Source organism: Lissotriton vulgaris, unplaced genomic scaffold (genome assembly GCF_964263255.1).
Source record: "Lissotriton vulgaris unplaced genomic scaffold, aLisVul1.2 SCAFFOLD_5927, whole genome shotgun sequence".
Lineage (NCBI taxonomy): Eukaryota > Metazoa > Chordata > Amphibia > Caudata > Salamandridae > Lissotriton > Lissotriton vulgaris.
The window spans coordinates 1-112,653 of record NW_028253250.1 but is presented as its reverse complement, the minus strand read 5'-3'; the positions used below and the strand labels follow the sequence as shown (position 1 = coordinate 112,653).

The following is a 112,653-nucleotide window of genomic DNA, read 5'->3' as shown; positions in this document are numbered from 1 at the left end:
TGGTGTGGGATTTTTCACGTTATTACTGTTTGTGTGCTGCATAAATACTTTACACATTGCCTCCAAGGTAAGCCTGGCTGCTTTTTGTGCCAGACCACCCAGGGTTAAGCACAGGTTAATTTTGTGAGTTTTTGTGAATCACCCTGCAAGGACTGTGGCTGTTGCTTGATCAGGGCACACAGCCCAGTCAATCAACAACCCATTTCTGACACATAGGAATCTACAAATGTAGAATCTCTTCATCAGATAGATAGTTGATCTTCGGCACAAGATTTCCCTCTTATATGATTGGCAGCAAGGTATCAATGAAATACGTTTGCTGTGAGAAATTGGGTTATTGGTAGAGGGAGGTGATACCCTTCTCAAGCAACAACCATGATCCTCATCAGGGTGAACCACAAATAGTCACTAAATTAACCTTTGCTTAACCATCTGGTAGCTTGTCACAAAAGGTTTAACTGAGAGGCAATGTGTAAAGTATTTGTGCAGCACTCAAACAGTAATACAATGAAAACACATCACAAGTAAGATCCCACATTAATCTAGAAATATAGAGTTCATTTTAATAAATAAAATATCAGAATGACAAATATCCCATGAGTAGAACTGGAGATAAGCAATTTCAAAACCTGAAGAGAAAATAGCACCAAATGGGGTTATCTAGAACATGGGCCGGGTACAGGACAGAGTTCAGCTAACTAAACTGCTTACCTACATATGTACTTGGACTGAGACGTAAGGTCCTGTGATGTGCTACATCGAGATGCATCGGTTCTGATGGGGCTGACAGTCAGGAGCTGTGAGGTGCTGCTTTGAGTTGTGATTCGCAGCGTTGGTTCTGATGACGTTGCTGATCAGAAGCTGCAGGGTAATGCGATGCAAGGTCCTGCACCAAGATGGGTTGCGCTGAGTCTGTTGCAATTAAGCTGCTGATTTGGAGTTGCAAGGTACTGAGATGCGAGGTCCTGCATCTACAACCCACAGTTGAGCCAGGAATGCACTCTAATGCCAGCCAAGGGTCCAGGACCTGGGGACACCTTTTGGGGATCAGGGCTCACTTCAGCAAAAACCAGTAGCAGGGCACAGGCAGGGCCAGTTGAGTCCGGGCATCTGGGCAGATGCAGGACAGGTTTGTTCTGTCTCTGTATCTCAGAACAGGGGGGCCAGTCAGATAGCCCTTCGTGTCACTCTGGTAGGTTTGGGGTCAATGAACAGGAGGGTAGCAGAGCAGTCCTTTACAGGTCCACAATTGATCTGATGATTGGTTCAAGATACTCAAGATATCCAATATTTATAACTAATGCTAGCTTTTGAAGTGGGAAAACACCCAAACTACTCCCACATCTAGTTCTGAAAACTTTTTCCCATCCCCTTTGCAGGCTCTGAGTTGTCTCGGGTCACAATAAGCTGGTGAGTGTGTGCAGGGGCAGGCCTTTGAAATGTAATAGAGGCAGGGAACAGCTCCACCCTCAACCATCTTGGCAGGATGGCCCATCCTGCTGTGTAACTATCCGGGAGGAATACAGAAAGGTAATTTACCAAGTAGACCTAGTCATGTGATCCAAGGCCTAGGCAGCAGGCACCAAATACTTAGGACAAGAAAAGGTCAACTTTCTAACAGTGGCATTTTCAAAATTGTGACTTAAAATCTGACTTTACCAGTAAACAAAGTTTAAAATTTCAATTCATTTGAGTGTAAACATCATTTTCATATGTGCTCTCAAATGTACGTTATCACTTATTAAGTGTAATAAGGTGACCCAATGTTTTTCTTTGGTAGACCTAGGCCTTATACCAGTGAAAAACGACTGTAAGTGTTTTTCTCTAACATTACATGCAACCTTAAATATGTATACCTACTTTTTCAATACAATGCACCCTGCCCCGGGAGCCTTTAGGGTCTACTTTAGGGTGGTTTATATGTATTAAAAAAGAATATTTAGGTCTGACAAAACATTTTACCTGCTCGAAATGGCGGTTTACAACTGGGCACACATGTTGCCATGGCAGGCCTGAGATATGTTTAAAGGGCTACTTAAGTGGGTGGCACTATTATTTCTGCAGGCCCACTTGTAACATTTCATTTACAAGCCCTGGGTACATGCACTACCACTTTACTAGTGACGTACTAGTAAATTAAATGTGCCAATCAGCTGTAAACCAATTGTACCATGTTTTAGGGATAGAACACAAGCACTTTAGCACAGGCTAGCAGTGATAAAGTGCACAGAGTCTTACAGCCCACTAAAACCAATTCAGCAAAATAGGAGAGGTGAAGGCGAAAGGTTTGGGGGTCTGCCATCCAAGGGTGGCAGGTCTAACAAGCTGCTTTGAGCACCTTCACGTGAATTACATTTTCCATTCATAAACGCACTAGTTTTCTCTTCAGTAAAAGGTTTTAGGTTTGTCTTAAGATCAAGTGGCTCAAAGAAGTTCTTCCAAAGTACACCTGTTTGTGCAAATCTTAGCATTAACAAAGCAGGTCGGAAAACATTTACCTTAATAAATGCAGCAGGATTCTTAGAACTATGCTGGACAGAATTTTACGTATGTAAAATGTGGCGAGAGTGGGAAATTTGCAACAGATTTTCTGCTGTTCAGCGCTTAGGTTCAGCGGTGTGTTTTGACAATGGCGCTGGAACTAGGTGGGATACAGCACACCAGGTGGGATACAGCACACTAGGTGGGATACAGCACTCAATAAAACCTGGAAGCCTTAGTCAGCCGGAAAATGGACAGAAGGGTGAATTTTGTTCTTCCGGCAGCATACTGTGTCCAAACTATCATATATGTGGGGGTGCTGGATGCAACACGCGGCTTGTGTCGCTTATCTGCGCTTGCCTTCTCTGAGCGCGGGCCTACAGCCTGACATAAGTGATGGACACGGAGACATTCGCTGCTGGTGTGGACAGGAAGTCACGTGCGACTTCTGTCCCTTTATTCATAGCTTTCTGGCCACGCCGGCCAGAAGGTGATACATAGTGTGGTAGTGCTTCCGGGGCTTTAGGGAGACCCTCAGAGCACTAGAGCGCTACATCCCTTCCCAACTTGGAAATTTGAAAAGTTCTAAGTAAACAGTTCAGCATGCAAAGTCTGCAAGTCTCTGACTTGGCTTGGGGTTGGGCCTGAGGTTGTAACGCCACCTGTCTCTTGCAGGTGTCGACTCCTGAGGATACAGCGGTAACAGCGGAATTGCTGTGTCTGTTGCAGCTAAGGGCGAAGGTGTGACTGCTTCTTCAGTTCCTCCTCCTTCTTCCCTGGCTGCAGATTCTTCAGGTATGGTTGTTTGGTCTTGAGCTGGTGGGATGTGTTTAAACCATGATATGTTTCGGGTTACCTCTTCTCCATTCCGGCTGGCTGTTATCCCGGTGCCTTTTGTTTCTTTGATTATCCAGGGTTCTGGTTCGAACGGTGTTCGGAATTTTCCTCCTGGTCTTCGAGTCCGGATTATTACTGTTTCTTCTGGATTTAAGGTTCTCGTTTGAGCTCGTCGTTTGTGACTCGCCTTCTCATTTGTTCTCCTTCTCCGCTCCTGGGTGTTTGCTGGCGAGTATGGAGCTGGAGTCCAGTTGTCTGCCATAGGGAGTAGATCTCTTCTCGGCCCGGCTAACATCAGCGCCCATGGCGAGCGTTGCGTAGTGCTGTGCGGGGTACTCCTGTACTCTCTTAAAAACAGCTGGAGCGCTTCTTCCGGGTCACTCCCTTCAGAGGTGGCTATTCGCAAAACTTTGTTTCTTGTCCTCATAAATCTTTCCACCTCTCCATTGGCTTGGGGCCATTGAGGCGTGATCCTATGGTGTTTTATGCCCAGATTTTGTAGACATTCTTTGAAATCGCTTCCCTGGAACGGGGGCCCATTATCTGTCTTGATGTCGAGCGGGACTCCAAACATGGGGAAGGACTTAGTGAGGATAGGGCGGATGTTTGCAAAGCTGGTGGATGCTGCCCGGTCCACGATGGGGTATTTGGTGTAGCTGTCGGCTAGAACTACTACGGCTCTCCCATCTGGGAAGCTGCCAAAGTCTAGACTGAGCCACGACCGTGGGGACGGAGCAGGGTCTTCCGTGATTACTGGAGCTGGGACATTGTAGTACATTGTAGTACTACAGCATCGACGCTCTCTTCTAGGTTGGGGAACCATACTTTCTCGCGCATCCTGGCCTTCATTCTTCGGGTGCCCTGGTGTCCCTCGTGTACTAAGACTGTCGCTCTTTCTTGCAATGTCTTTGGGATTACTACTCGGGAACCCCTAAGTATGAGCCCATTGTCTGCGCTGCTCAGGTCGTTGTGGACTCACCAGAATTGGGTCAGGCGCGTGCGGTCTGTCTTGTTCCAGCCACTGACATTTTTCAGGAAGTTTTCCCACGATCCTGTCTGTATAGCTTCCTTCATGCATTGAATGACCGCATCATTGGCATACTGAGAGATGATGGCATCAGCTGTGAGGGCTCGGGGGCATGATCCGGTAGACAACATGTTTACAAATGCTTCAGTCTGACGCTCTTGTTCAGTGACATGATTGTCCTCCTGAGAGGGGTGACGTGAGAGGAAATCCGCTGGGTTCCTTGCTCCTGGGCGATATACTAGGTCCATTTGGTATTGTGGACTTGGATTGCCCATCGTTCTATCCTCGGCGGGGAGTGAGGAGCGGTGCCTCGAAACAAAGGTATCAAGGGCTGGTGGTCCGTCACCATTCTGAACGGGTGTCCGGATATGTAAAGGTGAAAATGATTGCAAGCCCATTTTACTGCTAGGACTTCTCTTTCGATTTGTGAGTATCTTGATTCTGTCGCTTGCGAATGACAGAGGGGCCCATACTCCCTGTAGCGTTTCTTGTGAGAGTAAAGCTCCTAGGCCAACTGGGCTTGCATCTGCTAGTATTTCCGTGGGTTTGGTAGTGTTGAAGTACGCCATGGTGGTTCCATCCAGTAGGGCTGTCTTGATTTGGTGGAATGCTTTGTCTTCGGTGTCCGTCCACTTCCATGGGTTTTCCTTCTTCGTTAGGGTCCTCAAGGGCTCCGCAATCATGGCCAGATTGGGAATGAACCTCGCACAGTATTGTGCCATGCCCAGGAAGCTCCTCACTTCTGACGCGGTGGCAGGTGCAGGGGCGTTTTTGATGGCGTGTGATTTGCGTGGGTCTATCTTGACTCCTTCAGAATCAAATACGTAGCCAAAGAATTCAATCGCTTTCCTTAAGAATTGGCATTTATCCTTGTGTAATGTTACCCCATACTGTGCTAGTCTCTGCAGTGTGGCTTTCAGTCTGTGATGGTGCTCTTCACTCGTCTTGGCATGAATCAGAATGTCGTCGCTGACATTTAGCACCCCTTGTAGTCTAGATAGTATCTCCTTGATGGTGTTCTGAAAGATTTCGGCAGCGGACGAGATTCCGAAGTTTAGTCTTTTGTATCTTCTCAATCCCAGGTGTGTCGAAAAAGTAGTTATGTAGCGGCTTTCCTCCGCTAGCCTTAGTTGGTGATATCCTGCGTTAAGGTCTAGCTTGGAGAACCACTGGGCTCCATTCAAATCTGTCAGGATATCGTCTACAGTGGGCGTGAGATGCCGCTCTCGTCGTATGGCTTTGTTGGGGATCCTCATATCTATGCAGATCCTGATTTTTCCGGGTTGGCACGGTTTCTCTGCTATCACCATGGGAGACACCCATGGCGTCGGCCAAGACACCTTTTCAATCACACCTTGTGTCTCTAACTGGGTTAGTTCTTGCTCTACAGCGGCACGGAGGTGAAAAGGGATCCTCCGGTGTCTCAACGCGACTTGTTGTATCGCTGGGTCTATGTGTAGCTTGATTGATGGTCGTTTGATGGTTCCAAGACCTTTAAATAGCGAGGGAAACATTTGAAAGATGTCTTCTGTTTGGAGCGCTTTCACTGCGTTCGCAAAGCGAAGAGTCGGAGGTCTTCTGCGGTGTTACTTCCAACTAGCAGGTCCGCTTCTTTGTCTATCACATGGAATGTCGTCATCACCTCGTGGTCTTCAGCTTTGACATGCACTAACATCTTCCCTCGCAACAGAAGTGGCTCTTGGCTGCCATAGGTGAGGATTCGGGCCCTGGAGGGGATCAATTTTGGCCTTGGCTTCAGGGACTTGTAGTGTTGGATGGCCATTACATTTACCGTGGCACCTGTGTCGATGACCCCGTTCACTGGTGACCCGTCGATTTGTATCTGGGATTTTGGCTGGGGTCTTCGTCTTTTCTTCAGCTCACTGACAAACGACACGTAATAACATTCGTCATCCTCTTTGGTGGATGAATCATCGAAACGTGCTCCGCGAGCAGCAGGATTTTGGTGTTCTGTGGTCCGCCCTGCCATTCGTTGGCCTCTTTGCTGCTTTCCTTCGTTGTGGCTGTGTTTGAGGGGATTGACTGTGGAAGAGCCTGATTGTGAGGACACACACTGCGGGAGCCCGGGACTGCGAGGACCAGCATTCCTTTGATTGCCTACAGCTGGTGCCTCTTCCCGGGCGTGCCCCGCCTCCTCTCATCGCCTCATAACTGTTCGCGGCCCCCGCTCCGCGGGAGCCGCTCGCAGCAGGATTTTGGTGTTCTGTGGTCCGCCCTGCCATTCGTTGGCCTCTTTGCTGCTTTCCTTCGTTGTGGCTCTGTTTGAGGGGATTGACTGTGGAAGAGCCTGATTGCGAGGACACACACTGTGGGAGCCCGGGACTGCGAGGACCAGCATTCCTCTGATTGCCTACAGCTGGTGCCTCTTCCCGGGCGTGCCCCGCCTCCTCTCATCGCCTCATAACTGCTCGCGGCCCACGCTCCGCGGGGGCCGCTCGCAGCAGGATTTTGGTGTTCTGTGGTCCGCCCTGCCATTCGTTGGCCTCTTTGCTGCTTTCCTTCGTTGTGGCTCTGTTTGAGGGGATTGACTGTGGAAGAGCCTGATTGCGAGGACACACACTGCGGGAGCCCGGGACTGCGAGGACCAGCATTCCTCTGATTGCCTACAGCTGGTGCCTCTTCCCGGGCGTGCCCCGCCTCCTCTCATTGCCTCATAACTGACGCTTTCAACGCGCATCGCGGGACGCGCGCGGGACTTAGCACGGGGCTAAGCCCGGCAAAGGGCGGGCCGTTGTGTGGCCGTTAGGTGGCTGAGGGAGGCTGGGCTGGGCCCTGTCTCTTTCTCCCCCTTTTTGCTTCCCCATAGATCTGAGTTCATTATACATAGAGCTGTGCTGACAGTTTCCCTGTGTGTAGCATTCCGTTTGGTGACTTCACCTATTCTGGGCTAGTTTTTGTCTCAGTACCACTGTTTGGATAGGTTGTTTCTCTCCTTTGTCTTCTACCCTTCCATGGGCCAAAGTTTTCCAGTATCTTGTGTTTCCGATTTGATATTCCTGCCCAGCCTCCAGCATTTCCATAGTTCTGTAATCCCCCGCCAATATGGACACTGCTTCACCTAGTACTCCGGGGGGGAAACCTTAATAAGGGCACCTTAGATAACTACTTTAAGAAATCGACTTCTGAAATTGACAGGGAAGAAGCCTTAGCTGAGAGAAGGGTGGAGCGCCGCCGTTCCATCGAAGGTTATAAAGCTAGACTCTCTCTGACATCAACCCGCTTACTTTAACATCTAGTTCAGGGGTGGCCCCTAACACTGAGGATTCTTTTGCAACCCAGGGAATTCCTGAACTCTTAAGGGACACTTCTCCTTTACCATCTTTACCTAGGGCCCTAAATAGCTCCCCTACTACCGTTCCCTCTCCATCCTGTAATTCTGGCGTAGGCCAGGTAGTTACATCAGCTGCCCTTCACACTGCTAAAAACATCGCTAAAAATCAACCAAGGAAGATAGAGGTCCCGAAAGTCCATGGTCCACCTCCTAATAAGAGAAGGAGGAAGGGGGGTTCTCTTCAAAAGGGCAGAATTAGCCACTCTGAATTCGGTAAGGGGAAAGGGGGGAGATTAGTTCCTGCCCCTAAACCAATAGTGGACACAAGACCCGAAATTACTTTAGTGACTCCACAAGAAACTTCACCTACAATCGCCATTGCCTCTATAAGTGCTAACATCACGGACACTCAGCCGACTGCCCCCACCCTGGAGCTTCTTGAGCAAATGCTCAGGACGTTCACTTCTCCTATCTTAGACAGATTACTGGCTATCGAACACCGGTTGGGGAATTTGGAACTGGCTATTCTTAACAAACCGGACAAACAGAAGGCCCCTCCCATTCCTACTCCAGCATTGGCTGCGGTTGGTTTACCCAATACCCTAAAACCTACTTCAGCCAAGGCGGCTCACACTGTATCCACTACCACCACAACGGTCTTATTCCCAAAGCCTAATGCTCCTACCAAAACAGTGACCCATAATCCTCAAGGGATTACAACCTCTATTATTCCATCCCGACCAGCCACGCAAGCGGATGGTGCCATCCCGAAGGGTGGAAACAGTTCGGCTGCAAGACCATTGCGGCTGGCTGGAGAGAGGGAATCCCTAAGTAGAGTGGCAAAACGTATGACTCCTCAGGTTGAACTTCCTCCTGAAGCACTACCCTATGTGGTGGTGCTCACGGGTGTTCCCACACTTGACCCAGACAAGCGAGAAGGTCCTCAACAGCTTAAAAATAAAACTATGTATTGGTTGTCCAAGATTAGACCACTCCCGGGCAATATTAACGGGGACATTGTGCGCGTGCGCCGACTCCCCTGGTTGGGGGTCGGGAGAAAGACATTGAGGGCGATTTGATTGTGGTTAACTTTAGGGATCCTGAAGCTGTTAGGCATATTTTGAGCTGGATGCCTGGGAACCTAGGCAAATCAATTATGCCCTGTGACCTCACTTATTTTTATCCAAGAGCCTTAGTAGCTCCCATGTCATGCCCCTGGCCACCTATGGCCCAGCCAGGCACCCTAGGCCATAAACATAACAATTATTATTTCCCCCCCATTGCCTGGCCCCATGGCCCCAAAGAATGTATCTGGGTGGGAAACCATTCCGCAAAGGGGCTATGGAATCAACTTTAGGAGGTCGGACTATGCTCTTGAAACAGGGGGGATGGATCACCTGCTCCCTTTCACTCCCTTGGAAGTTAGCAATAGATTCGAAGCTTTTTCTGGTTTGGACTCCTGCGATTGACGCCTGGGCACCTCCCCTAGTCTTCCTGCTCCAGAGAGGGGGATATGTGTACAAGATGATAAATCTTATCTCTCTGGTGCACACTCCCCTCCACAGACTTCGTGTGATTCCCCTGGCCCGACTTCAACTCCTCCAGCTCCATCTAACCAGAATCCATCTCCTCTTCCTGGGATCTCTATCTTGCATGCAAACAACAATAGTGGCATTACGGGGACGCAGGGACCTAAACCTAATACTCCTTCTAAAGCCCTGAAGGTATTGTCATGGAATGTTGCAGGCATCGCCAATAAAATACACACTGAAGATTGGGATTCCCTAGTAATAAATAGTGACATTTGTCTCTTTCAAGAGACATGGGCGAGGGAACCCATGTCTAAAATTGGTTACGCAATTTTTGAAATTAAGGCTACCTGGAATGGTAAAGGGAGGCCCTCGGGTGGTCTGGCGGTGTGGATAGCGTGTCACATTGGTTGCACAGCGGAGACCATAGCCACGTCCTCGCAAGACATTCAGTGTGTTGTACTGAACTGACCAGGTGCCCCCAAATTGGCAATTATAAATGTCTACTCCCGCCCTGTTGGCCCTACGGTGGAGTCCACCACACTAGAAGATCTTTCGTCCTTTCTGGGTCAGTTGCCGACTGATTATAAGGTGGTAATGGGTGGAGATTTTAACTGCCACTTCGAGCCCTTAGAGGGCTTGAGGGAAGGGGCTCTTACGGCAGAAGACGATCTCTGGGGTATTCCAGTGTGTCAATCGCCCCACCCCAGATCCTGGTCACCACTTGCGGTCCAAATTACGTCCCTGACCCTCAATTTTGCGCTAAGAGCCTGCAATGGACGAACAGCCTCAGACACTTCCTCAAAATGCACATTCAATAGGAAAAATCACGAGTCACGACTAGACTACATTTTCGTGGATATTAGTCTCTGGCCAAAGGTAGAGGATTTTAAAATAATCCCCCGTACAGATAGTGACCACAATGCTCTCCTACTTTCCTTCGTTCATCCCCCAGCAAATCCCGGACCTCTACCCCTCGGGGATAGAGATGATCTGGGTAATCTGGTATTAACCTCCAATAGGCGTAGGATGAGATGGGAGAAATTTTCAAATTCCGAAGAAAATATTAGGAAAATCTACGAGCTTGTGCTGCCAAAATTTGAGGCTCTGGGTGAGCTAGTTAGCCAATCTAGTTCTCAGGATTTTGACAAAACTTTAGCTCTTATTCATGAAGACCTAGTGGGAGCTCTAGGTGAGGTTCTCTACCCTGAGGTGGCGAAGCCTAAGCAAAAGACCCGAACCTTCTCCTGGTATAACTCTGAATGTAGAAAGGCTATATCTGACCTAATCACCGCAGTTAAAGAAGGTGTTGCTCGGACCAGGGTGGCCGATCTGAGGCGCCAGTATAAGGCCACAATGGCCCGTGCGAGGTCAGATTGGGACTGGTATTGATGGCAAGACCTTTCAACAGCCCTAAGAACCAAGGACTCTAGAAGATTCTGGTTACTAGTTAATACTGGCTCAGGAGAACCCAAAGCTGCAGTTGAGCCCAATATTGCAGCATCCATATGGGAAGAGCACTTTAGTAAACTTTACGTAGATAGCTCAGAGAATACCAATGATGTTGTCGCAGCACTCCTATCCCTCTCTGGAGACATCTTGGAGTTCAGTCTGGGGGAAGTGGCCAGTGCAATAGACGGCCGAGCGCTGGGAAAGGCCCCGGGCCTTGATAAATTACCAGGTGACCTTTTTAGGTCCCAACCTGAGATCTGGGCGCCATACTTTCACATCCTTTACAATTCAATTGCACGTGGAATGGCGATCCCCTGTACTTGGTTGGGGGCAGAGATAGTCCCTATCTTCAAGAAGGGCTGTCCTCTGCTCCCATCCAACTACAGGCCGATCAGCCTCATAGATGTCCCCCAAAAGCTTTATTCTCGACTTCTATTGGACCAACTCCTGGACTGGATGGAGGAAAATGAAATCCTAAGCCCCCTCCAGGCTGGCTTCAGGAAGAACACGTCCACCATGGACCAAATCTTCCGCCTCGTCCTCCTTTTTTGGAAATCGGTGAGGATTGAGGGAGGGAGATTGTACATGGTGTTCGTAGACCTGAAGTCAGCATTTGACTTGGTACCACGGAAAAAACTCTGGGTGGTCCTTAAGGAGATGGGAGTTCCCACCCACCTACTGCAGGCCATAATAAGACTCCATGAGGGTAATTTTGCCCAGGTACGATGTGGGAGGGGTGGAGTTCTGTCAAAAAGGTTTTCCGTTTCCAGGGGGGTTAGGCAGGGATGCGTCCTGGCGCCCACACTCTTTTGTCTTTACGTTAATAGTGTCATTACACATTTAGTTGACGTTAGGGACAACAACGCCCCGGTTTTGTCGGGCAGGAGGGTCCCGGCAATCATGTTTGCTGACGACACCCTCCTGCTCTCCAAATCCCCTATGGGAATTCAGCGAATCCTAGATGGATTTGGTCTTTTCTGTAGGCAGTATGGTCTTGAGATCAACACAGGGAAGACCAAATTCATGATTTTCAACCCCTCCCCCACAACTAGACCCAACCCATCCCTGAATTTCACAGTACTGGAGAGGGTAAAAACATTCCAGTACCTGGGCGTAACCCTGCATGAGTACCTATCCTGGGGACCACAGATCTCAAGTTCACGAATAAGGCTTTCTCAACTGTCCGGGGCTATTTTAAGGGTTACGAACACCTCAACTTATAAACCCATAGCTCCTGCAGTTGAAATGTATAAAACACAAGCGAAGTCAGCTGCACTATACGGCAGCGAACTATGGGGACATCAAGCTGCAAATGAGTTGATGTGTGTGGAAAATAACTTTTTGAGGCGTCTTCTGGCCCTCCCAACTGCAACTCCTCTGTTTCCCTTACGCCTAGATTTGGGTCTACCGTCTATTAGGGAGGACCTTGAATCTAAACCATCAAGATTCTGGCACAGACTGGTCAACAAATGAGCTTAGACACTACAGGCAAGATCTTGTGCATGTCATGAATTTAAATCATAGTGACAAGATCCCTTGGCTATCCTTTGTCAAGCAAGAACTGTTCCGGCTGGGCTTCAACGAGTTGTGGGTGGCCCCGGAATTAGGCTGTAATAGGGTCCCCCGGAAAAGACTCGTGGAAGCTTACAAGGAGCAAAGTCTTGCCTCCCATGTGCTTGCACCCCGCACTGGTATTTTAACCCAACGTTTTATTGAATCCAAAAATTCTTATAAGTTTGAAACCTTTATGGACTTCATTTACCCGACTTTGGCAAGGAAGCTATTTATACAGTGGCGGTTTGGCACCCTACCTATTAAATCCTTTACTAGCAAATGGACCAGTGGAGGGGACAAAATATGCCCTCGCTGTAATTCCTGCGATGAGGAGGAAATCCATGTTCTGTTTTTCTGCCCTTCCTACAAGTCACCTAGGAAACATTGGCTTGTGCCCCTATGTAGGAACATGGGTATAAGGAACTGTGTAACATCGTTCAGAATACTGAAAACTGATTCCTCCCCTCACATTGTATTCGCAGTTGCAAAATATCTTCTGGCCATGTGGCGCATTAGGTCCAAGTTGCTCAAAGCAAGACCACCATAGGACTGTATGCCTACCCCCCTGTGCCATTGTAACCTTTAGCTTTCGCGGTCATTGTCTCCCAATACACTATGTCTTACCCTCACACCCAATGTTATGAAATGTTGTTGCTTGTATGTTTTTATGCATTTCATATGCCCAAATTTTAAATGTCATCAAATGATTGTATGTTTGTATGTTTTTATGCATCTTTTATGGCCTAAATGGCCAAAATAAAGAATTTTTGGATTGGATTGGCTTGTTTATTCGGCCGTGTCATCCTGAGCGCCTGATATGGGGCCCCTCTCGAGCTGTCTATGAGTCTTTTAGCTTTCGTTATTGATGTTGCACTTGCCTGTGCTTGTTTGCCGGATGCGTCTTGCTCGCCCGGCTGTTCCCTCTTCAGCGCAATGCCTCTCTGATTTGTCTGGTGCCTCGCGCTCTGGTCTGCGCGTGTTTCCTCCCTTCGTGTGGTCCTAATTGGAGCTCGTTCCTCCGGGCGTCGACCTGAATTCGTCTGCGCATGCGTGCACTGCTTGGCCTGCCAGTGGAGCTCTCCGGCTCGGCGTCCCGGTCTTCTGCTGTTCGTGCTGCCTTGGGGTCCTTGTCGCCGGTGCGCCACGCAGCATCTTGCATATGCTGCTTACCGGTAGGTGCGTTCTTCACTTGCTTCGCTGGCCAGTCCCGATCTTCTTTGTTCTCCGGCCTTGGCGCTGGTACCAGTACACTGGAGTGATGGCGGTCAGGATAAGCGGCGTTCGCAGGTCGGGTGGATGATGTGATCCCACCTTCGTCGCCAGTGTGGGGGTGCTGGATGCAACACCCAGCTTGTGTCGCTTATCTGCGCTTGCCTTCTCTGAGCGCGGGCCTACAGCCTGACATAAGTGATGGACACAGAGACATTCGCTGCTGGTGTGGACAGGAAGTCACGTGCGACTTCTGTCCCTTTATTTATAGCCTTCTGGCCACGCCTGGCCAGAAGGTGATACATAGTGTGGTAGTGCTTCCGGGGCTCTAGGGAGATCCTCACAGCACTAGAGCGCTACAATATACTCGCTGAGTCTTTAGTGGGGTGACGCCGACTGACTCCGAGAATTGTTCCAGCACCACTGTGGTGAACATTGAGGTCACTTGGGGAGAGGCAGGAATGGATCGCTCTAAAAGCAGTAAGCAGTGAGCACACACAAAAAAAAATAACTGGGTGATTCTTTACTAACATTCCCCTTAATTTATGCATCAAAAACATTCCCATGTATGCGGGGAAGGGTTTTTTTCTCCACTGGGAAGATCATTTCTTGTGGAGATTTCTTTGCGGCAGAAAACCATACATTAAATGCACATACACATGTAATTATCATAGACGTAATCGTGTATGTTTTGAGGTGTTTATGAAGCAGAAACAGACAAGGACTCGTGCATTTAAAACATTTAAAAATACCTTTTCGAACGGGTCTGTTGAGCTTATCAAGGAAGGGCCTGCAGCACAATGAACACGCCTTCACTTCGCTCAAAAATCATAAATAGATAAGCATGAAACATAAATAATGAATGGTGTAGCATAAAAGACAGCAAATATGTTTCTGCTGCTGTATTCATCTTCCAGCCTGGAGCCTGATTTGGGTGACGTAGGCGGCGGTCATTCATTGCTCGCTCCCCTGAAAAGATATCCTTGGGCATGTGGAACAAGGACGAGGAGGGATTCACCGAGGATCAAGCGCCCCCTTGTGGTTATTACTAAAGATATGTTTAAAGGTCCAGAAATTTGAAAGCAACCTGTAATGTTTTTAAACTGTATTTTGAAGGCACGATAAACACATGAATAGAATGTCATGAGTTGAGTACTGCATCCAGGGCCGGTGTTCTAACTAGCTGATCTTCCCCATCGGTTTGATCTTCCCCTACGTCAGAGGGGAGATCAAACATACAGCACGAGGCTAACTAGCTGAGCTTCCCCGTCGGTTTGATCTTCCCTTTCTTTAACGTGCTTTGCTGTATTTTCTCTTGTCGGTTTGATCTTCCCTTTCATTAACGTGCTTTGCTGTATTTGCGCTCCCCCTACGGCGCTTATAAATTCAGCTGAAACCTATTTTTTTTTTGCCAGGCTTTTGTCTATGCCTTACGTAAAGCGCTGTTGCTATTTGTACGTGTATTTGAGCATACAATTCTTATCACCTGTAAAATTTGCAAATATTTACAGTTTTCATAATTAATTGTTAATCTATTTTCGTATGTAGCATATGGATACAGTAAAGTGAAAAAAATGTCACCAAGTTTTTTGTTCCTAAATCATTTTTAGATTTTTACAAAAGAGGTATTTTTTGTTTTAATAATGCCACAATGTTTTATATAAACAATTAATATATTTATACCTACAAAGATATCTCTAAGTATTGATCCATATTACAATACTTATAACAATGAGAAAGATGAATCCAGCAAATTACAATCAATATGGTTTTTGTTCTTTAATCGAGTACTTCTAGGTTTGTGCTGACTGCCTTAAACCTATGCGCTCCAACAACTAAGGAGGCGCTTTCAAAATGTGCAATTGGATTTATTAATTATGGTAGCATCTTCTGTTTTTTTTTACTTTAAAGCTCCCTTACATTTTCGCCAGAAGCCATTATATTTAAAAAGGTGCTTCAGTCCATCTTGTGAGGTATATGGTCTCTGTTTTAATTTTTTACTTTTTTACTTCCCCATGTAGTCAAGTGCTTGCTTGTTCTGTTAAATATGTGAGATTCCTTGACAGTCTGCTTTTAACCTCTCTTGTCCGCACCCTATCAGCCCACCACCCGAATGAACTCATCACCGACTTTATTTGCACTTTTTAATAGTGTCTCTGTACTAAATTATTTTATTTTGGGTTTATTTACCAGTCACAAGATTAGAAAAGTAACTACAATACTGCCTTGTTACTCATATGTTTATGAATTAAAATATATATTTTTTTCTCTGTATATGCTTTTCAACAGTGTAACGGTGATATGATTGCATGTTATTGCATTAGTTTGAATTAACTGTGCTAATGTAATAAACTAGAGTGCCATTTATTTGATTAATTAATTTTTTTAAAAGCACTGTATAAGTCTATTGGGAAGCACTATGTAAATATTGTAGCAGTTGTATTTTAACCCCTTTTTCTGCTAGGGCTATCCCCCCACTATTTCTACCCCCTTTTCTCATCCTTATTTTGTTTATTTGTGGTAGTTTGTATTTAGGTCCATTGTAAGTTTTTGTCCACCTATATATATTTTTTTTAATCAAATTTATTTTTATTTTCATTTAGAGAAAACATTGCAACAATTTGACAATCACAGTACAAAATGCTTTTATAGCCCCTTGTCCCTGTTCTAGTATCAGGAGGTTGATCCCTGGGGCGAGATGCCATGAGTTCTTGCATGGTGGTGTGGGTCCTGCCCCGCAAAAAACTGTATCTAATAGCTCTCGTGTCAAACCCCCTTCCTAAACCCTCCCTAACTCCAACTGTCTTCTCCCTTGAACTGTCCCCCTCCCCATTCCCCCCCCCTTCCGGAGTGTTTCGTTGTGCAATTGTAGGGCTTTTGAATGACCCTTTTCATACCTTTCGCTTCTCGTCTCTTGGTGGTTTGTGGAACTCATCTACCAGTCTGAGGACTCTGAGATATTTTGGGCACGTAAGCGCATGGAATTTGTGGGACAGCAGGGAGACCAGAGTTGACCATGTTTCTTTAAAGGTGTCTGAACTTTGTGTAAGACAGGCTTGTATTTGCTCCATCCGCATTATGTACCATAGTGTGTGGGTTTCCTTTACATGCCCCAGAGTGCAATCATATGTTGTTTCGCTGCCCCTATCGCAAGCCCCATATGCCTCCCCCGAATGGACTTAAGTGGGAAACTAAGTTTGTTGGGCAGGCCCAAGATCGCGTACGTTGGGAAGTGGGGAATCTCTGTCTCAAAATACTCATCTACGTCCCTTGAGGACCTCCTCCCAGTATTCCTGCACTTCCGGGCATCCCCACAACAGGTGGAGCATGGTCCCTATGTGTCCACATCCCCTCCAGCACATGGGATCCCGACTTGGATTGCTCTGGTGCAGTCTCTCCGGGGTCAAGTGCCTATAGTATGCCACCTTGACCGCAGATTTCCAACTGGCCATGTTGCGAGCTGTGTGATGCGCCCGTAGAACATGTCCTGCCATTCCTTGTCCGAGAGTGCGCGTCCTAGCTCCCGTTCCCACCGTGTCTTTCCTGCAGATTTAGCCACTGGTGGGGGGGGGGGGTCAACAACTTATACAGTTCTGTGATCGCCCGTTTATCCGTGGATTTGGCCAGGAGCCACTTCTCATTTGGCTTGAGATGGCAGCCTACATGTGGGATGGTATCTTTAGGGGTAAGCCAGTTTCGTAGCTGAAAAAAATGGAAATTTTGCGGCTTGTCAATGGAGTACCCATCAGTTATAGCTTTCTGTGTTAAGAAGCCCTGCTTATCAAACAAATGTCCGGCCCAGTTGCACTCTGCCTGTCTCCACTGCGGGAAGGAACCAGAGACCATTCCCGGCGGAAACGCCGGGTTGTCGTACAGAGGCGTTATTGGCAAGGGAAAGGACGTGAGGTCTCTGGCTACCGCCACTGCATCCCAGACCTGGAGGAGTGTCCTGTTGATGGGCGATTTTTAAATGTAAGCTGGCCTATCTGGACGCACCAGAAATGGGATTCGCCAGAGTGGCATCCCTGTCATGGCTCTGTTCTGAAACAGCCTGCGCTTCTCTGAGGTCGGCCTGGACCACTCCAGGAGGTATTGCATTTGTGTTGCCTGGAAGTACCGCTGTAAGTCATGTACACCCAACCCTCCCTCTGCGGGGACCCGTGTGATCAGGTTGCGCCTAAACTTAGGACGTTTACCGGCCCAGATGTATTACTGTATTGAGTCCTGCAGTTTTTTAATCATGGCTATAGTAGGGGTAACCGTGATGGTTTGGAATAGGTAAAGCACTTTTGGCAGCAGGGACATTTTGATAGCGGCCACCCGGCCAAACCACGAAAGTGGCTGTTGTCGCCATCTCCGAATATCCCCTTGGATGCGTGTGAGAAGCTTGGTGTAGTTCAATTCAACTATCTGGGCTGTTGTGTGCGTCAGTTCGATCCCCAAATAAGGGATCACCGTTTGTGTGGACAATCCTCCCAGTTGCAGTGAGCCTCTATTGGCTTGACGGGCGTTACACCCCAAGGGGAGAATTATCGATTTTCCGACATTCATTTTTAAGCCTGACACCCTCCCGAATCGCTCCATTTCCTCTAAAAATGCTGGTATTGAGACTCTAGGGTTGTCCACGGTGACCAGGATGTCGTCTGCATATAGGCTTATAGTGTGTTCTTTACCCCCAAATGTAATGCCAGTGATGGCCTTGTTGTCCCGTACTCGCTGGGTGAAGGGCTCTAAATATAGGGCGAACAGCAGTGGCGAAAGTGGGCAGCCCTGCCTCGTGCCTCGTTGGATGGCAAACGGCTTGCAGCTCGTCCCGTTCACCTTGACTGTCGCTTGGGGAGACGTATAGCAGCCTGACACCCAGGCCCTGAACCTGTCACCCACTCCAAATCTCTCCAGCGTCTTGTCTAGATGGATCCAGTCCACCCGGTCGAACGCTTTTTCGGCGTCGACCAATAGAAGGGTCGCGTCCGTTGCGTTATTGTGTGCTTTATCAATCACGTGCATCAGGCGCTTGGTGTTATCTGTGCTTTGACTGGAGGGTATAAAACCTGCCTGATCTGGCTCTAGTATACCGAGGAGACACGGGCCCAACCTTGCGGCTAGAATCCTGGTGAAGATCTTTAAGTTGAGATTGAGGAGAGAAATCAGCCGGTATGCCGCGCATTGCGTCGCGTCTTTGCTTGGTTTCGGCAGGACAATAACGTCAGCCTCCAGCATCTCTGGTGGGATCGATCCTGGCCCTTCAAAGTAGTTCAACAGTTTCGTGAATACTGGGTTTAGGAGTGGGCAGAAGGATTTATAAAAGCCTGTGGAAAATCCGTCTGGGCCTGGCGCTTTAAGTGGTTTGAGGCGTGCAATAGAGGAGATCACTTCCACCAGCTGTATGGGGGCGTTGAGAGCAAGGGCGTTCACCTTATTAAGGTCCGTTACCCTAGCTTCGTCCAGGTATGCTGTTCCCGACTCAGCGTCGGTAGCCGGATCAGCCTTGTAGAGTTTAGCATAGAACGTCTTGAATGCCTCCGTAATTTGGCCGTCTTACCGGAGCTCCCCAGCACCCTCCTCGTGGATGATCTGGATTTTAGATCGGACTGTTTTTGCTTTAAGTTTATTGGCAAGCAAGTGGCCCGTCTTATTCCCCCCCCACGTAGTACGTGTGCTTGAGGCGCAATGCAGCATATTCCGCCCGATCCAAGTCGATGCTCGCAAGCTGTGCCCTGTCTGCTTTCAACTTGAGCCAGATCCTAGGGGCCCCTGTCTGGCTGTGCACCCGCTCCAACTCTAGCACCTGTGCCGTCAACTCCTGACGACGTTCCTTCCGTTCCCTATTGTCCGCAGCCGAGATCGCTATCAGCTCCCCTCTCTGACGACTGCCTTGAGTGCCCCCCAGACTGTTGTCATAGCCACCTTCCCGTGTCGTTCTGGCCCAAATAGTCCGTGATGCTTTGTGCGAGCTGCTGAATGACCCCTTTGCGGGAAAGCAGACTCTCTCGGAGGCGCCAGTTATCCTTACGTGGTTGCATTCGCGGGATCTGTAAGCGCAATACTACTTCCTTGTGTTCTGACGGAGCTTCCGGGGCAACCTCCAAATCTTGTACCATGGGGGCCAGTTCCGCTGAGCTAAGAAAGTGATCAATTCTGGCATATGTACGGTGCACATGTGAATAAAAGGTGTACCCCGGGGCTGTGTGGTGGACCTCCCTCCACGTGTCCAAGAACCCCCTATTGGCGAGCCAGAGCTCTCCCTCAGTAGAGAGAGCTCCGGAGTCGCCGAACCTCCAACCCGACCTGTCCCTCTCATTTTCCATAACTAGGTTTATGTCCCTGCCTATCAATGGTTACCTCAAGCTTGTACTCATGACCTCCGAAAGTGCCCCTGTAAGAAACGCCTCCTGTTCGGTGTTTGGAGCATATATGGATCCTACCGTGATCGATAGGTTCCCTATAAGAACAGTGTTGGCTAATAGCTTGCCTTTGATTTCTGCTACTTTGTCCCCCACCCGACCTTTGAAGTGTTTAGCAAAGAGCAAGGCCAATCCTGCTTTCTTGACTTCATGCGATGCCAGTCTGTTGCCAGCAAGTGCGTTTCCTGGAGAAGGCATACTGCTGCCCCAGATTTCTCCAGATAGGAGAGTACTGCCCGTCTTTTGATTGGGTTATTGAGCCCTTTAACATTAATAGTACGAACCTGAATAGACTCGTCAGCCATGAGGAGGTATGTACCTTATCTCTCTCTTTCACTGTCCTGTGTCGAAGCCGCCCCACCCTCCTGTACCCGTTGCCTGAGTGGAAGGAACACACCGCCACCTACTCCGGATCCCCCCCATCCAACTCCTTTCCCCCCTCTCCCCCCACCCCAACTTTAAACGTGAAACCCCAACTTGTGAACATTGTCCCAGGCCTATGTAACGTCAGTCCAGGCCTGTGGTAGAGTGTCAAGTATGTGGGATGCGTGGCAGTGGCGGCCTGAGGACCCCCGTCCCGTCCCCCAACCATGGCGTTGTAACTTAGCTGGATAACAACATCATTTAAATCCATCTATGAGTTGGCATTAGTGTCTTTGGATACCTCTTGGATCGCGGCGGCCTTTTCTTGTGCCATTGTCTCCTGATTCGATTTGAGGCCCTTCCTGGAGGAGCGTCCACGTCGTACCTTCTGCCAGCCGTCCCCGGTCGTTCGCGGGGATCCGGACGGGACCCGAGAAGACCGCCTCTCGTTGTCGTCATCCTGCTGGTCCCCCTCCTGTCGAATGCCCAGCAGGGCGCAAGTGTCTCGCAGGGACCTTAGCTGGTGCAGGTCCCCATTCCATTTGAAGATTAGCCGAAAGGGGTGCCCCCATGATTACGGGACCCCTTTATCGCGTAAGAAGGTGGTGGCCACTTTGAGCGCTCTTCGCTTCTGCAAGGTGATTGCTGACAAGTTTTGGAATAGTTCCACTGTGTGACCCTGAAATCGAAGAGGTTGCTTTAGGCGTGCCGCTTTCAGCATGCGTTCCTTGAGGGGGTAGTCTGGCAGAAAGGCCAGGATGTCTGCAGGGGGAGCCAGATTTTGGCGAGCCAGGGCCACCCGGTGGGCTCTGTCAATACTAATCTCACAGTCCTCGCCTTTCTCTAGCACCGCTCGGAATAAGCTCTGCAGGTACCCCGCCACGTCGTCTTCCTCCGCTTTAGATGGCACATTGCGGACCCGAATGTTGTTGTGCCTTGAGCAGTTTTCAAGGTCTTCCGTGTGTGTTTGGAGGTCCATTTGTTGCTCATTAAGTCTAATGATTTCCTGCTGCAAAATTTCTACCTCTTCGCTCCTAGCCTTCCCAGCGAGATCGGTCGCGGCCACCCGTTCACTGAGGTCGACGACGCCGTGGCGTAATTTTTTGTAGTCCCCTGCAATTTCTTGTCTGAGGGTTTGAAAGTCGTCCTAGAGAGAGGTGAAGAGGGCCTCCATGAATTCCTTAGTTGCTGGTGCTTCCCCTTCATCTCAGTATTTTCCCTTGGGAGGAATCGGCTGTGCCGGTTTATCATGGCTTTTGTCGGTCTTGGAAGTCCCTTTGGCCAGCATTTCAGGAATGGTGCGGCCTCCCTTGCGGCTGGTGGCAGACATAGTCTATTCCATTATGGGTCTGGCCGTCTTCCCAGGCGTCCCGCCTTCCCCAGCGAGACCACAATCAATGGCGGGCCCGTGTGAGGGGGATGAGGAGTTTTGCGATTGAGTGGGGCTGCGTTGCGGATATTGCCTTGTCCCCACCGGCCCCGGCTCCCGGACAGTGCTATTCTGTGGTTTCACGGGCCAAGCTTCTTCCCTCGTACCTCAGTGATCTCGTCTAGACCGCAGGGTGGTCACCTCTCCTCACCCCCTGCCGCCGCCGATCCCCGTGGACCCGTGCAATGCCCCCCGAGCTTTTGCCCCGGGCATCAGGGTCTGTCGTCCGTTGCTCTGTGGGCCCTCACTCCAATGCCCCGTTATTGGGTCTCCAGGGCCTTCTTTTCTGCCTGCCCCTAGGGCGAAATCTCGTGGCGCTGGTGCCTTCGCTGGGCCAGGGTTTGAGACGTGGGGCCGCCTGCGGCGGCACGGTCTTGTGCAGCAGGGGTTGCAGTGCTCCGGCTTCAGGTACCTGTTCACCCGGGGTCCCTCTCCGGGGGATCGTGTGGTGCCCCCCGATCTCTCTCCCTTGGACCCGGAGCCCTCCTCCGATGCACACCTTCCCAGGCGAGGACTCTTCACTCCGAACTAGGCCCCATCTGTGTTAAGCCTCTTGGAGCTGCCCCCAGGGGTGCGGCCGCGTGTCCCAGGGCCGCCGCCGATCCCCGTGGACCCGTGCAATGCCCCCCGAGCTTTTGCCCCGGGCGTCAGGGTCTGTCGTCCGTTGCTCTGTTGGGCCTCACTTCAATGCCCCGTTATTGGGTCTCCAGGGCCTTCTTTTCTGCCTGTCCCTAGGACAAAATCTCGTGGCGCTGGTGCTGTCGCTGGGCCAGGGTTTGCGACGTGGGGCCGCCTGCGGTGGCATGGTCTTGTGCAGCAGGGGTTGCAGTGCTCCGGCTTCAGGTACCGGTTCACCTGGGGTCCCTCTCCGGGGGCTCGTGTGGTGCCCCCGGATCTCTCTCCCTTGGACCCGGAGCCCACCTCCGATGCGCACCTTCCCAGGCGAGGACTCTTCACTCCGAACTAGACCACATCTGTGCTAAGCCTCTTGGAGCTGCCCCCAGGGGTGCGGCCGCGCGTCCCAGGGCCCCAGCGGCACCGGCGCCAACCGCGGTCTGTTTTAGCGCCGGGGGCTCGAGTATTTGCCCCCCGAGTTTCTGCCCTCAGGTCCGCCCTGCCTCCCTCCTCACCTCCGTGTGTGGCAGCTTCCGCGTCCGTCTGATCCCGCTGCCGCCACTTCACCGCTGAGTAGGCCCAAGCCTGAGCCTATAGTAGCTCCCCCAGCCGCCCGGTCCAGGGCCTCTCTCCGTGGGTCGTACCCCAGTGGCCCGCGGCCGGATCTTCACCCTGCATCACATGTCCTCCTCCTCTGCGCCGTGCCAGTACGTCCTCTCAGCTGCCACCAGGGGCCCTTCCGCTACTGCCACTTCGTTAGCCATGCCGCTGCAGTCACGTCCCCGGCCGGCAACAGCCGCCTCTGCCGCTTCCTGGGTTTCGTCTCCGTCCCGACCCCCACCGCAGCCGCTTAGTTCTTTGTCAGTATCTTGCCTACCGCTTGTGGTTGGTATGGGGCTTGGAAGGCGAGATGGTGTGCTTTTAGGACCGATTAGGGGATTTGGCACGAGGAGCCTCTGTGAAACACGTCCTCCTAAGCCGCCATCTTGGCCATGCCCCCTCCACCTAAGTTTTAATCAAAACTTTCTGCCCTTATTCCCAACACACGGATGATTTTAAAGGTACCCAGTGGTATTGTTTTCCCCTTCAAAATACCCATAAATGTTTAAAAATACTTTTATAAAAATTCCTTTTTCTAAAAATATTTGTTTTACATTGCTTCATTGAAGTCTTGTTTTTTTCTTGGAAACTGCATCAGTATTGGTGTTGATTAAATTACCATCATCTTACAGTTTCTTTGAGACCCAGTCGGCGCCGAACGACATGGCCGCTCTGCCGTGAAGCTCCTCCATGCGGGCTCCCAGCGGCAGCGAGCGGGATGCGATCCGCTACACCTGCCTCCCCCAAACACACGGAGCCGACTGCTGATGTCCTCTAGAGCAGCCGGGCGAATTTTCCACATCACGGGAGCAACCTAGGGCTGCGTATACGGCGGAGGGGATTCGAGGCCTCCGGACCGCGGCTCCATCTTCCCTTCTGCGCTGGTGCGATGGGTGAGTGCTGCCTGGCCCTCGGCCGCCGTCACTCCTTTCCCCTCTGCTTCCCCCGCTGGGCTCACACGGGCATCTCCCTTCCTTCGCGGCTCCTGTTTTTTCAGGGCGTTTGGCTCCCGGCGCGTGACAGCGGCCTTTGGCCCAAGGGAGCGCCGGGGCCGGGGCCTCCATTTCGGGCCCGTGCGGGCGTACGGGTGGTGGCTGTGGGGCTTGGCCAGGGGCGGTGGGTGTTGGGCGTGGGACGGCTAGGGATCCCGAGGCCCCGCCATACGGTAGCCTGCTTGGAGACCGTGTCTCTCCACTTTCCTCCGGCGTGGTCGCCGTGAGAGGGTGGCTCCCTGCCTAACGACACTGAGTGTGGCGCTTAGCCCGTGAAACAAAGGGACCCACATTAAGGTGGCTGTGCTGGCTGTTCCCGACCGCTGTTTTCAGTAATTCGCTCACGCGGACTGGGTCCTGCTTTCATTACCCTGTCAACGCCGGGCCTGCCCACACCCTGGTGGTGCCGGTTGTAAAGCTGCCATCTGATTCTTTGGTTCCTGCCCTCTGACTTGCTGCCCGGCACTTTCGCCATTGTTACTGCGGCTGCGGCTTCTCCACGCGGCCTTGGGGATAGCAAATAGGGACCCTGCCCAAAGGAAGCTTAGCTTCGACAAAACACCCCTCCTCACCGCTGACCCCCCGCCTGGCGCGGCATCTGGTGCTCACGGCCTACCGGACGGTGGCGACGCAGCGTTCATGATGGCCGCCATGATGGGGGAAATGCGCGCTGGCTTCAAGGCCCTGGATACTCGCTTTGACAGCCTGGAGAAAAAACTGTCGAACATTGGTTCCACGGTGCAAGCCCATGACCGCCGCCTCGACTTGGCGGAGTCCAGAATATCGGATGTTGAGGATGGGTCCGCTAAAACACTGAAACGGCTGAAACGTGTCGAGAAAATTCTTAAAGATGTGGCCATTAAGAATGAGGACTTGGAAGCGCGTAGCCGGAGAAATAATATTCGTATCCTTGGTGTGGCGGAGACAACTGCCACGGGCCGGTTTGATACCTTTGTAGAACGTAGGTATGGGCGGAAAATCCGTTTCGCTCGCGGATTTTGCGGATTTTCGGGAAATTCGCAATCCGCGAGATTCGCGAATCTCCCGCAAAATCCGCAAATCCGCGAGCAGCGGATTTTGCTCGCACTGCTCGCACTGTTCGCGTGAGTTCGCGGCTTCCCAGTACAACTTCGCGCCCCGCGAATAAGTGCTAAATTGCAGAAATACGATCTTAGCAAAACTGAAACTACTTGCCAGGTTCAAAAGTTCAGGCTCATCATTAGTAGCCATTTCCTGTAGTGCTTCCTGAGGGGCCCCTCCAGAGTTCAGTTGCCAGTTGCAACTATTATGTGACCCTGCTCTGAACCTCAGAATAGTTACACATATGCCACAAAGGTCCTGAATTACAGCTAAGGGAGACAAGCAGGACCCAGGCTGGAAGTTAAAATCCATTAAGCAGCCCCTAATTCATTATTGTCAGTTGGGGCAGGGCAGGTGTTGTAACTAATTTTGCAACAATGAAAGCACTTAGCAAGTGCAAAAGATCACTAATCAGGGCGCACTAAGGAAGCAGGTGCCAGCTAAAAAAATATTCTGTGACACATTAATCAGCCCCAAATTAATTCAGGTCACTTGAGGCAGGGAAGGTGTGCTTTGCTTTGCCGAAAATAATGTACACTGGACAACCAGAGGGTGTGGTGATGAAACAGAGGGTGGCATTGGTGGGCCAGAGGGTGGCATGAGTAGTCAGAGAGTGGCAGTGGTGATAGAGAGTGGCAGTGATGAAGAAGAGTGTCCCAAACAGGCTGGACACGTAGAAACAACAAGTTCGCAAAACTTGCGACCCGACAGGTAAGTTCGCAAATTGCGAAATTGTAAAAACCCTCGCGAACTGGCAGAAACACGGGCGAACACAAAAAAAAAAATCCGCAAATTCGCGGGAATTCGCGGATTTTGCGGATTGCGAGTTCGCAAATCCGCAAAATTCGCGAACGCGAGATCCGCAAAATTCGCCCATGCTTAGTAGAACGCCTCCTCATTGAACTGTTCGGAAAAGACACCTTCGCCGCTGGCTTTGTAGTAGAACGGGCGCATAGGTCACTGGGGCCTAGGCCGCGCACGGCGCAAGCGCCCCGTCCCATCATTGCCGGGATTATGAACTTTCGAGACCGCGATGCTGCGCTCCGAGCTGCACGTGAGATGGGAGAAGTGCAGTGGCAGGGTAGCAGGCTGTCTTTCTTTCTGGACTACACGCTCATGGTACAAGAGGCACGAAGGAAATACACTAGCGTCAAAGCCGCACTCCGCAATCTTGGCTTGAAATACAGCATGCTCTATCCAGCACGACTGAAAGTGGAGGTGAACGGCCGATTCCGCATCTTTGACTCTCCGGCAGAGGCCCAAGATTTCTGTTATGGCTACAAAAAACAACCGGGCTCGGCTCCCGGCTCTAGGCCTCACTCTCCACCTCAATCTGACACGCAGGCCAGTGCTGACTTGTTCGCTGAGACTGGCCCAGGCTGATCATCCACTGCTACTGTATGCGGGTATCCTTCTATATGGTAGTTGACAGTTCGGCTCTGTTCGGTTCAAATACATGCCAATATCTCATTTGACGCTCTGCTGGGTCGCCCGCATGGGGTGGCTTTGCTTCCCCCTATGGCGAATGCCAGTTTGTTTCGATTTTATTGGGGTTTGTTAACTTTCAGTTTGCAGATACGTTCGAATACCATGCTCACTTTGCTATTTGTGTTATGCACAGCTGTTCAGAGCTTGTTTGAGTTCTGCCTCTCCAGGGGTGTTGGGAGGCTGGGTGGTGGGTGGGGGACGGGGTGTGTGTTTTTTTTGTGTCCAATTTTATTTCTGTTAGATTGCGAAGCTTATGGGATCGGCTTGTTTGATGACCGCTCATCGATTGCTGTCATGGATTTCACAATATGGCCGGGTTAGGTCTGCAGTCTGGTCCTTCCAGGCTAAAGTTGATGTCATGGAATGTTCGTGGCTTGAACACCACTCGTAAACGTAAACAGGTTATGCAATATGCTGACCGCCATAAGGTGGATATCCTCTTCCTGCAGGAGACCCACCTGGTAGGGGCGCACACCGCTTCATTGGCTAGGTGTTTGGTGTACCTATAGAGTGTTTTCGACTTACAGTAGGTATGCACGGGGGGTTTCAATTCTTGTCCGCAAACGAATACCCTTTGTGTTTACAGACAGTAAGGTGGATGGAGAAGGCAGATATGCGGTACTTTCTGGTGTGTTGTATGGATACAAGATTGCCTTGGTGGGGGTCTATGGCCCTAATACTGACTCCCTGGCCTGTTTCCACGACCTGCACCTAACACTGCTCCACTCAAACATATAGCTGCTGGCGTTGGGGGGCGACTTCAACCTATTGATGGACCCTGGCAGGGACAGCACGTCTTCCTCCCCAGATTGTAAACCACTTGCCCGCGCGGCGATAGCAGCTATTTGCTCACACTTCTCGCTGCTATATATAGGGGCCAGACTACACGCTCATGCCCCAGATTTTACTCACCACTCCAGCTTCCACAACACCAGCTCCAGACTTGACTATTGACTACTCTCTCCGGGCTTGGCGGGATGGGTGGTTGATCTTTGCACACTTCCGCGCACTCTTTCTGACCACTCACCTGTGGTGTTGACTCTGGCGGTTCCGAGGATGGGCGGGTATGAGCGGCAGTGGCGTTTCCCGGGAAGAGCCCTTGCGGACCCGGTCTTTACTGAGGAAATCCGTACTGCCATTGAGGACTATTTTGACATCAACACTGGCTCTGTGACCACTTGGGCCACTTTGTGGGAGGGGTTCAAGGCCACCCTTAGGGGAGTCTGTATCACCAAGCATGTGGGGGCATTACGTGAGATTCGCGCTACTCTTGGGCGAGTGGAGGCGGAGCTATTGACGGTGGAAAGCGAGATTCGCGCTGACTCCTCACCGAGACGTGAAGCTAAGCGTCTCGAGCTGCTTTTTGAGTTCAGGGAAACCGCGGACACAGAGTTGCGGTTTCTGAGCAAGTACCACACGGCACGCCGATACGGTGAGGGGGATCGGCCGGGCAGATTATTGGCTCAGCTGCTTTGCCCACCGCGACAAGCTGCATATATCACTGACATAATTGACGCACAAGGCACGCACCATTTTTCCACCCCCGATATTTGTGATATTTTTTGGGATTACTACCGGCACCTCTACACATCTGCATTACTGGGGGTCGTATATTAATGAAATTGCCATGGTATACTTGGATAAGTACATGCAGGACTTTCTGGCCCATCCCATCACACCGTACTCTATAATTGAAGCTATTGACTTCTTGAGGTGTTCTTCGGCGCCTGGTCCTCCTGGCTTCACGGCCGACTTTTATAACACCATTGATGCTAATGGTTTTCTCCTCCTGTGCTGATTGATTGGTAAATCCCGTTGTTCATGACGAGCTCAGCTCGTCATCAGCACAGCTCAACCGTGCCTCATGACGAGCTGAGCTCGTCATGAGCATCGAAGGGGTTAAAGAATACAAGGAGGAATTGGTACCCAGGCTTGTCGAGGTGTATGCGGAAGCTCTGGAGTCAGGTGTTCTCCCCCCCACGCTCAGAGAGGCGGTCATTGTTTTGCTGCCCAAACCGGGTCGCGACCCCTCGGTGTGTATCTCCTATCGTCCGCTGTCGCTGCTTAATCTCGACAATAAGATTTTGGCCAAAGTCCTGGCAATGCGGCTAGCGCTGCTGGTGGATACTACTGTTTCACCGGCCCAGTCCGGCTTTGTCCCTCACAGGTCTACCTCCCTGAATCTCCGTACACTTTTCTCGGTCCTACACAGGATCGATCCCTCCACTCCGGCAGCCGCTGTGTTTTTAGACGCCGAAAAGGCATTCGACACTCTGGAGTGGCCTATTTTTCTACAAGTGATGCGGAGGATGGGCATGCCCGCAATGTTTGTAGCCATGGTGGAGCTGCTGTATACGGCACCCATTGCTCGCATTCGCTTAAATGGTACCATTACTGAGAAGTTCACACTCTCCAGAGGCACCTGGCAGGGGTGCCCCCTATCCCCACTCCTTTTCATCCTTGCTATGGACCCCCTAGTGCGACACTTTCAGGAGAAACATCTCCATAGGGGGCTCCAATTCCGCACCGGCCCTCTCTTAGTCTCGCTTTATGCGGACTATATGGTCCTGTATGTCCGTACCTCGGAGGCCAACCTGCAACCCTTGTTGTCGGAGATCGCTCGATTTGGCGACTACTCGGGCCTCAAAGTCAACTGGCACAAATCGCAACTGTTTCCGCTCACCCCCGCCACCACACGGTCAGTCAATCAATCAAGGCATTTATATAGCGCACTACTCACCCGGAGGGTCTCAAGGCGCTAGGGGAGGGGGGGTCCGCTTCTGCTCGAACAGCCAGGTCTTGAACTGTTTCCTGAAGGCAAGGTGGTCCTGGGTCAGGCGGAGGTGGGTCGGGAGGGAGTTCCAAGTCTTGGCGGCCAGGTAGGAGAAGGACCTTCCTCCTGTGGTGGCTCTTCGGATCCCGGGGACGGCAGCAAGGGCGTGGCTGGTCGATCGAAGCTGGCGTGTGGGAGCGTAGAAGTGGAGGCGGCTTTTGAGGTATGCTGGTCCTTGGTTGTGCAGGGCTTTGTGTGCGTGGGTGAGGGGACGGAAGGTGATTCTCTTGTTGACCGGGAGCCAGTGCAGATCTCTCAGGTGTCCGGAGATGTGGCTGCGACGGGGATGTCCAGGATGAGTCGTGCTGAGGCGTTCTGGATCCGCTGGAGTCTCTTCTGGAGTTTGGTGGTGGTTCCGGCGTAGAGGGAGTTGCCGTAGTCCAGTCGGCTGGTGATGAGGGCCTGGGTGACCGTCTTCCTTGTCTCGGTGGGGATCCACCGGAAGATCTTACGTAGCATGCGCAGGATGTTGAAGCACGATGAGGAGACGGCGTTGACTTGTCTGGTCATGGAGAGGGAGGAGTCCAGGATGAAGCCCAGGTTGTGTGTGTGGTCTGTTGGTTTGGGTGTGCTGCCCAGGGCGGGGGGCCACCAGGAGTCGTCCCAGGCGGAGGGTGAGGATCCAAGGATGAGGACTTCCGTCTTGTCCGAGTTCAGTTTCAGGCGGCTGTTCATCATCCACTTGGCTACTTCTGTCATCCCTTCGTGTAGGTTGGCTCTGGCGGTTGCGGGGTCGTTGGTGAGGGAGAGGATCAGCTGGGTGTCGTCGGCATAGGAGATGATGTTGAGGTTGTGTTGGCGAGCGATGGCTGCGAGGGGGCTCATGTAGACGTTGAAGAGGGTTGGGCTGAGCGAGGAGCCTTGAGGAACGCCGCAGATGACTTCGGTGGCTTATGATCTGAACGGTCGGAGGCGGACTCTCTGTGTCCTTCCGGCGAGGAACGAGATGATGCATTCCAGTGTCTTCTCCTGGATTCCAACGTTGCTGAGGCGCTGCACTAGGGTGCGATGGCAGACAGTGTCGAAGGCCACGGAGAGGTCTAGGAGGATGAGGGCCGCTGTTTCTCCGTTGTCGAGCAGGGCTCGGATGTCATCGGTGGCTGCGATCAGGACGGTCTCGGTGCTGTGGCTGGCCCGGAAACCAGACTGAGAGAGGTCGAGGGATCCGTTCGTCTCAAGGAAGGCGGCCAGTTGGCCTTGCTCCCTCCCACTGGAATGGTGCGAGAACTCTGTTAAATACCTAGGGATCCACATACACCCTGACATAGTGTCCATTATTCGTCTGAATTACGGACAAGCCCTGTATTTTTTTGAGGATAATACGGACCGGTGGCTCCGTCTCCCTCTGTCTATGGCGGCCGGATCGCCATTGTCAAGATGGTAGTCCTCCCCCGGTTTTTGTACCTTTTCAATAATATCCCGATCCCTCTCAACAAGTTTTTTTTCACACAACTACGCACTGCCCTGTTACGGCAGGTGTGGGGCGGTAAAACCCCCCGCGTAGCCTGGCGCACACTTACGCTGCCGTATGAGAGAGGTGGATTTGGGGTTCCGTATTTTTATCTCTACTACTTGGTTGCACAGTGTTCGTATGCTCATTCTTGGTTCCATCCGGATGCCAGAATCCCACATTTGAGACCGGAGGCTGATGCGGCGCTCCCAGTCTCACTTAACGCAGTCCTCCCCAAGGGTCTCCCACGGGACCCAAATGACATACACCCGCTGTCCACAACGGCCTGGGCTTGGGGCAAGATTAGAACCTTACTACACATAGACAAACTGTACTCCTGTGCTCTTCCTTTACCCAACCCGCACTGTTTCCCCATCACTGGCGACTCGTTCGTCCGTCGTTCGCTGTCTAAATTCCAGGTATTCACGATAGGAGACTTGTTCCCAGATGGTCATGATTTCTCTCTGACAGAAGACCCCTGCTTCACCGACCGAACATTCATGGATGCCTTCAATCTCACGAGACTGCGCTCGATGTTACGGGCTGAATTTCCCACATTCCCCCTTCCACCTGAAGACAATCCAGCACTTACATTCATTATACAAAACAAATCTGGGGCGCATGTGGTGTCCAAACTCTATGAATTGTGCTTGTCCTCTCTTCCAACGTCAGACGAGGTGGTGCGCGCTGCATGGGAGCGTGATCTGGGTACACAGATTTCTGATGACCAATGGGAGGCATGTTGTGCTATGACCAGGGATGTTTCCATGATTAGTAGACACAAGCTCATACACTTTAAATTCCGGCAAAGGATGTATCACACACCGGCGCTTGCTCATAGAATCGATGCCAATAGGCCCCACGTCTGCCCCAAATGTAACACCCCGCAGGCGGACTTCGCACATCTGTCATGGACTTGCCCGAGGTTACACACTTACTGGATAGAGGTCCACCGGGTTTTGGGGGACATGTTGGGACTGTCGTTAACTGTCACACCTGAAATTGCGCTGCTGGGCTATGTTGCAAACCTTCCCCGCCAGCTTCGTAAACTGGCATCCATTTGCTTCCTCTTGGCCAAAAGGAAGGTGGCACTGCTCTGGTGCGCGCGACGCGCCCCGACGATCACTTCATGGCTGGGGAGTGTGGCATACTGCAATGTGAATAGTGTGGAAGATTCGGAACAACTTCCAACCTCTTCCCGCCCAACTGACATTTGGGGTCCATATCGGCAATACATCGCGAAGCTAGCTCAGGACACGCCATCCCAGTCACTTCATCCTATCACTCCTACAGGGGTGGGCTAGAGCAAGAGCGGCTCGTACGCCGCGCTCGACTACGTAAGGCTGCTCGTGCGGCTTGCATTTGCCCCTCGCTTCACGGAGCTGGGTGCATGTCGTCTGGTGGTACTTTGCCCTTCGTAACAACTACTGTGTCTTGACTGATATTCATGGGGGTTTTTTTCTTGCTTGTTCAGTCCACTGCCCTCTTTTGTTAATGCATATCTGTGCTGGTTATATATGACCGCCCATTCGGGGACTGTGGGGTGCTTGGTGGCGTTTGCTGGGTCTGAGCTGATGAGGTTGCTTATGGTGGTAGTTGACACATCGCGAGCCGGCTGGCTGTATTGGTTTTGCAATCTCATGGATATGATTTTATTTTTTTTCACTTTGCTTTCAACTTCTGTGATGTAAATTTTTTTTTGTGGTTTTCTGTTACTTTATTAAAAAATATGTATCTTGTATCATTCTCAATGCCATAAATACGCAATACTACTGTGTACTGGTGGAGAAGTGTGGCTCACGGTGTAGAGCAGGCAGACCCGGAAGCTGAGGTCAGACCCGGGACCAGGGTTCAATTCCCGACGCGGCAGGGTCTTGATAATTCTCGCTTCGGTGCCTGCTCTAATCATGGGTTCTCACTCTGCAACTCTGGGCATTAAGCTTGCTTAATCTCCACAACGGCCCCCCTGCGGCGGGATGCCTGGCTTTCACCTTGGGGATGCCCTATAGGGGCTATCTCACAGGGAAAAGCCAGGACGGGTCCCCAAGGCAAGCGCCGGGAAACCTCCGGGTAGCTGTGCGCTCAATAAATGCAATAATAATAATAATAACACCAGTTTTTCCGTGTGATGTTATATATAGCATCTGACATCTTTTTGTACTTGCTCTGTCCTTTGTTTTTACCCCTGTGGCTTGCCTCATTCGCTTCAATAAAGTATTTAAAAAAATAAATAAAAAATCTTACAGTTTCTGTGCAACTTGACTTTTGACAGTAAAACAAATATTTCTTTCAAATTTTTATTTTTCACTGTGACATATTATTATGTTTCCGTTTTTTTTTTTTCAACCTCTTTCCATGTTTTGGTAGTAATTGCTTTAAAAACTAAATTCGATCCCAGTAAACTATACATTTCTGAAAAATAGACAAACATTGTAAGTCATCAATATGTATAATTTTCTAAATCCGCTAATGTATATTTCACAATAGTAAATATTTCACTAAATTATTAAAAAATATATCCATTTGTGTTAATGTTTCACCTGTAATTTTTGTAATTTTACCAAATAATGTAACCTTGAATCGTCATTATCCTTCTCTTTTTGGGATATATAGGACTTATAGGTTCTCAAAAAACCCAACCAATCCAGATTGAAAAACTGAACTGCGTCTTGCACTTGTTTATCTTTGCTTACTGTGTTTCTTGCAATTTATTTGCTTAATATAAACAGAGTGAAACAGGTACAAATGAAAACAATATATTTTTGAAACAAAATGAAGAGTTTATAAGCAGCGTTTTTTGCATATTTTAAATATTGTGGCTACCAATGCAAGCATGTTATTCAGTTGGGATTTTTTTTTCATGTTTTCCTATTTCCCAATTTTCTTCTTTATGATTTTTTTTTTCCAAAGGAATTTAATTTGGAGTAGCAGTTCGTCTATTAATCTGTTTATCCATACTTCTCCCTATAAAAATGCTACTTTACTTATGTGTGAAGGACTAGTGCCAGCAACAGGAATTAGACCAAAACTCAATGTGGTCCCACAACATTTTTACAAATAAAACTGCCCCCCATTTTGCCTTAAATATGGATTTTTACTCCTTGCACTTCCGCCACCTCGCAAAACCCTGCTAACCTATAATTAAAAAAAAATTATACACTATGGGCCCCATGAGTATGCTTGCTGGACTACTTTAGCGGTGTTTTTACTGTCTGCCAGCTTTCGGAGGTCCCACACTGCCAATTAGTATGCAACCGCTAACGTGGCAGTCTCATCCTGCATCTTTGACTTTTCAAAGTGTGCCACTGTAACCTGCCCCCGCCGCAAACCCCAACAGTCATGTTGTTCTTTGCCATGGACCAAGTGGCACGCCACCTTATGTGTGGCATTGAGGTTTGCTACCACATGTACCTGACCAGTGCAGCCCCCACCCTTTCAACCCACTTTGGGGTCCACAACGGTCCCCCAAAGCAATTATTCCCATCTTTTCCACATCTGCGAAGCCACCATAGAAAGTGCTTCACATCAATTGTTTGCAATAATCAGGTTTAGTGAACTAAAAATAACTTAAACTGTGGACATAAGTAGACACAATAAAATGGAATAGGAACTGTGTTACCTTGAACATACACTAAATTGCACAAACAGACTTTTTATTGAAAATAATCATTTTTTTATTATTTATTTAAATTATTAAATATTCTTTGTATTTGATGTGGTAAACCTTGTTTTAACATATATATTACTTTTGTACTTTGTTTTCTTTTTCAATTAATACACTAATTAAATAATTTCAAATAACAAGTAAATCAATTACAGACATATTCTTATATCTAACATGGCTAGAAGACAATGGTTAAAGATGAAAAAAACAAAAGTCTTTTAATGATACGCGCGTTTCGGCTACAAGCCTTCATCAGGGAGCCATGGTGTTGTGCGCTTAGTGCCACCTACACAATAAACACAGACAACCAAAAGAAAATACATATCAGTGTCAATTATTACAGACTTACTTAAACATTATTGTAACACAAACAATATTTACAATATATACAAACTTTTCTTATAATAATTCTATAAACCAAATATATACATGTGTTTACATATATCTAGTGTAATAGACCACTTGTCACGACATAAAGTCACTCTGAAACTGTATGTTTGTTGTGCTGTCTACAGTTATGTATTGTCTTAACCTCACATTAAGATGGCACAATTTAGGGACCCTATGTGCTCTCTTTTACCTAATAGGGGAAATCATGTTTTTCTATCACACCATCCTATTATGGATGGCGGTGCTTGTTATGCACCACCACCATGCTAGTTCTGCCCGGCTGACAATCTGAATCATTGTCTGCCAGATGAAAAGAGGCGTACGCACTTTGCGTCACTTTGATACCCCCCGCCATTGTAATATGAACGTGGTTTTCAATCCTTATGATGTGGTTGATGTCGCCACCGCCGGCTCAGAGCTGGTGAACATCAGGACATCTTAACGAGCCTCCAAGTTAAATCCAGTATGTGGTCACTTGTGTGGCTCTTTTCAGGTTCTGTGTCCCAGAATTCCCTGCAAGCTCCAAAAATTAAAAACATTTTTTTTTCCTCCCATTTCTGAGATGGAAATCTTACTGTATTTACAAAATTCTACCCACCAGTTGTTCCGCAAGTTTCATTATAAAAACGGTAGCTCGCTTGTGTGTGTAGGCTTAGTGCTTGCAGTAGGAAACGGTGCAAAATATAACGTGCACCCACCACATTTTTGCATTGGAAACATACCCTTTCTTTTTTAAAGTGCCTATCTTTCTATATTGAATCCTACCTCTGCTGGTACCTAGTGAAACATCTGAAAGCTATACATTTTGACATTTAGTTATCCAGGCAAATCCATGATGTTTCTAACTTGTATGCCTTTTACCATGTTCTGTTACCCAGAATCCCATTTTTAACATCAACATTTTTTTCAAAAACAATCAATTTCATTCACATTCCGTTGATGGAAAGTTCCGCTATTCGTGTGGTTACATCAACTTCCACCCACCCTGCATTCTCCAAAGTTTCTGATTACAATTGCAACCTCGCTCATGTGGTTGTTCCAATTACCCTTGTCATTCAAAAATACAAAATTTTTAGTTGAGACATTAAACATAACTATCCCATAATCACCTGTTTTTTAAAAAAATGCCATTTTTTGGCCGGTTGACCCTGCTCAGTGGCCATCTATTGAAACCTTACCAAACCTACACGTTTCTTTAAAACATACATCTCTGCTAGTACACGGAGGTATGGTGTGTGTCTAACTCCCAAAAAGTTTACTACCTAGAATTACTTGCAAACTTTGTGGCCCATTACGATGTCGGGCGTATTGCCTCCGCCTGGCGTAGGCAATACGCCCGACATCCATTCCCGAATCCCCCCACCATATTAGTATGACGGGGGGGATCGGGGCGGACGGAAAGACCTTCCGCCGCTTTTCCCTCCCGGTCGTGGAAAATGAATAATTTCTTGGTGGTGTCTCATAGACACCCCAGTCATATTACAATGTGCCAAATTGGATGCCTTTCCGTGTAGTCGATGCTGCCAAGGAAAGGCATGCGATTTTCACTCTGGGGGCCCCTGCTGGCCCCCAGAGTTAAGGAGGGGTGGGGTGTGCACACGGGGGTACCTGTGGTACCCCCCAGCATGTGCATAAACAAAGTGACGGGCACCGCGCGCTGCCTGCCGCTTTCTTTAAGCAAATGTGTGCACTCATTTTTAACATTGTGGCGGGCGGTGCAGTGAGCACCGCCCGCCACAATGTTAAAAATGGTGGATGTACCCGCCACTGTGGTGGGCGCATTCTAATGCAGACTTCGGGACCCCCGCACTTAAGGCACTTAAGGCGCGCGGTCTCGTCTTCTGCAAGGGTATCCTAATGGGCCCCTTAATATTTACTTTAAAAAATCTAAATTTCCACCTAATTTTTTTTTGTGATCACCATGCCGGCTTAAATATCCTTCCTTAAATTTTCTTCCTCAGTCTCACAAACAAAATTATCCTTCACTTTCTTTATTGTCAAAAACAGATTAGGCTCAAGTGTTTTTTTTCTAGCTTTCAAGCTATCTGGAATGACTGTTTCAAACCTTTACGACTGCTCTTATGAAAATGAGGCACTTGTACTTTAATTTTACTGGCATATTACCATGCAGCTGTAAATTCTTTGATCAAGGGTGGGAGATTTTTACATCTGATTTTTTTATTCCAATTAACAAATGTATATTAAAAAATATTATTTAAATTATAACTTCAACTTGAAATACATTTATATACATTATATTTTTTCATAACATTTTTTTAGTTTATATAACTTTTTGAACAGTTGTGTATATATTTTGTTACAAATAAGTAACAAAAACTGGACTAAACTAGTTTCACTATATAGTTCAACATTTTGGTATATTAGTATATTAATTTCTATTTATTTTATAATTTCGTTATACTATTTTATGACATGTTTTCCGAATTGAATATATTATTTTCACACCTCTACTCTTATAATCTTTGATTATACTCACTTCAAATGTACACATAATTTTTTTCCATTTTTTATTTGTTTTTTCTAGTATATTTTTTCATCTAGCCTTGTTATTGTTTGCACGCGTTTGGGGAGACAAGCTTGCATTTTCTAGCTATTGTTATCGGATAAGGGAACTTTACTTTTCTAAATATTTTTCATTTCAATTACTTTAATAGTAGAGGGGAGGTATTTAAGTTTACCACTATTTTTTTTTATGAATCATATTTGTTGTGTAATGCATAGTTACAGTTCGATGTTTACTACCATGATAACCTTTATGGTTTACCAATATGTATTATATTAGTTTCTTTTGATGATCGACATCACATGCAGATTTACCCACCGCTATATTACCATGGAGTAGGGTATTGTGGCGGATACAAATTCTGTCCTCCGCTTTTCAGTTGGTGGCAATAACACCTATTGTCACGTGCATGGAAAAGGCCCACTAATATGTTGACGTTGCCTATCAGGCACCATCTCCCATATTAGGTTGTGTCCTATAATAGCCCTTTCCATGCCTTTGGTGCTGCTGTTTAAAGGCTCTTGTGAAGAGCCATTTGTGCTTATTTGCCGGCTCCTTTTGTGGGGCGGGTGGTGGTACCTGCATTGATGTGTACCCATGGTACCACCCCTTCATTTCCAGGCACCAACTTTGAGTCATTTTGTGGAGCCTGCCACTTTGTACAGTAAAAAGCGGTGCAAGCACCTTTAACATTGCAGTTGTTGTTGCTTCCCCCAACACTTCCTGCAATATCAAAGGCCCAGGATTCGCTCGCCCTTTTTATCAGGCGCATCCTTCTGTCTGTTGTTGGACCGCTGCATGTCTGGTGGGCGGTACCAATCCACCTCTATAGTGGCGGGTGGTTAAAATCCACCTTTCCTAGTAATCAACACATTAATAATTTTTCGTACTTTTTTATTTGTTTTATGTCTAAAATATAGGCCTTCATTATGAGCTTTTTTTTAAAATGATATCACCTTAGGTTGTAGCCTTTCTGACTGAAAGCGTCTGTTTCCCTTACGACTGGCTGATTATAAGACTGCCTTTCTGAATTGAAACCGGCTGGTTATTCACGCTGTCTTCCGACGTTCTCCAGGAACCTGTTCTTCAATATCAACTGGTATGTAATTTATATTGATTGCGATTTAAACTGTCTGGCTTACGATTAACTTTTTTCTTTTTTTAATATCCTGCTTTCACACATTGAAAGCATGTTTGAAATCTACTTCACCTTGCATCCTACGGTTGGTGTTTAATGTGATAACTAGGATGCCCACTTTAGGATCCCTGCACCGTGTGGCAAGCACCTGGTATTCCCTAGTACACGGTGCATGGATAAACTCCATCTTTTATTTCCATGTGTGAGCTTGAGCTACGGCCACTTTAATTCCTTAGCACATGCTCTTATAGTTGAATTTGATAATGCGACTGCAGCGCAACATGTTTGCTTCTATCGTAAAAAGTTGGTTTGGACAGCTTTTGGAGGTTGCTCGGTTATGTTTCCGCTATGGTGCCGTACAGTATTATAAGTCTTCTAATGGTATTTCAATATTTTTTTGGATGAAGTTTTTCATATGTAAGTGTTTTAAATCCACATCTTCACTTCAATGGTTGATGTTGTTATTATTTTTTCCTACTTTTATCTTTATTTTTATAAATTAATACCTTATTTAAATTTTTCTTTTCTTTTATGTTTTAATGAAGCATTTTTTTCGCAAACTTTTTTTATATGTGTTTTTTAAACTTTATATGCTATGGATGAATTTATATTTTTCTTTCATTTTTTCTCATTTGTATTTATTATTTTTTTGTACAAATTTCAAAGTGAAATCCCAGGGTAAATATTGGGCACACCTGCATTGTGCTACAATGGACTGTATATATTTCATGTATGTCATTTCTGTGATTTATATAATAAATTTCTTCACATTTTCTAACATATGTGTATGATTTTTAGGAGTGATCAATTAAATTTAATTTACATTTTGCATTTTCGAAATCCATAGCGCTTATTGTGTATTTTTTTTTTTTTTAATTATTTGATTTCTTAATGAATTCATGTTTTTTTTTTTAATTGATCATGAATTGTTTTTTTTTTTTAGAAATATTTTTATCTTTACTTTTGTTTTTTGAACGAGGCAAGTGCCTTGTTAACAATTCCATTATCTGCAATATGTCCTCATGGCCAGTGACTCGCCCATCACTTGTGCATGTGATTGTCTTTAACATGGCCTGTGACTGTGCCTGACTCAACTGTGCATCAAATCAGCATACCTGCTCTATCCTTTCTTTAAATGTTTTTGCTTTTAATAAATTAACTTTTTCAATTATTTCTCATACTTAAAGCCATTACATTTATCATGTTCAGAAGAAGTTATATATGTTCCAGTTGTTTTGCTCAAGTGTTATGTTCTGTAGTCATGAAAATGATCGTTCACGTTAACCACTTGCATTGTCAGACCTAACTGATTTTTAAGGCATGTGCCTTCCTCATCAAATTGTCTCTCATGGTTTACTTTCCGTGTGTTTATAGTACCTGACACAGAAAACTGATACTGCATTGTCATACCAAATTGCATCTCAGTTAGTAGCACAACTGATGCTTGTTGTCAGTGGCCTTGTACTGTGTTGTCCTTATAAGTTAGGTCTCCTGTTGGGGTTGCATGAGATACAAGTAAAGGTACAGCAACACACAGACTTTCTTAGATATATGTTACAGTAAAATTCAGGCACTCATGACATATTGTTTTTCAGAATTAATTTGATACATAAAATGTTGCTATTCATAAATATTGTGTATGCAATATTTGCACTAAAATTTACGGCGTGCAACATTATCCTAATCAAGAATATTTGTTTGAAGGTAAATAATACAGTTGTTAGTATTTTTGAATTTATTACTATATTTTACTTATATATCCAACTGAAGAATATTGAACTATAATTTTTTCCTTCTTATCAAATTATTTATCTTATTTTATACGATATAATTTTTTTAAATTTTAGATCTCTGTTATTCCTTTTTTTTATAATGGAAATTATTGACATAATTAAAATGAATAAAAAAAATTCAATACCCCATTAATCTTCCTTTGCAGAAGTATTTAGGGTTTTATCTAAATAAATGCAATGTCGGAATCAAGCAAATAAAATATAATATATCAAAAATATAACTAATAATTGTTGCTTCTATAATTCACTGTCTTTTGGGATTTAAGCTTCTGGAGCAGCATATAGTTTGTTGGTGTATAGACATTGATGGGATTTATAAATAATTTAAAAAATTTGCTTTTTATTACTTCTTTATTTTAGAAATAATTCAGTAAATTATATAAAACAATTTTGGCACTAATGGCCTCATTAGGTTTGCCTTCTCATAATAACCCCGATTGGCATGGTAGCAGGACAAGACCACCCTGAAGAGCAACGGCATAACTTTTGTTTTAAATATTTTTATTCTGCATTCCAAATACAAACGCGGCGGGACGTGCCTAGCCATTAACATTGCGGCGGATGTTTCTGCAAGCAACAACTTTGCAATGTCAAAAGGACCATGTCCTGCATTTCCCTGCACTGTGTTTCAGGCACTGTACAGGCTTTGCCACCGGTTACCCACACCCCTCCAACAAATCACTTCCAGAGTTTTTCGTGCTAAATGTCGACCTACAAAAAACAATCGCCGCAGGCATATCTAAGTTAACAAGATTGACATCCTAATTACAACATGTTAAGTACAAAAATATTGAAAAAAAAATTAAGCATGTTAAAAATAATTTTTTCTTTTAAATTAAAAAAAGTGTTGAATACATCAAATAATATTTGTAAACAATAATAACATACTTATAAATATTTGATATTTTAAATTAACAAATTTTTATATATATACCATTATGTATCATTAATTAAACATATACATAACATATTTGATATTTACTTATTTGATAATAACGTTTAAAACTTATTTTATTAACCCTTACATTAGTAAAAATTTTTAGAAATTACATATACATCTAAACATAAAACGATAACATAAATAAAAAATATTGAATTTGATTTAATACTTGTAAATAATTACATTTACTTTCAATAATTTCAACTTTAGTATTACACTAAATTATCAAAAATATTAATACAAATTTGAAATAGCTAAATAATTTCAAAAACTATTCAATCTCCCCCCCCAGCCCCCCCCCCCCCCCCAAAATACTGTAATTTTAACATTTGGTGCTACAGTAGGTAAATCGTTTGATAGCGTAGGGGTAATAATTACTACTCCAACTTCAGAGGTGGCAACATTAGATAAAGTGTTGGGATTTGTTGTCGTTAAAACTTTAATATTCCAAATCCAGAGGGTGGAAAGGTAGGGAAAGCGTTGGTTAACGTAGGGGTAAAAATACTATTCTAACTCCAAATGTTTGAACAGTAGGGAAAGCGTTGGATAGCGTAGGCTTTACAAACTATTATTCCAACTCCATATTTTATAGCAGAAAGGAACGCTTCGTATAGCGTAGGGGTCGAAATTACTTTCCTACTCCAGATGGGTCAGCGGTATTGGAAGCATTTTATAGCGTAGGGGTTAAAATTACTGTTCCAACTACAGAGGGTGGAACAGTAGAGAAAGATTAGTATAGCGTAGGGGTAAAAAAAAATTATTCCTAATCCAGAGGGTTCAACAGTAGGGAAATAGTTCATTAACGTATGAGTTAAAATTACTATTCTAACTCCAAAGATTTCTACTGTTGGGCAAGCGTTGGACAGCATAGAGGTACAAATTACTATTCCAACTCTAGAGGGTCCAAATGTAGGTAAAACTTTGAAAATCTTAAGGTTTAAAATTACTATTCCAACTCCAGGTACTGAAACAGTAAGGTAACGTTGGATATCGTAGGATTTAAATATCACATACTTATAAATAAATGTTAGATTTCTATTAATGAATTATTACATTTTTAAGTACTTCAACATCATTTACAAAAAATTAATAATTATGAAAAGGCATTACAATTTAAAAATGTAATTGACAATAAATTAACAATACCTAAAAATGAATATTAATTGACAAATATTTTTCAAATTTTTTTTAATCTTAAACAATAAAATATTTTTCAATACAAAAAAATTATATTTAACACCTTAGCTGCGTGTAAATATCCCTCCCCAGTGCTGCGCTGTCCATTGGAACTAGTGCTGAATGGACGTCCAATCGACGTGCGCAGCACTGGGGAGGTAGCGCTCGTGACGACCGTTGGTTAAAATTAAATCACAATAAAGAAAATGTAAACAATAACATTTATTATCAAACCCAAAAATACTTTTTATGACACTTTAATGAACAAATAATAAAAAATAATTTCCAAATCATAAACACAAATTACCAATTAAAATATTAATTCCCTATCATCTATATTGTCTACCAAGTAAAAATTACATTACCAAATTAAAAATTGTAAATTAACAAATGAAAACATTAATTACCTATTACATTTTTCATTAACATTTAAAAACCTTATTTACCGTTTAAAAATAATGAATTATCAAATGAAAAAATGAATTGTCAATTCATATTTAATTATACATTACATCATTATCCATACTAATAAATACATTCAAATAATTAATTAATTACTATTAAATTACTTCTCACCCTATTACCCTATAAACCCACAACCCCGCTCCGGTACTAAAACATACCATTAATTTTAAATCAAATTAATAAAGAATAGAGAAAGATTGTAATTATAAATAAAGAAATTTAAAAAAATTAACCAAAACTTTAAACGGAAACATAATATTATACATTACAATAATATAAATATCTATATTATTAACTTTGATATTACTGACATGGATATTAAAAAATTCAATATTACTTACCTTAGGGTCAATATTTTGTCCAATGATATGGATGTCCTCAATATTCGATTTCTTTTTATATTTCCAACTCAATAATTTTTGTAGGTGGATATATAAAAATTGATATTTACACTGTGCTCCCCTCTAACATATTTGTGGGCCACATTGTTCCCTCTGTACCAGTCTCTGCAAGCCTTTCAATGGGGGTTCCAATGAAGATGAAATGCTCGCGTACTCTGGCGACATAATTTTTGTTGTCATACCCTGCTCCATTACCGTCCCTTTTCTTTTTTTGTTGTCCAGCACTGCCACTCGTTAAGTCTGAGGACTTTTACTGGTCGAAAAAATGTGTTTGTGATTTACCACTGCTGCTGTTAAACAGCAATGACAATGTGACTGGCAGGTTTCCGTTGCTCATTTGCAGACTGATGTCAGTCGCATGTCCAGTGTATCCCACCAACAGCCGGCGGCGGACATCCTTCCGACATCCTACTACACCCCCATGTTATAGCTGACTGGTTACTTTTGTGTAGCTGTATGTGATGTGGATTAAAATATTTCTTATTAAATAATTATTATTTGTCGTTTATTAATATTAATTGGAGAAATACGTATAGTGTGCAATACTTAGTTATTTCTGCTGAGTTAGCGATTTCTATTTTAAAAACCTGTGAATTGCTGTCTTTGTCAAAATTAAATAGAATGTTAATCTATAACACATAATTAAATATTAAACATTAAAGCTTTATATGTACTTCAGATAATCTTTGTTTGATATCATTAGCGTGACTTTTGTTATATATAAATATGTACACATGAAAGTAAGAATTTTCCACATTGTAAGTTATATACATTAATAATGTTACATATTTTTAAATTACATATTTTAAAATATCACAGATTATTATTTTAATCATATGTATATTAATGTTTGGTATCATTTCTTATTCTATTTCTTTTTTATATGTATTTCAATAATTACAAATAGAATGTTAAATTATTATTTTGGTATTCACTTTTTATTTATATTCATTTATAAAACGTACTAATTATCTTATTTTAATACTTTAGTAAAGGTATTTGTACTCGAATATCTGTTACTAAAGCGTATTCATTTTTTGATGTAATAATACATTTATTAACAGTCTTTTTAACTTTTCAAATTTTCTTATGTTATGGTAAAGACTTTTTTCCTTTTGTTTTGTTTTTTGAATGTAACTAACATTAGCACGGATAACATTATTTAGGATAATGATTGCATTTGGAAGACTGTTTTAACGCCATTGCTGCAAGAATGTGATCGACTCACAATTAGTCAGTACTCCCACCCACCTATTTTGTGAACCGACTGCCTTTGAGTCATGTGCAAACCTCTCTATTTTATAAACACTTGTGTTGCAGGCTGGAAAAGGTCCGCATCACAAGCTTTAATCTGAACAGGTTTGTTTTAAAACATCCCTACAGCCCATGTGTAATGGCGGGCTTCGCTCGCGTTGCCGCTTTCACATGGGTTTGGCTCGTGGGTTCGACTCCTGTCCACCTCACGAGCCAAAGCCTGAGTCTAGTGTGTTTACTTTTGAAAATATGTATACACGTGCCACGGCCCGTGTATACCCTGTTGTGTTTCGAATTGCTTCCCTCGCGCATGGACGGCTGAGTCCTTCCGTTTGCCATTGTAACCACCGGCTTCACGGAGACCAGACGTCCATGACGGGTGGAGTCATCATTGAAAAGAATAAACTTCCTTACCTGAACCTACTGCTTCATCTTCGTTTATTACATATTTTGGCGACGATCGGGAGCTCGTTTATTACACCATGCTAGTCACAGCATGCAAGTATGTGCATGTGGTACACCAATTGAGGATTCCACCATTGAGTATGTATATGTTTGTTAGAAACTCTGATCGTGACCAGAACAAACAAAAATACTACCAGCTTTATAAATGTAGAAAAAGCTGTATGAAAAGCATGGCTGAACGTTGCATCGTAATCCATCGTTTGATGCTTTTTCCTATCCCATCTCACCAAATGCAGCCTGATGTGGATCAGTCTGACTGCTTCGACACATCTCTGTACTAAATACACCCACGGTACTATAGATATTTCTATTGGCCGCATTGTATTCAAAGTTAAAAAAATGAGGTCAATGCTGGTTTTTAAATTTTATTATTTCTGATATTATCACTTTAAATATTTCTTCTTCACATTATACTTTAATTATTTAGTCTCAATGTATGTATTTATAAACACATTTTTAGTGATATTTAGAATTTTTTATGTGTTTTATTTTCTTTAAATTATAATCCAATGTTTGTAATCTTCCACTTAATGTAATATTAAGCAATAAACGTTAAACTTATGCAAAACAATTATTTCACTGTCTTGCACTTATTACTGTTGCAAAACTACATTTTACCTCTACATCAAATAACACTTTTTATAATGTTTACGCTGCTTGGAATTGGAAAACAATTTCACCCATCCACAATCCTACTTTCCCACTAACGTACTATTGTCTGTATGGTTTATCCTACAATTTACATGTTTCAGTTTTCAAATTTTGCTCTCAATAATTTTGTATTTATCCTGATTATACCATGTAAAATTAAAAATGTTTATACTATATAATCGAAATCCTTTTAGGTATATGATTATGTTTCTTATTACAGACAACTTGCAAATATGGAAGTTTTTAAATATGTTTTTTTTATAAAAAAAATTCTTAGCATGTTTTGTAGGATTTAATAAAAAAAATGTAATAACAAAAAACACATCTTTCATTTTTATAATTTTTAGAATATTGGAGATGTATGTGGGACATTCGGAGCATGTCAATGGATAACATTTTCCCCATTGTATTTACCTTAATAACTATATTTCTGCTTTGCTTTCTCTAACTAAATAACAAAATATATGTATATAAATATATATATATAGACATACATGTATATCTCTATATATATATTCATATACATATATAGGTACATTTATATGAAGCCAAATTTGCTTTATTCGAGGTAAAAACTCATAAAAGCATAATACATTTAAAAACCATTTTGGTCCATAATAAAATGGATTTACAGAAAAAAGAAAAAGTAATTTACACAAAAAAGTTTTAAAAGAATAAAGCGTCATGGCTTCACAAATATTAAAATCAGTAATAAAAACATACAGAGTTATAATTATAAAACCAGTAAATACCCAGAGTAGGTGGTCAAAGCATTCCACTTGGCTAGGGGGTAAGATGCCCACCTTGATCTCAGCAGACCTACATTTACAATAAGAATTTCTTTCTGATGGACCATGACCACCCCAACAATTTGGCAAACGCCAGAGAAATAACAGGCAAAGTGCTGGTGCAGATTATTCTTAAAGCCACCTTGCTCTCTCTCGTACCAAGCTGTTTGCACATCGCCCTTAGACAAACGCATCGAGGGATTGAATAGGCCCCACAAACAAAAAGAAGATGGGCAATAGACTCGATTTTACTATTACAAGCTGAGCAAACATTGGAATTACCTTCTGCCCATCTTTCCGTCAGCGATCTAATTGGGAGTGACCCCACTCTAAGCTGGAAATAAAGTTTCCTGTCCTCAGGCTTAGTTATTATGTCCCAATAGGGCTCCAGGGACGGGGAAACTTTTACTTCCAAGAAACGGCCTTCCACGGAGGAGGGGTCTGCATCATTCCAATTCCGGTGGGCTACCATTTCCCAGTACTTTGCTTTTAGAATGTCTTTTGACGGGAACTGGGCTAGCTCTGGGTTCTCCCACAGTCCCTTCATGTCCATTTTCTCCAGTGTTCTGCACAATTCCTTTAGCCAGCCTATCATATGGATTTTATCAGTTTTAACTACATCTAAAAAACCCTGCGCATAATGAGCAAGTTTAGGAGTGACCCAAATACGACGCCAATATAAAATGGGTCGTAGTCTAGCCAGGTCTGATATGGCTTTCCTACCTAGTTCATAGCGCAATGGCTTCATGGGTGTGCTTTTAGGGAGGCCAGTAAGATTACGCAGGAATTTGTTTTCAGCAAGTGTTAACGGGGCTAAATTGTCATAACCCCAAAGCTCGGCACCGTAAAGTGCCGAGCTGAGTGCTTTAGCCTCGTACACTTGAAGTGCTGGCAGGATCGGTTTAGTCAAAGATTTTTTATGCTCAGCACTTATAGCACCTGCATTTTGACGGAGTTTAAGGGCCGCCATTTCTGTGTGCTTCCCCCACTTTACGCCCTTTGCTATTTGGATACCCAGGTAGACTAATTCTGAGACCATTTCCACCTTTTGGCCATCCATATAAAAATTCCCTTTGAAGCTGGCATGTGGGTTAAATACCATAAGCTTTGTTTTGGTTACGTTGACTTCTAGCCCACGATCAAAACAAAAGCCCTCAAAAATCCTCAGGGCACGCTGTAGTCCATTAGGGGTTTTGGACATAATGAGCGTGTCATCTGCAAATAATCGAAATGGCGTTTTCGCTCTATCCAAAGTGGGAGCATCTACGGCTCCAGACAACATACGCTCCACTACACCGTTATTATATAATGAGAAGAGCGTGGGGGCCATGGCACAGCCTTGGCGTACCACCCGCTGTAACGGAAACTCAGCGGTGACTTGCCCATGCCTCCCCCACTAAATTTTTGCATCGTTTTACTCATGCAGTCTTATCGCTAATGACAGAATTTCCTGCGGCATACCCATCTCGGCTAACACTTTCCACAGCTGTGACCGAGGAACTATGTTGAAGGCTGCTCGAAGGTCGATAAAAGCAGCATAGAGGCTACCCTTCCCTAGCTACACTGTCTTCCAGTGAAGTAGCGTGAACCTGAATATTTGTTATATGGTGCTAGTAAGCTTACGAAAGCCTGCTTGGTAGGATGACAAAACATTGTTTTCTTCTGCCCAAACCATAATTTTTGCTAGGGTCATTATACCCATCACCTTTTGTACCGTATCTATTAGGCTAATGGGCCTGTAATTCACAGGGAGTGTTTTGTCTCCTTTCTTATACACAGGGATTATTACAGCCCCTTGCCAAGACTTTGGTACTGGTGCCCCAAGCACCACCGCATTAGCCAGCTCCAATATGTACGTGCCCCATCGCGTTTTATCATACAGAAAAACATCAGCAGGAACCCTATCAGGTCCGGGAGCCTTCCCCCTTGGAACTGAATCCAGAGCTACTGCTACATCTGTGTTATTGAAAGGAGGGACTAAAAATATAGCAGTGTCTACAATTTCCCTAGTCTTATCCTCAGGGCGGCATGAATATTGGGTTCCAAAGTATTCTAACCAACTGCTCTGCGAAACATGATTAGTCGGTGGTTCGGGGAGACCTCCTTTCCCCCATTTAACGATACTCCAAAATAATCTGGAGTCCTTGGCAATGCTGGCAGCTTTGAGGTCTTGCCAGCGCTGGTCGTCCTATTGCTTCTTGGCCATATGTATGCTGGCCTTGTACTTCTGTCTTGCTACCCTAATGACCATTGGGTCTCTATTTTTAATTGCTGTTCCCAGAGAAGATCTTGCCATCCTACAAGCCTCGTTATACCACCCCGTTATTTTTGGGCGATTATTCTTGCCTTAAGAATGGGGGACTACCTTATAAAAATCTCTCTTTCTAGATTAAAAAAGTCACAGTGCAGATCAATATTTTTTTCCAGTTCATTTCCACTCTCAGTTCCTATCCTCAATATGGTTTCCATAGCAGAAGTAGTTTTATCCAGGTCTTCACTAATGCTCTCTAGCACCTCGCTCTTCGTCATAATTTGGGGCCACTTAACCCGCCTCATGTCATTCGTTGGAACGATCTCTGCTAGAACCTCTTTGACGATTACTTCTCCCTCCAGGTACCACCCCCATATGAGGTAATACACAAGGGGTTATGATCACTCTCCTGTCTACTAACCACCTTCATGTCGCTCATCAGGTGTCAAATTGCCAGGTTGCAGATAACATAATCAATCCTGCTTTGCGAGCGGCCGTTGTCGAAGGTGTTCTTACCCTGGCCGTCACTCGCGGTTCTTCCATTCAGTGCTCTGTTATGTTATGTTATGTTATTGGATCATTTTTATAGCGCACGGCTACTCAGAAAGAGTGTCCCGGCGCTTTTATTGGAAAAGACAAGAAAACTGCAGCATAATAACATAACACCAAATAAAAGACTAAAAGAGTAATGAGCCAGAGATACCAAAAAGGACGGCTACTGAGTAAAAAGCCACGTCTTAAGGCCTTTCCTAAAAGCCAATAAGCTAGTGGCACCCCGCAGGGCCAGCGGCAGAGAGTTCCATAGCTGAGATGCCAGCACTCCAAAAGAGCGCCCACCAAGGCGCGCTTTCTTTACCCGAGGGACGACAGCAAGGTGCAGGGATTCCGACCTCAGAGACCTGGTCGGATGATAAAAGACCATTCTCTTTTGGAGGTACTTAGCTCCCCCCTTGTGAAGAGCTTTATAGACCAAGGTCAGAGCCTTAAAGGCGATCCTCTTACGAATGGGCAACCAATGTAACGTTACCAGCAAGCCCGAGGCACTGGAGCGCCTACTAAGGCCGAAGATAGCCCTGGCCGCGGCGTTCTGCACCACTTGAAGGCGCTGCAGCAGGTACTCGGGAAGGCCCAGGTAGAGAATGTTGGAATAATCCAACCTGGACCCAATCAGAGCCTGAACTGTCAGCGTCCTATGTTCCACGGATAACAAAGGAAGAAACCTCCGCAGCATCCTAAGGATGCCAAAGCACATGCCAGACACCCCCAGGATCTGCGATTTCAAGGTTAACCTGTTATCCAGCTTCACCCCCAGATTCTTTGCAACCTGAGAGGAGCAGGATGGAGGGAACATATCCTGTGGCCACCAAGTCTGCCAGTCAGGCTCGGTGTCGCACCCAAAGAAAAGTACTTCGGACTTGTCGGAATTGCACTTGAGGCTGTTAAGATGGAACCAATGAAAAACAGCCCCAAGGCAATCCCGAATACTCTCCCCATCAAAGTCGCCTCCTCTCGAACAAGAGAAGAGGAGCTGGGTGTCATCCGCATAGGATACGATCTGGGCACCATGTGACTCCACCAGTGCCGCCAACGGGGTCATGATGATGTTAAAGAGGGTCGGGCTCAAGATAGAGCCCTGAGGGACCCCGACTCCCAGAGGCGGCATCACGGCGGAATCAGGCGGGGCCCAGATCGTTTGCCGGCGGCCGGCAAGAAAGGAAGAAAACCAGTCGAACACCGTCCCCCGTATGCCTATCTCGCGAAGTCTTGCGAGGAGACCATCATGGGGAACGGTGTCGAAAGCCGCCGATAAGTCTAGCATCACCAGCATGACTTTGCCCCCAGAGTCCAGAACCCCTTTAATGGTTTCCGAAACCTCCAGGAGCGCAGTCTCAGTGCTAAGATGGGGACGAAAGCCCGATTGGGTGGGGTGCAAGATCTCATTAGATTCAAGGAAATTGGAGAGCACGCCTTGAACGTGCTTTTCCAGAATCTTCGTGAGGGCCGGCAGCAAAGAGATGGGCCTATAATTAACTGGAGCCTTCGGGTCTAGGCCAGATTTTTTAAGCAAAGGGATCACCATCGCCTGCTTCCAGGTTTGCGGGACCACACCTAGCCTCAGTGAAAGATTCAAAAGCGGATTAGCCAGCGGGTTGATCACCTCCGCGACTTTCGCTAGAAATTTAGCCGGGCATGGGTCAAGGGGAGAACCCGATTTTAAATTGCCCATTAAAGCCAGGGAGTCCGGAGCAGAGATCGGAGGAAACACACTCAACGTCGCCCTTGGCCCGGTCTGTGGCAATATGGTGATATCACATTCAGTTTGGCCCACAGACATTGGTACCAGGAATGACTCCTGGATGCGTTGGATCTTGCTCGTAAAAAAGTCAGCAAGATCCGCCGCCCAGGTCCCAGATGGTTTTTGGTCCGAGATGTTCGACCAAGGTGAGGTGAATTCTCTCACGATGGAGAATATCTCCTTGCAGGAGTTGGAAGCAGCATCAATTCTCCTGGCAAGATACGCTTTTTTTTCCAGGCGAATGTCCCGGTGATAAGCCTTGACCACCGTTTTATAGGTCAGCTTGGCAACAGTGTCATATTGTGCCCGCCAAGCTCTTTCGGCTACCTTGCACTGCTGCCGCGTAGCCGACAGTGCAGCGGTAAACCAGGGCGCGGAGACCCGTTTCGGTGTCGGGCGAGATGTTACTTCCGGGGCGAGATCGTTTAGCCTGTCCAAAAACCAATCCTGCATGGTCTGCAAGTCCCTGTCTAGGTCGCCTGATAGGAGGCAAGGATGGGCCACAGCTGCTTGAGCCAGCATCTCTGGGGTTACTCGGTGGAATGCCCTATGGACACGACCCTGTTGGTGTGCAAGGGTAGGCACTGACTTACCTATGCCCTTGATGACAAATTTGGCAAGGAAGTGGTCTGACCAAAGGACAGGAGCAACCTCTATACCCTCAAGAGGGACAGACGAGAACACTTGGTCAAGGGTGTGCCCCTTCTCATGCGTGGGCTCCTGAAGGTAGGGGACAAGTCCCAGAGGGGTTAGCGCCTCAGAGAGTTTGGAGGCAGCCGGGTCGGATGAATCATCCAAACGAAAGTTGAGATCACCAGCCACGATAAAATGTTCCGCTTTCAGCGAACATATGTAGCGAAAGGGGGGCTCTGAACCCCCTTTCGCTACATATAGCGTTCATCTGGATTATGCTTTATGTCCATCTGCCTACTGGTTTTAAGTCCAGTTTGGGGATCCCCCACTCGGAATCCACATCTTCCCCAGAGTACCTGTCACCTACTGAGAGGGGTTCAAAGGTCATATTCAAGCCCCCTGCAATTAGTATGTTGCTCTCACTTGGTTGAGCGCCAATCAGATGGTCTAGGGCTGCCAAAACCTGGGATCTTTGGTCATTTCGTCCGTCCCCCTTTTGGGTAGTCAATCAATGGAATTGAGCCTAGATCTATTAGACCCATGCCTATTATCCTTGACTAAGGGAGGCGAGAATGGAAAAGGGAGCATCTTTCTCAGCTGTATACTCGAATGTATAGGGGGGGGCTTGATCTGAATTCTAGCATGAACAGATTCTCAGCTAGGTTATCGGAAGACAAAGTTAGTTCAACAACATCATGAGTGGCCCCAGGATGGCTGAATCTCCTAGCTTTGACTATGTCGTCCCTAATAACCGATCGACACCCTCTGACATTCCGCAGCCAGTGAATGGCCTTGTTAGTCAGGGAGTCTAGCCCTTCCCTTGGGCAATTAGGTCTCTCTTTGCACTTGGGCACATTTGTCATGAATATTGTATTTGTGGCATAATTACCCTTTACATGTGTTTGGACCCTAGTGGGCTCTGAGCAGTAATTTGGCGGCCCTTTGTTTCAATTTATTGGGAAACCATGATGCTGTGCCCCTGCCATCATTCTTGGCTCCTTTGATAGTATAGGCCCTGTCGATCCTTGCCCCCGCCCCCCCCCCCCCCCAATCGGAGCCCCTCTGTGTCCTCTGGATGCTAGGCTTATTTACTGCCTTGGTTTGGATGGTGGAGTGGTCTGCCCTATTGTTGGTAGGAATAGGTGTATTACATATACTTGTCACTTCCCCCTCTGCATAATCAGCCCTATGCATTTTGCTACTTGTGGGAACGCTTTTCCCTACTAATGGGAGGGAACCTTGAGAAAGTTTACTTGGATAGGCAGTAGCTGTCTTATGAGAAACCCCTGGTTGAAACCTAGGGTCACCTAGATTGTTTTTTGTAGTTACAGCTAAATCAATTATTAATTTTTTCATGCCCTCAATCTCGTCCCTAAATAGTGAGACTAGATTAACTAAATCACTAATAGTTCCTAGGCTGTCTCTTGGGGTTATGTGGCCACAAGCATCATTTATGACTACTATAGGGGAGGTGTTCTTTCCACTACTAGAGGTATCTTTTTCTATCTCCTGTTGAATCTCTGCCAGTACCGTGAACCTGTTTGAGCATTGAGTTGGAATAATATCGATCACAGGTAAAACCTGGAAATTTCCCTCACTTTCACCAGTAGGGAGAACCTTTACCCTTTCCCTTTGTGTAACCTTTTTACCCTTGTTGTTTCAGAGCAGTCATACTCGATTTAGCACTGGCTCTGAACATTTCAGGGATAGTAATAGTAGGGCCTTCAACCTCTGATGGATTAGGCTTTGGACACCCTGAATCCTTAGCCGGCTCTACGACCTCTAGGAATCCTAAATCAGAAGATAGGATTTCCTGGCAATCATCAATAGTATTGTTAACCCGTTGCCTGCTGATGACGGAACCTCTCCGTCATCAGCTGCGGTGGCGCTGTGCTGATGACAGAGCGGTTCCGTCATGGCCAGCTCGGCGCGGCGCAAATTCCGCGCCTGCGCTGAGAGTTCCATTGAGCGGGGCAAGCCATGACGGAACCGCTCAGTCATCAGCACAGCACCACCGACGCTGGTGACGGAGCAGTTCCGTCAACAGCATGCCATCGCCACGCGGCCGCCCCGCCCCCTTAGCACTGCGGCGGAATAGCCGCCGCAGTGAAGAGGTTAATATTGTCCATAATGCAGTTCATCCCAGCATGCTTAGGTGTTCCCTTTACTTTCTTTTTTTAGCTCCGTTTCTGACGTTTGGCTGCCTCAATAGCCCCCCCCCCCCTCCCCTCCTTCCATGGATTTCTTTTTAGCCATCCTCAGTCACAGTGGAGTATAAATCCCACACCCCTGGACGGATATAGGTTACAGTACGCTCTATACCTTTTGCGTACCTATGACTTGCCCAGTTACCTTGAGGTAGAGGGCATTCGAGGTGTGGCCCGGCCCGTCCTCTGTCGTCCCCGGATAGCCCGCCCTTTGTCCGGGCTTCGTGCCGCGGAAAACAGATACTGATGTATATGACGGTGGGCGTGCCTCCACACAGGTGGGATCACGCACGGGCTCCTGGGCAATGGAGTCCCGTGCGGCGTGCAGCATAAGCCCTCCTCAGCAGTTTAGCAGGCGCTGGATGCAGAGCCCCTCCGGGGGGTGGGTGGGGGTGGCGGCAGTTTAAGTGCTGGTGATACTTGCCACACGAAGCTACTAGATATTTAGAAGGATTTGTGTGTGTTTTATTTTTGGAACAAATGATAATTTTTTGATATCTAAAAAAAAACATTTTGCAATTGGCTGTTACTACAATTGTGTTATCACTTGACTTATTTAAATTTTACTGTTGAGAATTTTCATTTTACATAATTTTTGAATACTTTTGGTAAAAACATAAAATTTGACTTCAAACATTCGTTAATGTATATCACTAGTATATCATTATTAAGTTTAACATATTCTTTCTTAATATTGCAAGATGACGATATTTTGCGGTTTAACATTTCTTATGTAAACTCTACCTTACAAAGCTGTCTCACTGACACCCATATGTAGTCAATGTGGAAATGTGTGCCATGGCTCCATAAGGTCAAAGTGTACTCTTTGGTCCCCATTAGGATGCCGGGCGGGCTTTGCCTGCCCAACACCCTTACGGAAGACGGGACAGCCCGCCTTAAGGGTGGGTGTCCCGAAGTCTGCATTAGGATGAGACACCACAGTGGCGGGAGCATCCCCCATTTTTAACATTGTGGTGGGCGGTGCTCACTTCACCGCCCGCCACAATGTTAAAAATGAGTGCACGCATTTGCATAAACAAAGTGGCATGCACCGCGCGGTGCCTGTTGCTTTGTTTAGGCAAATGCTGGGGGGTACCACAGGTACCCCGTGTGCACACCCCATCCCTCCCTCACTCTGGGGGCCTGCAGGCCCCCCCCCCCCCCGAGTGAACACGACATGCCTCTCCGTGCCAGCAACGCCGCCACGAAAAGGCATCAATTTTTGCACATTGTAATATGGCAAGGCGACCGGGGCAGAAAAGCGGCAGACGGTTTTTCTGTTCACCGCAGTCCCCCCCCATACTAATATGGCGGGGTGGATTTGGGAATGGCTGTTGAAAGGATTACCTCCACCAGACCGGCGGCCGCTACCGCCAGCTTGGCAGAGGCAATACGCCCGACATCATAATGGGGCCTCAAGTTTTTCGTATGCGATCCATACAGATCTGCAGATACATTTTACAACTCATCCATTCAGATTTTGTATTCTGACATCCTTACTTACTTGGTATGTCCACCACCTAAAAATGTTTTTTGACACTTCATGGGCTCTGTTAAATCCACTCTACATGTTGTCATTTTGTCAAAAGTGAGATTTACCCACTATAGGCATTTGTGTTGTTGTTGCAAACACAGGCTCCCATCATACTGAATGGCATTCCTCCTGAACATTTTTTGGAAGCATAGTATTCAGGCAGATTCAACTGTCGAACTCTAGTTTGTAAAATACCCACCCAAAAAAAAAATGTGTTGGGCCGCAATATTGCTGACTGATATTTTAATGATCTCATTGTTGTTTTGGCTAATAGGTCTTTCGAGAAAAAAAATGTAAATACATTTTGATTTAAAGATGTCAAAATACTTAGGGTGGCAGGCGGACAAAGTCTGCCCGCCATCCTAATGAGGCCCTATCGGTATGCTGGACCGCCCGCCATAAGGGCAGGGGTTCCGTTGGGGGAATTAGGATATACCCGACACAGTGGCGGGCACATCCTTCATTGTTCGCATTGTGGCAGGCGGTGCACTCTGCACCGCCTGCCACAATGCTAAAAATGCTTTCTCGCATTTGCATATACAAAGCAGCAGGCACCGCGCGGTGCCTGCTGCTTTGTACATGCAAAAAAAGGGGAGTACCTTAGATACCCCCCTGTGCACCCCCACTTCGGCCTTCACCAGGGGGGCCCGCAGGGGCTCCCCCAAAGCAAAGACCACCTGCCTTTCGTGGGCAGCATCGCAGCGGAAAGGCACCTATTCACACAAATCCAAATATGGCACCATATGAACCCTTTTCCGCCCCAGATGCAAGGAGACTGGGGCAGAAAAGTGGCGGGCGGTGTTTGCCTCCGCTGCAGTCCCCCCCACCATCGTAACGTGTCGGGGGGAAAGGGTGGCAGGCGGGCATTTATGTCGGGCGGATCGCCACCGCCACCATGGCGTTGGCAACCCACCCGACATAGTAATGGACGCCTTAGTGTCCATTTTTTAAAATTTCTTTTATTTATGGAACATAGATATAAATAATACATTTTTGATATTCTAATTTAGACATTGCAAACAACTTAAATTGAACAATGTGTTTTTTTTCTCAAATGTTTAAAAAAACAGGTTTAAAAAAAACTCGCTTTCGATCAGGCTTACCATGTCAGAAAGACTGTGGGAAACCAAGCATCCTTATCCTAAAGGTGGAAACACTTTCCTATGGGACTACAGGCCGGTCTCTGAATGGCTTATGGGCTCCTGGAGCCAGTAGCAATCCAGCTGTAATGACCGGCCAGTTCAATTCTGACCGGCTATATGGTAATCAGCTGGTCAGAAATGAAATGGGCTGGGCTACCTCGGTTGTAAAGCCTGTGACCTAAGGTCGGAGGGTTTACAATAGAGATTGTCATAGACCCCTTGGTCTTTAAATACATTTTATTTTAGCATTAAATTTCAATAATGTTTAATAGCACTTCTAGATTCACCTTTAGTGACAGGATATAGGGGTAATGGGCGGGGTATTATATTAATACCCAGTTAATACTTAATTTTTACCTACTAACTGAAATGTATTTTAGAGGGAAAAATGAAAACAGTGAGATTAAGAGACATTTTAATTTTAAAACCACAATAATTATGAATAAATAATAATTACAGCGATACACTTTATTTTAGAGTCAGTAACAGGAAACAAAAAAAAACACTTTAATTTTTTATTTGCAATTACTTTATAAATTGGCAGTTTGCGAAAATAGATATTTGTACAAGCCTTTATTACAATACATAATATATATTTATATTTTTTAAATGGTAGTAGTTTCCCATGCGTTTAAATGGTGATAATGGTCCTTTTTTCCGTTGGTACGCAAAGTCAGACTCTCGCTCATTGACGACTGGGAAACTGACCTTGTTGTTGCATATACAGATTGATACACCCAAGACAGTATAACGGAAAACCACAAATCACTTTTCAAATGTTTACTGTAAACTTTCCACTTATGGAAACAAAGGGGGCTACAATTGGTAGATAAATATGAAATAAAACTTTTACTTATGAAACCAGAACAATGAGCAATGCAGATATTTATATTATTGTAAACACATTAAGATTCTACCTCCTACATATCACAATTTTCGTATTCGGTACTCTGAGAGCATAATGGGGTTATACCTCGGCATTTAATACTCAATAGATTATTATAAATTACATTGGAACCCTTACAGCTTTAGTAAGGTTGCCTCTTCTGTTTGACAGCATTGTAAATGTATCCATCTGAAGAATTAAACACATAGTACCTATTGGAAAAGGAAACATCAAACAAAAAATTAATAAGTTAGTCAGTTTGCATATTATTCAGACCAAAACTTGTAACTTTGCTAACTTAAGGGCATAATTACGAGTATGGGGTGGGACGGGAGGGGTGAGGGAGTTCCAATGTACTGCAGATTACAACGAACAAAGTTGTATCTGTGCCAGTGGAACACCAGCTGCGCAAGGGAACAGTGGTACCCTGTCAGTGGTGTAGGAGCGCCACAACACAATATACTGAGCAGGGACTGGAAAAGTCCCGAGCAGCATACTTGGAGTTCTTCCACCACCAGCAATTTCATGGCAGAGCCCCACCATGAATAAGCTGGCGCAGCAAGAACTACAGGGCCCCCATGCCCTGGGAATACATTCAGGGTGGCACAACATGCCCCCCCCCCCCCCATGAATATATTTCCCCCAGTTAAAGCACAGCATGGAAGTCACAGTCCATGCCATGCTGGAACTTTTTGCCAGTTCCCACTGCAGTGCACCACCATGGGAATGGCCAAAGAACTGCCAACCATATTACAAGCTGCACATTTCCAACTTGTAATGCAGTTGGCGGTGCTTGCACAGCCAAGGCTGCATTGTGCTGTTGCAGCGCTAAAGCCGTAATCAGGCCCTTAGTCATGTTTAGGAGGTTTTTATAAAATGCCTGTATGAAAGTGCCCCTATTGTACATAGTTAGCCCCATGATTTGCCTGATAGCTGATGCAACTTTGAAGAGCACTGGGTTCCTGCTAACCAGGTTGCCAGTGCCAGTATTATTTCACAAAAATCATGTATATGCCTAATTATTCCACAATTGGCAAGGCCCTTTGCACTGCTGTAAGTCCCTAGTAAGGGGTACCTTTTGGTATGTAGGGCATGGGTCCTGAGGAGGGCCCCTTCGAGATGCAGCATGTATTGTCCTGCTATAAGGTTACTAGGTCTCTGAATGTACGCATTAAATTACTTGCTAAACTCAACCATGTGCACAGCAGTCAGCATTCCAGTCCACTGTACAGAACGGCTCTCTATAGCGGCTGCTGGTACTGCGTACTGAATTACATGCCTAAATGCGTTTGTGTACGGGATAGTAGTTAGCATTCTAGTCACCGGCTGCTTTCCAGGGTTTCTAGACTAGACTGTCAATACAAACCACTTCCAGGTTACTTAACCAGCACGTCCCACTCGAACTAAAGAGACACTCTAGCGGGAACTTATGCCCGACTGAGTTTCTCATCAAGTACGCTTTTCCTCCCTTCTACGCCCCTGTCCCTGTCCCCGCAAAGCCCAGATATGTATTGCATGGATACCTTTTTTTCAACATTTTTATTGCCATTTATTTTAATATACATCCATATTAATATAGTTCAGCAATTAGTGATATATCACAATACAGCACTTCTTTGGCATATATAAAATTGTCCTGTACTAACTTTAGTTACAATTCGTAGAAGCCATAGAGTAGGTTATCCATAAAAGTACTTACACAAAATCAGTCTCATACGTTCAAGTCTTACTTCACCTATAAGTTTTAGGAAAAGGTTATTTTGGTAAATGTATACAGTCAAATATTATTTGTCAGTCTGTAAATATCCGGCATTTAATAAAAGAAAGCAATACAACTGGTGAATCATACTATGTAATTATCTAACAGCAGTGGAGCTAAGGGTTTTGAATTTGCTAATACGTTAAGCAGGCGGTGTGGGGCGTGTGCATGAGATACGTTGGGCCGGGTGGGCGCTAGACCACCAGTGGGTCATACACACATCTGGTCGTAGATGTCGCAATTTCCCCAAGTTTTATGTGTGACATGGGCAGTTTGAGCATTCCCTACCTGGCCATTGTCGTGTGGTATATCATGGTCTGTTTGCAGTAGCGTTTTTATGAAGGTGAACTCAGTGTTTTTATTTAGCCGTCATATCTTTCGTAATCTTCGCCGCTTGTTTTTGTTCCCCCTTCGCTCGCCCCCTCGGTCGCTCCTGTAGAGGAGATGGCAAGGTTCTAGCATATTTGTCAGCATCAGATCCGTACGGATCCCTGGGTCAGTGCCTATTGGGCCACTATCTGTCAACCACTGCACCAGCCACTGGAGTTCAAAAGCTAAAAAGTATAGCTCGAAGTTAGGCACTACAAGTCCTCCTTCCGCGATGGGCGTTGTAGTATAGCAGGGCTACTTGCCTCCTCCCCTTTTACCATATCTAATCTCGCAGTAGAGCATCTAGTTGTCAAAACCACAAAGCGGGAATGGTGCGACTAGCAGGGCCCCCTTCATCCTGAGGCCTCCAGTTGGGGGCAGAGAGGGTATCTAAGGGACCACCCTGTAAAATGTTGCACTGTGTCACAGGCACAATGGGGTGCCAGCGACAGAGTGCAGAGATTCACACACCTCCATTTTCCCCAAAGGAGCCTGTGTTGTCAGGTGGAACACAGGCTCCCATAGGAGTCAATGGAAACCCGACCTGGTCCCGATTCCGAGATGGTCCCACCAGACATCGGATTGAGGCCTTGGTGCACTCCGTGAACACACCCTGGCTTTTCATCAACTTACACCCCTCAAATTAATATCACACCTCCGGATTCATCCACTTTCAACGGAAGAGATTACAAGACACCAGCTCACTCGCTGCATGGTTCTCTAGTAAGTTCCCTGCAATTATATTTTTTTGAAAAATAAGTTCTAAACAACCCATGATGTTTGATTCACTGGGACCAAAAAACAAAAATACAAATTATAGCGACGGATTAGGATGGTGGGCAGGCATTATCCTTCAACAGGACCTCCCAAAAGGCTGTCAGTGGTGCCAACAGGCATTTTGATGAGACTTCCACAACGGCAGACCTACCGCCCCTTAAAGTCGCTTTCTGCCTGCCTTTTCATGGCGGGTTACCCACCATGAAAATGCGGACAGTGAGGCACATTGTAATCCCTATGGCGGTGCCTGGTAAGCACCACCACCACGGTAGGGAATACAACCCCATCCGCTGCATAGGGGAGGTGTCGAATTTACTATTCCCACTCCAGTCTGCAACATTAGAGTTGTTGAGTACCAGTACAAATATTTGAACTACATTAAACCAATAAAAATTTTAAATATATGATTGACATTAAAAAAATGACATTAAAATGTTTATTATTTACGAAAACAAAAATTCGAATCCCACGCTATATTTTCAAAATTTTCACAAACACGTTAATTTCAAATAAATAAAAACATAACAAAAATAATTTTTTTAACAAGAGCTATTTTTACATTACTTAAATAAGTACCTAGCCAATAGCTCTGTAAACACCTAAAATATATCTATAAACTTTAAATATTCAATTCAAAAATAGTTAAGCGATAAAATGTAAATTAAACAATGAACAACAATTACCTCATAATAAATAAATTATACTAAATGAACTTCCCACTCATTACCCCTAAAAACACAACCTGCATCACATAGATGACTTTACAAATTTGCTAATTTCACAATCACAAATAATCAATTAAATAATTCATAACAATTAACATCACAATTAAATTCCTTAGCAAGCTTTAGCCCCACAAAAAAACAGCAAAAATAATTTTAAAAAAATAACTGACAAAATGTGCATAAATAAATCATTTAAATAACTCTAAATAATTAAAACTCTGTAAATACTTATAATAAAAATACTTCCAACCTTCTACCCCTACCAACACCACAACCTGCACCTATGGTGCACCCCCGTTAATCCCTCCACCATGTGGAAAGCACCCCGAGATGCCGGTAACACATTGCAGGGATTAATGGGGGCACCATTGGTGCCCCTTCTAACCATAGCCGTAGGCTGCGAAGGCAAGGGGGCTCTTCTAGGGGCCCCTAAACTCACTTTCTGACAGGCTTCCATGACAGAAAGCCCCGAGTGGAAATTCGGTCGGAAACCGAGCATAGTTATCCCTATGGGAGAGACGCCGTCCATGGGGATTACGGGCAGGTCGACAAATGGCCGGCCTCCTTAAGCCTGCCTGAATCAAGCTGGAATGACCGGCCAGTTTCAATTCAGACAGGCTTGATTGTAATTTAGAGGCTGGAATTGAAATCGCTATCAGGGTCAGAAAATCTCCGACTTGCAGACAGAGGCTTTCCAGGCCTCATCGTAATAAGTCCCCAAGTGTGCTGCAATTGTTAAGCAAATATGAATAAAAAAAAATGATAATGAAAACAGAACTGTGAACATCAAATATTTCTCTTTATGATAATAGCTTCTAAATATCATTACAATAATCACTATGGCAAGAGCATAATGTGGTTATCCCTCTGCCTTTTGTGCCTGTTTAGCAAGATCCCGATACCTTTGCACAGCCGACCATGATTTCTTCAACTACGGAAGCTTCTATAAGTGCCCTTGTTCTCAGATTTAAAATATGCACACTTTTTTGTAAAAAGTTATACTTGGATTCCTTCAGGAGATTGCTTTCAGGCCTGCAGAGGTAGGTAGGTAGGTCATCCACTGGATCATTGTGTGTAATGATAGATTCGGGACAAAGGACTATGTGCAAACCACTTGCTGAGAATATGATTTTCAAATAGTTTATCAGCTCCATCGTGTGTGTCCAAAGATCTGAGTGCCCCTCCATTTTGGGTTCCAAGACCATAAACACCCTGAATTCTTAGTCATACTGTGTCCAGGCGTAATCCCCATATATGAGGTGTGCTTTCATAAGACATCTGTGAGAAAGTGGATCTTTTGACAAAGTTTGCCTCCCACGTTTTGCATGGAAAATGGTGTGTTTTCAAATATAATGCACAGGGTCCCGGTCTACCAGGTCCCCTATGCCAGTGCTTCTTCCATAAAACTTTTCCACAATTGGCCATTCTAGCGCCCTTCAAGTCCCTAGTAACTGGTACAAGGGAACAAAGGGCATTAGGACTGAAGAAAGTCCCCTAGTGACCTCATCTGGGCCATGCAGATTGCCACTGTAGCATTCATGGCCTAGAGTAGACAAAAATGACAGTCGACATGGCACACTGCCTGTGTGCCATGCCAACCAGCACTGTCCAAGGTATAGGTAAGTCACCGCTCTCGCAAGCCTTGAAGCAGGGTGCATTATTTCATTGGTTTGGACATATTTGCATGAGCATATAATCCCCTATAATATACAAGTCTATTCTTAGATAGTGTAAGTGCCAGGGACGCCAAAGAGAGTACATGGGCTGGAAACTATGCAACTGCAGTTCCCCAGGACATAATGGCTTCTCTGAACGCAGGAGTGTTTGGTACCAAATTACTCCTTAATAAACACACACTGAGGCCAATGTGTCATTTATTAAAACATCTACTCAGAGGGCACCTCAGAGGTGCCCACTGAAATTCCACTAAAGCTGGTGTGGTCGCAGATTAGCTTTAGTCATACTGCCATCACCAGAAATCTTTCTGGACCCCTGGATTGAGAGCCCCCCTCTCAGGGACCAGAAACAAAGCACGTCCTGTGCAGAGGTTTCACACCTACTCCCCCAGGATGGGCACAGTGCGAGAGATGGAAGCTTCAAAGGTCTTCCCCCATTGCAATGACACCCCCTAACCTCTGATGGCAACCTGTTTACACCTCTACTTTTGGCGGGAAAACCTGCAGCAAAAAATAGGAACAATAGGTTGTGCCCCACCTCTGCCAACTCCACCCCTAAGGTGAAGGAAGCGAGGTGAAGCATATCTTTCAGTCTCTGCCATATGGAAGAGGGTGGGGTGGGGTGGGGGGGGGGGGGGGGGGGGGGGGGTTCCTCCAGGCTACGACTATGCCTCCTCCCACAGTAGGTGGCATAATGGAGGGTGTAGACAATCCAGGTAACTCCCGCAAACAAAGCAGTGGAGGTGGACACTGCTCTTGTCGAATGGTCGGTTGACAATACTCTATCGCACTGGAAATCCATCTGACGATTCCTCTTTTTGATAAGGGAAGCCCTTCCTGGGTGTGCTGAAGGCAACAAACAGTTGTGAAGATTTGCGGAAGGGTTTTGTCTTTTGTAAATAGAATTTGAGACAGCGTTGGACATCCAGCAAGTGGAGAGCTCTTCCCGCTGCGGTTGTTGGTTGAGGAAAGAACAGTTTGAGCATTACCGGCTCATTTAAATGAGTCAATTGGAACTTTTGGAATACATTTTGGATTAGTCCCGAGTATCATTCTATTCTCTTGAAATTGTAAGAAAGGGTCTTGAATCGTGAGAGCCTGTAATTCCCCCACTCTCCTGGCTATAGTGAGCCCTATGAGAAGCAGAACTTTCCATGATAGAAATTTAAGATCTGCCCTGTGTATTGGCTTGAAGGGCTGTTTCATTACTTGAGAAAGAATAATGTTCAACTGCCATAGAGGTGGTGGAGGCTTTACTGGAGGAAAAACCCGGAATAATCCTTTCATGAATTGTTGGATGACTCTTCCAGACCATATAGTTGGTCCTGAGGAAGTCCTCCTGTAGAGTGATATTGTAGTTAAATGTACCTTTATCGATGCATGAGCCAAAAGTAAAATGTATGTAATAATCTCATGCGCTGCCGAATTCAGAGAATGAATGTTACATCTTTGGCACCACAGACAGAATCTTTCCCATTTCATTCTGTGAGTCTTGTTCGTACTCTCCGCTCTGGCTTTTGATAGGATGTCTTTGCATTCCTCTGAGATCTTTAGATGGGGAAACTTACAGTGCTCAGGAGCCAGGCCGCTAAGTGCAATAATTTCGGATCTGGATGTAGCACTTGTCCCTGGGACAAAGTCAGAAGCCCCTGTATTGGTCAAAAGCGAATCGGATGGACCTCCGACAGTAGAGGAAGCTCTGTGAACCAGTGCTGCCTGGGCCACCATGGGGCTATCAGGATCACCCGGCACGGCTCCTTCTTGATCTTCATAAGAACTCGTGGCAGGAGGGGAATTGTAAGAAAGGCGTAAGCAAAGACGCCTTACCATGCCATCAGAAACGCATTCCCGCAGGATCCCCGTTGGGGAAGCCAGCTTGCGAAGAACCAGCATTTCCCGTTCTCTGCTGTTGCGAAGAGGTCTACTGTTGGTTCCCCCCCCCCCCCATCTTTGGAAGATGTTGTCTAGAACCCCTTGGTGATCTCACATTCGTGGCAGGTAGATTTGAGCCTGCCGAGTGTATCTGCTTGGACGTTCTGGTCTCCTGGGAGATGTTCCGCTGTTCTGGATATCTAGTGTTGCAGTGCCCATTCTCATACTCTATGGGCCTTTTGCGACAGGGAGAGTGATCTTGTTCCTCCTTGTTTGTTAAAGTAATGCATAGCTGTTGTGTCGTCCGTTCTTACTAACACAGTTGATCTTATTTTTGGTAGGAACGCCAGCAATTCCAAGCGGACGGCTCTGAGTTCCAATAAGTTGATATGCATCTTCTGCTCGTGCAACTTCCAGCGGCTGCTGACTTTAAGGTCCTGAAGGAAGGCTCCCCATCCTTCTAGGGACGCATGTGTAGTAATTATCAGTGGGGCTGGCTCTGTGAGGAATGAAAGGCCCCGCGAGATGTTCCGCTCTTGGGGCCACCATTTCACCGCTTGAACAATGTTCGGCGTTACCTTGACTAGGTCTTCGAAGGATCCCTATGCTTGAAGCCATTGTATATATAGCTGCTCTCGCAACGGACGCATCCTTAACCTGCAGCAAGGTACGAGGGGAATGCAAGATGACATCGTTCCCAGCAATGACTTGTACACTGAAAGGCACTTTCTATTTGTGAAGTCTTTGAAAAGAGATGCAATTCTCAATTGCCTTTCTTTGGAGGGGAAATGCCTTGTGTCCAGTATCACTCCCAAGAAGGTGATGTTTGTCGGTTGCAGGGATGATTTTTCCTAGTTTAAAGTCAGACCTAACCTGGCAAACAAATCCATGCAAGCCGCTGTTGGTGATCGGGTGGATGCTGCTGATGGTGCCTTAACCAACAAGTCAGCGAGGTAAGGAAATACGTTGGGGCAGATTTACGTTAACTGGCGCATCCCCAGGGATGCGCCAGTTAACGTGCGCCAGCTCCGCCACCCATGGTGCGCCGCATTTATAATGCGGCACACCATGGTGCAAAAACGGCACAGATACGTGACGCATCTGTGCCAGAAATGTGGCGCATTGCTGGAGTTGCATCGCAAGCGCGACACAGCTCCAGCAAGGCTCGGGGGTGCCCCGTCTACACAATGCTGCGTTAAGACCTACGCCTGCTTCAAGCAGGCGCAGGGTTTTGACACAGCATTGCCCTGAAAGTGACTGAGTGAAATCTCATAGATTTCACTCAGCCACTTTCAGGAGGCGTTCCTACACAGGAACGCCCCTCCCTGCGCAGGAACGCCCCTCCCTGCGCAGGAACGCCTCCTTATGGCGCAGTGCTTTACAACGTGACGCATCTCCTAGATGCGTCACGTTGAAAATAAGGCGCATTGTTTGCGCCACAGTTGCGTCAAAAAAAGTGACGCAATTGCGGCGCAACAGCCTCATAAATCTGCCCCTTAGTGTTTGTTTCCTTAGAACAACCGCCATTGGAGCCAGGCATTTCATGAATATTCTTGGGGCTGATTTCAGGCCGAACTGCAGTACCTTGAATTGGTAATGTTCTCCGGCAACCATGAACCAAAGGTACTGCCTGTGGGAAGGATGGATGGGGGATGTGAAAGTACGCATCCTGTAGGTCTGTGGTTATATGATCTCCTGGGTCTAAAAGCAGAAAGATGTCCTGAAGAGAAACCATTGTGAAAGATTGCTTTTTGAGATAGGTGTTTAGGGATCGGAGGTCTCGAATAGGACGCCATTGGAGAGTGTTTTTCTCGACTAGGAAAAATCATGAGTAAACCCCTTCCCCTCTGGAAGTTCGGCACCAGTTCTATTGCTCCCTTTCAGGGCATTGTCCGAATCTCCCGACGCATCTGAAGTAAGTGCCTGACCTCTTGATGTATCGGTGGTGTACAAGGGGGCGTTTGTGGAAGTTCTAGAGTGTATCCAAATTGAATTATGTTGAACCCACTGGTCCGTAGTTATTTGCTGCCAATTTTGGAGATAAGCAATCTTTCAACCCAAGGGAACATGTGACGTAAGAGGGATAGGTGTAGCCGGATCCTGAAGGCGGTCATTGTCGTTGGTTGTTGTCTTTCCCCTGACTACCTCCCCTACCCTCTAGGTGTAGATTTTGTGTAGCCTCCTGACTGACGGTGCGTATACTACTTACAGTAAGGCTGTGATGATGTAGAGTAAGATGAATATCTTCCCTGCTGGTATCCTCCTCTGAAAGAGGATTGGCCTCTACCTTTAGAGCCTTGGAAGGAACTTTCCTATATTGTAGTGTTCCTAATGATTCCGCTGTATCAGTATCTTTTTTGATACCTTGCAGTACCTAGTCTATGTGATTTCCGAATAAATCCTCTCCATTGAAAGGAAGGTCCGAGATCTTATTTTGGACTTCCAGCCTGAACCCTGTTGCTCTCAGCCATCCTTGTCTGCACAGGACCGCCGCTCCTCCCAACGATCTGAAGGCTGTGGTTGCGATGTCTATGTCCATAGCACAATCTAGGACTTCAGCCGAAGTCCTTTGTCCCTCTTGCAGAATCTTGATCTGTCAGCCTCTGGAATGCAGGAGGCGAGAGGTCACACCACATCTGCCTATTGTACCTGCCTAGAATGGCCAGGGCATTCAAAGCTTTAACTAACAGGGCAGACAGAGGAAAACCTATTCCCCGCATTGTCCAATCTCCTACGCTCTCTGTCCGGAGGTATCGTAATAGGAGCGGACGGATTCCTGGTCTTCTGCTGAGCCGCCTGGGTTATGACGGAGTCCAGCTTGGGGTGGCCTAGAAGCCAAGCTGGAGCATCTGAAGGTGCCTTATATTTTTTGTCCAGTCTGGCAAGTACTTGAGTCACCATTGCGGGTGTCTCCAGGAGTTTTAGGCCCTCTTTCCATAGATGATCGACAATCAGTAGGGACCGAAATGTACTACGATAATGTTCCTTGAAGTCGTAAAAGAAACATTCTGCTTTGTCTGTGGACATGGTGAGTGTGAATCTGTTTGTGGCTCTCTCCATTAAATTATGAAAACCACTGATGTACTCTCCTCATCATCCGTGGTCACTGGCTCTAGATGAGATCTTGCTGGTGGAGATCTAGGCAAGGGCTCTGGTAAAATTTATCGCCTACGCACTGGCATACCTGGTATAGAGCGTGGTTGAGGCGTAGTCACCTGCAATTCTTTAGAGGTATGAGGAACAGGATGTCTCTTATAATCCTCCAGCATGAACTGCAAATCCTTTAGCAATGGAGATGGAACACTCACCATCTCCTCATGGCGGTATTATTGCTGGGGACGACATTAAAACCCCTCATATTCGTACTCTGAGTCACCCTCTTGGTACTTTATTTGCAACTGAGACGGGCTACTAGCATAGCCAAAAGGACCGCCATCCTCCTCCACTTCTTCCGACTCCTCCAACAGGTGAGATGTTACCAAAGGGGTCACCTTACTTGGTGATGGGTTCTTCCTGGCAAGAACCCATTTTCTTTTTTTTTCCCCTCTCATCGACAAATTCTGCATCGCAACCACCGACATTATTATCGTTGTCAACGCTACCATCGACTATGCCGTTACTGTCGTCATTGCAATTGTTACCTGTAGTCATTGTAGTCGATGCAGTCGTCACCACAGATCTCGGCATCGACACTGCCGCCGACGGTGATAAAGTCTTAGATGTACGTTTTACCTCCGATTACATAGACGCCGCCATCTTCGTCGACGCTCGCGTCGACAGTGTAGATTTCTCCAATGTCCCCTCAGAAGGTGTGGAGGCCGGCTTCTTGACTGAATGTTTGACTTCAGTGGGTGATTGTGGACTGTGAGCTTTTCCTCTTGTTATGTTAAGTTATATTAAATTTATACAGCGCTCAGCTACTGAAAGTGTCCCGGCACTAACTCCAGAAAGAATACAAAATTATCCATACTCCGATGTCAATCTAAAACCGCAGCGTTTTTAGTTTTTTTTAAAAAAGCAATGGGTCATGGATACTCCTTAGAGCCATCGGTAGTAGGTTCCAAGCCAGGACAGCTTTGCGAACAAATGAGTTGCCACAAAGCCTGTGGCGGATGAACCGAGGATTTTTCTTTTTTTATCTGAGAAGAAAAGTTCGAGTCTTCATCAAACCAAACCCCTAGGTTTTTGGCCAGGCCCTTGCTCACAGTAGGGCATGGAAAGTCAAGGCCAGAGCCTAGCCCTGAAGTCCTCAGTTCTTGGTATGTTTTAACCCTGAAGCATGACCCATGCTCTCCTTTTCTTTGCTTGGGGGAGGTTTAGAGGGACTGCAGCCAGAAGACCCTAGACAGGACTTCCTTCCTGGCTTTAAGCTTTTGAAGACAAAATAATAGCCTTCCTTCACGAGCCCTCAAACTTTTATTTAAAAAGGTACGACATACCTTACAATCCTTTGCTTGATGATCTGGATACAGGCATTAGATGCAATCCTTTAAGGGTCGTCTGCATAGTGCCTTTTCTTTGAACAGGTGGCACAGGCTCTAAATAAACCTTTTTTTCTCATTGCAACAGTTGGAGAAATAATAGGTAGTAATTAAATCTGAAGAAGAAAACTCAAATCCAATCTAGATTGAGTAGAAATTGAAGAGTTTGAACAGAGCTCAAGGGAGACGCCCTAGCAAAACGTGCGTTAGAAAATCTGAGGGGCAAAAGGTTCTCTCAAAAATGTGTTCTAGAGGGTGAGGAGTTTCTTATTGGTTCAGGGACAAGTTCGGTCTATTTTACATAACGAAGGTTATGGGTTGCAAAAGGGAAATGGGCCTAGGCCTCTTTTCAGTTTGCTATACTACTGGGCATTGTTTTTTTATGTAACGGAGACTACCGTCTCGACGACGGAGAATGATTCAGGCATGTGAAACTATGAAAGCTCCAATAGTGGAGTAAATAGAGCACTTTGGGTTTGCATTGAGCCCTGAACACTTCTGGGGGGAATCTCTGGACTCTGTGCATGGTATAAACTCCAAGTGGTATACCATATACAGAGCCAGCTTCCTACAACATCCAACTATTTAAACAGGGCCACTCTGCTCTGGATCCTTTCGAAATATACACTATCGAAAAGCGAAAATGCGGCTGTTCAGTTTTATATTGTTATGGAAACCCTAGGTCGTTTGAACAGGTCGTATTCTTCCTCCTTAGACCCCTCTTTAGCTTCCAGCTCACTATGCAACAGTGAAAACATTCCGACATATAATTCCTGCCATTTTTGTTCTGTGGTGTGCACCCAATGGCTTTGTCACATGTATGACAGGTTTTTTCAACTCCTGTCTTTCTTTGAAATCCCCTATTTTGACCGTACATTTCTACCTCTCATCACAATCTGTTCCACAGCATCAGTTCTCATGTTCTAAGCCATGTCCCCTTGTTGTTCTCATGCTTACTTACCGGTTTGTGTACAAGATGCTCCGTCCCTTTGGGCAGACACTTTGTGTACCCTTTTGTAGCGGACCAGTTTTCCTCCGTGCCCAACAGTGTCCTTAACTTAACAGTACATCCGCAAACCTGTAGTTTACTCCTTTCCATTCCCAGCCTCCACCCCAATTGACAACATAACCGGGGCAGACAAAGTCACCCTTACATCCTTACCTGGCATTAAAGTCAGTGCCCGCTCCGTAGTCTGCTTTAACAGTAGAAATCACCTGCCCGTCAACCTGGGTCAGTGGATTTGTGCCTTAAGCCTGTAAAACACTAAGTGGACATTGATTAACAAACCCACCCACCACCACCCATGGACCCTCCTGCCCCTTTTTTGCCACCTCCCCTGCTACGCCTTATCACCGCACTGCCCAAAACCTAGTCAAGTCAAGTCAAGTCATAAAATTTATATAGCGCACTACATACCCAGAGGGTTTCAAGGCGCTTAGGAAGGGGAGGAGGATTATTTGTCAAATATCCACGTTTTAAGCTGCTTTCTGAACGCTAGGTGATTCTGGGTGAGGCGAAGGTAAGCGGGGAGTGAGTTCCATGTTTTGGCAGCCAGGTATGAGAAGGATCTGCCTCCCATGGTGGTCTTGTTGATGCGAGGTACAGTGGCGAAGGCTTGGCTGGAAGAGCGAAGTTGGCGGGAGGGGGTGTAGAAGGACAGTCGAGAGTTGAGGCAGTCTGGTCCGATGTCGTAGAGTGATTTGTGTGCGTGGGTAAGCAGTCGGAAAGTAATTCTCTTGTTGACGGGTAGCCAGTGGAGGTCTTTAAGGTGACCAGAGATGTGTTCGTTGCGTGGGATGTCTAATATGAGCCTGGCTGAGGCGTTTTGGATTCGTTGTAGTTTCTTCTGGAGTTTAGCGGAGGTACCTGCGTAGAGGGTGTTTCCGTAGTCCAGTCGGCTCGTGACTAGAGCGTGGGTGACTGTTTTCCTTGTTTCGGTGGGGATCCAGCGAAATGTTTTTCTGAGCATGCGAAGAATGTTAAAGCAGGAAGAGGATACGGCGTTGACTTGTCTGTTCATTGAGAGTGAAGAATCCAGGATGACGCCAAGGTTCCGTGCGTGGTCTGTCGGGATGGGTGCATTTCCGAGGGCTTCCGGCCACCAGGAGTCGTCCCATGCAGAGGGGGAATTACCTAAGATGAGGACTTCTGTTTTGTCTGAGTTCAGTTTCAGACGGCTTTGTTTCATCCATTCGGCGACTTCTTTCATTCCTTCGTGTAGGTTAGTTTTGGCGGTGCTGGGGTCCTTGGTGAGAGATAGGATCAGTTGAGTGTCATCCGCGTAAGAGATGATGTTGAGGTTGTGTTGGCGGGCGGTGGCCGCGAGGGGGCTCATGTATACGTTGAAGAGGGTGGGACTGAGTGAGGATCCTTGTGGTACGCCGCAGATGATTTCAGAGGCCTCAGACTTGAATGGTGGGAGGCGGACTCTCTGGGTTCTTCCGGTGAGGAACGAGGTGATCCATTCCAGAGCCTTTCCTTGGATTCCGATGTTTCTGAGGCGTTGTAAGAGGGTGCTGTGGCAGACTGTGTCGAAGGCTGCTGAGAGGTCCAGGAGGATGAGGGCGACTGTGTCTCCATTGTCCAGTAGAGTTCGAATGTCGTCTGTTGCTGCGATGAGGGCGGTCTCAGTGCTGTGTTTGGCTCGGAATCCAGATTGTGAGGGGTCGAGTGATTTGTTGGCTTCGAGGAAGGCGGCGAGCTGGTTGTTGACAGCTTTCTCGATGACTTTGGCCGGGAATGGAAGAAGCGAGATGGGGCGGTAGTTTTTGAGTTCGGTGGGGTCTGCTGTTGGTTTTTTCAGAAGGGCGGTGAGTTCAGCGTGTTTCCAGTCTTCTGGGAAGGTGGCGGAGTTGAAGGAGCAGTTGATGACGTCTCGGAGGTGCGGGGCTATGACGGAGTCTGCTTTGTTGAAGATGTGGTGAGGGCATGGGTCTGTGGGGGATCCAGAGTGGATGGAATTCATCAGGCGGATGGTGTCCTCAGTGGAGATTGGGTTCCAGGCGTTAAGGGTGTTAACGGGGGGAGGATGGTCAGCTGGTGGTAGGGTGGGTTGGTTGTCAAAGCTGTTGTGGATGTCAGCAATCTTGTTGTGGAAAAAAGAGGCTAGGGAATCGCAGAGGGTTTGAGAGGGGGTGATGTCGTTGGAGTTGGCCGAGGGGTTGGAAAATTCCTTGACGATGTTGAAGAGTTCCTTGCTGTTGTGGGCGTTGTTGTCAAGTCGATCCTTGAATGCTGTTTTCTTGGCTTTTCGGATCAGTTGGTGGTGAGTGCGGGTGGCGCTTTTGAAGGCGTCCTTGGTGCTGGTGGTTGGGTCTTTTTTCCAGGCCTTTTCAAGGGAGCGGCACAGTTTCTTGGACTTTTTGAGGTCATCGTTGAACCATGAAGCCTTCTTGTTGCCAAGTTTGTGTTGATGTTTTTTCAGTGGTGCTAAGGTGTCGGCGGTGTTGGATAGCCAAAGGGTGAGGTTGGAGGCGGCTTCGTTGGCGTTCGAGGAGAGGGCTGGGGAGGTTTGAAGGAGCGATGTGGAGATCTGCTCCGTGGTGATTTTGTTCCAGTTTCTTTGTAGAGTTGGTTGGAGGTGGTTGATGGGTTTCGGCTTGTTGTAGGTGAAGTGAACGCAGCTGTGGTCAGTCCAGAGGAGATCTGTGGTGTGGCTGAAGGAGACGTGGTTGCTGGAGGTGAAGATTGGGTCGAGTGTGTGACCTGCGATGTGGGTGGGGGAAGTGACCAGTTGTTTAAGTCCGAGGTTGGCTAGGTTGTCCAAGAGGGTGGCGGTGTTGCGGTCGTTGATTTTTTCAAGGTGGAAGTTGAGGTCTCCCAGAAGGATGTAGTCTTTGGAGGGGAGCGCGTGTGGGGTGATGAAGTCTGTGATGTCTTCACTGAATTTTGCGCGGGGACCTGGTGGTCTGTAGAGGAGGGTGCCTCTGAGTGTGGTCTTGGGGTCGATGTGGATCTGGAAGTGAAGGTGTTCGGAGTTAGCGAGGTTGGCGTCAGAGCTGGTTGAGATGCAGATTGATTTCTTATGGACGATAGCGATTCCACCTCCTGTATGGTCGGTGCGGTCCTTGCGTGTGATCTTATAGTCTTCAGGGATGGCAATGGCGATGTCAGGGGCGGAGGAAGCGTTCATCCATGTTTCTGTTAGGAAGGCGACGTCTGGAGAGATGGTGTCTAGTAGATTCCAGAGGTCGATGGCGTGTCTGTGGATCGATCGGGTGTTGAGAAGGATGCATTCTAGGTGGTTGGGGTCGGGAGTCTGTGGAGTGGTCGTAGCGGGGATGTTGTCGGTGCCGCTAAATTTGCAGGAGAGGCAGGAGAACGGTCCATGGGTGCGTCCAGGAGCGGCTTGGACGCAGTTGGGGGTGCGACCGGGGTTAAGGGGTAGGAGGGTGGCAGCATCATAGGTAACGCGGGGAGGCAGGGCAGCGCGAGGGGCAGGGGGTCTGGCGCTGGGCGCGGTCCAGGCGCGGACGGGCGTAGACGGGCTTACCTTTGGCGCACCTTCGGCGCGGGTTGGGCGCGGTCGCTGCGCGTGAATGCTGCGCGTGGATATTCCTGTCATAAAAGGTGGTGAGGGGGGAGGGGCGAGGGCGGGTCAGCTGGGAAGGCGGGAGCGGGGTGGAGACTAGGGCAGGGCGATAAACAACAATACAACAACAAAATGGCCGGCGGCCTTACGGGATCGATCAGCTGGACTAAGCCTGCCGAAATCGACCACGTCCTCTGTGACACGCAGCAAAGCGCCAAGTGAAATGCGATGCCAGGCAGGTAGCAGCGGCCGGGGCAAGCAGCAGAGCGGCGCTGTAAAGATCAAGCGATTCCAATGCAGTAGGTACAAATGCGCATAGAAACCAACAATAGCGCTATGCAGATAATTCAGGCACTATCAAGCAGCAGTGAGCAAGTGGTTAAAGCAAGCAGCAGAGCTGCGAAGCGATACTCAGCTGAGAGGCAAGGCAGGTCAGGGAGCAGCGTGGGGAGCGTCCGTGTCCGCAGGGAGCAGAACGGTCACAGCGCGATAGGGTTAGAGTGCAGAGGAAGGGCTTCGTGGGAGGGCGGGTCAGCTGGGAAGGCGGGAGCGGGGTGGAGACTAGGGCAGGGCGATAAACAACAATACAACAACAAAATGGCCGGCGGCCTTACGGGATCGATCAGCTGGACTAAGCCTGCCGAAATCGACCACGTCCTCTGTGACACGCAGCAAAGCGCCAAGTGAAATGCGATGCCAGGCAGGTAGCAGCGGCCGGGGCAAGCAGCAGAGCGGCGCTGTAAAGATCAAGCGATTCCAATGCAGTAAGTACAAATGCGCATAGAAACCAACAATAGCGCTATGCAGATAATTCAGGCACTATCAAGCAGCAGTGAGCAAGTGGTTAAAGCAAGCAGCAGAGCTGCGAAGCGATACTCAGCTGAGAGGCAAGGCAGGTCAGGGAGCAGCGTGGGGAGCGTCCGTGTCCGCAGGGAGCAGAACGGTCACAGCGCGATAGGGTTAGAGTGCAGAGGAAGGGCTTCGTGGGAGGGCGGGTCAGCTGGGAAGGCGGGAGCGGGGTGGAGACTAGGGCAGGGCGATAAACAACAATACAACAACAAAATGGCCGGCGGCCTTACGGGATCGATCAGCTGGACTAAGCCTGCCGAAATCGACCACGTCCTCTGTGACACGCAGCAAAGCGCCAAGTGAAATGCGATGCCAGGCAGGTAGCAGCGGCCGGGGCAAGCAGCAGAGCGGCGCTGTAAAGATCAAGCGATTCCACTCCTCCCAGCTATCCTCCTCATAGTCAAAGTCCATACAACCCACCAATTCATCTGCCCCTGCCCACTGAGAGAGTAGTGGTGGTACCACCAGCAGATATTGCACATTATGCACCATCTCTGGCCTACCCGCCCCAAGTCACCTCCACTGGCCATTGTACATGCAGACCTTGCAGCACCCTTTCCAGCTATTCTTGCATCTTCAGATGTAACCTAACCACTGCTCTTCACCTCTTACTTTCCCTCTTCAGATATCCCAATCCTCTTGGGAAGACACTACCTCACATCTCTCATAACATCGCTGTGAGAAGTTGGCCCGATATGCAGTGTTCACTATTCTAGCGACCACTATGCATCGGTCCAAACGACCCTTATGGTGATTGGTTGTAAGTCAACCTTAGACCAGCTATCCTAGTAGCGTGGATACGAGCAGTCTTCGGGCTAAACTCTAGAGGGCGTGTTAAGCCAGCTGTTATACCATCACATACCCCTTGAACACCAAGTGAAAGGACACCACACAAGTGTTATGAAAATAAACAGTATTTATTAGAATCACAAAAGCCCTGGACTCTTTATGAGGACAGGGTACTAAGCACACAACGAAACTCTTAAGAAAATACTTAAAGTGCACAATCAATACAAGTGCCCGAGGGCACGGAAAGTTTAGTGGTCTCGGGCGGACCCGATAAGGCAAGTCTGAAGCGAGGGACTCGGGACCCTTAAGTAAGGAGGCTATGCGGGCACCGAAATGCCGAAGTTACCTAGCCACAAGGGCTGCGGCTGCACAAGTCTTACAGGCGTCGGGGGTCTTCGCTGACGAGCAGGAGCCGGAAGGAAGGAGTTGCTGGCCGGCGACCAGTGGAGAATAGTTCGTAGAGATCCAAGCCTGGATCAGAGATAGATGACACCTGAAAGCAGAGGGGACCAAGTTCGTACTACTAGCCAGTAGTCAGAGGAGGGCACCGGATGATCGTCACCTCGACTAGGTGAGTGGGCGACGCTAGGCTCTGCAGTCTCACGGACCAGGAGGCGTTGTCGGCGACCAGGATGGAGGTGCGAGCTGTCCCACGAAGGTTGATGCTGTCGGCGTCGCTGGGCCCAGGATTGGGGCAACAAGCCTTGGCAGATTTCAGGGCCACGTGGTGGGCCTAAAATGGCGTCTTGAGTGGACCAGGAGGGTCCGGGGTGCTCCTCTCGTAGAAGGGAGCAAAGGCTAGTCTGGAGCAACCAGACCAGCAACGTTGGTTGTCGTTCGTCGTCAAAGAGTCACAAGCCAGCGGCTAGTGATCGGACAACGTGCTGAACAGCAAAGCAGAAGGGCCCCACGCAGATCGTGGAGATGCTGGGAGACTGCACTTCGGTGCTGGAGCTGCTCAGGGTCGGGGCTTCTCGGACCCCAGAGCACTCACCAGAAGATTCCTTCGGTGGTCGGGATGGTTAAGAAAGCGTGCAGGTTTTGATGATGGCCGGTCCCTCGAGGTCTCGTCGCAGCCACAGATCTCAGCTGAGCTGACGATGTGGGTAGAGGTCAGAGGTGCCAGGGAAGCCGGTTCTCGTCGAGCTGGGTCGTCGGATTCCTCAGGAAGGACGTGCAGCAAACCGCAGAGTTCTTAGATGGTGCCTGCGGATGCAGGGTGAGTACTCCTTAGCCACAAGGGAGAAATCTTGAGAAGAGTCTTGAATGTCCTTTCGTAGAAAGTAGTTCTTGATTCAAAGATGATCTAATTTGGAAGGGTCCCCGCTCCGGCCTTTATCCTAAAGAAAGGGGTGGGTACATGACTAGGTCCTGCCCTAGGGGTGGGACCAGGAAGGGGGGTAGTTACACCCCTCTCCCATGCCGGACTTTCCCCAGGCCAGGGGCTGGTGTGCCCCTGGAACTGGTTCTAGCCGGCAGATGCGTAGTGAGCACCGGGGTGCCACTCCGCAGTCACCTTCTTGTAAAGCCCTGCCTATCCAGGATACACAAAACCCTGTCTGGGATGGTGCGAACACCGCCCCGGACAGGAAACCCTTTGTCCAAGCTCTCCTCGCTGGAAGGACTCCCAGCAGCAGGAGGTCAGACTCGTGTCTGTGGTGGCAGCGTCCATTTTGTGGAGCTGAGGCTTCAGTTAACTTTAACCGGGGTTCACAGTTACGTACATGTCGTGTCCCTCTAGAAGGGCGGAATGTTAACCTCGTCGCCAGTATTGGTGAGGGGGCAGCATCCCGATTCGTATGACACCTTACTCGACATGTCTTGATAACGCTATACCGAAGTTACTGATATAGTACGCGTTATCATGGAACAGCCATTGGGTCTTGGTTCCGCAAGCTGCAACCGGGCTCGGCTCGTGCAAGAGCCCAATTCACACGACTCCACGCACTCTGCCTTCAGGATTGTCAAGGCTGCACTCTGCCTTCAGGATTGTCAAGGCCTGCCATAGGAGTAACTGATAGGAACTCTGGTGTCCATTTTAGGGTTAGATATAGGGATATTATACCTACAGCAACGAGCGAGTACGCCACGCTGCCCCAGCTGTCGCGCAGCCAGTTGTGTCAGATGGCCATCCAGGGGTGGCAGAATACATGCTTCAGCCCCTGGTAGGCCCTGGGTACACCGATGCCCTGAGTTACAGGGTCTGACAAGGTGGCCCAGTACCAATTGGGAATGTACCTAAGGTACATGGAATCCATTTTAGAGAGAGCAGTAGGCCTGGGGTCCTGATTGGCAGGGCCCCAGGTCAACTAAGTCGGAAAACCAGCAAAACACCAGGCAAAAAGTCGGGGGTAACCATAGTTAGGTATCTACCTTCCTACAATCGCTACACCCGGTGCCTAAAACAGGGATCACCCGTTCCACTCCTCTGGCTAGCTTTTGAATCACTATAAATGAAAGGAGGGACAAGGAAGAGATATATTAGGTCCAGCATCAGACCTCAGAAATGACAACCTAGCACAAAAGGACGTTGCAGTTCATCATGGGGTGGGAGGGATGATCAGGATGTCAGAAGTAACTGGCTGGTAGACCCAAGGGATCCTGGGGAAGATGAGGGGGTTGGAGAGTGATCGGATCTGAATGCTATCACACACCCAGAAGGATGTCATGCTTCATCATTGGTCTGCTCCTCGTCGGGCCGATGTTGCAATGCTGGACAGGTCCCTCAGTGGGGGATCTTTAGCTTGGATCTTTTGATTTTAGCCATATTGATGAATGCAAGTGAGGGGGTGTAAGTGTAGGTGACTACAAGTCTAAAATATGTGATCAATACTTGGTAGACATAGGTTTAGCCTCTCCTGAGGAGTTAGTGGAAGAAGGAAAACCATCAAAACAAGATTAGGGGGTCCCCAAAGTCTTATGGTGGGGGTGAGCAAAGGAAAGTTTTTGCTATTCCCTCTACTGGGAGCATGTGGAACATTCTAAGAACAAAAAAAACCCAGACATCTGAGGTACCACAAAAACCTGTCCTGGAGGGTGGGCCAAGAGGCAGTCCGCAACCCAAGGGTGGGTACTAGGGTAAGAAACGGGATTTCAAAAAGACTATGTTTCAATTGTAAGGCAAATGGACACCTAATTGGGGGCTTTCCTGGTCCCAAAAAGGCTTCTACTAGTACACCCCCAGTTACAACTGAAGTGGTGAGTTTACAGATGGGATTCTACCGTAATCTAAAAAGTGTGGGGTTGAAGCAACTGCTCTGGCTGTCTGGCTCCGTGACCTGGACAGCCACACATCAATGGGGTTAGAGTAGAAGCACAGAGATATAGGTGCAAGTGTAACCATGGCGATTAAAAAAAACTGGTATCTCTAGAGCAGTATTGCGCTGGACAAACTTAACTAGTCACCAATGGTGAGAACTATACTAAAGTTCATCTCATGGCTACCGTGCCCTTAACGTGGGGAGGGGTTACTGGACAAAATTAAAAGGTGGTTGGGTATTTTGCCATCCCATTACAGTGTCATCTAGGGAATGATCTGGAGCCCTCAGCACGGGCCGAGGTAGAGATAACAATTCCACACAACCATGCTGGGAATACCAGATTGGGCTGGTGTAAAAACAAGGAACACAAAGCAAAGCCAAAGGCAGAAAAGAAAAGGGGTATTGGGGCCTGGAATAATACCCCAACACTGCAAGAGAAAAGGTAAGAAGTCTGGGAAACAAACTTCAGAGCAGCCACAAGTTTAGGTCTCCTCTCCTCTGGGAGAACACTGGTCAGACCTAGAGGAAACTGAGCCCTGGGTATCTGGGCACTCCACTGTGGAAGAGCTGTGCAACAGACAAAGATCCCGAGACCGCAAGCTGCCTCACATGAAAATGGATATTTTATAGTTCATAGAGTGCAAACCAGACCCGTGAGGGTATTCCAGAGCTTTACAGGATTACGGGTGGTAGACAAAGCGTACAGTAGGGAGGGACCGCTTGGGTAAAATAGGTGGATATATTATAAAAGAAAAAGGAAAACAAAAGAGAAAAAACACGCATTCTAAGGCCACGGGTACTTCTGGGATAAAAATTAAAACAAGTAGATACATTATAAAAGAAGGAACGCAGTCTCAACTCTTGGGTGGGATGCCCAGGAGTGCAGGAATTGGTATCATCCGTAGGAGCAGTGGATAATGCAGAGCTGAAGGGTGGAACAGGTTACTGAGGTAATAGAAATGTTATCGTTAGATGATGTATTTGCCCATTAAGAAGGATTTGGTCTCCTTTTTAAAGTGCGCCAAGGACGGAAGTCTTCCGATAGCGGGTGGGAGAGAGTTCCAAATTCTTTGAGCGGGCTCAGAAGCCCGGATTGTAGGTTTTTTCTTCCGGAAGCGTGCTGGTTGCAACAGGTCTTTGGCAGATCGGGAGTTTCTGGCTTCTACGGATATCACAAGTTTTCGGGTGAGAAATGCAGGGGAATTGAAGTAAAGAGATTTGTGAGTAATGCAGGCCAGTTTAAGTTGGATTCTAGCCTCTAGGAGAAGCCAGTTCAGAACTTTGAGGTGGAGAGAGATGTGGTTGAATTTCTTTGAGCCAGTTAGGAGTCTAGCGGCGGCGTTGAGGCAGTCTTTCAAAGGGGACAGAGTTCTTGGGTAGCCCTGTGAGAGTAGAGCATCCATATTCAAGTCTGGAAAGGACTAGTGCCTGGATTGCAGTTTTAAAGTAGAAACATCGAGGAAGGGTTTTAGGTTTCTGAGGTAACTCCGGTGGAATCTGGCACTTTTGGCTAAAGAGTTCATATGGCCACACATGTTCAGGGTGCCGTCCAGGGTTATTCCAAGTGATTTCACAGAGTCAACAATGGTAGAAGGGCAGTTTAGTGCTGTGTTGGTCTGGATTCATTACTGGATATCCGAATTGGTTGTGGGTGGGGAGATTAGAATGAATTCAGTTTTATTTGCGTTTAAGCTGGTTGGCGGTGAGCCAATGGACTGTCTGCTTCAGGGCCTCATTCTGGGAGAAAATGTCCCCAGGGGAAGAGATTTTGATGTAGATCTGTGTATCGTCGGGGTACATAAGGTAGGAGATATTGGCAGCACCTCAGTGAGTGGTTCAAGGTAAAGGTTGACGAGGGTAGGATAGAGGGTTGATCCTTGGGGGACTCTAACCGGAGAGGGAGCGAATAGATTACCGTTGATGAGGACTGAGCGATTTTGGAGGAAGGATCTAAACCATTCAAGACTGTGCCATCCAAACCCATCCTGAGTTTGAGGCGTTCAAGGAGAAATTCGTGGTAAACCGTATCAAAGGCAGAAGATAGGTCTAGGAGGATTAGCAAACCGGTTTTGGCTTGGGGGGGGGGGGAAAGTCATCCACAATGTGGGAAGGATGGTTTCCATGCGGTGTCCAGGTCTGAACCCGGATTTAGAAGTAATCTAGAAGGTGGGAGTGGTGGATGTGCAGGCTCAGCTGCTGTTGCACATATTTTCCGAGAACTTTGGCTAGGAGTGGGATGCTGTATTTGGGTCTACAGTGGTCAGCGGAAGCAGGATCCAACGTAGCATGGGGACAACTTGGCCAGCCTTGAGAGAATCAGGAATGGAGCCCTGTAGGAGGGAGGCGTTGATTTTTGAGGTGCAGGAAGGGATGATGGCTTTTTGAGTAGTAGCCACATCCTCTCAGGCTAAGTCTTGAGGAGTTTTCAAAAGGTTAGGAGGTCCTGGGTCTCTCAGGTGGGGTATGATGTGGCTGCGGCGAGGGATGTCTAGGATCAGGTGTGCGGAGGAGTTTTGAATGCGTTGGGAGTCCTTTCAGGAGTTTGGCCGAGGCTCCTGCGTAGAGGGCGTTTCTGTAGTCCAACCTGCTGCTGACGAGGGCCTGTGTGACCGTTCTAGTTTCTGTGGGGATCCACCTGTAGATCTTGTGGAGCATGCAGAGGGTGTTGAAGCAAGAGGATGAGACGGCGAGGACCTGTTTTGTCATGGAGAAACTAGAGTATGAACCATAGGTTGAGTGCATGGTCGGTGGGTGTTGGAGCTGTTCCCAGTGCGGTCGGCCACCAGGAGTCGTCCCAGGCCTAGGGGGTGGAGAGGAGGATTTCTGTCTTGTCCGAGTTTAGCTTCAGTCTGCTGTTCTTCATTCACTTGGCAACGGCTTTCATTCCTTCGTAGAGGTTGATTTTTGCAGTGAGGGGGTCCTTGGTGAGGGAGAGGATCAGCACGGTGTCGTCTGCATTGGAGATGATGTTGAGGTAGTGCAGTCTGGTGATGTGGGCAAGCGGCGCCATGTAGATGTTGAACAATGTTGGGCTGAGGGATGAGCCCTGGGGTACGCCACAGATCTCGGTGGCTCTCGGTTCTGCCGGAAAGGAAAGAGGTAGTCCAGTCCAGAGCCTTGTCTTGGATTCCAGCGTCCCGGAGGCGTGCGTAGGGTGCGGTGGCAGACTGTCGAAGGCGGCTGACAGGTCCAGGAGGATGAGGGTCGCGGTTTCTCCGTAATCCAGCAGGGCTCTGATGTCATTGGTGGCTGCGATGAGGGCAGTTTCGGTGCAGTGGTTGCTGCGGAACCCGGACTGGGACGGGTCCAGGGTGCTGTTCTCCTCGAGGTAGCGGGTCAGTTGTCTGTTGACCGTCTTAATTGATGGCCTTTGCTGGGAGCAGGGCGATGGGGTGGAAGTTCTTGGGGTCAGCCTTTGATTTTTGAGTAAGTCATTGATCTCGGCGTGCTTCCACCTCTCCGGGAAGGTTGCTGTATCGAAGGAGATGTTGATGGCCTTCCGGAGATGGGTTTGCGATGGTGGTGCTGGCTTTGTGGAAGATGTGGTGTGGGCATGGGTCCGACGGAGATCCGGAGGGGATGGTGTTCATGATTTTGATGGTGTCATTGTAGTTTATGTTGGTCCAAGAGCGCAGGGGGTCGGTGCGGATGATGGACGTGCGGACAGAGGTCTCGGTGGTTGTCGTGGCGGTTAGACCGTGAAGCGGTCGTGGATGTCTGCGATCTTGCGATGGAAGGTGGCAAGGGAGTTGCACAGGTTTATTTTAATTTTTTTGAGTTTTCTATAACGCTGGACAAACCCGATGGCATTGGGACGCCCCACAACAAGATGTGTAGGTCAATATAGCGAATACAATACACAGAAGGTTAAGCGAACAACAAGTCCAACACGTATAAGTCATACAATGAATCGAAAGCGCACAGAGTGAGCGTACAGCAGGACCACAAATAGAATACGCATACCAGTAAGAGATTCAACTGGCCCTGAGGCAGTGAGGATAAAGTCATATCCGTAGCGAGGCCGAACCCAGGAAAAGGGGAGGGAGAGGTCAGTTGCAGGAACATGCGATCTGGAGGCAACAAAAGTTCGGATTAGAGGGTTATGTAATTGGATTCGGGAAGGCACGTTTGAGGTAGAGGTCTTAGTTGGGATTTAAACTTTAGAAAGGAGGAAACAGTTCTGATGTCGACCAGGATGGCGCTTCAGATTTTCGGAGCATTCCCAGCAAAGGAGCGGTTTGCAGTTTTCTGTTTCCGAATTCTTAGGTGGATGAGCAGGAGAAAGTTTAAGCTTCTGAGTGTTCTTGCTTGACCGGCTTTCTTGAGTTTCGAGGCAAGGTATTCTGGTTTCCCTGTGTGCAAGGCTTTGTAAGTCAGGCAGGCTGTTCTAAAGCTGGCACACATTTCCACTTGGAGCAATTTTAGATATCTGAGTGCAGGAGAAATGGTCAGATTTTTTCACTCCCAAAACCAATCTGGCCGATGCATTGAAGGTGTTTTTTAGAGGAGCTAGGTGGGAGAGGGGGGTACCAGAGAGGGGTGCGTTCCCGTAGTCCAGTCTGGATAACTCAAGAGATTGGGTGGCTTGTTTGAGATCCGCAGGTGGAATGTAGGGTTGGACTTAGTTGAGTAGTTTCAGATTGAAGAAGGAGCTCTTGGCAGTTTTTAATGTGGTTCGCCATGGATAATTTGTGGTCTAGGATGATTCCTCTGGATTCACTATGCTGTGCATATTCTGCAATCTGGTGGTTGGGTCCGGAATCGTAGTCTTTTTTTCCCCGTAGCCCAGGTGGGCGTCGACATCCCATCATTTGGTGTACCTTCGGTGACGTCGGCGTGCTTCCGGCGGTAGCTCCCACCCTTGGGCGCCATCTTCGGATTCTTTTTTCTTTTCTGTGCTTGTAGTGAATCAATGGCTATATTTGTTAATCCTTTTTTCAACGTAATTCTTTTCACGTATCTTGTAAGCTTCAACTTGCTTTCCTTTCCATGTGTTTCCACCTTCTCCAGCCTCATCTTTCTGGCGGAGGCGGGTGGGTTCGCTAGTAAATCCAGAAAGATCTTCAAGCTGCAAAACTACACCGACAGGTAAGAAACTATTCGTTTTGCAGCGTGAATCTTTCTGGATTCACTATGCTGTGCATAGATTTTGTAGCGGTTTTGTTACTTTTGTGGCAGCTGGGTGGAAGATGAGCGTTGGTTGTTGAATATATGTTGAAGCACTCTTTGTCCTACTTGTGCTTCCTTGTTCATCTGTACATCCACGCAATAGTGCTTAGTGAATGTGTGCACTGAAGACCATGTTGCCGCCAGGCAAAAGTCCTGAATTGGTGTGTTGGCCAGAAAGGCAATTGTTGCTCCTTTCTTCCTGGTCGAGTGGGCCTCTGCCCCTCCTATTAGCTCCTGCCCGCTTGCTTGTGGCAGAATTGTATCGTTTGTGCGATCCATCGAGCTATAGTGTTCTTAGTCACTGGTCTACCCATGTAACTGTTTGCAAAGGATACAAAGAACTGTTTTGTCTTCCTGTGTTCCTTCGTCCTGTCAATGTAGTGCATCACTGCCCTTCTTGCGTCTAGAGTGTGGAGCACACTCAGCGCTTTTCGTGGGGTTCTGGAAGAAGCTAGGAATCTGAATACGCCGATTCATGTGGAACCTTGACACCACCTTTGGCATGAAGTGCGGGTCTGTTCTCATCACGACCCTGTCACTGTGTATCTGGATGAAGGGTTCCTGCAGTGTTCGTGCCTGTAGTTCGCTCACCCTACATAGCGAGGTGATTGCTACCAGAAAGGCCGCTTTCATTGTCAGCATTTGCAGTGATGCCTTGTGGATGGGTTCCAAAGGCGCTTTCATGAGCTCGGTCAGTACCACATTCAGGTTCCAAGCCGGCATCCTTTTTGGTGGCGCTATTCTCTTAGCCCCTACCAGGAATCTTTTTACTACTTGAGATGTAAATAAGCGAGGATGAGCTTAGCTTGGCTCTTATTAGGTGCGTGAGGTATCTTAGCACCGTTGATTCCTTGGTTGGCTTTCTCTGGAGTTTTTTCTTGCAGCACCATTGAGTGGATCTTTTCCATTTTTCCCCATAGCACTTGCGTGTGCTGGGCCTCCTTGCCTCTCGCAGCACCCATAGGGTGCTCTCTGGTAGTTTCAGATGTGCAAACTCCAAGTCCTCAGGAGCCAAGCTGATAGGCTGAGGCCCTTCGGCTCTGGGTGTAGAACTTCTCCCTTTTCCATAAAGAGTAGGTCTTCCTTTTTGGGAACTTGTGGGGTGAAACATGTCCCAGGTCTGCCTGGCCCATTGTGGTGCCACCAGGATGAGTGTCATGTTGATCGTCATGCATTTTTTGAGAACCCTGGGAATCAATGGTATCGGCGGAAAAGCTTAGGCAAATATTTTTGACCAGCTTATCCATAGGGCATTCCCTTGGGAAAGTGCCTCTGGTTGTCTGGATGCAAAGTACTGGAATTTTGCATTCTGGCCTGTTGCAAACAGGTCTATTGTCGGAGTGCCCCACCTCCTGAATAGTCTCCGTTTCCTGTATGTGGAGTTGCCACTCATCGGATGCTGAAGTTTACCTGCTGAGCTAATCTGCTTCTACATTGTCCTTCCCTGGCAGGTGTATGGCTAGCAGGTCTATTTTGAGTGGTATTGCCCATCTCCAGATCTCCTGTGCCAAGCTTCACAGAGGGAATGATTGTGTTACCCCTGCTAGTTTATGTAAAACATTGTTCTGGTGTTGTCCGTCTGTATCAGCGCCTTCTGGTTGTACAGTTGTTTCTGAAAGGCCTTGAGGGCAAGCACTGTTATCAGCTCCAGGAAATTGATGTGTTTGACCGCATCCCCTCGGCTCCATAGACCCCTCACTCTGAGCTTGTTCATGTGTGCGACCCATCCCTTCTGGGATGAGTCTGTGGTGATGGTCACTGTTGGGTCCGGTGGCGTTAGAGGCTTTCCTATTGTTATCCTTTCTTTGGTCCACCACTTTATTTCTTCCTGCACTTTGTGCATTACAACCACTAGATCCTCCCAACTTCCTGTAGCTTGTGACTATTGCTGTTGCAGCCACTCTTGGAGTTGTCTCATCTGCAGGCGTACATTGCGGACTAGGTGTATGCATGACTGCCATCATTGCCAAGATCCTGCTCACTGTCCTCGCTGTCAGAGCTCACCCCTTCTGGTAGTGACGTTTCTCCCTCAGTAGGCTGAGTGTCTCTTCTCGCTGGTTAACACCCTGCATTGGACGGTGTTGATTTGAGCTCCCAGGAAGATCTTCACTTGCTCCGGTTCCATCGAGCATTTTCCCAAGTGTATGGAGAATCCCAGGCTTGCTAGCGTTCGTGACCTGTTCTGCATGATTTTTGCATGTCTTGTAAGAGCTTGCCTTTACGAGCCAGTCGTTGAGGTAGGGGTATACGTGTATCCCCTCTCTTCGCAGATGTGCGGCCACTGCTGCGGGGCATTTGGTGAATACCCTTGGTGCGGACTTTAGACCGAATGCCAGGGTTCTGAATTGGTAGTGATCCTAATTTACTGTGAATCTTAGCATGTGCTTGTGCTTCCTGTTCATGGGGATGTGCAGGTACGCATCTTTGAGGTCTATGGTGGACAAGAAATCCCCAACCTTTACCTATGGGATGACCTCTTGTAGGGACGTCATCTTGAATTTGAGTCTTTACATATTTGTTTAGAAACCGTAGATCCAGGATGGGTCTTAGGCTTTCGTCCACTTTTGGCACCAGGAAGTAATTGGAGTACACTCCCCTTTTCCGTTCTTTGAATGGGACCGGTTCGAAGGCCTCTTTGAGGAAGAGTTCTTGAGCTTTCTCTTTGAGCAAATGCAGCTCCCTTCCAGAGTGCTCTCTTTTCTTTGGCTATCTGTTTGGTGGTCTCTTTTCCAATTCTATGCCATATCCGAACTGTATGATGTTGAGTATACACTTGTCTGTGGTTATTTTCCTCCACTCGGAGGAACAATCTCAGCCTGCCTCCTACTGGTGTTACATGTTCTTTTGTGTCTTGTCCGTGTAGCCCTCTCCTCTTTGCTTTTCCGTGCTCTTCCCTCGGAGGGTTTGAGTGGGTGGCCACCTTTTCCTGTGTGAAGTCACTTAGAGGGGAGTTGTTCACCTGCTCTCCTTCTCTGGCCCCGCCAGTTTCCTCTCCTGCGAAAGAACTGGCCCCTGTTCTGGTAGTTCCAGTTTTGCTTCTGCTGACCCTGGTGGCCTTGGTTGTCACTTTGTTGACCCTGGTGGGACGCCTGGTGTGGTTGTCCTTGCTGGTTTCCACCCCTTCCGTTCGGCCTCCGCGTAGGAGTGCCTCTTCTCATCCCCCTGAATTGCATGGCCCCCATGGACCTTGCAGTCTCGTTGTCTTTCTTCAGTTGTGAGTTTCTCATCAACTGGGGCTCAGAACAGTGTTTCTCCATTGAAAGGGGTGTTCAGGATGGTGTTTTGAACCTCCGTCTTGAAGCCTGAGATCCTGAGCCAGGCTTGCCTTCTCTCTGTGATTCCTATAGCCATCAGCCTGCTGGATGTTTCTGCCCCGTCCAAGGCGGTCTTCAGGCACGAGTTTGCGATGCTTTTCCCCTCTTCCACGAGGTGAGCGGCTCTCTGCTGGTGTTCCTCTAGGATGTGTTTGAGCAATTGGTTCATCTCGTCCCAATGATGGTACTGGTGCCTGTTGAGAAGGGCGTTGGAGTTTGCCATCCTCCAGTGCATTGCTGCATTTCTCTCAATTTTTCTGCCTGTTAGGTCCATTCTCCTGCTTCCCTTGTCAGATGGTGGCCCTTCTTCTGGCCGTTGCGGCTATAATAGAGTCTGCTGAAACTGACCCCTGGATGTAAGGGTGGTCCTGGGAGGAGAACTTGTACTTCTCCGTCCTTGGCGTGACTGACCTGCAGGTAGCTGGTTCTCTGAACACCTCTTTGCCTTGTGCCATAATACTCTTGAGCATGGGCAGGAAGTGGCTTTTTGTCTGTGCGGGGAGCAGGAAATCTGCCTTAGCCTTCTCCTCCTCCTCCTCCTCTAATTTGGCTTCATAAGCTGCTGCAGCCTTCTTGACGACCTCATAGTAGGCCTCAATGTCATCTGGCGGCGAAGGCCTCGAGGGGTATGTCTCCACAGCCGCCTCCGGGTTTTTGGCCTCGATGTCCTGCCAATCCTGGTCCTAAGCCGTCAAGGATCCAGAGTCGTAGCTCGAACGCGGGTCCCCATAATCACCCTCAGTGTAATAGAGGTCCTCCTCTTCTCCCTGCTCCGAGGGCTCCGGAGTTTGGCAGCTCTTCGGCGTCGAATTCCTCGTGTTCTTCTATCTCTTCGAGGACCGTCGTGGGCTTCGAGGGGAACCTGAAGCTTTTAATGTGGTCTTCGAAATCCTTCTTCCTCTGGATGATGTTGTCAATCTCGGCCTTGAGCCTTCTTTTCTTTCTCTCCATCTGTGCGGCCTGCTCGGCGTCTAGCGTTTCGGTCACCCTCTTAGACGGCCCCGTCAACGTCGGAGCGGCTCTCGGCTCCTTCGAAGTCGAGGTTCCTTTTTCGGGAGCTTGCTCCGACAGCCCTTGTTTTTCGCTGGTCTTTGCCGCCTGGGAGTCCTTCTCGAAGGATCCGCTGGGCTGTTTTTCGGGGACCGCAGCTTCGGTCGTCGAAGATTTCGACCCCGGTGCTCCCTGCGAGGCTCTAGACTCTGATTTGAGAGTCAGCCTCAGGTTTTCGAGGCCCTGTCGAGGGTTTCGGAGTCGTAGACTCTCCTACCTTGTCTGACGATTTCTTATCGGTCTCTCTGACCGTGGAGACATCTGGACCTTCGGCGATTTTGTCCTAGTAGTCGGTGGTGAGCGGTTTTTCACAAATCCTCAGCGTCTTCGGCGTGAAGACTGAGCAGGCGTCGCAGTCCTTGCTCCCGTGGTCGATAGGCAGACAGAGGTTGCAGACCGGGTGCTGGTCTCTCTGCATGTACTTGTGATGGCAATTACAGCAGATTTTAAATGGTGTGTTGTCCATTACTGCGCTCAGGGGGTCCCGTGTGTGTGCATTCTCCGTCGGACGTCGAAGATCTCGAGGTTCCTCTCCGTCGTCCCGGCTCTGATGATCTCCTTCTCCTGGTCTTAGAGTTTTTTTCCTGAAGAAATTCACTTATTTTTCTCCTACAAAACTTCTGGAGCTTCACACGACGATCCAGACCCAACGGCGGAAAAAAGAATCTGAAGATGGGGCCCAAGGGTGGGAGCTTCCGCCGGAAGCATTCCGACGTCACCGAAGGTACACCAAATGGTGGGACGTCGACGACCACCTGGGCTACGAAAAAAAAAAAAAAAACCTACGATTCTGGACCCAAACACCAGATTGCGGAATATGCACAGCATAGTGAATCCAGAAAGATTCACGCTGCAAAACATGTAGATATTGAACAGTTGCAGAGAGAACAGAGCTTTGGGGGACGCCTCTTCACGGGGAGAAGGTCGGAGGTGTATGACTTGATTTTGACTCTCTGGGAACGATTCTGGAAGAAGGATGAGAACCATTGTAGAACCTGGTCTTCAGCCCCAACTCTCTCCTTGAGGGCCTTGATGAGAAGATTATGATCCATTGTGTCGAATGCTGCTGACAGACTGAGGAGGATGAGTAGACAGCAGTGGTCCGAGTCAAGGGAGTGACTGATGTCGATAATGTTAAGGATTGCAGTTTTGGTGCTATAGCCTTTTCTGAAAACATGATTGACATAATCAACCTGCTAGATCAACATCGATCTGTTTATTCAGTTGGTGGAGCACGCATTTTTCCAGAAATTTTGGCCAATAAGGGGAGATTGGAGACCGGTCTAAAGTTGTTCAAGTCTTTTTAGTCAAGGCCTGTTTTTTTTTTTTTTTTTTTTTTTTTAGGAGAGGGGTAACTTGTCCGATCTTGAGGCATTCGGGTATGGTACCATTTTTCAAGGAACGGTTTATGTTTTCGCACCAGATAGGAGCAAGGGCGAATTTCAGAGCTTTGACCAATTGGGAGGTTAGAGGGTCCATATTGTGGGATGAGGCCTTCGATGAGGCGATTAAGTTGAGAATCTCAGTTTCCGAGACGGGATCAAAGGCGGACCAGGTACGTGCGGGAAGCCTACTTGAGGAAGATTAGATAGTTATAAGGCTGTTGCCTGGAGGAGGTAGGTTAATGTCAAGGGAAAGTTCGATCTTGTGGATTGTCGTTGAAAAAGTTGATGAAGTTGTCGCATAAGGCTTTAGAGGGATGGACAAGGGAATTGGACGGTTCGGAGGTTTGCTTTTTAATGATGTCAAATAGTTCTCTTGGTCTGTTTTTTGCCTTGTCGAGCGCATTGAAAAAAAAGTTGTTTTTTTCCTTTAGTGGTGTGGTTCTTGCTAATTTGAGCTTTTCACAGTGGGTGGAGGAGGCGTTATTTCTCCAGAGCCGTTTCTTAGGCTCAGAGTTTCCTTCTTTCATCTTTAATGTCCTTGTTAAACCATGTTCTTGAAGGGATGTTAGTTTTTTTATTTCATGGAGGCGAGTTGATCTAAGATGGAGGGCACTGTTGTGTTGTAATGTGCTGTGAGTTCAGCGGTAGAGAGGCCGTCCGGGGAGATTTTTTCCTCTAGATCAGTAGTGCAGATCCGCGACAGATTCCTGGACCACTTGGGGTGGGGGGGCTCTAATGGGGGGCTGGTGAGCGAGCGAAGGTAGGATGTTGTTATTGTTGGAGAGTTCCTTCGCGATGCTGAAGAGCTCTTTGCTGTTGTGTGCGTTGTTGTCTAGGCGGTGTTTGAAGGAGTCTCTTTTGGCAGATCTGATGAGGTGATGGGTGTCTGCAGGTGGCGTTCTTGTGGGCTGTGTTGCTGTCCGGGGTCTGTTCAGGGAGCAATTTCTTGTCTTAGTTTAGGAAGGTTTGCTTGGAGGCCTTGAGGGAACCAGCTGGCTTTCTTGTTGGTGTGGTGTGTTTGTTGGAGGGTTTCTTGATCGGGGAGAGGGTGTTGATGCAGTTGATCCATTGTCTAAGGTTGCGGACGGCGGTGGGGTCGGTGGGATACGGGCAAGGGTGATGGTTAGCTAGTCTTTGGTGACTTTGCTCCAGCAGCAGCGGGGGATCTGTTGGGTGCGGTGGGTTTCTGGAAGGTGAAGTGGATGCAGCGATGGTCGGTCCAGTGGAGTTCGGTCGTGTGGTTGAAGGAGATGTGGGCACTTGCGGAGAAGATGGGGTCAAGCGTGTGGCCAGCGGACCGGGTAGGTGTTGCGACGAGTTGTTAGAGTCAGAGGTTGTCGATCACGGTGGTGGAATTGCAGTCGTCGTTGTTAGAGGTGGAAGTTCAGGTACCCGAGAAGGATTTAGTCTGGAGGCGAGTGTGTGTGTTCTGACTAGGTTAGCAATGGAGTCGCTGAACTGTGGTCAAGGTCTGAGGGCTCTATAGACTACGGTTCCTCTGAGGGTGTTGAGAATCGGTGTGGATCTGGACGTGCAGGTGTTCCGCAGTGCTGAGGGTGTCGTCTGTGTTGATCAGGAGAGTGTTCCTGTGGACGATGGAGATTCCTCCTCCTGCTCCGTTGGTGCGGTCCCTGCGGGTTATCTTGGAGCCGTCCGGGATGGCTATGGCGATGTTGGGTGCCGAGGCGGGGTTCAGCCAGGTCTCCGTCAGGAAGGCGACATATGGGGAGGTTGAGTCAAGTAGCCGCCAGAGTTCAACAGAGTGTTTGCTGGTGTTGAGGAGATTGCATCTGAGGTAGTGGAGTTCTTTCATGGTGGGTGGATTAGCGGATCGGATGCTGGTGAAGCTGCAGTTCTGGCAGGAGAAGGGTATTTGGTGCACTTCGGGCGTCTAGGAAGCAGGTGTGTGATCGTCTGATGTGGAGTGCGTGGAGGGGTACTGCTATCGTAGCAGCATCTGGTGTCATGGCGTTCGTGGGGGCCAGGAATTCTGTAGCTGGGTGCGGTCCAGGCACAGACGGGCTTGCCTTAGGCACGCCCGCCATAAGAGGGCGGAGGTGGGTGGGAGCAGACAAATGAGAGCGGGTGGGTAAGTGTTTCGTGAGGAACAAGGAGGGGTAAAGAAAGCAAAAGAGGTCACAGGGCACAGAATAGCGCAAGAGGGGAAAAAGGAGGAATGAAACTAAGAAAATAAACAATGACAACAAAAAGCAATACAGTAACAGTGAGCAACCTAGGGCCTACCACTGGCCACCAGGGATGAGGCGCAGGTTGTAGCCTGCAGGTGGAGGAGGGCCTCCAACTTCCTCCAGCAGCAGCGGCAGCTGGGCTAAGGCAACAGGCACACAGGTGGTTAGATTTTAAAGTTGGACCAGTGCGCTTGGTTTTTGTGCGAGGTATGGGAAGACATCGGAGATAATAGGTAGAGCCGGCAGATTTTGATGGTTAGCTAGGAATAAGGTTCATTTCCTAGGGCAGAGATTTTGTTGCTGAAGAAGGATGAAAATTCCTCGCTAGATATTAGGGGTTCAGGTGTTTGTTTGGAGGTTTTCACTAGTTTGTTGGATTGGTATTTGACCAAGTTAACCAGCTTGAGAGGTCGATTTTTGGCAGTCAAGCTCTGTTCAGAAGAATTCTTATTTTGGAGTTGAAGATTTTATTTATTGTCGGAATTCCTGGTCTGGCGGAGAAGTTTTGGATGGGTTGCTGATGGGTGTTTCCAGTTTTGTTCAGTCTGGCGAAGGGCTCTCCTCTCCTTGTTGAGGGATCCGTTGAACCAGGTCATCGAGAATATCAGATATAGTGGAGGAAGTCTCACAATGTGCTGCTACTTTCCCGTGATCAAGGTTCTTGGTGTCTAACCCATCGTTTGGTAATCACAGGTTGTGCTGTTCATGGCTCGTGGGTGCTAGGCAGGCGGATGGTGATGGCGTGGTGGTCAAACCAATCACAAGGGTCAATAGAGATAAGTTTGACCTAAGCAATGATAGGTCAGAGGCTCCCACAAAACATTGGGAGGAGGGATGGCGCCTCAGCAATACAGAGTTCTCACTCATTTGCCCATTACATCCCCTTAGCTGGGCATCTTGGCCAGGAAAAGCCTTGGAGTAGGAAAGTTGCCCACTTCTACTGTCCAAACATGTACCAGAAAGTGAAGGAGTTTTGCAACACCTGTGTTACCTGTCAAGCCAATGGCAAAACGGGTACCAACCCTAAGCCCTATTTTGTTACATCCAAGTTAAGATTTTGGCATTTCACAAACATAATTCTAAAAGAATACATAAAAATGCATTAGAGATATAGACATAGTAGATACATTATCATCCATATAGTTAAACATTCAGCTCATGATGCATCTGCCACCAGCTGCACATCTTATACTTTCGGCGGCCTAACTGTATGTATGTATGCTTGCCCAACAATGCGGCCATCCCAATAACGTTTCTCTCCAGTCTCAGTCATCTAACTTCCTCCAAGAGGCACAACAGGGCTGTCCTCAGGCAGCCCCGCTCTGTCTCTTGGAGGAAGATCACAATGACATACAAAAAGCGTGGGATGCACATCCTCTTAAATAAGGCTACCCGTCCTATAGCGATTAGAGGCAGGAGGCCCTATTTCCACAGGAAGTAGTCAGGGTGATCACAAGGGGCTGAAAACTAAGAGTCCAGGCCAGGGCTTGGCAGCGGAGAATATCTAGAGATCTAAATATTTGAAGGAGACAACATATCGAGATCGCAGGGTGCCAAGAATGTCCTCTTGTGTCTTCAACTGGTTCCAACAGCAACTTGTTCATGTTTTTCTGCAGACCACATGCTTCACAATATGGGTTGAGGCGTCTGGTGCTGAAAGACTGCAGGTCAGCCAGAAATAATAGGATGTTATCCGCTTACAGAGCTTTGCGCTTTTCAGGATCCTCCTCTTAAAGCCAACCCAAATGTGGGTGTTGCATCTGATAATACGTGCAAAGAGTTAGATTACTAGGGTAAGTAATGGAGACAGAAGACAGCCCTGGTTGGAGCCCCAGACTACTGAAAAGGGCGGGGGATAGGGCTCAGTTTACCTGAACTTGGGATGCAGGGAAATTGTATGGTAGGCTGATGAGTCTGAGGAAGTAAGTTCCAAAACATGCATGCTTCAGCACAGCTTCCAAGGTCCACGCCCCAGTGTAAAGGGCCTTTTCAAAGTCAATTTGGGCTAAGACCAGGGAACTGCTCAAACGTGACAGCTGGGACAGGGAGAGTTGTACCCTCCGTGCACAACAGCAGGGGATCCTGCCAGGCTTGAGCCAACATTTGTTCTGGGTGGACTAGGTAACTCAGTGTCTGACTTAATGTAATCACTCTAAATTCCGCAAACACTTTGATGTTTATTTTTTTTGAGAGAGATGGGCATATACGAGGTGCATTATTCTGCCGGTTGGTTGGCCTTGAAAAATCACACAATAATGGCAGTGCCCAGGTTTGGGGGTGAAAGATCCATGCTCTGCCACCTCAGTTTAGAGGGCCAGTAAGTGAGGGAACAAACGGGCCACGTTGCTTTAAAGGAATTTTACGGAGAACCAGTCTGTGCCAGGTGTCTCACCCGAATTGAGATCTGAAATAGCTATGTTTATGTCCACAGTTGGTCAAGTTCTCGGACCAGAGACAGCAGGGAATCAAGTGTAGGGGGAATGTCCTTAGCAGTGGAAATGCAGCTCCTGTGGGGGTAGAGGGGTTGCCACTTAGAAGTCTTGATACACCGCGAGGACCTGAGCTACCTCAGGCATACTTTCATGAAGCGTTCCATGAGAATTACGAATGGCCGGTACGGTTCTAGTCAAGGCCGCATAAGGTGCCGGAGAATATAAGAGCTTGCTAGATTGGTCTCTATGTTCGGAGACCAGCTGGGTCAACGCTCTCCCGCACCGCCTAGCATCCTCATTGAAGATCTGCTTCAGGGTGGCCAGAACAGATTCTCTCTATGGACTGGTGGTCCTGCAACTGTCGCTCAATGTCACAGAGGCCCAGCCACAAGTCCACCACTCCAGAGAGGATCTGGGCTTCAAAATCCCTTAACTGTAGCAGTTGGAGTATCTCCTTTCCACTTACATGTCCCTTGGTCAGAACCCCTTGGGGTGGGTTTGCTGGACACCCATAGGGGTTCCAGCAGAGGGCTCAGTATTACAGTTTAGCCTAAATGAGATCTGGGGTTCCTCCGCTATAACATCAATACAGTCATGGCCTACTACATGCCCGGCGTTGAAGCGCCACATAGCTCGTAAGTAGACCGAAGAGTTTCCATTACAGAGCTGAAGGGTGTGTGATCTGAGATGCCTCCGGGCAGGAAGTCATTTAATGGGAGCCAAATCTGACTGATTCAATCAGGATTTGTAGAACACAGCAGCTTCGCCAGTGAGGGTCTCTAGGTCTGGAACCCAGTTTATGCTCTGCTGACACGTAAGTGTACAAGCGTGCGGGGTTCCATAATCTCCAAGCATCGCTTAGGACATTTGAGTAGGTCTACAATGTAAGTTGGGATGAGAGTGTAATTAAGCACAGCCAAAGGGCCTCGGAAATATCCACAAAGGGGTCGGAGACAGCGTTAAAAAAACACCACATCTACCAATCAGATAGTCCGAGTAGCGGGGGCACCACAAGGTCATGGGGTGCCTGCAGTGTCCAGTGCAACATATGTTGGGGAACGTAGGCAGATATTAAGTTCTGGTGTCTAGTCTCTAGAGTGCCTTCCGTTACTATGTACCTCCCCTGCAGGTCAATGTAGGAGGAGGACAATGCCATTGGGAAGGCCTTGTGCAGCAAGATCGCAACTCCTCATGAACCTCTGAAGAAACAAGCATGAAAAACTCAAGTCACAGCCAAACCGGATGAGCAAGGGACAGTGGGACCCTAAAAGATGTGTTTCGTGGAGCATGACCACATCCTAGCGAAACCGCTTTATATAACTAAGTACAGGCAATCCCTTATCGATAAAGAACATAGTTTACATTCTAGGAAATTAACATTACCATGTGTGGCAGGGATGCAAAGTGGTGTACTGGCCACTCTCCTCATGAGAGGCCTCCCGGTCCAAATAGGGATAGACTCAGTGGAGCCATAGAGCATGTTGTATGTGAGTGGACCCAGTGGAGGAAATTTGTTGTTGATGCCTGCAAAAGAAAGTCAGAACAATAAAGGAAAACAGAACATTAACCCATCCCACCACACCGCCCACCTCAACACATACTCCTAACTATGAAGCATCTGTCGCCAAACATTCAAATATAAAGAAACAAGTAGGGTGTCAGGATTACATCCTAGGCTCCCTGTTGCCCAATAGAAGGATCATGCTAGCTGACAGCAATTTCTGATTATCACAATAAAACAACAAAAGAACGTAAGAACACAGGATAACACTCCCTCCAACCCATAACCAAAAAGACTATATGTAATACAGCAATAGAGTATTTCACAGCTTATGTAGCAATGGTTGGCCATCCATGAAAGGGTTATTCTGCACCTCTCCATCTGCGGGGGTCAAGTGAGTGGCTCATGATCGCCATCTCGAGTCTGAAAGATTGTGGGGGTGCCAGAGAGCGATACCTTTGGGTCAAGAGCTTCTGGTTCACTCCCAGTAGGAGATGAGCTCACAGGGCTTGAAAAATCTGAATTGTATTAGTCCTGTAGGTCTAATACCTTGAAAAATCACCTTGAAAAATCACCTTAACCCAACGGCAACCTACTTGACCTCAGTCTCTGAAAGGGGAGCAAATGTGACAAGATTTAAAGGCATCTTTATTGCTCATTAGCTTGGTGAGCAATAAAAATTCCTTCAAATCTCATCTTGTCACATTTGCTACGTTTTCAAAGACAGAGGACAAAAGTTAGTTTGCCTATTCGCCAGAAAGGGTGAGTAGGACCTAAAATTAGCTCTTCCTTTATTCTACCTCGCAAATGCGAGCTGGCGAGTGGATTTGTCGAGCCCTAGCCAGTAACCCTTGTCTCCTGTGCTGGTTCGGTCGGCCCCTGCTTGAGTGGGTTGTCTTTCCCCCATGGTACTCGAGAGAGTTCTAGGGGACCCAGCTGTCCTAGAGTTTGTGCATCTTCAATTCTGGTGGATCGGAGTAACCGTTGCCCCATTGCCCACTTCCATGCTTGTTGGGGAATGTCAAAGAAATAAGTGGAAGAGTTGAAAATTACTTTCAGACGGACCAAGAATAGGAGCATATATTGGATATGACGGGCCAGGAGTTTGTTGAACACCCTCAAACAAGCATCTGTGCTGCAGGACCGCCCGGGTGTAGTCTGAAGACCATGAGCTTGGTGTTGAAGCGCAGATCTTGATCCCCCTGAAGATGACATTCCGATAGTGGTGGTTGAAGATGCAGCCTATCATGGGGCGAGAAACCATTACAGGCGGCCTGTTAGCCAGGACCCGATACTCCCTCTCGTCCAAAAAACAAAGAGACAGCTTATCCAATGGGACACAAGAACAGAACCATTGCTCCAGAAAGCAGTCTGTCCCGGAGGTCTCAACCCCCTCTGGGAACCCAATGAGGCACAGGTTGTTTCTCAGGAATTGCTTTCGGCACCCTCTTTTCGTTCTTCCAGTGTATCCATTGTGGAGAGCAACTAGAGATCTGCAGTTTAAGGGTTGTCACTTCAGCTTCAACCACGGAGACCCAGGCTTTAGCCACCCTACCTACTATTTTGTGAGTATCTTAGTGCAGGAAGATTACATCCACCCAGAACTTCTCCACTTTTGTCTGTACTGCTTCCCTGGAGCCTTGAATTGCTTTGAGGATGATGGGCATGGCGGTTTATTGTTATTGATGGGAGAGTTGGTTTGCGGTAGGTGCAATATACTAGTATTTTTGTGGCCAGTTTGAGTTGTGAGGGCTTGTCAAACCCCATTTCCAACTGCAGAGCCACGTTTGCCATGGGAGGGTATAGGCACACCCCAAGTGGCCCACTTGCTACAGGGCAGCACGAGCAGCCAGAAAAGGCAGACATGAGGTGGATCTTTGAGAATCATCGTTGCAGTGCAATACCCCAAATAGATACAGTGCAGGATTCAGACTTCGGCAGTTCCCCACACTTATCCAAGCGCCACAGAGCCATTGAGGCAGTCTACAACATCTTAATCAAGAAAGGATATATAAAGCATGGCATATTACCTGTGAGGGTCTCAAGGCACTGGAGCTGTTTAACTGCTTTGTGGTGATTTGTTGATTCGAACAGCCAGGACTTGAGCAATTTCCTGAATTGCCGGGGTGATTGGGGTAGTCAGGGGGTGCAGTGGAAGGCCGTTACAAGCTTTGGGCACCAGGTGTGAGGAGCGTCATCGGCTATTAACTTGGCAGATCAGAGAAGTTGTGTGCGAGAAAGAGGCAAGAAGATGGCAGGTGTCTGGTCGGTTAGTGGAAAGTTATGCTTTTGTTGATTTGTGTTGGTCCTTCACTGTGCAGGACTTTGTATGAGTAGATCAGCATCTCTAACGGGAATCTCTTCTGGGTCTGGAGCCAGTGAAGCTTCTGCAGGTGGGGTGTGATGCTGGTCTGTCTGGGGAGAGCGAGGAAGAGTTTTGCAGCTGAGTTTTGTATTGACTGTAGTCTCTTCAGGAGATGTGCAATGAGTCCTATGTACAGAGTGTTCACACCGTCCAGCCAGCAACAAGAACCTGCATAACAGTCCTTCCAGTGTTGAGTGGGAGCCAACTGAAGACCTTGCCAAGCATGTGTAGGGTGTGGAAGCAGGCAGATGAGAATGCGTTTACCTGCTTATTCAGAGATAGCTTGCTGTTCCAGATGACGCAGAGGTTGCATACGAGGTCTGTCAGGCGGGGGAATCGGCCAAGTTAAGCAGGCCATTGTGCATTGCTCCATGATGAGATGTTCCCAAAGATCAAGACTTCCGTCTTGTCCGTGCCGAGCTTGGGATAGTTGTCCTTCCAGTCAGCAGCATATATCATACATCTGTGAAAGTTGCCTCTGGTGGTGGAGGGGTCTTCGGACAGCGAGAGGATGATTTGGGTGTCAAGTGAATAGGAGATGATGTGGACTCTGTGCGATCTGACGGTGTTGGCCACGGGATCATATGCATGTCAAAGATTGAGGGGCTGATGGATGATCCATGTGGGATGTAGATCTTCTCAGGTTCTTAAGTGAATGGTGGGAGAAGGATTCTCAGAGTTCTTCCGTGTGAGGTGATCCATTTGATAGGGTCTCACTGGATTCTCATGTGGTGAAGTCTGTTGATCAAGAGGTGATGGGAGACTGTTGAAGAAAGCCGATAGGTCCAGGAGGAGGAGGACTGCCATTTTGCAGTAGTCCAGGAGGGCCCGGATGTCGTTGGTGGCTTTAATGCGGGCTGTCTTGGTGCTGCGATTGGTTCAGCATCCAGATTCAAAGTAGTCCAGGAAACTGTTGTGTTCTAGTTGTTTGGCGAGTTGCTGGTTGAATGTCTGAGACCATCTGGTGGGAATGGGCCGTTAGATATTCAGTTCCGCTGGGTCAGCAGATGATTTCTTCGGGAGGGGCTGCAATTCAGCGTGTTTCAGACTTTGAGCTCATCGTCAATAGTCCTGCTCCCGAGGTTGCAGGTGGGGTGGTGACAGTGGTCTGTGTGTGAACCTGAGGACACAGAGTTCATAATGGAGATTGTGGCTTAACTTGTGAGGGTCCCAATTGGTAATCAGGTGTTGAGGGTGCAGTTTACGGATGTGAGCAGGCTGATGCGGTCGGCGATATGGGGTTACGGTTTTGAAGTGTTCATAGTTGACAGATCTGGTAATGGAAGTAGTTAGTCAGGGTGTCACATTTCTAGGGAGGGGATGGTGTGGTTCTTAGTGGCTGCAGGGTTGGAGATCTCATTCATGATGAGTGGCTGCAGGGTTGGAGATCTCATTCATGATGATGAACAGCTCCTTGCTGCGGTTTGTGCTGGCTTCTATGCGGTCTGCTTAAGCGTGCGTTTTTTCTTTCTGGGTGGGGTGGAAATGATTTAGAGATGTCTTGAAGCTGCTATGGTTGCCTGTCTCTTTGCTAGTGTGCCACTTCCTTTCAACTTGCCTGCAGTTGCATTAGGTGGATTTCAACTCCGCAATGAACCAGCTGGCTCTTCTGAAAAGTCATGTGGATCTGGCTGGCTTGGCAGTGGTAATTAGGTCAACTCATTCTATGATCCACTGGGAGTAGTTCTTAGCAGCCGTTTCTGGATCTGGGAGGTGAGCTTTGGATATTGTCCCACTGTTTTTCGGATATATTTTTACACTTTCTGCGCATGGAGTTGGGGGCATGGTGCCAGTGTTGGTAAGTCTTGAGGTGGTGAAGTGGATGCGGTAGTGGTTGGCCCAGGTGAGCTGTTAGACCAGGTTGAGCTTGACTAGGTCTTTTAGATGTGAAAATGGGGTCGAGCGTTGTAGGTAGGGTAAGTGACAAGTTGTTTGAGGCTAATTCGGGAGTGGATGAGGGTGTGGACGGGGGGGGGGGGGGGAGAAAGCACAATGAGGGAACACAATGTAGCAGATTTTTAACAATCAGTCTAACTATACGGAGTGGAGAGACCACATCATAATGAAAAGTCGACAACAGTATCATCGTCGGGTCAGTATGGAGAACACAGCACACTAGGAGGAGATCTAATAGATGAGGCAAGAGAGAAAACAGCACACTTGAGAGATAGTAGTATAGCAAACAAGCAGAGGAGAGAGTGAGGCACCCAAACAAGTCATGCCAGGTATAGGCATATGACTTCTTGGCTGTCAATAGTAGCCATCCACCAGTAGAACCATAATGCGAGCCTTGCCAAAGTGCAAAAGGCTACTTGGGCTCCATGCCCAGTGCTCAACTGCGAGGCTGCATACACCTGGTGATATTGCTATATGGCAATCAATAAGGGATTCTTTAAGTGCATTATTCACCCATGAGGGTTTAAAGGCACGGGGGCAGCTCCAGTCAGTCAAAGAGCCAGGTCTTGAGGTTCTTCCTGAAGATGTGCAGGGTGGGGCATGTCTGATGTCGATCAGGAGCTCGTTCCAGGTCTTGGCTGTGATATAGAAGGCTCTCCTACCCATTCTTGCTCTGCAGATGCACAGGGGTTCGGCGAGGGCAAGGACGGCGGTTCCTCTTGGCTACATGGAAGGAGATTCATTCGTTGAGATATTGGGGTCCGGTGTTGAAGGCATTTGTTGCCATGGGTGACTATCTTGAAAGTTAGTCTCTTCTCAACGCGGAGCCAGTGGAGCTCAAGCAGGTGTTAGGTGATGTCCTCGCCGTCCCTCGACATGGACACAAGTCTGGTTTCCGGTGTTCTGTGTGGTCAGAGACTTGTTGATAGTGGCATGGAGGGCGTTTCCTTAGGCAAGTCTGATGGTTATGAGAGCTTGGGTGACAGTCTCTTGATTCGGGGGGTGGGGTCAGGGGAATGAGTCCATTTGAAGGTCTTTCGTAGGATGCAGAGGCTGTTGAAACAGGTGGAGGCGACAGCGTGGACCTGTTGGGTCTTGGAGAGGGAGGAGTAGAGTACGATGCTGAGGTTCCGGACGTGGTCAGTGGGGGTTGGGAGCAGCCGAAGGCAGTCAGCCACTAGATGCTGTACCAAGCCAAGGGGGGTGGGAAGAGTCAGAGGACCTATGTCTTCACGGAGTTGAGCTTCAGGCAGCTGCTGCTCATCCGGGATGCACCGTCCTTCATTCCTTCCTGAAAGTGGAGTCTGCTGGTGAAGGGAGAGGATGAGCTGGGCATCAGTGGCGTAGGATACTATGCGGAGTCCGTGCTGTCCCATGATGGCAGCAAGGGGGGCCATGTAGATGTTGAAGAGCAAGGGGCTTCGTGACGATCCTTGGGGTACTCTGCAGTGGATTCGGAGAGGAAGGGTTGTAGTCTGATTGTTTGGGTTCTGCCAGTGAGGAAGGAGCGGAGCTGGTTGAGGGCCACTTCCTGTATGCCGTTGTTGTGGAGTCTGGCGGTGAGTGTGTGGTGGGAAACAGTGTTGAAGGCTGCTGAGAGGTTGAGTAGGATCAAGGCTTCAGTGGGTTCTTGGTCGAGCAGAGAGTGTGGATGTCGTCTGTGGATGCGAGGAGAGCGGTCTTGATGCTGTTGTTGCTGTGGAATCCGGATTGAGGAGGGGGGGGGGGGGGGGGGAGAATTGGTTCTCTGCAATTAATTTTGTTAGTTGGACATTACCGGTCTTCTCAGTGACCTTAGCCGTAAAAGGGAGGAGTGAGAGGTGTCTTAGTTCTTGAGGTCCTTGGGGTCTGCTGAGTGTTTAATAGGGGCCTGACTTCTGAGCTTTTCCAGTCCTCAGGGAAGATGCTGGTTTTGAAGGTGGCTTGGATGGTGTGTCGTAGTTCGGGAGCGATGGTGACTGTGGAAGATGCGCGGGGGTACGGGGGTCTGTGGGGGCTACGGAGTGAATGCTTTTTAAGGTTTGATGCGGTGTCTTTGGTGGTGACAGGGGTCCAGGAGGAGATGGTGGGCTGGCTGGCGCTGCTGAAGGAGGGGGTGGTTTCGGAGTCAGGCATCCGGTCGTTGAAGTTTTCGTAGAGTCCCTTGATTTTCAGATGAAAGTAGGAGCCAAGCATGTTGCAGAGGTCCTGGGAGGTGGTGATGTCCGTGGTTTCACTGATGAATTCTTGGATGACGCTGAAGAGTTCCTTGGGAGTTGCTGTAGTTGGCGAGGATCTCGTTCTGGATGAAGGTCCTCTTGGCGGATGTGATGTGTTGATGGTATTACGTCAGGGCGTTCTTGAAGGTGGTAGTCTTCCGCAGATTTGCTGTTTCTCCAGTTTTTCTCGAGACTTCTGCAGGCGAGTCTGGCATTGCGGGTGAGGGTGCAGTTGAGCTGCTCCTCTGTGACCATGCTCCAGTTTCATCGTGGGCGTCTTGGGTTTATTGATAAGGAAGTGTACACAGCGGTGGTACATCCATGGGGGTTGTGTGGTGTGGTCGAAACAGATGTTGTTCCCACCTGTCAAGATGGGGGTTGAGGCTGTGTCATGCCTAGTGGGTAGGTGTGGTGACAAGCCGTTTCAGTTCGATGTTGGCAAGGTTTTCCAGGAGAATAGTGGATTGGGAGGGGTGAGGGGCCGCTTGTGTTGTCGAAGTGAAAGATCAGGTCTGTGAAGAGTATGTAGTCCGTGGAGGAGATGCCGTGGGGTGCAATGAGGTCAGTGATGGTGGCGAATGAAGTCTGGAGTCCAGGAGGGTGCCACGAGACGTGGTTCTAGTGCTGGTCTGGATGGCACTTTACTCATGCATGCCCAAGCAGGTGGTGGGGGGGGGGGGGGGACAGACAAATACATCCCAGAAGGAGAGTGCTATTAGTGATGGGTGAATAGAGGCAGAATGCTAGGTCTCTGCCGCCAGACAGCCTCCCTTCAAAAGAGGCATGAAAGAGGGTTCATCACACCACAATAAAAGTGCCACCGCAAGCAACTAAAAAGGACACCGCATTGGGAGGCAGTCGCAGGTAGATCGCCGCAAGCGGCATACATGTGGCAACCATTCAAAACAGCCATCAGCGCGAACCCGGATAGAAGTTTTGCAGTCTTGGTGCCGGAAATGCCAGCCGACAGAGGGTTAACAAGGTGCTCAAATCAGAGTCTCACCTCAATCTCGGTCTCAAGGTCTATCCTCACGCAACGCCAGGGGGGAAATCAAAGGGTGCAGCAGCCATTGTGCAGCTGCTTCGTTCACTGGTGTGAAGGCGGCAGCCATATTGTATTCGGTCCTTCCCTGTCAATGACTGGGTTAGCAGGAAATTATATTGCTGTGTCTACAACAATTCTGCAGCTTAAAAAGAAAAAAATTTAAAGTTTTTTCCCCCAAAGCTATAGATGCCCTGACCTAAAGGGAAATCATACGGTATACTGGCAGGACGCAAGTCGGTCAGACAATAACAAATAACATCAAATGTAAATGTAATAGCACAAGACCCTTCTAGGAAACCAATTTGACTGCAGGCTACCAGGCATTTAAAACTTACTCAATCAACAATTCTGTTGTTGCTTCTACATGAATAAAAGATCACCTGTCTCTCGCCTAGTTGTCCTTGGATCCTAAAACTAATAATCAAACTTAAGCAGATGTGACACAGAAAAGTAAAAAATGGTGAGAATGCCAACAATGTGTGATAGTGATTGAATAGTGAACATTATTTGGCATACATGGAATTCAGAGAAATCGAATGAGGAGGGGGGGGGGGGGGGGTTGGGGGTTATGGAGAAGTAACCTAGGCCTTAAGGCAAGCAATAGAAGTAGGTCACCATGCACTGGTTGGATAGCAATAGACTTTATTTGGTACAATGGGCTACATAGTACTCATGGTCCACAGTGCCATTCCAACAGCTGCCCTCTGCATGCCACTCTCGGACCTCACACTATAAGAAACAAAGCAGCAACACAATGTAAAACAGGAAAGAGACTAATCATCAACTCAATGTATAATGGACAAGAGAAAATGTGACGTAAGAAGTTGAATAACCATGTTTAAGAAATCAAGGTGGATGATTTTTAAAGATACATCATCTGTCATGTGGATTCTGCCCGCCACGCTCAACTCTAAAAAAGGTACAACCGTTAATATATAACAGGGGGGGGGGGGGGGGGGGGGGGGTAGAGAGAAATCAAAGGAGAGCAAAATCTGTCACATGTTAAAGAAATGCGAAGAGAAATACCAAAACACGACATTTGCCAAACTCACTGTGGACACAAAGCAGCAAGAAATGTGGTTATGTAAATTCTGAAAATACTTCACCTGCTTAGCGTGGCTTCTGCCTGCCACACTCAAACTTCACAAAGCAGAACACTAAGGGCCCGATGATGTAGGTCGGTCGGTAACGGCCGAAAATCGGTATTTTCGGCTGTTACCGATCGGTATACATGATTTGACATGTAGGTGCACTATTTTACCGAATCGGTAACTTTACCGATTCGGTAAAGTTACCGATTCTGTAAAATACAGAATCGGTAACTTTACCGATTCGGTAAAGTTACCGAATCGGTAAAATACCGATTCGGTAGTTTTACCGATTCGGAGCCACCCATATGTAGGTGGGACTCTTCAGAGTCCCAGGAGCCTTAACGAATCGGTATTTTACCATCAAATCCTATTTGATGGTAAAATAACGATTCCGGTGTGCATGCACATGTGTGCATGCACACCTATGCCATGTGACAGGCAGACCTGCCCTTAGGGCAGGTATGCCTGCCACATGGCACCCGTGCCTGTTTTGGGGGTGCCAGAGGGTGTCAAAGTGACACCCCCTGCACCCTTGAGAAATTCGGTATTTACCGATTCGGTAAATACCGAATCGGTAATGTCCATTCATTCCTATGGGCTTCAAAGCCCATAGGAATGAATGGGCATTACCGATTCGGTATTTACCGAATCGGTAAATACCGAATTCATCCGATTCGGTATTCCAGCACATCTGGAATACCTACATATCGGACCCATTGATTTACCGATTTTAAATTACCGAATCGGTAAAATTCGGTAATTTAAAATCGGTAAATCAATTTTACCTACATCGGGCCCTAAGTGTTTACTGGGAGGAGGGTAAACCTGATGTCCAAAGGTAAATATAATAGACACTTCAACCGCAAGTTTTAGTAAACATTAAAGCTTAAATACATGTTTAAAGCTCAAAGCCGCATCCTTCAATGTGAAACCTGGGTACTGGACTGAGACCAACTCTAAGGCTGCTAGAAATGATGGCCTCCAAAACATCAAGTGGCAAATGGGGGCTATGGAAAAAGATCTGAAGTCTTTGTGGGCCCAACATCAAGGGGACATCTCATACTAAATTGATATTTTGGAAGGCACTGCAAGAGCCTTCTCCTCATCCCTATACAGACCTGACAGTGAGGAATGCGTTGCTTATGGGTTAGGGGTGCCCACCTGTGAGAGGTGGAGATAAGTGGCCTCTGGAAGAGTTACAGCCCCACATCAACCTAAAAAAGTGAAGGGCCAATAAATAAATCAGAGCTAGTAAAGCGCAACTACTCACTGGAAGGGTATCAAGGCGATTTTGGGTGGGGGGGGCCTAATTTGAAGAGCCAGGTCATGAACTCGTTCTTGAACCATAGAGAGTGTTTGTGTCTGTTGAAGGAGGATGTTCCATGCCCTGGCAGCGAGGAAGGAAATGTCTTCTGTTCTTCTTGATGCGTGACACTGTATCAAGGGGAAGCTGAGCAATCTTTGGGGTACGTGGAACAAGAGTCGGTGGTTCAGGATGGTAGACCTGGAGTTGGAGGCTTATGTGGGTGAGAAGCATGAACGAGATTCTCTTCTCAACGGGGAGACAATGTAGTGTCCGCAGGTGTTGGGTGACGTGGCAGTCTCGAGGTAGGTTTTGGACTAGTCTGGTGGAGGTGTTGTGGACGTTCAAGTTTGTGGGTGAGGTTTTCGTTGATCAAGCCGTAGAGTGTGTTGCTGTAGTCGTGTCTGCTGTTTGTGAGGGCATGGGTGACTGTTCCCCGTGCTAGAGAGGAATCCAGTTGAAAGACTTTCATAGTAGACGTAGGGTGTGGGAACAGGAAGAGGAGACGGCATTGATTTGGCAGTTAATTTTGAGTTCAAAGTCCAGGATGATTCTGAGGGGGGGGGGTTGGGGGTCCCAAGAGCAGGAGGCCACCATGTGTCATTCCAGGTGTATGGGTCCATGATGAGCACTTCAGTTTTGTCCATTGAGTTGTAGGCAGCTGCTCATCAACCTGGTGACAGCTGCCATTCATTCTTGGAAGTGGTTTAGAGATATTGGGTTCGTTGGATAGTGAGAGGATGAGTTAGGTGTCGTCTGCATAGGATACAATGTTGAGTTTGTGGGATCTGAAAATGGGTGCAAGCAGGCCATGCAGACGTTAAACAGGGCGGGGTTGATGGAGGATCCTTGGGGAACTCCGCGGGCAGTCAGTGTGAGATCCAAGAGGAATAGTGGGAGTGTGAACTGCTGCGTTCTGCAGGATAGGAATAAGCAGATCCAGTCAAGGACCTGGTTCCGAATTCCTGCGTCTTTTAGTCTGTGGGCCAGGGTGCGGTGAGATACGGTGTCAAAGGCTGCGGAGAGGTCCAGGAGGATGAGGGCCACAGTCTCTCCTCTGTCAAGGAGGGAGCGGATGTCATCTGTCACGGCAAGAAGGGTGGTTTCAGTGCTGTCGTTTTTCCTGAAACCAAATTGGGAGGAGTTGGAGATGTTTTCTTCTATGAAGGAGGCAAGCTGCCTGTTTACGCTATTTGATGGCTTTCGCCGGGTAAGGGAGTAAAGAGAACGGTCTGATGTTTTTGAGGTTGGTGGGGCTCTGCCAAGGGTTGTTTCAGGAGAGGGTTGATCTCGGCATGTTTCCAGTCATAGGGGAAGGAGGCGGTCTTGAAGGATACGTTGATGATTCATTGAAGCTCTGGGCGATGATGTTGGAAGCTCTGTGATAGATGTGGTACGGTCAAGGGTCTGTGGGAGCCCCGGAGTTGGCTGACTTCATAGCCTTCAGGGTGTCATTGATGGAGGGCAGTACAGCTGTTGAGTGATGGCTGCGTAGAGTAGGGAATGGTGATTATAGGTTCTGTGTGTAGATGGTCTTGATCTTGCGGTGGGAAAAGGTGCTGAGTCTGCTGCAGAGGTACATGTGAGGGGGGGGGGAATATTGGTCGTCTCTCTGTTGGGTTGGGCAAACTCAGATGATGCCGGAGAGTTCCTTGCGTGGGTGGGCTTTCTTCCTTGTGTATCTGATGAGCTTGTGGCGAACAGCAGTGGCTGCTTTGAAGTTGTCAAATTTTGCTGTGGTTTTGGAGTTCTTCCATCTCTTTTTGAGGCGTCTGCAAGTTACTCTCAATTCTCGGAGTTCGGCGGAGAACCAGCTAGCTCTCTTGGCTTGTGGGTTGATAGTTTTCTTGAAGGGGTGGGTGATGTTGGCGCAGTCGGTGAGCCAACTGTGCAGGGTTCAGGCAGCGTTGGCTGGGTCGTCATCTGTGTAGGTGAGAGTGGAACTTCTGAGGGAGGCAGTGAGCTGGTCACTGGTGTTCCAACTCCTGCGTTGGAGCTGGTGTGGACGTTTGCGGTTGATGTTGGTTTTGAATGTGTGGGTTGTGGTAGGATGTGTTGGGAGTCCAATGTTGAGGGGGTAGGAGGAGTTGGGGTCTTGGAGGTTGTTGAGGTGGGAGTGGAGTTCTCCAAGCAAGGTGTAATACGTGTAGGTGATGGCTTGCGGGATGATGTTGGTGATTGAGTTGGAAAAAGGTGCGTGGGGTCTATAGATGAGGGTGCCTCGAAGGGTGGTAGTCGGGTTGGTCTGCATGTTGAAGTGAAGGTGTTCCATCAGGTCTGTGGGCCTGTCTGTGTGGGTGCTCCGTCGGATGTTGGATTTGTGAGCGATGGTGATGCCTCCTCTGGGGGGTCCTTCCGAGTGATGTTGTAGCCTTTGGGGGTGGCGATTGCAACACCAGTTCCAGGAGTCGTTTATCAAGGTTTCTGTGAGGAGGGCGACATCGTAAGAGGTGCGGTCGAGGAGGTCCCAGATTTCCTCCATGTGTATGTGGAGGGAACGGACACTGAGGAGGATACATTGCAGGGTTTGGGGTGCAGTGAAATTGTGGCAGTGAGTTGAGGTGGGTCATGGGTCTCGGCATGGCGACAGTGGCAGCAGATAAAAGGTCCGTGGGTGTGAATAGATTAAGAACACTTGCAGTTGTCCTGACCTGTGTTGAGTGCTTATAGGGCAGAGTAGATGCTGCACTGGCGGCCGGAGGTCCAGGGTCCCTGGTGATGGCCGCGGTTGGGACGCACATATATGCCACAAATTATTATAAAGTAGCGGGTTAGGAGGGAGAGGGCGGGGCCATGCTGGAGGAGCCGCAGTGGAGAAAAACATGGGTAAGAGGCGAGAAATATGAAAGGAACAGGGGAAAAAAAAAAAACAGGAAAAGGCAAGGAAATGGGAAGCAAAAAATGAAAACTTAAAGGTCAGACATAAGGAGGAAAGAATTAGGCACAGAAGGGGAGACGAGCAGAAGGCACAGAAGCCTCGAACACCATTCTTGCAGCGATGGGGTAGGTAGTTAACGGTGGAGCTGCCTGAGGGGAAGAGCAGTATTCTGACCAGAAGTTCAGAGGTCTAGGCGGATTAATTCAGCAGTCAGAGCCTAGGAGGATCAAGAGTGGCAATAACACATGGAGCCAGGTCAGGTTCTCTTCACAAATGGGGATAGCCTTCGCTCCGTTTGCCACCGTCAAGTACAAGCAATGTCAGCACTTCTGCAGACTGGTGTTTCAAAGGCATCTGTCACTCAGACATGTGCTCCGCCTTAGGTGGATTGTGGGACTCCTGTATGCCTTCTTGTGGATACCACTCCTGTCTCACGTTCTCAAGAATATTAGGACCAACTGGATCAAATTTTCCAAGAGGACCCATATTGGGCACTGAAGGTAATGCTGGAGTATCTGTACTCCGATGAGGCTATGTCAACGGGAGGACCTGCTATTGCAGTAGCAGAGCTGGGTTCTCAGGCCAGGCAGTCGCAAAATCCTTGTCCATGCATGGAGAATGAGCGGCGACAGCTGAACATGTTTGATCTTACTCCAGAGGTGATGGACATACTCTTGGCTGCGAGGCATCCCTCAACAATAACTAAACTATATATATGTCTGTTGCTGGGAACAATATGTTGACTGGTGCAGTACTTGGAACCCAAAAGTGTGGATCCTCGATACAGATTTGCCCCAAAGACCATCAGGTGGGTGATCACTACAGTGAACTCCACAAAGAGCTGAACAAGCATCAGCATAGCCAATAGGTCTCGATTTGAGACTTTACATGTTTGCCATGAAGCACATTATCCTGGAAGCTGTGCCACCGGGGATTGAAGAGCTATACAATTATTACACACTGGATCATGCAGCCTGATTCAGGAATACATGCTTGCCTCAGGAAACAATAATGGACATATTCTAACGCTTTATAACGCACAGACAGAAAGACAAGTGCATTGATGCAATTCAACCGCTCAAAATATTCTGTGTGCAACGGAAATACTAGAGCAGTGAACAGCCTATGAAAAAAAATAAAAATGAAAAACATTCCAATGGCGGAAAAGTCATATCCCTCCTCCCGCAGGCCTCTATTCACCAGGCGCCCTTCTCTATAGTTCTCCACTTAAAACAATGCATGCACCATCTGTACCAGCAGGCCATGGTCCCGAACTGTGTCCCAACCCCCTGGGTACAGGAGCACTAAACATGGCAACAGCATCCAAATATCCCATTTGTCAGGCACGGAACAAATAATAAATAAACAAAGAAGGGTGGCAATGGCTGGGAGTCCTAAACTATCTAAAGGAAAAGTGGAGAATTTAGAGCAATGACAAAGGTGGCTTAAAATGACGGACAATCTACAAACATTGCAAGTACCAAGAAATTAGTGAAGCAATTAATCATATCGAACACCACATAACTACAAAGGGGGAGGTTTATGTGATCAGTCCCACAGTAGTAGGACCAGTATCTGCAGTTTTACTGCAGCCAGTACACACCAGATTGTTGCAGGTGAGTGTTGCCTATAAAATCTGGTTTCCTGACCTACTTTTTCCAATTTCATCACAAGTAGCAAAGCCAACTACCTTTGGCAGTATCCACATTCCAGCTGAGTGCAAGTGATGTGAGATTAAACTAAAAAGTGTGCAGGCCAATAGAGGCTTGGGCCAGATGCCTAGCTCTGGTGCCGCATGAGGGCCCCTTGAGAAAAAAGAATCCAAGCTTTCATGTGGCTCCTGGTTGTCGCCCACACTAAACTAAAGCACCACAAATTGAACACATTATTAACATTAACCTTTGATGGAAACTACGAGAGGTCACACGATGCTCATCCAGAGGCTGAATGAGCAATGTAAAATCAGAAAACCTATAATTTCTTCCAAGCTTCTCTGCTTAACCAATTAGTTAAGAATGCCCGTGTCTGAAACGTGAAGCTTGAAAATTTAGTTTGGTGTGTGTGCAAATCCTGCATTGCCAATCCCTGGCGAGTTGCCCTGCTACTGCTGAAACAATGACAATACCAATGGGTGAGGCGGACTGGCCTCAATGGTCCTGTGACCTCAGTGACAGTCAATGTTGCTCTAGGGAGTGCTGCTTCGTGAGATTACCCACAAGGCTGGAGATGAACTTCAGTATGGATTGTAGTGGACAGGCCTTCAAGCTTAACCCACACTTCCACTGCTAGGGTCCACCTGCTAGTGCTAGGAGAGCAGGGCTTCAAAGGTCCAGTGAAGCCATCTAAATTCCAATATGGAAATGTGCTCCCTCCAGAGAATTGTCTGGTCATTAAGGCTTAACCATGGTTCCTCAGTTCCAAATTGAACAGCTCTGGCCGTAGTGCCACATCCTCTCTTACTGAACACCATAATGCCCCGCTGAGAGAAACTTGCAGTGCTTTCAGCTACAACCCAATTGGCCCCCGCTATAAACACCTGGTTGCGACTCAATTCAAATTATGCACTAGAAAAGAGTAAGTAATATGCAGCCTGAAAAAAAAGTAACATCCTAGAAAAAGCAAACACTTAGTGAATGCAAGATTTCGTAAAGCGTGTCAAATATAAGCAGGAACAACATGGTAAACTTTACTCTTTTAGATTTTTCAGAAATCAATAGGAATTTTTGCCTGATAAGTTAAGTACATGACAGCAGTATGGTTTATAAAGACCACATTCCTGAAAACAGAGCAACGGTATACATTTTATAAACTAAAGTAAGCCAAAAAGTAGACACATATCTTATTAAAAGTTTAACACTCCACACATCACAGAGTATTGAGTACCTACATGAATAGTGCACTTCCCCACCCGGGAAAAACAATACTTTTCAAACAAAAAGAGCAGAAAACAACAACAGTAGCGCCTAACTGGCAAACTCTGTAAAGTGGCCCTAATGTGTTCGGTTGTAAATAAAACCCAATCAGGCCACTTTGCGATCACTCTGGCTTGTTTCATTTAATTATTTATATTTCGAACCTTTTTTTCCCTCTCCATGTCGAGGCTGAATTTTGGAATTCAAAAATGTTAGAAAGAAATTTCCAGCAAAAATGTTGCTTTGTTTATCCATTTCACAGGGGGAAAAATGAAGGAATGGAGAAAATAGAGGGTAAGAGTCGTCTGTGTTTTCACTAAGTGAGGAGCGAGACAAAGAGGGAATGGGAAGTGTGCAGCCGCAGCGCATAAGTGGAGAATGTGCTTGTCTGATTTGGGTAAGAAGGAAAAGACAGTCAAGTCCTTGTCCTTCTCTGCCCACCCGTCCTCGAACGGCCAGGGAGGGCTGAGTTATCTACAGGCCTTAGTTAGTACTGACTTTCTAGGGCGCATTTTAAAAATAAAACGGAGGGGGTGAAATAGTGATATATCCATTTGAAGGCCAAGGGAAGTTGAGGATTAGCATTGGCGCGTCGTGGGCGTGATGGCTGGCTGTACTAAGGAACACTAGGGGGTACATCAGTTTGACCTGTTCGCACCAGGCCGCGTTATGGCCAGAGCTACGTAAGATTTGTGAATAAAAAGACCCCGCAGCTGAGCATAGCAGGGATTAAACAGGACACCTGGGTACTGCGATCATTTGGTTCACCCACATGATACTTGCAAAACTACAAAGGCGACATGCAGACATCGACGAGCCCCTCTCTCCTGCTCACTTAGACCTCACATGCTTTCCCGACGGCGGCAACCACGCAGAGCACTGTGGCGGCCACGGAGGCCCTAGGAGACGCCTTCCATGAGGCTGCCATGTGTGCTCTCCGGGCCGAGGGGAGTGCCATCACACACAGCACTCTGACACCTTCGGGTAAAGTCCGCGCTTTAAAGAATGCATTAAATAAATAAACTCAGAGGGGCTTGCCCGCTTCTGGGCTGCCTGCCTAGCCCCAGAGCCCTTCAGCTACGCGGCCCACTGAGCAGCAAGTGGTGAGCACAGTTAGATGCGTTTATAACAAAGCCTCTTAATGACCGACAAATTACACAACGCGCAGTACCTGAACCAGCCTCGCCTGTCCTCTAGCTGGGCTTCTCAAGGGATGAAAGTCCGTTCCTGGTCCAGCAACGCGCCGCGGTTACAAGCTGGTTAACTGCCACTATCACTGCCCCGGGAGTTTCAAATGGAATAACGAGGACTTATTGCGCATGCGTGAAATGACGCGCATGCGCACTAAAAAAGGCTGCAGCTGGGGAGCACAACTGGTAATGGTGGTGACGCTGCCGCGGGAGCTTCAAACTGAATGAAAAATTACTTCGTGCGCAAGCGTGAAATGACACGCATGCGCACTAAAATGGCAGAATGGGGGGAGATCAAAAATACCTTGATTTACAAAAAAGGGCATCCTGCGCATGCGCTTACTGATACGCATGCGCAGAAACGAGGGGGAAGATCAGCCAGATGGGAAGATCGAAACTACGGTACACCGGCC

At 47.5% G+C, this 112,653-nt stretch overlaps 1 long non-coding RNA gene across 1 annotated transcript; it reads right to left on the bottom strand.

Moving 5' to 3' along the window:
• Nucleotides 1–56,849: 56,849 nt before the first annotated feature.
• LOC147661085 (uncharacterized) lies at nucleotides 56,850–112,337 on the bottom strand. The gene is made up of 3 exons (XR_015306028.1): nucleotides 112,222–112,337; nucleotides 95,245–95,385; nucleotides 56,850–57,445 (listed from the first exon to the last, which is right to left on the bottom strand). It is a non-coding gene; the product is annotated as an uncharacterized LOC147661085 (long non-coding RNA).
• Nucleotides 112,338–112,653: the final 316 nt, after the last annotated feature.